Below are 140,974 nucleotides of genomic sequence, written 5' to 3'. Positions count from 1 at the left end.
CCTTCCATGTCACTGATCTAAGTTAGCATCGCAACAGACATGGTGGCCTTCCACGTCACTCATCTGGTATTTGTAATTTCCTCTGTCTTTACTCTTAACCTGACAGTGTCAGTACATTTAAGTGAGTTTATTCCAGACAGCGGGTAGTGGGTCTTCAAATATTTTTACCTGCTTTTTTTTTGGTTTTTTTTTTTTTTGCTTTAAGTAATTTACATTATCCTATTCTCATTTCTATTTCATCATATCACTATAACCCCTTTAAAAATGTTGGTGATTGCCCTAAAACTTAAAATGCTCCTCCTCATCCCTTTTTTTCCCAAGACAGGATCTTTCTATTGTAGCCCTGGCTGTCCTGGAACTCAATTTGTAGACCAGGCTTGTCTGATCTCAAACTCAAAGATCTGCCTCTGCCCCTCCATCCCTCTGTCACTTCCTTCTGTCTCTCTGCCCCTCCTCCTCTGCCTCTGCCCTCTTCCCCTCCTCCTCTGCCTCTGCCTGCCTCTTGAGTGCTGAAATTAAATGCATGGGTCACCATGCCCTGATTCTCAATTTGTCAATATCCTGCCCCTAGCAACCAATCTAGGACCCATGAAAAGCAGCCTTCGATGTAACCTGGGGCTCTTGGACCAATCTCACTAGAGTCCACCGTTCCCTTAGACTGTAACTACCTTGTACTTTGCTTTTGAATACAATTCTTTTCTACTTTGCCATCTACCTGCACTTTTTCAGTTCTCTGAAGTGGGCATTAAGAACCTGAGCTACAGCTGGTCCAGACAATGACGTCTGGTAACACAGATGTCAATAGCAGGAGCTCAAGACAACCAGGCAGGGTTCGGGCGGGGGGGGGGGGGGTCGTCTGTGTTTTGCTTATTTTAAAACAATTAAAATATGTTATAATTTAAAGACATATTTTGGAACTAACAAAATGGTTTAGAGGGTAAGAGAGCTTGGTACACAAGCCTGGCAGCCTGAGTTTGATTCCTAAAACCCATATGTATGGTGGGAGGAGAGGACCAATTCCATAAAGTCGTCCTCTGAACTCCACACTTCAGAGGTGTGTCCTAGTCACTGTTATTGCCGTGAGGAAACACCAAGACCAAAGCAACTCTTACAAAAAAGAGCATTAAACTGGAGGCTGGCATACAGTTTCAGAGTTTAGTGTCTTATCTTCATGGCAGGGAACATGGCAGTGTGCACGGCACTGGAGAAGTAGCTGAGACCTACATCCTGATCTGGAGAGAGAGAGAGAGAGAGAGAGACAGAGAGAGAGACAGAGACTCTGGGCTTGGCATGGGCTTTTGAAACATCAAAGCCCACCCTGAGATCCTTCACCCCTTTCTTCTTTCAGACTACACACTTCCTCCAACAAGGCCACACCTCTTAATCCTTCTAATCCTTCCAGATAGTGCCACTTCCCAGTGACTAAGCATTCATATATATGAGCTTACAGAGTCCATTCTTATTCAAACCACCACAAGGAGGAAGGATTTGCTTATTACTGTTTTCCCATCTGTGACTTCCAACTTTTTATTCTGTTTATTTCTTCCTTTTTAAGACTTTATTTTAGTTTCATTGTGTGTACGCATGTGTCTGTGTGGGTATGTGCACCCTGAGAAGGCAGACTTTGGAGCCTCTGGCATTAGAGTTCCAGGTGACTGTGAGGTACCCAACATGTGCCCCCTGCGGAACGGAAGCCAGGTCCTCTGCAAGAGCAATATGTGCTGTTAATAGTTGAGCCACCTCTCCAGCCCCTTGTGCATTTATCTCTATTACATGACATAAAATAATAAAATAGGAAAGCAGGAAGGTGAGAAGAACTCCCTGCAGGCGCCCTCTGCTGGTCCTGCCGCCAGGCCTTCTCTTGCTACGATCTCTCAGACCCCCTTCCAGGCCCTGCACCAACTCACTCCTCCAGCTCATCTACCCTAGGCCGACTCCCCCCACCCCATCTCATGTTTCTTGTTGAAACCAATTAAGTCCTGGCCTTCAGCTGCTCTTCCCTGTCTAGAGCCTTCTAATTGAAGTTACTAGAAGCTGTGCTTTGCCTAGAGGATCAGAGGATGGGATTTTCACCTGTTGGCCATTGACTGCAGGGTATTTAAGCCTCCATGGTGCTATTAAAGAAGGGCTTTTGGTACCAGTGTTTGAAGGTCTGTGTGCTGGTCTGTCTCTGCCTGTGTCTCCTCAACCTCCAGCCCCTTGCCCGAAGCTCGCACGAACTGGATTCTAGCGCATAGAGCGCAGACGAGGGGCGCGGTGCGTGGCAGTTTCTATCCTCACTTGTCCTCACCACGCTGTATAAAATCCACAGCTATGCATGAATGAGATGGACAGAAATGGCCAGAGAGAGGCTACACAAACTTGAAGACCTGAGTTTGAATCCCCAGCACCCACATAAAAATCTGGGTGTGGCCACATGCGCCTGTGTGAGCCATGGCAAGCAGAGACAGGAGGACACGCGTCAGCCTAGCTCCAGGTTCCGTGAGAGACCCTGTCTAGTAGGAATAAGCAGAGAATGATAGAGCAGGACAGTCAGTGTCTGCCCCTGACTTCCACGTGTGCACACATGGCGCACACTCCTGCACCCTCACCTGCACACACACACACACACACACACACACACATACACACACACACACACACATACAGTCATACACAGAAGAAAAACAAGATTGGTCAGAAAGTTCAGAATAAGAGGAGGAGGCAGATTTTTTTTTCCACTTCTAGAACTAGGTTAGCACCTTAGCTGGCCCTAATGTCCCTTCTCAGTGGATCACCCTAAGGCCCATGGAGCCTGGAGGTTTGAGTGTAGAGAAAGATGGTCCAGAGAGAATTCCCATCACCCGCCTCCCTGACCCTGGATCCACTACAGACCCTGAAGGTAATCTTCAGGGGTGCTGGGATCATATAAAACACCCCTTACTTAGGGACAAAACCACAGCCCTGGTTTTCTATGGTTCTGTTGCTACACCACTGCAGACCACACCAGGTCTGGGGCCATGTAGTGTAATTTGTTGTGCTCTTGAGTCTGGATAGTTTGTCTCCATCACTTCAAGTTTCTTCATCACAAGCCATGGTAAGTAAACACTGTCCTCTGCTTTGGGAAGAGGTACGGTTCTTAAGTAGACTCCTGGTGTATGTGTGTGTGCATGTGTGTGTGTGTGTGCATGCGTGTCCCCAGACACTGAGCTTCAGGGATGCACCTGTCGCCTCTCTCTGTTCTTTGCCCAGTGCTGGGATTACAGGCCCATGCCGCTTCGTCTGGCTTTTATGTGAATGTTGGGGATCTGGACTCAGACCCTCACACTTGTGTGGTAGACATTTTACCCACGGAGCCACTGCACCAGCCCCAGGTTCCTGTTAAACCTCAGTACTGTTTCTCTTTAAAGGTGAGACCCAGAGTCCCCAAGAAAGCAGAAAAACAACACACACCTTGACACTACGTTCTTTCAAAAAAGTATTTACTGAGCACTTTCTCTGTCGGGTACAGTACGAAGCCCCAGGGCTGTGACTGGGGTAGAGAGGCCTCCTTACTGAGCTCTCAGCCTGATTACAAAAGACAGGTGGTTGGCACCTTAGGGCGCTCAGGCATCTGTGGCCCGAAAGAAGAAAGGGGTGATGACTCTGGGAGTGTCAGCTGAGGGAAACCATCAGAATGTTCCAGAACCTACGGCATAGCAGAGCTTTGTAGTAGGGTTTGGAGGGGATCTGAACCCCACTATCTGCACACACTACATGTGTGTGTCCAAAGGAAGGTCACACAAGCTGTGTCCAGTCCCCAGGTCTGAAAATGAGCATCAGATTTACCTCAGACTGCTGCTGGGGTCATGCAGAATGTCCTTCCATTTATCACTATTCACAGCCAGGCTCAGTGATGTCATGATGGAGTCTTGCCATAGGAGGAAAAGCCGTGGCTTCCCAGGTGAGCGGCCCAGCATCTCTGTGTGTCCAGGTTTACGCAGCTACAACCTTGATGCCCACTTGAACCTATTGTGCACAACCCTCATCTCACCCACAGCAGCCTTAGAGAGCTGTTGACACCAAAGGCCACACACAGGAGCCTTTCTAGTCTAAATGTCACTTTGGGCATTCAGGCACTGAGCACATGCTGCCAATGAGACCACAGTGCTTGCCTGGAACTCCTGACCCTCTCCACAGAAGCTGCATATGAAGTGTGACCTCTCGAGCAACCTGTCTGTCATATGGTCCTGAAAACAAAGTCTGCAGCTACCCGCCATCCTCGCCCTTTGGCCGCCACTAGATTATTTTGACTGAGGTAGAATCAAATCCTTGACAGTGAGGATGGGCCCTCTGCCCCTGCCCTCATGCTGGTTCAGAAGAGATGCCTACCCTTCCCGGGGACACCAGTCACCAGGTCCTTTCATGATTCTGAATGCTTCAGTGCTGTTCATGTGTTGCCTTTGGGCTAGGGGTGGTGAGCATAGCTTCATTCAGAAGGCTTCCTGGAGAAGAGATGGGGACATTGATGGGGTAAGGGGCAGAAGTCAAGGCCTTTGCAACTCCAAGGCAGAACGGCAGAGGTGGGAAGGAGAGTGGGCATTTTCCCACGCAAGGCCCCAGAGAACAAGTTGAAAGAAATCATTGCTTGCACAGAATGACCTATGACAGAACTTGCTGGTACTGACTAGCTAGGGTCTGCCCAGCCCCGACAAAACTGCACATGCGCCATGCTGGCTGGCTCCAGCCTGTTGCCAAGACAGGGATGGTCCTTGTTATTCCCAAAGAGAAGCACTGTGACGTTGCAGTGTGCTGTGGACAATGTAAAGAGTAGTTTGGATGAGGCCACTGGGTCCTTGTGAAGTCAACCCCATGGGGTTCTCAGTCTCTTGAGCTATCAGCCCTCATCCTTTTCATATGCCTCAAACAGATGGATCGGCTGCCCCAGTCTTCATTTACAACATGAACTGCTTTTTTGGCCATCAGTCTAACTGCTCTGTGGCTTGAAGGGCAGCTAACTTCCAGCCTTCCAACTTCCGGCCCTGGGCTCAGGCAAGGATTCCTTCATCTCATCCCCCCCTTCCCCTCCCCCTCCCTCATGTGCCTGAGCCCCGCTGTCTCTACCCCAAATACAATCCTCACATCAGGACAATAAGGACGAAGACTCTGGTCCTTGGTTCTTTTGAAGGAAGTCATACAGATGCAGCTTCAGCAGAAACATGAACCTGTCCTGTGGGTGCGCCTGAGCCATGGCTGACTTGCAAGCCCCCACTTTTGGTTATCCACAAAGAAGTCTGGGCCATGGCCAGAAGGCCGTGGCAGCATTTTGTAGCTCACGTGAAGAAGCGACTTGCCACTGTTTGCTGTCCAAAGAAAGCCCCAGAATTTCCGGGTGACAGCCGCAGAGGCTTTACTGGACAGCAGGGGCCCAGAATGGTTCAGGATCCCACTGAACTCCTATGCGGTACCTGCCCTGCAGCCCTGGGACTGAGCTGTTGTGGCTGGCTGTCCACAGAGGCACAGGCCTGGGTTCCTAGCCTGGAGGGTTCCAACTTGAGCTGGCTCAGGTCTAGGAAAAGGTCATGACATCTCTGGTCCTGTGGGCTGGATGTGGAGGAGAAGCCACAGGCAGCTGCTCCATCGGGGTGGCCGCTTGTAGGTTTCTTTTGCACAGTGTTGGGACCCCAAGTCTGAGGCTTCCAGAAGAGCCCGCAGCCCCTATCCTTTCTGGGAGAATGGCTGTCTGGATAAATTTGCAAGGCTGCGACATGGGCCACGCAACCTACAAGCATGGGCCCTGGGTCAAGAGCACTTCCCCCATGCCCTGGTCTTAAGGGGTCTTGAGTACACGTCAGGTTCCCAGGTGTCCCAAGTTCCTTCTGAGAGCTAGCATGGATGACAGGGTTTGGAGCTTTGCTTTTCCCGGAAATGCCTGTTGTCATGGCAGCTGCAGAGGAGGACTGGCCTTCAGAAAGGTCTTGTGTTCCTTCCTCTAGAGAGTCATCCTTAGATGGGACATTAATAGACCTTGCAGGCTCCCTTTGGACCTCACGCTCTCTTACAAGCAAGTCTTTTGTTCCTGGGTGTGCCCGGGGTGCCTGTCTGCTGGGTGCCAAGGATGTCATGGCCTTGCCTGTATATAAGGCCTGGCTTTCCCTGCCTTCTAGGCTCTCTGTTGGTGCCTTGAGGACTCCATGGGGGTCAGGTGGGGCAACAGGCTCCCTAAGGACAAGAGCAGGGGCAGGGGCAGGGGCAGTGGCAGGGGCAGGGGCGGGTGGGGTCCGGCGCAGCCAGTTGACAATGCCCATGGTGATGGCAAGTTCTGTGTCACAGAGCTTCAGCAGACATTCCTTGCCCTTCCAGGTACTCTGCAGGAATCCCTGACTGAGTAAGTCAGGGCCTGGCGCTGGGGCCAGGTTCTCCTCGGCTCCCACGTGGAAGCTACACATTGACAGCGGAGTCCCCAGGGCAGGCCCCGAAAGACTCTCAGACACACACAGGTCATCATCTAGGATGGGGCCAGCAGGGGCCTCACTAGGGTCATAGAAGAGTTCATAGAGGGCATCCCCACTGTAGCTGTCCCTGGGGAAAGTGGCTGCAGGTGTCCCTGGGCTGGCAGCTTCCTTTTTCTCCTCTTCAAGGCCAGGAGAGAAGGAGTCATAGTAGCCTTCGTCACTTGTGGACACAGATTCTGGCTGTTCACTTTTGGGGGTACCTGTGTCTATGGAGCTGGCTTTGGAGCCACTGGGGGGACCCCTGCAAGGCAACAAGGGCAGTTCGGCTAACCCACAGGTATCTAACCTAAGCTGGTCTGTTTCTGTCCCCTGGGGACTCACCAGCCATGGGCTCAGCAGGGCATGCTGCTGCTGCTTCACAGAGCGATTCACGTTATCCCAGAACTTGGTGAAGTCTGATGCTTCATTCTGGGCAGGGGATGCCAGCTGTTCCATGCTATCCTGGGAGGGACCCCGGGGAGTCTTGCTGTCCAGAGCCTGAGGTGAGTGGGCTGGGCTCTCCGGACCTTCTTTCATCTCCACAGATGGCACCGAGCTTCCATCTGCAAAGATCTCTCCACAACCTGTCAGCGAATCGAAGCTTTTGAGTGAGGCCACGTCCTCACACAGGGCGCTGCAGAGGTCAAAGGGTGTGTCAGGCAGAAACTCACTGTCAGACAGATCCTGGCATAGGCTGTCCAGCCCCAGCCCCTCACCCATGGAGAGGAAGGATCTGCCTTGCTCTGCCCCAGCACCCAGTGGGACCCCAGGGGATGACAGGCTCTTCCCCTTGGATGACAGTGAGGCCAAGTTCTCAGTCTTGCTTCTGCGGATGTGAAATAGGTTTCGAAAGCACTTCTTGGACCTCTTCAGGGAAATCCTTTTCCTTGGGATGCTCTTAGCCACAGCCGGCACGAAAGGCATCTGGGGCACAAAGTGGCGGTAGTCAATCATACGCTGACCCCCAGGGGTCTCCGGGAAGCTCACGCTCCCCACCATCTGTCCTGTGGCTGCTGCTGCCTTCGCGGCCCCTGGTACACTGTCGTGAGTCTTGCTCTTGCGCACCAACTTGAAGGTGGTTCCACAGACGGGCGTGGAACCCCCTTCAGGATCAGACGGTATCTCTTTGTCGGGGCACTGGCCATACCTTTGAATGCAGGGAGAAGTCTGGGAGCTCTTCTCACCATGGGATCTAGGCTGCCCTCCCAGTGAGAGTGACCAAGGGCCTGTGTCCTCCTTGGTTGGTGCAGAGGCTGCTGAGTCTATGAGTTTCTCATGGGAAATCTGCACGCTAGATTTGATGAAGGTCTTTCCCCTCCTCAGCTCCATGTTGCCAGTGTTCTTGCCACTGTGGAGGAAGATAGCGGGGAGTTAGTATCGGGGATGATGGTCATCTAATGTCAGCTTGGCTGGCTTTAGAATCATCATGAAAACACTTCTTTGGGTGTGTCCCTGAGAAATGTTTTTCGATTAGGTGAATTGAGATGGAGAAACACACCCTGAATTTGGAGTACAACATGCTGAGCCCCCAGATTAACTGAAAAGGGAGACAGACTAGTCATCAACTCTTTCTGCTTCTTGATTGTGGATACCATGTGACCAGCAGGCTGTCTCTTGCTCCTGCCACCCAGCCTCCCCAACCATGATGGATTGTATGCATCTCTCAAACCTGTGAGCCAAAGCAGATCCACCTTTAAATTGCTTTGGGCAGGTATATTGTTACTGCGACAAGAAAATTAATGCCTGATCCAAAATGTGTAGTCTGTGGGCTCTCAAGGGCCTGTTCACCCCTGCTCACACAGCTTGCTGGACACCGGTGCTTTAGGGCCAATGGGTTCTCCATGGAGAGGGAAAGAAGGAAAACGGGACAACACCACCCTGCCACATGGCTCTGCTTTTACCGGCGCCCAGATCTTTTAAGTCCCATGCCTACAGAAACATGGTAAGAACCAAAATGAGAGGTGACTGGGGTCTGGAAGCGGCCCAGTCCCTGCATTTTCAAGTTGCCTGAGCCCTCCCTAAGCTCCCCAAGCCCTCCCTAAGCTCCCCAGTCAATTCAGATTTCCATTTCCAGGCCCAGTGAATCAACAATCCCACCTCTCTCTGTTATGTAGCTGTTTCTTCCCAACTGAAACACTCTCTTCTGGGGAGTCAGGGAGGCATGGGAAGTAATAAAACAAAGCCTACAAGATCTGGAAATTTACAAGATTCACACCCCGCTCCAGGTTATACAAGCTGTAACAGTTGCCAGTCATCGCTGACCAGCTGAGCTGCGGGAAAGTTGTGCAAGCTGCCTTGGAGTCGCCACCACTCCTGAGAGCAGCCCAATCCTTATTCTACTGGAAGTCACTCCAATGAACTAGCTGCTTCACTAAGTTAGACTACAGCGGAAAAATTTATTTTGGCAGTCTTCAGTGCTCTAACTGGGGTGAACAGACGTTTGTTTGGGTCTCCCTAAGAAAAACTCACACTACACCTTCACCCCATCCACAGGAGGGACATGCCAGCATGGAGAACTCAGTTAAGTAGGCTGCCTCCCAGGCCTGAGGTGGCTGACCGTGGGAGGACCAGGCGTCTGCTGAGGAAGGTAAGACTCAGCCTGAACAGAGGCCCTCAAGTGAGCGGCAGCCAAGAATTCACAGGGTTTGCAAAGCATGAGCCAGGGGAGTAGAGAACCTTGTGACAGCAAGGCATGGCCCATGTCACGGAATATCACAGACCAGAAGGGCAGGCAGCTGTCACTGACAGATACTGCCTGGCGTCCATCTAGAGATGGTTGCTGATGACCAGGCTAAGTTCACTGGGGAGGATGCTAGTGACACTGGAGTCGGACTTGACTGTTCGGTCATAGCTGGGCCTCACCTGGCCGTATTCCAGGTTCCCTGAAGTGTCGCCATTCTGGTGAGTGGGTGGAAGCAGGACATGAAGGAAGCTGTCAATGAAGACAGGCAAGAGGCTGACCACAGGGGTTGAGGCTGGAGTAACGGGAAGACTGTTCTGGAAGTGAAGGTATAGGGTCTTCCGAAGGAAGAAATCCCAGTAACACTAGGATTCAGCAGACACACAGAAAGGGCAAGAAGGGAATCCAAAGGGCACCTGCACCAAAACCTGTCTTTTTTTTTTTTTTTTAATTGAGCTCTACATTTTTCTCTGCTCCCCTCCCGGTCTCTCCCCTCCCCTTCAACCCTCTCCCAAGGTCCCATGCTCTCAATTTACACAGGGGATCCAAGACCTGTCTTAAGGGAGAAGAATCTGGTGGTTTAGAACATGCTGCCCTTAGGGTAAATGTGCAGAGGACCCCAGCAAGAAATGGCAAAGTCAAAGCATGGCTGGGGAGCCTTCTGAGCTCTTCCCCCAACCCCAGTAGAAACTCTCTCTGCCTGTCCCATCTCCTTTCATTGGCAGTAGCCTGAAGGTTGGCCTCTGTCAGTCTGGCTCGTGATACCCAATTCCTTCCCACTCTGGGATAGCCCTGGGATCATCCCTTGCGTTAGTTCACCCCAGTCCCAGCCTGTGAGGGGGGCTGCAGCAGATTCAAGGTCTGCGGATATTCAGCCCTGTAAACCACCCCCAAAGATGCATGCTGGTTGCCTCCAGATGGCTGCATGACAGCCATCAGCTGACAGTCAAGGCTGGCCAGAGTCCCTAAAGTGCCCCTGCATGCAGCTCCGAATGGGCAGAGGGCCTGCCTCTGCTCGGCTGCCAAAGCCAGCATCACAGGGACTCACGGGCGAGCTGACTGAGCTCCTGCCACCTGCTCACACCTGTGGGTAGCACTTCCTCCCCTGCAGGTGACATCTGGGACTTTTGGCTGGGGAACAAGATGAAAAGTAATCTTCAGAGGCAAAAGAGCCACACAGCCTAGGCTTGGCCCTCCTACTCGGCCCCTCTAGGCATAGAACACCAGCTCTTGGGCACCGTGCCTCAGGCACCATGGTGGCTGTTCAGCCTACTGGGAGATGGCAAGTACCCAAGCCTCTCCTACCCAGAACCTACAGATTTCTGCTCCAAACATCCCACCCCAGACATTCCTTTAAGGGTCTTTTGGACTCTGGCACACACGTTATACAGGGCCTGGTACTTGCACATTGGCGACACCCTCCTAACCAAGCAGAAAACTTGACCAATAAGCTGGCACGTGACAATTTACTGTAGTCATCACTTTACAGAATATAAATTCAGGGGCTGGAGAAATAGCCTAGAGCTTACGAGCACTTGCTGCTCCCTTCGAGGACCAGAGTTTGGTTCCTAGCATCCACACTAGAGAGTTCACAATTGCCTATCACTCCTAGCTCTGGATCAGGGTCGGGGGCTATGACCTCCTCTTCTGGCCTCTTCCGGTGCCTGTGCTCACATGCACATGCTCATACATACACACATTAAAAACAAATCTTTTTTTTTTAAATTCAGCTTTAGAAAAGTCAATTAATTGACCCATCTGTGGTGAGGCTGGGACTTGAACCTGTGAACCAATGGCTCAAGATCTCTACCTCTCTTTACTTCGTCCTTCATCGCTCAGTATCCCAGGCTGGCCTTGAATTTGTCATGCTCCTGCCTCAGCCTCTGGAGGACTGGGATTACAGGTTGTACACTACCACATCCCACTGAAACTATCTTTTGTGAGAAACCTTAAAATAGAGTAATAAATGTGTCCTCATGAGGAATTTTGGAAAATAAGACGAAGGTGAAAGCTGCTGGCTGCAAGGGCAACTCGTCCAAATTTAGAAAGATTCTAATTGAAAGCAGTGTAATCTTAATGGAAATATTCATAATAACCTATCAGCTCACTCATGCCATTCAGTGTTTGGGGGGCCTATTTGAGTTACTGTGCCCTGGAAAATAGCTCCACCCGGCCACCATCATGCCCGCTTCACTGTTTGTAAAACTTCACACCTAAAAGAATTAAACCGTTTGGACAGAGATCTCATTCAGTCAAACTACAGCTTTCCAGCTCTCAGAGCGACCAACTGAGCTCAGATCAGGAAAGAGAGGACAGTTTGTTTCCTTCTGAACTTACAGCGTGGTCCCCCAAGTATGATAATACAAAGACTGGACTCCGTTATAGAGATACGGCCAAGACTGCTCTGAATGTAATCACACTCTGCATACAGTAAGAACAAGTGGTAAAGTCGGTAACTGTGCACCAGAGGCATCAGCACTGGGCAGTGTGACCTGTCGCTGCGGTCACTTCTCCCATTAAGATGTTGAATCCAGCCTGTCTCTTTGGAAATGTGGGTGGAAGGCGAGCTGCCTCGTGGGAGGTGGGCTGGGCAGTCGCCTTCCACCACAGCTTTCATAGCAGAGTGGGGGTTTATTCAGACAGCCAGATGCTATGCCAGCACTGCCTGGGGGCGAAGGCTAAATGTACGTAGGTTCTCAGTCGGAAAAATGCACAGTTGGTTTTTGTAACCCTGTGGCTAACATCCTGTCAGTAGGAATTCATGACATGTCCTTCCTCCACACATGCCATCTCTCCGTCTCTCTTCCCAAGGGTCTTCTCCTTCGTGATCCACATAGCTCAGCTACCAGTGATCTTTTTTATTCTAGTGCTTGGCATTGCTCTAGAACAAGGTTTAAAGTTTGCTAAAGCCCAGCACTTCAACTGTAGCAGACAGCTGTATGCACTGTTGCACACTTGCACATGTGTGTGCATGTGCACGTGTGTGCGTGTGCGTGTGTGTGTGTGTGTGTGTGTGTGTGTGTGTGTGTGTTTGGCTTGGGGAGTGATATTTTGTGGGCATGGGGATCTGAGGTCAACTTCTGGTGCCACTCCTCAGGAGCCATCCTCTTTGCTTTTGAAACAGTCACTCCCTGGGACCCAGGGCTTGCCAAGCAAACGAGGCTGACCCTTGACAGTGAGCCCCAAGGTCCATCTGTTTCGCTACGTGCTGGAATTTGAAGGGCATGCCGCTATGACTGACATTTTATATGATTCTTGGGGATTGAACACCGGTCTCCGCATTTGCATGGAAATTTGAACAAAAGTTGTATTACTCAATTGTGCGAGTGTATGCGTGTGCTCCAAAGCACCATGATGCGTGTGCAGAGGTCAGAGGACAACCTGCAGTATCTGTTCTCTCCTTCCACTGTCTGGGTCACAGGAATCCAACTCGGGTCACCGGGCTCGGCGACAAGTGCTTTTAGCCACTGACTTATCCCAGAGGCCCCCATAGCAAGTTCTTCCCTGACCGAGTTTTCTCCCCAATCTCCAGGAACAGTCTTTAAGGCCCAGAGCTTCAACTCACATGATACTGCTTATTTAAATGAAGTGTTTTAAATATTTGAAACATCTAGACCATATGTTTCATTTGATGCAATGTCATACATTTCAGTTACCTAATTAGGATGCCGGTCTGGACATTTTAATTCTACAAATGCAGTTTATCCTGATAATTTTCTAAGACAGGCCCCAACCACACTAAAGCTAAGATGAGCCTTCAAACTCCATGAGATCAGAAACCATGCAGTGTGTTTATTTAATCAGTTCTGCTCCAGGGCTGTACTGTTTAAATAAAACCGAAAAGACAGCAGAAGGCATTCAGTCAAAAAAAATACAGGATGCATATCCCAGCCAGTGAACACACCCTGCAAAAGGCCCCAAGGACAAGGGAAAGAGACATTCAAATGTGTAAAAGTGGATACAGTGATCAGGACAGCAAGCAATGGGACCAAGCCAGGAGACTAGTCAGGAGACCACATCTGACCTGGGTCCCAGGAAAGAGCTACAGGTGAAAATGGGAAATCAGGAGTGGAGGCCAAGCAGAGGATGGATTAGAAACCAACTGCCCCAGAGGCCAGCAGAAAGGCGGCCACAGAGATGCTAATGTCTGCTGCTGGTGTTCAATTTACTACAAAATGAACACTCCATGAAGTGACCCCTCTAGATCTAATTTTAGATCAGCTATCTAGGGTTTTCTTTTCCCCTTGGAAGGTAATCTTGTGCCTTTCTTTCTGTGTGCGTGTGCATGTGCGTATGTGTGTGTGTGTTGTAAAAAATATTATAGAGCAAAATTAAAAACAAACCCTCCAGGGACTACAGGGCCAGTACTTTTGGTATTTGAAATGCCTCCCCCGTGTTTGCCCCCGCCCCCACCCCCAGTCACAGCAGGCAGTGAACTACAAAGAGGTGTTTAAGGAAGAGCAGGCCTAGGTGAGGTACCTTGCCCAGTGACTTCACTGGGTTTGAGATTGGGTAGTGGAGGCTAGGGGGCAGTAGTTTGTTTCCGTGGCAGTATGCCTTGTTGCTGGCCTGGTGAAGGCCCAAATGAGATGAAAAAGCTCTGGTGTTCTGGGATGGGGGTGGGGTGGGTAATAAAGCAGAAATAGAATCTGCGGTGAGAGCCACCCACTCCCACACTAGGGAGACAATGGGCCCTTTGGGTGGAGGTCCTGGCACACCTACTCTGGAGGAGCCCCTGGCAAGTGGACAGATGAGCCACTGTCATCTTACTCCTTCTTCCCCAGACCCCTCGTCCGCGGTGACAGGGTTTCCCCGATTACCTAAACCAGTCACCACGCTCAGACCCCAGGCCCCGCGAATCCTTGCTGAGCGCCGCGGAGTGGAGGGAGTGCCCATCTTGGCCCCTTCCCTCAGCCGTCCATTGCAGAAAGCGCTCTAACATTCCCTGGTCCCCCCAATTCCCGATGAGGACAGGCGAGGCAGGGACCGACGCAGTCTCTTGGGGCCCCGGCCACTTACCGCTGAGGCTGGGGAGTGTCGCAGGGCGCGGCCGCGCCCGAGCCAGGCAGCGAGTGCGCGCCCGAGTCAGCGTCAGCACCACGGCCAGCTCCAGGCTCCGCGCCGCCGTGGGGGGCGGGCCTCCGGGCACCCGCGCGCAACACCAGCCCCGGCTCCTCCGCGCTCCGGAGGGCGGGGACGGGAGGACGCTGCCGACTTGCGGAGGAGTGCGAGGGGACGCTGCCATCCAGAACGTCTCTGCTTGCTGGCTTTGTTCTTGTTCTCTCTAGCTCTTTCCCTTTGCCCACTCAGCCGCTCCCATAATGCTGTGGGTTTTGCATCCCTAAAGCCCTGTTGCCCCCAGTCTGGGGGTTCCACATCCCAAGAGACTACAGGTGTGGGTGCCCCGCCCCCCTGCATCCCGGAGGTCCAGGGCCGGCTGACTCCTGCTGTCTCCAAAAGGCAATATCACACGCAGTCTCGCTAGCATTCTTACTCAAGATTCCAGATTCTGAGGCTTGGAAGAAGGGGCAAACCAGTGCCAGGAGGCAAAGTGGGCTATTCCATAATCTTCCTTATGTACCCTTCTTGGAGCTGATTACATTACATTATGACCAAGAATAAAAGAGGCGTTTCCCTTCCACGCACTTACTGTGTGGTCTGCTGGTGCTGTCCCCTGCTGCAGCTTTGATGACAAGCAGAATCGATGTGGGGAGCCCCTTCCGCAGAGCTGAGGAAAAGGGTCCGCAGGCTGGGCCCAGTGTCCAGGGCTAGGAGATAAAGGGTGAAGCAAACTCCGCTATGGTTTAGGTGATCTTGTTGCCCTCCCCAGTGGAGCCAGGAGTGGGGAACGCACTGCTAGTGTTAGAGAAAGGCTGATGTTAACAGGGTGCTAGCCGCAGTGAGCACAGGCAGAAAGAGCAGTCGCAGAGGAATCAGTTAGGTTTGGGCTAAGGACCAGGGAAAAAGAGGACCTGGTGATTGACAAGGGCTACGCCTTTCCTTGAGCCAGCAGGCTCCCTCTCTGTCCTACATATGAAAAGCCCCAGTATCCAAAGTGTTCCAACCTTGGTCTGCAGTGCTTTGGTAAGTCGCCACCAGTTGAAACTTCGCTATAATCAGTCAACAGGGTCTAGAGGCACTCCCTGACAATATTTGACAGCCAGGACGATCCACCACGTCTAGATGAGCTGCACCATTGAATCTTCTTTCTACCCAGTGCCCAGCTTAGGTACAGACACCTCCCTTAAGTATGCGGTGTACGTGTGTCTTCGTGTGAATGGATGGGTGCACGCGTGCCCGTGGAGGTCAAAGGCTAAGTGTCTTCCTCAAGGACTCCCCGTTGTTATTGTTTCGGAACACGGTCTCTCACTGAACCCTGGACAAGAGCTCATGCATCAGTCAATGAGCCCCCACGGATCACCCCGTTGCCCACCGCCACCACACCCCCCCATCCATGGGGTTACAGACCTGCATGTAACACCTGGCTTTTCTGTGGGTGCTGGAGATTCAAACTCAGATCCTCATACTTGTGTGGCAGGCACTTAAATGGCTGAGCTGTCCCCCAAACCATCTATATCTGCTCTGTGACTGTAACCATGTTCTCTCTTTTCTTCTCTGGCACTGGTTACCTGGTTACTTGACTGTCCTGAGGGCCAATTTTCTGGCCACACTCCTTTCAGATTCCGTACGCTGAAAGTCCAAAGGAACCAGAAGTCTATGGCACGAGTGGCGTCAGCTGCGTTAGTGGAGTTACAGGGTCCAGATCTGTGGCCATGAGGAGCCCCACATCTAAGGGGTTTGAGGGGAGAAGGAGTGAACTCCATACAGAAGGCTGGCAGAGTTGGAACTGTCTGTCAGAAGCAAGCTTCAGGAGTCCTGGTCTGGAGTGGATGGTTGGATGGGGAGGAGGAACCATGACACTAGGCATGGGCATGAAGAGAAGTGTTCTAGTCCTTGGAAGAGACCCACACAGAAGGATGGCCTCTCCAACCCTAAATAAACTAGGATTAGAGACACTAACAGATGGAGTGACTTATTGCTACAAGTGGTTTCTTTCTTATTTTATTACAGTTTATACTTTCCTACAGTATTTTAAACAACAAACAATTTTTTATTCCTTTTTTGGAGTGTATGCATGTTCATGTGTGTGCAGGTACAATGAACATGATTATAGGGGTGTGTAGAGGCCAGAGGTCAATGTGGGTGTCATTTCTCAGACACCATTCAGCCTAATTTTGAGCAAGGAAGTCTCACTGAAACCTAGGCCTGGCAGATTCGGCTAGGTCCTCTGGCAAATGAGCTTCAGGGATCTGTCTGTCTCCAATTCACCAGCATTAGGGCATTAGAATTACATGGCATCTCCCCCAGCCTAGGCTCATGCACCATGTGCGTGCGTGTGCGTGCACACACACGCACACATGCATGCATGTACTTCCAAACACCTTGCCTTTTACTTCAGAGCTGGGAATTGAACTCAGGTCCTCATGTTTGACTGGTAAACACTTTACTCACTAAGCACTGAGTTGTCTCCCCAGTCTTTATAAATTTTAACTGGTTCTTTAATCACAAAAACTAAGTAAGTAAATGTTCAAACAAAAGTGGAGAAAATAAATGTTTATATTGAAATTAGTTTATATGAAAAAGAAGCCATGCAAGATTACAGTAAAAAAAAAATCTGTTTCCATTTTCTTTAATGCCTTGATAAGATTTTGAATTTTCATTGACAGCCCACCTCTGCCTTGGGCTCGAAAGCCATCTTATAGTAAAGACAAGCTGGGTCCATTCCAGTTTATGATTAAATCTGTTTCTCAAGAATTGAACTATGCCCCACCTGTAACCTCAACTACAAATACTTCTATACTGCCTGTTCTGGGAGACAGCAACCATGGCTTTGTTTCAAAATGCTGTGTAGAACCATCTTGCAATTCTACCTCTGTTTCAAAAGGTTTTATGTCTACCTTGTTATGACTACCTGTTGTTATGACAACCTTGCTGTGTCTTCCTTGCAACTATGCCTTTGTTTCAGGAGGAACTAACTTCTCATGCTTATGTTCTGCTCCTGTAACCCCACCTGTTTTGCCCACATATGCCCCATTTGGAAACACCCTACCCCTGAGCTATAAAAAAACTTTGTCTTCCTTACATCAACACTGACCTCTCTAACCCTGCCTTAGGGGGAGGCAGCCCTTGTACGTGAATAAAAATGCATGCTTTAATTAATTTGAGCATAATTATTTGGATAAGTGGTCTTACTCCTCACATCTTTGGGTTTAACATAAATATGTGTATATTTATTCTTGGGTAACATGCTTTGATGTCATTGAAATGACTTTACTTAATCTGAACTAAAATATTACAAATAAATTGACATTATACACTGAAATATTTCAATATGCATTTAAAATAGTATTCATAGATGAACAATGTCCCTAGTGGCATCTCCTATCAAAATCCACACAGTAAAAATGGGAATCAGATTAATTAATAATTAAAGAAATATAAATAAATTAGCAATAGCAGATTCACACACTGGACTAACTTTTGCTGAGTATAATAATGCTGTTTTTGAAATCTATACATTCAGAGACATAAAGAAACATGGGAAAATACTAACAACTGGAATTTCAACTAGCGGTTGGCACTTTGTTTTCAATGTTTTCTCAGGTTCGTTATTAAACAGAATAGCAATGTCTTATTTCCACAGTTACCACAAACTTCAATTTCATAGGCACACGGGCTACACATTATATGGTGAGGATCCTTCTCTGTCTTTTTTTTTAACATTTTTGAATTGATGCTTTGAGAATTTCACATCATGCACTCCAATCCCACTCTCTTCCCAGCCCTTCCATATCTGCCCTCCACTCTTGTAGTCTCTCCCTAAAAAAGAAAAGAAAAGAAAAATAAAAACATTTTGCTTCTCTCTTTCCTGCCTCTCCATCATATACTCTTTTTTTATTTAAATAACATTTTTTATTTACTTTACATACCAACAAGTTTCCCCTCCCTCCTCTCCTTCCTTCCTCTCCCCTTCCTCGTCTGCCCCCCTCCCCATTCACTCCTTCACCATCTCCATTCAGAAAGGGACAGGTCTCCCATGGTCTTGCACAAAGCATGGCACATCAAGCTGAATCTCCCCTTAAGTAGAAGCAGGCCAGGTAATCCAGCATGGGGAACAGGCTACCAAAAGTCTGCTAAGCACCACGGAGAGGTCCTGCTCTCACTGTTAGAAGCCTGAGCTACACGATTGTCACACAAATGCAGAGGGCCTAGGTCGATCCCATGCAGGCTCCCTGACTGTTGGACCAGCATCCACAAGCTTGGGTCAGCTGTCTCTGTGGGTTCCCCCACCATGGACCCCCTGACTGGTAGAATTTCCTCCTCCCTTCCACAAGACTCTTGGAGCTCAGCACAGCACTTGTCTGTGGATCTCTGCCTCTGTCTCCATCAGTTACTACATAGAGTATCTCTGATGGCAATCAGAGAAGTCACCAATCAGCTTACAGTAGATGGTCCCATCACGTTTTTCTTTTGTCGTAGTGGCCTTGGGAGCTGGTGTGTGTTACACACACAGTATAAAGTGCCACTCAAACAGCTTTGCTTGCAAATGCTCCTTGCAGTGAGTTGTTGGTGTGGTTCAAGACCTCTGGCTTCTGGTACACCATCAATTCTGGACCTTCACCAAAACTTCTTGGCTATCCTGCTGTTGCCCCAAGTCATGGAGATTCTGAAACTGTTCCATAGAACCATAGGGCAAATCTCTTTGTATGCTCCAGCAGGTCATAGATGGGGTAGATGTTGGAGTGGACCAACTCAAAGCCCTGGATGTGGGCCTGGGTGGTAGTCCAGGCTTCCACTGGAACCATTTTTCCAGGCAAGGGTCAAGGCCAGTTTTCCACATCATTGGGACCAGTTCTCCTGAGCGCATGGTAAGGGATGGGTCTGGCTGTCCCATTGGGGTGGTCAGCCAGATGGCAGCAGTTCTCCCAGGGCTGTCAATGGCTGTGACTCTCCTGTGCTCACACCATTGGGACCAGTTCTTATGGGAGAGGAAGAAGCTCTCTTGCTGAGGTCACTGGTGAGGGACTAGACCAGTTCTCCTTTGCCCAGGCCACTGGGGCTAGCTCTCCCATGGCTTCCATTGATAACACAGAGCATGGACACCATCTCAGACCCTAGCTGTGGCAGTACCACAGACCCAGACATGGCTCTCAGCTGCAACTTGGGCTGGACATCAGCATGACCTCAGTTGACAACCTTGGCCACCCATATCAGCTTGTTCCTCACTACCATGGCATCTTCAGTTCTGTCTCACTCCACTTCACCTTCTCTCCTGTTTCTCTGTTACACCCCTGCTCTGCAATGGGACAATGGTTTGTACCCTATCAATTATATTTTAATTAAATGCTGATTGGCCAGTAGCTGGGCAGGAAGTATAGGCGGGACAACCAGACAGGAAGTAGAGGCGGGTCAAGGAGAACAGGAGAATTCTGGGAAGAGGAGTCTGCAGTCCTGTCCCAGCCACAGAAAAAGCAAGATGTGACTGCCCCACTGAATAAGGTACCGAGCCATGTGGCTAACATAGACAAGAATAATGGGCTAATATGGGTTATAAGAGTTAATAAGAAGGCTGAGCTACTAGGCCAATCCGTTTATACCTAATGTAGATCTTCTGTGTGATTTCTTTGGGACTGAATGTCTGTAGGACTGGGCAGGACAAGAAACCTCAGACAACAGATATTTTTATCAAAGCCAGTCTCTGACAACAGAGCAGGCAAAAGATTCACACAGGAGACCCTACAGGTCTTGGCTGACATAAGTGTTCCAGAGAGCTGCCAAGTTCTTAGTGTGGAGGCTTTCTGTGACACTAGCCTCTTCCTGGGGCAGAGGGTCCCAGTATGGAGGACTGCACATGTACTATAAAGTAACACCAGAGGGCACCACTTGCTGCTGCTACTGCTGTTATCTGTCCACCTACTGTGACACTCACTGCTACTAAATTCTGAGAAAACAGAAAACCCCTGAGACCAGCATTGAAAACCTTGCCTTCTTCGCTTCTAGCCAGGTAGAGCAATAGAACCTTTAGCCAGGCAATTGGTGCCAATGGGAAACATTGATTTATTGCCAGCTAGTCACAAGCATAGGCAAAGCAACATGGTGGTCTTGGGGACCTAGACGCCAACCTGTGGATCCGGTGCTATCACCAGTTATAGTATGAGAACAGAATTAAGTTAGAGGAAGCCCCACTGGTGTGTGAGGAAAACCTGGTGTGTGCTCGAACATAGTGTAACAATACAGTAGAGAATGTATAAAGCTTGTTCTTTTCTCTCCAGGCTGCAAACAGAACAACTGTTCCAGCTGAGGGGGTGCTCTGTTGCCAAGGTGACACAGACAGTGACAGGAATCAATACGATGGGAACAACCTCACTGCAGCTTCAAGGATGTTGAACTGCATGAGAAAGCATTCTGAACATAAGGAAACACAGCTACCGGGACCCATGCGCAGTTTTCCCTGCTTACCTCTTACGTAAGCCTTTTTCTATCCAGTTTTACTGCCATACAAGATTCCAGCTGGACCGGACTCTCTGAACGTGGCTGACAATGAGGGTGGACTGAGAAGCCAATGATAATGACACCGGATTTTGATTCTACTGCACGTACTGGAATTTTTGGGAGCCTAGTCTGTTTGGATGATCACCTTCTTAGACCTGGATGGGGGGGCTTGGACTTCCCACAGGGCAGGGTACCCTGACTTCTCTTAGGACTGGAGAGCTAGGAGGAGGGAGAGAAGGGAGGGGGAGGGAAGTGGGAGGATGGGAGGAGGTGGAAATTTTAGATAGATAAATAGATAGATAGATAGATAGATAGATAGATAGATAGATAGATAGATAGATAGATAAAAAGATTCAAGCTGGGAGCATGCCCTCACCAGAGTCTGAATGGACTGTGTGCATTTTCTACAGGGTGGAAACTTCTCTGGTACTATTTCGCTTTTGTTTAAGTTTTGTATAAATATGGCTTTGTGGTCAGAGACATGTGCCTTTTGCCTTTGTAGACTTGTGTATGCCTACTGGCAACCTGTGCTCTGGGCTGCCTAAGTGGATGAGGGGGATACTACTTACTGGATATTTACAGAGTCTTCACTTGCTGTGACTTCTGGAGTAAAAGAACAGGAACACCATGACCACGGCAACTATTATAAAGTAAAACATTTAGTTGGGGTGGCAGCTTACAGGTCAGAGGTTCAGTCCATTATCATCATGGTGGGACAAGGTGGTGTGCAGACAGACATGGTGCTGGGGAAGAGTTGAGAGTCCTGTATCTTGCAGGCAACATGAAATGGTCTGAGAGTCATACTGAGAAGAGCTTGAGCAAAAGAGACCTCAAAGCCCACCCCCAAAGTGACATACCTCCTCCAACGAGGCCATACCCACTCCAACAAAGCCACGCCTCATAAGAGTGCCCCTCCCTATGAACTGATGGGGGCCAATGGCATTCAAACTGCCACAGCCATGTGTTTTATCCATATCATCTCATCCTGAGGAACCCCAATGAAGATGAGGAAATTAAGGTACACTTGTGGCTAATTATGTTTCTCTAGGTCACCCAGCAAATAAGTGGCATAGCAGGAATGTGTCTCACTCCAAATCTTGTCCTTATTTTCTCTTCATTGCACTGCGTTCCTGCTACTGTCTCTAGAAGACTTCAGAATCAATAATAATAATAATAATAATAATAATAATAATAATAATAATAAGCTAGGACAATATACTAATAATATCTTCACTCCCATCCCGTCTCAGGAAATATGTCTTCATCATTATTACACTCTGTCAAAGTCATCATTGTCATCCCAACTTCTGCTCCATCACCAGCATCCTCTTCCTCCTCACCGTATCAGGAACAACAAGACTATTATCAGTGCCATCTCTGTGACTGCAGTTAGCACTGCCACCATATCCACATCACAGTGTCAGCTTGCTGCTTCCTTTTTTTCTTCAATCTTAAGCAAATCCTGACAAACCTAAAATTTTCTCCATTTACTTCAATGATGTAAACATCATATTAAATTCAGGGTTCTTTGGAAATACCTGAAGCTTTAACACGTCAACCCCAAGAGCACAGCAGCAAAAACCTCACAGGATGCTGACAACCATTCCCAGGATGGAAGGAATTCTTGGGGTGGAGGTCTGTGTTCCTCCCAGATACCACACCTGTGGTCACTCCTGGTGTCAGAGGGTTGTGGTACATGATCCAGGAAGGTTGTCACCAATTTCCTTTTTCCAAAGTTCAGAAGTTCCTTCCAACAGAATGAAAAAAGCAAAACAGTTAAACTTTCATCCTCTCCCAGTGTTCCAGCCCAGATGTGGGGAAAACATCTACAAATAAGAATTGTGGAACTGAGTGGTACACAGCTTTAATCCCAGCACTTGGGAGGCAGAGGCAAATGACGCTCTGAGTTGGAGACCAGCCTGGTCTACAGAGGGAAACCCTGCCTCAAAAAACAAAAAAAGGGGGAAAAAAGGAGAAAGAGAGCGAGTGAAGAAAACAGGGTCAGGAAAAGCATGCATCCTTCATATATCCCTTCAGGGCACTGTATCTCCGATGTGGGGGCGGGGAAGCAAGCTGGTGGGTTCACCCAAAGAATTACTCCACCCACAGTGCCGCCAAAGCACCCACTCACACAGCTCAACAGTCCCAGGCTCCAGCTCTTAAAGGCTTCGCATTCGTTTGCTTTAGCAATAAACTCCTTGCCTAATGATGTACTGAATAAGGCTTTTAGTCTCTTTCCAAAGTAAGGTATCACCAAGTCCAACAGACCGATGGCAGCCTCCGTGGCAGACCTCCCGTGTCTGTGTAGAGGTACTGAAGAAAGGTGCCATGTGTGGGGTAAGGATGCCAGACTATTTCCGTCACTTCCTTCATGGCTTCCTTCCAATAGGAAAAAGTGCTCGCACCTGACTTCAAAGCAGCTTTATAGATATGAATATATTTACCGTCTACTCAAAACTTCAGACATAACTTTATTTCCCATCTACTCAAAACTTGCAGCTCAGCAGTTTCTGGACTATCAAAGTCTTTCCTTGGTCCCTCTGTAACTCTTCATGCTCTTCAGACAGAAGGCACCTTGTGACGGCAGAGGGAGCAGGACAGGCAAAAGCCTAATCGGTTGCCGGAGAAGCAGGTAAAGCGGGAAGAAGCCTGGACCGACTCTGGCATTGGCCACACGTGTACACGTGCACGCCCTGGGTTTGGGCAGCAGGTGTGTGGGTGGCGTGGCGGGCTGACAATCCTTTCTTTCCCACCAAGATACGTGCTGGGCTTAGCAGGTTATTTTTATTGCCAGTTCCCAGCCGCCTGTATGTGTTAGCTCCCCAGGCAGAGAGCAAGCTATAATTAGAGGTAGTGCTAGGATATGTCATAGCTATAAATAATATGGTCCACACGCGTTCGCTGTAGAGTCGCTGCTCTTACTGGGGTCAGCCAGTTGCCATAGTTTCTCTAGCCTGTCTGCCCTTTTCTGCTGTATCCATGAATGAGGTATGACCACAGGCAATGCCAGCCACTCTCATAGTGTGCAGCAGGTCTGTAACTTCCCAAGGAGTTACATGATGTGCTGTAGATCCTGGTCCCACCTGATCACAGCTGTCATAGCTCCAGCAAGCACCTCCCCATCAGCTGCTAGAGCCATCCAACAATGGGAGGCATGAGCTAATTCAGTAAATTACTTGATCAAGAGATTGGTACGAACGTGGATGGGAGCAAATGCCTTAGTTGATGGTACCACTCCCCAGCTAGCTGTAGCCAATATAACCACTTCATTTCCAGAGCGTGGGAGAAATGGGAGCCACTTTTATAACTAAGCCTTTTGATCTTGTTTTTACATAAAGTTTCTTGGGCACCAGTGTATTCTGGTTACTTCCAGTTCCTAGAGAGTTTCTGCAGTTCAGTCCAAACACAAAGACCTCCTCAGTCAGTGACTTTGGTCACCTCATTAGCTGAGTTGCCAAGGACGCAGGCCTTCCTAATAGATGCAGCTTCCTGGGGCAAGAGCAGAGTGAAGACCGGCCACTTTCCTACAGTCACCTTGACCCTGGCCTCGGGCAGCTTCTGCAAATCAGCTGACATCGGTGTTCATCACTCGCTTTCCCCGATGTCCAGTCCTTCCTTAACCTTCAACCACAGATCTTTTCTCTCCGTTTCTAAGGGGAACCTAGACACGGAAGACAGACTCAAGCCCCCACAGATGGTGACAGAGCAGAGACCTGCCTCATTCGATGCTTCTACACTGAATAAAGCTTTCCCCTTCTTTCCCATTGTTATTTATAAAGAGAATCAAAGTTGCTGGAATCTGTAGGCCTATGTGTTAAAGGCATGGTCCCAGGTCTGTGGAGTTATTGGAAGGTGGTGGAACATTTAGGAGACCTATTGGGGAGGAAGTTAGGTCATTGATGATGCACATTGGAAAGATATGGGGACATATCCTCTTTCTCCCTTTCTTTGCTTCCTAGTTAGTACAGAGAAAGTACACCTGTCTGCAGTGCAGGATGCAGCCCAGCAATGCTGCTTCCCACTGCTGCATGACTGCTTCCCAAGGCTGCGTGACTGTTTCCCATTGCTGCATGACTGCTTTTCACTGGTGCATGACTGCTTCCCACTGCTGCATGACTATTTCCTGTTGCTGTATGGCTGCTTCCCATTGAATGACTGTTTTATGCTGCTGCATGACTGCTTTCCACTGCTGCATGCAGCAGTCTGAGGAGTTCAGAGGCCTCTGCTCAGATAAAGATAGGTCCTTGACTTTCTTGCAGAATGGAATCTCAGGGCAAGCCATGCTGAAGCAGAAATGGAGTTTACTGAAGGGAACGTTAATAGGTTTAAGTTTTGGAAAGTTAATGAGAGACAACAGGTGTGGAGTCACAAGGAGAGTCACACATCATTGACTTTACAACAGTTGCAGGGTACGGGTGGGTTTTGAGGCTGTTCTCTAAGGGTTGCTGAAGACTTTCAGTGAGATGAAAGGGTGACTCCCGGGTATTCAGTCAGGACTACGGCTGATAAGGTAAACCCTAGATGGGGATGAGAGAGGTCAGGATATCTTCTCTGAAACAAAAGGTAGTAGTCCTGTTTGCAATATTCCCAGAGAATATTCAGGAAAGGAGTACGACCCTACCCTAGGTTATATTGCGCAGGCTGCAAGCCTGACTTAGTCCTATTTTAACATTCTATTTGAAAATGTCTCTGTATTTAAAAAGTATTGCCTGTCCGTCAACATTTATAGATAATGCTAATTGTAATAATATTCTTGATTTTCTACTGGCCAGAGGCTTCACCCAGATGCAAGAGCAAGGGACCCATCTCCCTCCCTATGTCTCCATTAACCCCCCTTTTTATAACCTGTCTCATACCCACATGGTACATGCCAGGCCAGAACAACAGGGCCAAGTGACTGTCGACTGAGATCCCTTGAACTGTGAGCCAGAATGGACCTTTGCTTTATTAAGTTGATTAAGTATTTTGTCCCAGTGACAGAGGCTGAGAACCACACGGAATGCCTTCTATGCACGAGGCCCGGTACCCCGTTCTCACCCCCTCCCTGCCCACCTTCTTGGTTCTCCACGCTCCAGTTGTCTCGGTCCCTTTCCATCCCTTACCTGATGGATGACGCTTGTTGCCTTGGGGCTTTCTCTCTCTCTTTAATCCCTCTGCTCGGTTACATTGTGGCTCAAGTAACTGTTCTTCTTTTTTTTTTTTTTTTTTTTTTTTTTTTATTTATTTATTTTTATTATGTATACAATATTCTGTCTGCGTGTATGCCTGAAGGCCAGAAGAGGGCACCAGACCTCATTACGGATGGTTGTGAGCCACCATGTGGTTGCTGGGAATTGAACTCAGGACCTTTGGAAGAGCAGGCAATGCTCTTAACCACTGAGCCATCTCTCCAGCCCCGTAACTGTTCTTCTGAAATGTTCCTTGACCCTCAAGACGCAGGCCCCCTTACCCAGAGTAATGGATTGCTGTCTCCGCCTTTTATAATATTTAAAAAGAAAGTCCCCCAAAGGCCCATGAGTCACATCGGCTCTGCAGGCAGGAGGGAGGCAACTGACCTGACTTCAGAGCAACAAGACCCAATGCCATGTCTGCCCACTCTTGCCCTTTTGTAACACAGTCCTTACGCCCTGTTAGAGATCTTAGAAGTGGTCTGAGATGGGGTTTTCATTGGCATATCTCCCTGTGTGATGGGAGCAATGTTGATCTTGCTTTTCGTGAAGCTGCCGATGAGAAGGGTGGTACTAGGTTAGTCATGTATGGCAATGACTGTTTGCTTATATGTCCCTTCTGCCTAGCTTGAACCCAGTCTTCATGTTTTATAGATTCAAATATTTCAGTGCCCTCCTAAAATAATCCTCTTACTATTCACTAAAGTCTGGATTCTCAAATCCTGTTTTTAAACAAACAGCAAGCTATCTTAAATCTTTCAAAAGGAACTTCATTTTTGGAGTGCTTCTATTTGGATCCAAACTCCTAGAGTCAAAAACAATAGAACATTTTTATACTAAGAAAAAAAAAAAGGAAAATATTAACGGGGACCAACCAGTTGGGTTAATATGCTGTTACTGATATAGAAGATGTTAATGGAGGGGGGGGGCTAAAAATAACTGTTATCCAATTCCTTTTGTAATGTGAATGTCCGTGTTCTTCCTCTGATGCTAATGGTAAAATAATGAGATAGATGAGGTTATCACAAACAGGAGTTACAAAAAGTTAGATATTGGGACTGGGTGATGATGAAGTCAGTAAAGAACTTACTTACCTTGCAAATGTGAAGACCTGGGTTCAACCCCCAGAGACTAGGAAAGAAGAGAGGTGGGGCTTGGTGGTCCTACCTTTATTATTCCAGAACCATAGAAGCAGAGACAGGTGAGTGCCTGGGGTTCACTGGCCAACCTGCCTAGCCTTCTCGGCAAGTTAGCAGGCCAGTGACAGACAGAGTCTCAACAAACAAGGTAGGTGAGGAGCAACAGCATAGGTTGTCCTTTGGCATCCACTAATGTCTGCCCAGTATGTGCTCGCAATTGGGGCACATAGACAATTTGGGTGCTAAAACCAAACTTGCCTAAGCTCAGAACTAGCCACTCTGCTGAGGTTATGTCTATGGAATCAAAGTGGCCAGAAAGAAAACAGGAATTCAAACAGCTAAAACTCCCAGCAGCTGTGGTACTTAACCCAAGACCTACACAAAGTCAAGTCATTGAAAAATCAGCACAGAGCGGGTGGGGCTGCTGAGGCAGGATTCCAGCTCAGGAGCTGATGATTGCTATGGGAAAGAGAGCCACTTTTCTTTTGGCATGTGGCCACTGGTAACTTCCCTGTGTCCCGGTAGATGACCCCGCGTCCACGTGCATGTGGGCCACACTCATCGCATAAATGAAGTAAGGAGAATACGAAGTTGGGAAATATGATGGGGGCGGGGTGCTGAAGGGAACTGAGGGCATGTGTGAAAGGTGAATTTGACCAAAATCACTATGGAGATATATGAACATTTCAAAGAATTTTTTAATTAAAAAATAAAATAATTTTAATTGTAGAGCTTTAGAATGGTTCTGTGGTTATGGGTACTTGCTGCTCTTCCAGAGGACTCGAGTTTGGGTTTCAAAGATTCACACTTCCTGTAACGCTAGCGTCAGGAACTCTCTTGCTCTCCTCTGATTCTGGGGACTTTGGGCTGATAAGCTAATGACATGCCAATCTGGGTGATGAGACTTTGGTTTTTGAGTGCATATTGTAACAAAACGAAACAGGGAGATTCGGGGGTGCCGTGAATGCCTTCGCCACTCCGGGAGGAGCGTACGTCTGCCGAAGCCAGAGAAGAGGACCTGAGGACAAAACTTTCTCTCCAGTGCAGGCTGCCTCCCGTGGAGCTAGGTTTCCAGCGCACTTGCTCACCTCCCGCGAGGTCAGGATGGGCGAGAGAGGGTACCTAGAAGCAGTTTGCCGGTGTCAGCGGTTGTCTGCACGTGCTTTCTGTCCTGTCTGGAACCCAGACACAGGGCGGCCAGATGCGATGTGGAGCGCCAGGGCCCAGCAATCGGGCCAGGGTGGGTATGGAACCTGCCTGCTGGCTGCTCTGCTCTGGCTCAGCCTCCTGCCCCAGCATGCCCAGGTCACCAAATCTGCCAGCAGTAACAGCGCTACAAATATAACAACCACCCAGCCTACGAGAACTACTCCATCCCTGTCTCAGGGTAAGCAAGCAGGGGCAAGAGTGACTCCCAAAGTAGAAGGCAGGTTTCCAGTAGGTGCGTTCCCTCCCTGACTTCCCTCAGAACATAGGCAGTTGGAAGGTCCTGCGGGCCTTTACGTTGAAAGGGAGGGGCTTGAGACTGGGAACCTCGGCGGGATGGTCTTGCTGGCTCTTGCCCATTGATGCCAAGTCTCCTCAGTTCAGGGTCAAGGTTGTGTTATGGCTGACCCACCACCGTTTACATTGGGTTAAGGGGGAGCTTAAAATGACCATGGACCTGAAAAATAACAGTTTCTGCCAGCTTTGGCTTCTACTTCCGTTTCTGCCTTTTCAGAGCTGTGCTCCTCAAGTTAATAAGGACTGAGGAGAGCCTGATGTCACCCAACCCTTTGCCTGCACCTCTGTGCTATGGGCCTTGCTGAGAGGAAGCGCTGGGTCAATCTAACCTTCTCTCCCCACTCTTTGTCAAATGAGCCATGCCATTCTACCCTTGACCTTGGCTCTGGCCACCTGAAAAGGGAGAAGTCATTGCATCCCCTGGGTCCTGCTGATGCTGACATTGGGGGCACCAAGCACATGCATCCTGAATGCAGGTGCCTGGCGGCTGGGATTGTCTCCACAGTATGTGGCAGGACCAATTTCCAAGGGAAGATCTTTGGTGGTCAGAAAGCAGCTTCTGAGCGGTGGCCGTGGCAGGCCAGTCTGCGCTTACATGGCAGGCATATCTGTGGAGCCGTTCTCATTGACAAAAACTGGGTAGCCAGTGCTGCCCACTGCTTCCAAAGGTGCGTGTTCCCTCCCTGGGGTCCTTCTGCTGGGAAGGGGGTGCAGGAGAGAGTCACTAGGAGGGAAGGAGAGGGGTGAAGGATGCAGAGCTGACAGTCCTTCTAGGCTGGATTCTGAGATAGCCCTGCCCTTGAGTGGTGCCCTCCACCCGGATCGCCACCCCTGCTCATCTCCTGCCAGTGTTAGTCTAGCATTACAGACAAAGATCTCACATTTTGTTTCTCACCCTGGGGACGTCCTCTCCTGTTCCCGGAGACTAACTAGTGTGACTGTCACAGTGATACACACCTTACTTCTAAACAACTAATTGAAATTTCTTCCCCCAAGTATCATTAAATTAGTGGCTGGAAACCCAGTTTTAGCTTTGAGGTGGTCCCCTCCCATTTTCTCTTTTCTGTTTCATGAACGTTAGGGATCAACACTTTGTTTCCTTCAAGTACACTTCAGTATCTGACTCTTGCTCACCTCCAGACTGTCCCTGCAGACAGCAGCGGGTCTGGTTTCTCCTGGAAACCATTGCTACTGTGACCTGAACTAGATAGACATGCAACAGGTCCAGTGCTTAATGACAGTGACAATCCCAGGCCCTCTTCCCAAGACTGGACATAGTCAGAACCTCTGTGGACAAGCATCCAGCATCCTCTGTCCAGGGCTCTCTGCAGCCTATATCCAGGGCATATTTATTGGGAGTTTATTTGGGTTCAGACCACACTTACACTGGAGCATAGTTCTCTCCAGAGGCATCCTGGTACTCATGTGTGTGTTCCTGTCTTTCCTTTCGTGGGGGATGTCACTATTCCTCCAGCTGGAATGATCTGTGTACTAACAGAGTCAAGCAGATATAACTTGAGCTCACGGTGAGCCCAAAGGAGGCAAGGAGGACAAATTACTGCATATGGGTTTTCATTTACATACTCAGCATCCCTGTGTGCCAGACCCGATGTGGAGGGTCATGCAGAGGATGTGAGGCAAAGGCCATGTCCCATGGTGGTAGGTCATGAAGGTATGTCAAGGAGATACAGTGAGTCATACAGCTAGAGGGGCCCTTAAGGAAGGAGACTCGGGAATGTGGAGTGGGCATATAAGAGGGCCATATCAGCGGACACATGGACTAGAGTATAATTTGTCTTGCAGAAATAGTAAGCTTTCATTTATTACTCTGTTTCCTCCACAAATACTTCTTGAGTGCCCATAGTTAGATAGTGTCAATCTTGAGAAAAGACAAAGTGTGACATTTGGGGTATGGGTCATGCCAGACAGGAGGTGAAGTCTTTGAGAAACCATACAGTTATATGACAAATCTGAGAAGGCTCAGTGAGTCTTTGTTCCTCTAAGATGAAGGGGTGCAGTTTGGTGAACCTCCGATGGTTCTACCCAATCATGAGATTGACAGTCCCACGGATTCTGAGGTACCAGAAGCCTTCAAAAGATCTGTGCACTTAGGCTGTGCATGGTTATCCTGCCCCCTCAAGAAAGAGAGAGGGAAAAAAACAGTATTAGAAAATGAGGAGAGGCCTGAAATGAGAAAGAGACAAGGTCTGTCTGCCTGCAGGGTGGGTAGTCGGGGAGACAGGACTGAGCCAACACTTAGAGCTTTTCCCCCCTGCGATAGGTCTCACAACCCGAATGACTACCAGATCAGGCTGGGCTACACCAAGCTGAGCAGTCCCACTAAGTATAGCAGGGAGATGTCAGTGTACAAGCTCATTGTTCACAAAGACTACGACAAATACTACCGCCAGGGAAGTGACATTGTCCTGATGCAGCTGGAGTCGCCTGTGGAGTACAGTTCCCACATCCTTCCAGCCTGTGTCCCAGATAAAAACGTAAAAATTCCCAGCGGTAAGGCCTGCTGGGCGAGCGGCTGGGGGAATCTCAGAGAGGATGGTGAGTACACAGGGAAGGTGAAGAGGGTGAGGGGCAAGAGACTATGGAGGTCTTTCCTGAGGTTGGGAACCTCGGTTTCTGGGTCAAAAGCAAACTTCTGACCTTCAGATCAGAAGTGCGGGCTCTTTGGCTCCAGAGCTCTAAGTGTGGTTGACTCTGTGCACTACAAAATTCTCGCCAAACAGTGGTTGCTCTACTCTGGCCAGGAAAGACATGGGGTATTTTTAAGGAGATGAAAGTAACCACGCATGGAGCATTGGGGTGCTTGACTAAGGACCAGTACCTCTGAGAACCTTACTGCCCAACCCTTAAGGCTAGGGAAGACTGCCTGTTCTACCAGCTTATCCAACTGTATACACAGGGGCCCATGAATCAGTCACCTGTGGACCAAACGCCTGAGTGTGGGGGACTGACATTCTCCTTGTCCTTATTCCCTAAACATTATGGTAGTATTGTGAGTCTTTGTACCACATTTGCCTTGGGTCAGATAGTGTGTCATCTAGAGACAATTTCACATGCACAGGTTCTCTGCATACAGTGTGCAGAGAGAACTCAGTGTCTTTGGAGTTTGGTATCCCGGGCCACAGGGAGAGCCTGCTGTCAGCAAGGGGCAGCTTAGGTTGAGAATACAGAGTTCCTTGGCAAGGATTCTACACAGGACATTTTTGACTTAAGACCATATAATGGCAAGTTAAATAAAGGGATTATAAATTTGACATGAAATTTAGGGTCACAATCTGGCAAAGCAGCCCGGAGGAGGTTTACAGTCACATGTTTCTCTGAGATCAGGTCTAGGATCCCCATCCCTGCTCGCTCCTGTAAGTGTTAGTCCCACAGCCTGTCCCAAGAACAGAGGCTCAGCAGCACTAGAAGGGACAGACTTTCACTCTTTAAAGGGCCTATGTCAGGTCTGGCCAGGCGATGGGAGTAGGAGCACAGAAGGAAGGTGTGGGCTGGGGCAGCTCTCAGAGCATAGAACCTGGCCTCCCTAAGAGACAGCCATCTTCTGTCACTCCCCCTGCTGACCATGGTTGCTGGGCCTCGGGGCAGGTTTGAGTTTGCTACACACAGGCAGCCCTGACCAGCCTTGGGGGATGTGCACGGTGACCCCCCCACCCCCGCATGAAGTGAGCTGTGCTGCTGTCAGTCTGCTCCTGTGAGGCGACCCCAGGCCAGATCTGTGAGAGCACTGGGAAGCAGAGTTCACATCTCCAGGTCCAGTGGCTCCTTGTGACTGGCCAGTCTTCTTGTCGCGGTCCTAACCATTTCTGCACTGAGCCCTATGCCACAGCTGCGCTCAGGCTCCAGCATCCCTGCACCCAGACTCCAGCATCCCTGCACCCAGACTCCAGCATCCCTGCACCCAGACTCCAGCATCCCTGCATCCAGACTCCAGAATCCATGCACCCAGACTCCAGCATCCCTGCACCCAGACTCCAGCATCCCTACACCCAGACTCCAGAATCCCTGCACCCAGACTCCAGCATCCCTGCACCCAGACTCCAGCATCCCTGCACCCAGACTCCAGCATCCTTGCACCCAGACTCCAGCATCCCTGCACCCAGACTCCAGCATCCCTGCACCCAGACTCCAGCATCCCTGCACCCAGACTCCAGCATCCCTGCACCCAGCCTGGGCTCCACAGAGCAGCCAGAGCTGTTGGAAAGCTGAGTTGCCCTTTCCTTGGCTGCTGTGCCCTTGGGTACAGTCTCAGTCCCCTAGCCTGCTGAGGAGGCTCTGCCTGAGGTCCCCACCCCATGTCCCGCAGAGACCTTTGCAGTGGCCTTGACTTCCAGCCTGCTCCTGTCTTCCACAGCCCCTCCGCTTGCCCTTTTTCCCTGTTCACTGCAGTCCTGTCATGAGCCCTTCTCTGCCACTGTGGCCTAGGACAGCTGCCCCACCCCCACTGCCATCAGCCATCATCCTGGGAGGGGCAACGGCAGCTCCTCTCTGCTCACGAGCACACCTGATTCCCCCTCCCACAGTGATCCTGCCCTTACCTGACGACCTCTATGAAGCAGAGCTCATCCTCATGGACAATGACATGTGTAAATCATTTTTCCCGCCGCCAGAATCTAGCTCCACTAGAAGCTACTACATCTATGATGATATGGTGTGCGCTGCCGATTACTCCATGACCAAATCAATATGTGCCGTAAGTGACACCTGCTCCCGTGTGCAGTCAGTCGGGCTTGGCCACCCTTGTCCTTCTGTCTTGGTTCAGCCCTTTCCTCCTTTCCATGTGTGTCTCATCTGTCTGGTTAGGCTTTCAAACACGTTGTTGAAAAAGCAGCCCATCAGGAAACAGGCATCACTTGTCATGCCTTGGGGATTCTTAGAAATCAGCTCAGCAAGCCCATGAGAGCATCAAGTGGATGAAGGTGCTTGCCACCAAGCCCAACGGCCTGAATTTGATCTACCATGCAACCTGCTTGATAGGAGAAAGCCAACTCCTGCAAGTAGCCCTCTGAGTTCCACACCCATGTCTTGAGTGTGTGTGTGTGCATACTCACATGTGCTCACACCCTCTCTCTCTCTCACACACACACACAAACACACACAAGCACATACACACATGCAAAATGAATGAACTAACATTTAATTTAAAAGTAAGAAATTGGTACGCTGATGTAAACAGCACCCAAAAGGTCCTCCTGGTGCCCTTTCCTTTCCCTTGCTCCCAGAATGGTCCTGTTTGGCTTTAGAAGCACTACAGCTTCATGCTAGGACCCTACCTAAACATGCATCAGGCAGGGTGCAGGCTTTTGCCTGATTGTATTTTTTAGTCAACGGGATGCCATCCATTCATGCTGCTGTATGGATGTGCTGCACTCTTCCTTATTTGTTCTTATCCTGGTGGCATGTGGCAGTTTTTATGAGAGGACTTTGCAATGGCATTGCCCCGAACAGGCCCGAGGGGTCCTCATGCTAGCAGCAGAACCACCGTGCCGTGAGATGCGCGTGTGTTCTTGTCCTATACCTACTTCAGGCAGCTCTCCAGTGTGGTTGTACCATGGAGAGTTTAGGTTGCTCCATGTTGTACCAGTTTTTTGGATTATCTGCCACTTGATTTTAACTGTTAGATATGACCTTTCTATCTTTGTTGTTGTTTTGTTTGTCAAGACGGATTTCTCTGTGTAGCCCTGGCTGTCCAGGAACTCAATCTGCAGAGCAGGCTGGCCTCCAACTCCCAGAGATGCGCCTGGCTCTGCACCCCAAATGCTGGGATGAGTGTGTATCACCACTGCCCAGCAGTATGTAATTTTTTTATTTGCATTTTTCTGATGACTAATGAGGTTTGCCATTTATTTGTTTTTTTTTTCCGTGAAGTATATTCTCAAGGTTGCGAGGTCAGTTTGTCACCATTGGTCAATCATGTGTCTTCCATAATGATTCATAGGAGCTCTTATATTTGGGGCATGAGCTTGTCACTCGTTCATGTGCAGTCTGTATTGTTTACATTTAATGGTGGGGCCACTGAAGCCAGAAAGGAAGTGGGCAACTAGAAGCATCTCCTGTGGTCTCTGCTGGCCCTAGTGTCTGTCTTCCTCTTTCTGTTCCTGTGGCTGTCCTCTTGGTTCAGAAGTGTGTGCCTTTGCATCTTATGTGCACCTTCCCTGCTCCTCAGGAGCCAGGTAATTCTCAACAACCCCTTCCCAGCCAAGCTCCTCTTGCGGTATCAGCAGGTGCCCTTAATTGTCCTACCCTGTTAGCTCAGTTCATCCTGAGCTCCTGCTCAGATGGCCCTTTGCTCTTTTGTTCTCTTGGTTCCTCTTTCTGACGCCAGTGCTCACAATCCAGCTTCCTGTTCTTGCTTTGAATTTTTCTTGTTGCTGGTTTTGTTTGTTTCAAATCTATTTATCTGTTCATCTGTTATCTATCCATCTGTCTATTTATTTACCTATCTGTCTGTCTAATATATTACTCTGTCATCTGTTTGTTTGTCTAGAAATAATCTTACCCTGTAACTCGGGTTAGTCTTGAACTTGCAATCCTTGCGCCTCTGCCTCTGGAGGACCAGGGTTATATGTATATAGTACCCGGCTTGCTTTGCATTTTAGAGTAATCAATTAATTTAGTCCCTCCCCATGTGTATGTGTGTTTGAGAGTGCATGCGCTCACGCGCATATGTGAAGGTCAGACATTAACTTATGGTAGTTGTTTCTCTCTGCACCATGGTTTCTGGAGTTTCCAATAGAAAGAAAGGGTCCGTCCTGTGTTTCCACCGACTGCCTCCCCTTTTACGGTAACCTACCAAGACCAGGCCTGTAGCCCTGTCTCAGAATCTCCGGAATTTTCACCAGGGCCCCTTGCTTCCCTGCTGAGCAATTGTGTCTCTGCCCACAGCTTGTCACAGTCACGCCTCAGTGATTCCCTCCAGTCTTGGCTCAGAGAAGCCCTCTGACGACTTGTGCATCCCCTTGAGTGTCCTTCCGCCGTCTGTGCGGCTCATTATCCCTATGTACAATCTTCAGGTGTGTGCCCACAATCCTCCCTGGGACCTGAGCATTCTGGGAACAAAGACTGTCTTGACGTGTGTTTCAACACAAAGTTGTTGGGGGCTGTGTTGTTTTGCTTCCTGCGCTTTGGTCTGAGACAGGAGCGTTTCTACCCTGCTGTGCTTGGAGTCCCCACCTCTCTTCAGGAGCCTAAGGGCTCCCTGTGGTTCTCTCCTGGCTGGGCCCCTGTGCCAGCTTAGCACACCCTACAGCTCGGCATCTTCTAAAGGAGCTCAGCCAAGGGACTGAAGAATCACTCATAATGTTATTAAGTAAAACACAAAGGTGCATGTGGGATGATGCTGGGACAGGGGAATCAGCCAGAGATGTCGGACCATGTCTCCAGGCCCATTAGTCGGTTACAGACTGTCTGAGTTGGGGTTTCTATTGCTGTGAAGACACCATGACCAAAGCTACTCTTATAAAGTAAAGCTCTTAATTAGGGTAGCTCGCTTACAGTTCAGAGGTTCAATCCATTATCGTGGGGGGAGGGGGGGGGAACAGGGCAACATGCTGGCAGACGTGGTGCTGGAGAAGTAGCCGAGCATCCTTTAGGCAACAAGTAGACTGCCTCACTGAGTTCTTGAGCATAGAAGAGACCTTAAAGCCTGCCTCCACAGTGACACATTTCCCCTAGAAAAGACCATATCTACTCCAACAAGGCCACACCTCCTAATAGTGCCACTCCCTTTGGGGGCCATTTTTTTTTTTCAAACCACCACAGTGACCCTTTGGGACTTCAGCGACATCTCCCACATAGACGGCCGAGAGCCGAGGTTCAGCTTGTAGACTCTCCACCAAATGGTATCTGGGGTTCCTTGGTAGCTTTGAGGAATGGGGCTCCATGAAGATACCAAGAGGCCACCTGTGCTTGGATTTGTAAAATTGCTCCAATGATCTAGATGAGACCACTCAGATGGCAGAGACACCTGGTGTCCATCACATTCTCTCCATCCTGGTCAGTGTGTGTCCTTCCCTGTGGTCACCCTACTCTCTGTGTCCTCTCTCTCCTCAGGGAGATTCTGGGGGCCCCCTGGTCTGCTTACTGAATGGCTCCTGGTACTTGGTGGGGCTGACCAGCTGGAGCACCCCATGTGAAACCCCACTCTCCAGCCCCAGTGTCTTCGCCAGGGTCTCCTACTTTGAAAACTGGATTAAAGAACACAAGAAAGCATCGCCTGACCCAAACCCACAGGGGCCCGACAGGCCCCCTCACTATCCCAGGCCCCCTCACTATCCCAGACCCCCTGGTGGTGGAAATCCCTGGAACAGTAACAAAGGCCAAGGCATTGCCATCAAGCCAATGATCTGCACGGTCCTGCTGTCTTCTTGGGTCCTCCTTCTCCAGTTGAGTTAGTTCAGGAACCTGTGACAGAAGGACAGGGCCTTGAACAGCCAGCATGTCCTGTGAGCATTCTGGGTATTGACCTCCATACCATCTGTGGGCTGTCCTATCTGAAGCAGTACTTGCCCTAGGTCAGACGAAATTTAAAAAATAAATAAATAAATAATAAAGGAAACCAAAAAGCTAACGAGACTTCTGACTTTTTCTGTCCCCTCAGTACCAGCTCCTTATCCTCTTTCAGGGTTTCCAGCTGCTTGGTTCCAGAAGGTCACCTCTTCCTTAGGCAGGGACAGTGGCTGAGAGAGCCAGGGAGCAGGCCTACCAATGTAGGAGTTGACTCTCTTCCAGCTGGTTTCCAGACTAGAGTCCACTCCCGCCCCCTAACGCTGTGTGTTCTTTCAGAAGAATGAGCCACTGGGGCCGCCTTGTGTTCCTGGAGCAAGCCCCAGCTCAGGCATGAGGGGCATCTTGCAAGCCCAAAGTCACAACAGTGCTTCTAGAGAGTTTGACAGCGAGCTGTGAGGGTCCCTGAGGTTGACCTCTCAGAAGCAATCCTCAAAGCTCTTCTGCAAGGGCAGCAATCTCCCTAATATTCTACCTCCAAACTCCAAACCCCACCCCCCTTGTCTGATAAGCCCCGCCCATAGTCCTTGCTTCTGCCTGCATTGGCTGAAGCTTGGCAGACCTGGGAATGACTGGCTTAGCCCTGAGCTGCTCCGCAGACCTCTCTGAGTCACCACATCCTATTCAGTCTGTCTGGGAGCTCACTAGGGCTCCACACCATAGTCTCCACCCTTCATCATGAACTGGAGACAAGGGAGCCACTGGGCTCCTTGCAGACCCATGATGCCCTGGGAGAAATCCAGAGGCTTTGAGAAACCCTTTCCAAGCCTGTTAGAATATCCCAGGCCCTTCCCAGCAAGTGGGAACAAAACAGCTCTTGTGTGCACAACCAGCATGCTGTGCCCACTTCAAGACCCTCTGCTGCAATGCCAAGATTCCCAGCGTGCATCCTGCCCCTTCCTCCCTCTCTGCAGGTCCATCCCTCGTTCCCTCCCTCCTTTCTTTTCTTCCTGTGCCCAGAAAGGGCTCTGACTCTATTCCTGAGTTTCCATCACTGGGACAAGACACCTGAAGAATCCATGTGAAAAGCGGCAAGGCGGCTATTTTGACTCATGTTGTATTTTGCAGTGATTGGAGGGCCAAGGAATGCCACAAGATCACACCCCATGACAGACCTTACGGAGAGGTTTAATTTTGTGTGTGTGTGGGGGGGGGTAGAAGACTGCCTCTGAGAAGGGATGGAAAAGGTGTGGACGTAGATGGGGTATGGAGCATTCACATAGGGAAAATAAGTGGCCCCAGTCAAGGCTCTCTTTAATATATCTAGAGACATAAATGTTATTCTTTTAAAGATAAGGTGTGTGGGTGGGTGGGAGGCCGGTCCCAGGAGGGGCCCAGGCCGGTAGAGGGAAGAAAAGAGAAAGTGCAGGTTGGAGGAGGCAAGGCTTGCCTGGGGGGGGGGGGGAGTGGGCGGGGCTTGCGAGTGCGTGGGACTTGCCTCTTAAAAGAACAGGATACCCAGCAGATCATAACAACAAATCATGGTAGTACACGCCTTTCATTCCAGCACTTGGGATGTATCCCGGCCAGTGGGATTCGTATCATGGGTTGGTTGTTCTTTTTCCGCGGAGTCGGAAGGAAACGCGAGGTACAACAAACCTATGTAATCTATGAGGTTAGCAATGGGTCATAATGGGCTGTTTTATTTTTATGTCTATGCTCATTTATCAGAATAATATTAGTAGGTTTCCCCTTAGGGCCTATGACCTATCTAGAATCAGATTCTTGACCTATCGACAGTGTCGGATCTATGATAAAGCATTAGTAATCAGGCCATTCTCGGCAGTGCACAGCATCTCCCTAAAATATATGCACATGTAAAATGAGGCGTTTGAGTGGTCATGATGAGTTGTTTTATTGCTACGCCATCTAGCAGAATAATAGTATTAGGTTTTTCCCTTAGGACTTATGACCTATCTATCTAGTCTCATGTTCTTGACCTTATTGACAGTGTCAAGTATGGGTTCCATCTCATGGAGTGGTTCTTAAACCCAGCTTAAGGAAAGAGGCTGGTTACTTCCATGACATTTTTGCCACAGTCGCACCAGAGGAGAGCATGTCTTGCCAGGCAGGCCATTATTGTTGTTTGAAGGTGCGTAGCCGGGTAAGATGAACAGCTTTTCTCCTCCAGTAACACGTGTGGCACCTGCCAGCACTGTGAACACTAGCCAGCAGTGGTGAAGCTTCCAGTTGAGTGACAGCTAGAAGTCTCCATGTTCTGACGTAACAATGTGATGTCTTCAGCAATAAGACCTTACCATCATGCTGTGGATGGTGACCAATAGTATTAGCAATAATGTTTGGGGGATGTTTATGGAAATTATGGAATCTCATTACCAATTTCTCAAAAGATGCAACCTATCCCTTGTACTGGGTTTTTTTTATTTGTTATCATATAATATCTAGTTGGGGCATTCCCCTTGATAACACGTTAACTCCACTCAAACGCCTCATTTTACATGTGCATATATTTTAGGGAGATGCTGTGCACTGCTGAGAATGGCCTGATTACTAAGAATGAGGAGGCAGGTTCCGGGATGCTTGCCCCCAGTCCCTCCTGTCTTCCTTACAATATCCGCACAGAATGTTTAAGGTTGTTGGTTTTCGCAGACCCACCGTCCCTCTCCCATGGGCTCAGAGGTCAGTGCAGAGACTGACAGCGAACGGTGGATGACAGGGAGCCTCAGCAATGAGGCTCACAAGGGAGGGTCCAGGCTGTTCAGAATGACTGTCACCTGGGAAGGACTGCTTGTTGGGGAGGTCTCACTCAATCCTGTTCACTGTATATCCAGAAGCCTTCAGAAAGAGATTCTGGGTTGAATATACTGGGCTCTTCTATTGAGGTTTGCCTCCACTGGAGACCTTTTGAAATGAGGCTCAGCGAGCAAGGAGGGCTCCCTGTTGAACGTGTTTACTGCACAGCACAAAGACCCGTCACATTTCAGCCGTCCTGTTATTTACAACACACAACATCCAAGCAGATGCCCGCTGCCCAGCCTTCCGGCTGGCATGCTGCAGCACCATGAGCAACCAAGGATGACTCCTGGCAGCCCCAGGAGATGCTGCCACTGGGCTTAGGAGCCTCAGCCGTCACCAGCCACGCCCTGCAGGAGGAGGCCGAGCAGCAGAAGACTCACGGCACCGCTTGTACTCGCCCCTCTGGTCCCTGACGAGAGGAAGCCTTTCAGGTCTGGAAAAGAACAGAGAACACATAAAGTTCACGGCTGTGGGCTTGGCTAAAGGAACATAGAGATGTCTGCACCCGGTCCCGCTAAAGCCCTCTTCTGTCTGGCTCTGAGTCTGGCCCTTTTATAGCTAGAATCTGCCCCACCCCGTGTGTGTGTGCATATATATTCTCTTATGTACATGTGTGTATATAATTTTTTTATATGGGCTTACAGTATTCAGCCTGGGACTCACTATTTAGACCAGGCTGGTTTCTGGCTCACAGAGAACTTCCTGTCTCTGCCTCCTGAAGGCTGGGACAAAAGGTGTGTACCACCACGCCCAGACACCTTCATTCAGTTTAGTGCTGGATAACAGAACTCTTGCCTAGAATGTGTTCAAGACAAACAAATGACTTATTTTCCCCGCCTCCAGAGACATCTAAATTTTGGTGCGACACTGAAAACTGAAGGGAAAAGCCTCCACCGTTTTTACAGGCGAACAAACAGACCTTTCTTTAGCCTGGTGCATTTAGCTCAGGAGCGGAAGAGGGAGGCCTATCAGAATGTTGTATGGGATGCAGCCAGGGCAAATAGAATTTAAAGCAGCTTGCAGCAACTCTCCGTCCAGATTAGCTCTTTGTGTCTTTGTGTGCTGGTATGTATTCACACATGTGTACAAGGTAGCTGTACGCTTGTGGAGGACAGAGGTCAACCTTGGTGGTCATTCTTTAGGCACCGTCCAGATTTTTTTTTTTTGAGACAATGACTCTCACTTGGACTCGGGACTCATAGATTAGGATAAGCTGGCTGGCCAGAGGACCCCAGGGATGGCATCATCAAGAAAACAAAACAAAAACAAAACCCGACATGTATGAACAAAAGAACAAAAGCTTTGATATTGGTTTGGGTGTGGTGGTTCACATCTTTAGTCCTAGCTCTTAGGATGTAGAAATAGGTGGGTTCCCCGGTAGCCAGAAAGATGCAGTGATGCCCTGTATGTCTCAAATAAGAAGGAAGACAGGGAGGGAGGACAAGGAGAAGGGAAGGAGCAGGAGGAAGAGGGGGGATAGCAACTGATGGGGATTCCTGACGTAGATCTTGGCCAATCACAGGAAAATGCACGTGGCGTCAGGTGAGGACAGGGTCAATCATACAGGGTCACCTTCTCTGGGAGAATGGAGGCAACAGGGGGCGATTCAGGCCCCTTAGGCAGCTGGGTCTCACACACAAACTACAAGTTCAAATGCACAGTTACAGCAGGCTCTGTGAAATAAGCAACCTGGGGTGCCAGACTGGCCCTGTGACCACTGTGCTGTGCTTCCTAAGGAGATCCCTTGAGATTAAAAAGAAAAAAAGTTAGAACACCACTATACATTTAGAGAAAAACTTTTAAAAAGTGTTTTATTACTATTTTATGTTTATTAAAAATCTACATATTTTTTATTCTGTGAACTGCCACTATTTTATGTCACACTAGGAAAGAAAAAAAAATCCTGTTCCTAGTGGATAGTTTATTACTGGAACCTGAGACCTTATATTATTTATCAAAGGTCTTCTAAATTTTTGCACATGACGAAGACCTTTGTCATGCCCATTACTTTTGGCATATGTGAAAAAAAGAAATGAAACCAAGTTGGACCACTTGCTACCTGTCAATATCCCTTTACAGCCGAATAGACAACAGGATTGAGTTATTTTTATTTCTGTTACTCTTAGAGGTTTTAGAGACTTCTATGATGAGAGCAACAAGACATCCCAGTGAGAAGCAGATTCTCTGCTGGAAGTCCCTCTGAGTCAGATGGCTTCCCCTCCTGCTCTCATTCCCCTTGTGGCATGCCCACCAAGACAAAACCTCCCAGGGCATGTCTGTGGATGGTTGAACACAGCACTGACTGTGTGTGTGTGTGTGTGTGTGTGTGTGTGTGTGTGTGTATACTTGTGTATATTCAGAGCTGCTTGGAAGCGGGTACCCCTAGGTCCAGAAGCTGGGTCTACCCACAGGAATTATTTGTTGGCTGGTTTATTATTTTTTATTGTTGCCACATGTGCTGTTAAAGAAAAAACCAAGGAGCCGGGCGGTGGTGGCGCACGCCTTTAATCCTAGCACTCGGGAGGCAGAGGCAGGCGGATCTCTGTGAGTTCGAGACCAGCCTGGTCTACAAGAGCTAGTTCCAGGACAGGCTCCAAAACCACAGAGAAACCCTGTCTAGAAAAAATCAAAAAAAAAAAAAAAAAAAGAAGAAGAAAAGAAAAAACCAAGGGCTGGACGGTGCTGAGTGGCTAGGAGTGCTTGCTGCTCTAGCAGAGGACCAGAGTTCAGTTCCCAGTACCCAGGTCTGGCGGCTCACAGCCACCTGTAACTCTAGCTCCTCAAGCCCACTTCCAGCCTTCACGGACGCCTGCACATATATGGCATCCTCACAAAGATAGACATGTACATATAAATAATACATGAGTGAATGTAAAGAGAGAAGTGAAATTGTTGCAGCTTGGCCTGGGTTCATCACATGTTTATCTCATGACACCAGCTGTCCCCCACCACCACTCACACCCATGTTTGATGCTAGAGATTAAATCCGGGGTCTAGAACATTCTAAATAAATACACTATCACCATGCTACACAATAGTCAATTTTTTTTTCATGGAGATGGAGCTCAGGGCGGGGAATATGCTAGTCAAGGGCTCTGCTGATGAATTCCACCTCCAGCCCTTCTAAGTTGGTGCTCAAGATCATTTCTTCCTCTTTCTTGAGGGCTGCTCTAATGGGAAGAGCTTCAACTGGCTCTAGCCTGCACTAGGGGGAAGCTTTGTGTTCTTTCATTTGGAGGGCCCAGTCAGAGCGAGGAGACTTGTGGAGATTTTTCAGCTCGAGGGCTGTGGAGGGAGGGGGAGACACAGACATTACTTTATAGGATGATATCTATTTTTGATTCTTCCCACTCATAGATATCATTTCAAAGTATTATAATTATCTCCAAAGTGGTTTTTCATGTTGCCTTCAAAAGCCTCACGACATCTCATGAAGGGATCTCAATTGGTTTTTTTCTTTGGGGTTGAATTTCAAACATGGCCACTTTTCAACTTTTTGATTGGGGGAGGTGTTTTGTTTTTTGAGATAGGGTTTCACTGGAACTCCCTCTGTAAACCAGGCTGGCTTCTGCTTTTCAATATTCTAAAAAAAAAAAAACAAAAAACGCTATCACACATGAAGATATTCTTCATATTGAGAATTATTTTCACAGGAAAAGGTACATGGTTGACTCAGTGGTCTGTTAGCTACCAGGGAGAGTTCTCATTCCCGAGTTTGTTTTCCTCAAACAGAGAGTTCATGGATTATGGAGGATGCCTACTCCATAAACTGTGGTGGAATCCAATGTGATAAGAGGCCAGACTAAGAATACAGTCAGCACAACCAGAGGTGTTGCCCTTGCCATGACCAGCAGTCAGCTAGAGACCTCGACCCAGGTACTCCCTGCTTCTGCCACCCACCCTTTTCAGGGGCAGCAGGATTCGTGGATCAAAAGCAGTTACCCTGGAGGAGGAGCTCTCTTACTTTGTCTAACTGACGTATGGAAGCATTTTCAGAAGCCTTGGCAGCAGATAAAAAAGTCTCCGCCCTGAATGTTTCCAAGACCTTGCATGGGGGATTGCTGAAGACCCCAGAGAGCCCCTTCCCGGCATTCCCAGGGAAGAACTGTTGATAAGAACTGACGTCACCTGTGAGACTACCAAATTTACTTTGTAAACTTAAGCTGATTCCCAAAATTTCAGGAGTAGCAGCTGGGGGGTGGGGGGGGGGGGAGACCTAAACCTAACAGATGGAGCTTGCTTGGGAAAGAAAGGGCTTTGGGGGGAACACTCAAGGCATGGAGAGGGTTGATGGCTGGGCCTGGAGACATTCCTGGTGCTCCGCAGGAAGGGGAAGAGGACTCAGGAGCTAAGCAATCACTAAATGACCTAACTCAATGCCATGGCCAGAGGGTGGGGCCAGGCAGTGCAGACTTTTCCCCTGCTCTGGTACTGCTTTTTCTGGAAGGCCTGGTGGAGGAGCGGGGACAAACCGCTCAGCGCCACATCCACTGGAGAGGTTCAGAGTTGCCTGAGAAAGGGCATAAAAATGGTTCTGGGGCCGGGGTAAGAGGTCATTTCATGCAGTGTTCCTTGGACACAGTGGACAGCCAAACCACCCAGGAGTGACAGAGGCAGGGGGGCAGGGGGCTGAAGGGTGAACCTTCGCTGCCTTGTCTACCTTTGGGAGTCAAAGCCAACTCCTGATAAAAGGAAGACTGTGGCACAAGACATCAGGTGGCGGTGTGGCAACCCCTCCCTTCCCACTCACTGCAGTTCTTGTGTTCCCAGGGTTTGGGCACCACTAGTGATCTGCTGAGCTAGTTTGGCTCCCAGATTAACTCTGTTCTGCACCTTGAAGCTTCTGGGAACCCAGTGCTGAGATGGTAGACCCCACAAGGAAAATGTAAATAACGGTAATAAATTCAGTTTCACGATCGAAAGTCTGTTGACTGACGCACGGATCTAATTTGCTCATTTCTATGTCTCCTGGCACAGGCAGATGCTCTATGGACCATCCACTAACAACAACACAAGTGTATGCATGTATGCGGCAGACGCGTTTGGAGCGCGGGGGCGGGGCGGGTGCTCTTACCACAGTGGCCGAACGTTTGGCGTGGGAGACAGTACAGGGTTGAGAAGATGCACCTGCATAGGCGGCAGCTGTGGAGGGTCCAAGCTCCATGCCCCAGAGCGCCACAGTCTCTGCAGAGGCCAAGACAGGTCAATGTTGTGTCGGTGTAACCCCCCTCTCCCAGGTCAGACCCCGCCCAGCCCACTTGTGTTCCACCCACCTGCGCCTCTGGTCGTGCTCGCAGTAGCGGCCAGTGAAGTGTGCAGGGCACACGCAAAAGCTGCCCAGAACGCAGGTGCCTCCGTTGTGGCAGCAGCGGGATCCAGGGATCGCACCTGCAGGTTGACCTGGGTCAGCAGCTGTGCTGGCCTCTGGAGCTCCCCTAGTCCCCTCTCGCAGAGGGCAGGGCGCCACAGCCTGAGAGGGGACCTTGCCTGCTGCGTGTGTTTGCTCGGTAAACCTCACTCTTTAGCTGAAGGCTGAAAAACAAGCTAGCAGGAATGTGGGCGGGGTCCGGGACAGCCCTTGACACCCTCAAGCTGCTGCTTCTCTCTCATCTCACCCTTCCACTGCTAAAGTTAGCGTGTGACTTTGTGGACAGTGATTAACCACAGGCCTCCCAGGCAGGACCACCCATGGGTGTGATGACGCTAGCGCCACCTGGAGCTGCCAGAATGTCAGGGAAGAGCCTGTTGCCTTAGCGACAGAGGAAAGCTGCTACTTTTGCCCACGAAACCTTGAAACTTGAGCGTAAACACATCACTAGAATTTCTTCTTAATTTTTTTTAAAACTTGACGGTGAAAAGATGCTCCTTGCGGTGTCTCCTTTTCACCCTGGTTTATCCCACTTGTTTTCCCCCAGGATCCACTGCACAGGATGGCACGGAATGAAGACTTACTCTCGCCAAAAGTAAGGGAGTGGGGAGGGGAGTCCCGTGGGCGCCACCCCTCCTGGCTGCCATTCATTCTGCTGGAATCACTCAAGGTCCGGTCCAGAGTCGTTCCTGGGATCTTTGGAGACAGGATATTGCTGACTTCTCTGGCACTCTCTGGTTCTCTCTGGTAGCCTTTGAAGAACAGCAAAGTAAGAGAGTAATAATAACGGAGAAACGGGAATTTTATGACTTAGAACTGAAACTGGGGAGCGGGGAGTTACTTACTGTTTCCCATATGGATGAGCTGCAACACTAGAGACATCAAGAACAGAGGCCTGGAATGTTTCAAGGAAATGGTTGAAGTTTCAAGCATGCAGTCAGTGTAAGCACAACTCACATGTCAGTCATGATATAAAATATATAGCACACTTAGACGTTAACAAAAATTACAAGCCTAGTAATCACTGTAGTACTTGTAGATTTCTGAAGATGCAGTTAAAGTTTAAAAAGGTTTTGAGACGGAAAATGCCTGAGAATTTTAAACCCCTAGCCTGGCTTTCGAGTACCTGGATGACTTCTGTGCTTACCTGGCTTGGTGCCTTTTCAAAACAACACCTAGGGCTGGTGAGTCCCCTCTCATCTGTGCTTGGAGATCAATAGCCGCAGAAGATGAAACTCGGTGCCCTAGCCCTGGAGGAGCCCTTCCTCCTGGCCTTGGAGTCGCTATAGCAAGTCACGGAAGGCACAAGCTTGCAAGACGGGGATGTCGCTGCCCTCTGCCTGGACCAGGAGACACAGAGCTGAAGGAAGATCTGTGAAGCCAGATGCTGAAGACCTCAGGCCAGGGCTGCTTTGCCATCCAGGCTTGAAGGGCTGTCCCTTAGAGAGAGTCCTGCTGAAGAGGGGGTGGGGCCAGGCTGCCTGCCTCCCCAGTGCTATTTACAGGGATGACAACAGCAGGGTGGCCAATCCTTGATGTAAACCATTGGGGACAGAGACAACAGCCCTCCTCAACCTCACTAGAAAACAAACAGGAAATGGAAAAGGTTGAAATCCCAACGTGAACCAAGAGCTTTCCAGGAGACTGAATGCTGAGGCTACTGGATAGTCCCTGTACTGGGAGATTTTGAAGGGCTCAGCTGGAGAGGGACCTGGGCAGTGGGACTCAGCAGCTGAGGGTGCTTCCATATGCCCTGTGTGCTGAACAGGAAGGCAAAGGGGTCACTGCAGGCTCGGCTTTCTGGGGAGTTCATTTGCTCCCACACATGGAGCCTCTGCCCTCTGCTTTGCACAGCACTCTCTGGGGGAGACAGTGTTCTTCCCTGATGTCACAGGTGAGGAAGCTGAATGTTGAGTGGTTAAGCCCTTTGACAAGCAGATCCCTGAGAAAAAGAAAAAGCAGACGCTATGAGAAGCCCACAGCCCATCTATGCATAGTCCCTTTTGCCTGATGCAAAAATGAGATGCTGCAGGCTGCAGCCTGAATCTCTGGAGCCGGTGGCCCGGGGCTTCTGCTCCTCCGGTTTTCTATCTGCTAGGATGCATCCTGAGCCCTGTCGTTATCATAAAAGAGGGCACTTTGCAATAGGTGTGGTAAATTCTTCTATGACTTTAATGTAGGAACTCATTTCTTAAAATATCGTTTCCTCCACCGTTGCAACAGTGCTTGGCACTGACCTCATTCATTTTTCCTTTAAACCTGAGCTTCATCAAAGAGGCTGTTAATCCAGAAAGGAACTGGTGAGCCTCCCTGGCCTGTGACCTCCCAGGGAAGGGCTCTGTGAGCTTCCAGGACCAGACAGAGCTTGGCAAACACAGTAGGCAAAACCCACAGAGAGGACGGGGCCTCAGGACTTCAGGGAGAGACAAAAATACACTTTTAAATGTGATGTTTATTACTGGTAAATTAGTCAGTTCAACCACATGTACAAAACAAATACATTTGTAACTTTAAATCAACGCAAACTTTCATTATGAGCTATACAATTGTATATTTAAAAAAAAACAAAAAACGTAGTGCTGGAGATGGTTCAGCAGTTAAGAGCACTGTTGCTCTTGCAGTATCTGTGTTCAGTGGCCAGCACCACATGGTGGTTCACAATCATCCATAACTCCACTTCCAGGGAATCCAAAGACCTCATCTGATGCGTGCAGGCACCAGGAATGTACGTGGTACACAGATACGCAGGCAAACAAAATCTTCATGCACACAAAACAAAACAAATCTAAAAATAAAAGTCACCCCTCAGCTGAAGGAGTGAGTGTATTCCTTTGCATAAACAATTTTTGAAATGGTCATTGTACAGCGTGGCCCAGGAACTTCCTGAGAACACTCACGTTGTAAGGAGCCATCTCGAATCTAATCTCTCCTCTACACTAAGATTTCCATAAAGGACATTCCAGTGCATACGTGAGAGCTGGGGAAATTGACCCAGTAAATTCAGACTCCCTATGTCAGCATGAGCCTGGCCTATTTCCCCCTGGCCTTAGTTTTCAGAGTTACAAACAGCAGCTCCCAGACACTGTGCTTATCTGTTTTGCTGCTGTTCACCTGAGGTTATTTGCTTGCTAGGCAGGAGCTACACCACCTGAGCCACATCCAGCTGCTCAAATGAGGTTGGAAGATCTGCACTTTATTGATGGAAACTAGATGAAAGGAAGGAAAGGCCTTGCCTGCCAGACCAGGAGCAGCATGGGATGCCCCAGCTCTAGGGTTTGCTTAGGGCCCAGGGGCCTGAGGAGCATCAGAGGGGAGGCCTGGGTGACAGACTGGTGATAAACTTTCTCACCATACTGTCACTTGCTCTGCAGCAGGCCTTTGTGGTCCAGGCTGAGCCATTTACTTCCCATCAAAGGAGTTTGGCATGTCACCCTAGACAGAGCTGCTGAATGTCTGCCACCAAGGGGAGCCAGCAGGCAGAACTGCCTGGCATTGGCTGCCTGGGAGAAGGGGAGAGGACTTGTCTCTGGTTATCAGTTGTAAAGAGATAAGGCTGGAGCCACCAATCTCACCTCCTGGGGGGCATTGTAACTCCCAGGGTGTGGGACCTCCTGGCCCATGACAGGATTGCATGCTGTCCCCTGTCCCCTCTCTCAGCACCTAAAACTATCCCTGAGGAAATGACCTGACAGAGAATAGGTGAGAAGGATTCTCTAAATATGGCTTAGAGCTTCTTGGGGCCAGGAGACATGAAAAAAACTTGTACTAAAAGACCTTACAGTGGAAACTTTAGGATGTTGGAAAAAATAAATTGAAGAAGACACCAGAAGATGGAAGGATGTCCCACGCTCAAAAATTGGTAGGATTAACACTGTGAAAATGTTTATTCTACCAAAAGCAGTCTGCAGATTTAGTGCGCTCCTCATCAAACTCCCAATGCTAGTCTTCACAGAAACTGAAAAATATTATCTCAGAATTCATATAGAAACACAAAAGACCCTGGATACTTGAAACAGTCCTGACCAATCAAAACACTAATAGAGAAATCATAATTCCTGATTTTAAGGCATACCATAAGGCTATATAAAACAAATAAAAAAACAGAACAAAAACCAACATGGCATAAAAACAGACATACTGACCAATGAAATAGAATTGAGGATCCAGATACAAGCCCACATTTCTACAGCTACCTGATTCTTTCTATCTTTCTTTCTTTCTTTCTTTCTTTCTTTCTTTCTTTCTTTCTTTCTTTCTTTCAGACCAAGCAAAAACAAAAACAACAAAACACACACACACAGACACACATACACATTGGCAAAAACACTGCTTCTTTAACCAACCATGTTGGATAGCTATCCAAATGTGGACCGCTACATGTAGAAGAATGGAATTTGATCCTTACCTCTCACCCTGCCCAAACTGAAGCCCAGATGGATCAAGGACCTCTACATATGACCTGATACCATGAATCTGATAGAGGATAAAACAGGAAGCAAGTTCAACTCAGGGAACAAGGACGACTTCCTGAAGAGGGACCTGGCAGTACAGGCATTAAGACCAACAACGGGCTAATGAGACCTCATGAAAATAAAAAGCTTCTTAGAACAAGAACACCATCATTTGCGCGAAGAGGCGGCCTACAGCCTCCGCTGTTCACAGTCTTCTGGCTGGTAGCCCATGCTCTGTATCACAGATAACGCCACAGGAGAGAAAGGCTTCCGATTTTCCTCTAGACTTATTATAGTCCTGTCACACAAACAGTGAGATACTTTTCAGCGGCAAAAAACTGCGGGGTTCTGACGTACACGGCAAATGCCTGAAGCTCACGACATGTGGCAACCTGAAGTGAGACAAGCACCAAAGGACAGACACGGGCAGAAGGGGCCCTGGGCTCACGCTCAGTGACACAAAAAGAACTCAAAGGACAAACACAGTAGGGTTTCACTCCCATGAAATCCAAGGAAAGAAAAGATCAGACAGAGAATGGCTCAGCCAAGCACTCTGGAATTTGGATAAATCACATTTTCCTGCTCTTGGACCCAAGAAGCTCTAGGCCATATTTAGAGAATCCTTCTCACCTATTCTCTGTCAGGTCATTTCCTCAGGGATAGTTTTAGGCACTGAGAGAGGGGACAGGGGACACAGCATGCAATCCTGTCCTGGGCCAGGAGGTCCCAGTTCCCACACCTTGGGAGTTACAATGCCCCCCAGGAGGTGAGATTGGTGGCTCCAGCCTTATCTCTTTACAACTAATAACCAGAGACAAGTCCTCTCCCCTTCTCCCAGGCAGCCAATGCCAGGCAGTTCTGCCTGCTGGCTCCCCTTGGTGGCAGACATTCAGCAGCTCTGTCTAGGGTGACATGCCAAACTCCTTTGATGGGGAGTAAATGGCTCAGCCTGGACCACAAAGGCCTGCTGCAGAGCAAGTGACAGTATGGTGAGAAAGTTTATCACCAGTCTGTCACCCAGGCCTCCCCTCTGATGCTCCTCAGGCCCCTGGGCCCTAAGCAAACCCTAGAGCTGGGGCATCCCATGCTGCTCCTGGTCTGGCAGGCAAGGCCTTTCCTTCCTTTCATCTAGTTTCCATCAATAAAGTGCAGATCTTCCAACCTCATTTGAGCAGCTGGATGTGGCTCAGGTGATTTAGCTCCTGCCTAGCAAGCAAATAACCTCAGGTGAACAGCAGCAAAACAGATAAGCACAGTGTCTGGGAGCTGCTGTTTGTAACTCTGAAAACTAAGGCCAGGGGGAAATAGGATAGGCCAGGCTCATGCTGACATAGTGAGTCTGAATTTACTGGGTCAATTTCCCAACTCTCACATTGGCACTGGAATGTCCTTTATGGAAATCTTAGTGTGGAAGAGAGATTAGATTCGAGATGGCTCCTTACAATGTGAGTATTCTCAGGAAGTTCCCTGGGCCACGCTGTACAATGAACAATTTTATTTCTTTGTGTTTGTTTGTTTATATAGGGTTTCTCGTACAACCCTGGCTGTCCTGGAACTCACTCTGTAGAACCGACTGACTTTGAACTGAGTTCTGCTCTGCCTCCTGAGTGCTGGAATTCAGAACTCAGCACAATGAACCATTTTTAAAAATTTCTTTGCATTGCTTGTAAAGACATACACTCACTTGCTTAGCATATGGATGATTTTCTTCATGTAGAAGTTTATATTGATTTGAAACAATAACATGTCCTTGTTCTACACATCCAACTGAACTGCGTTCGTTACTAGTGATAAACATTACATTGAAAAATGCATTTTTGTGTTTCCCTGAAGTCCTGAAGCCCTGTCCTCTGTGGGTTTGGCCCACTGTGTTTGCCAGTTCCTGGCTGGTTCTGGAAGCTCACAGAGCCCTTCCCTGGGAGATCACAGGCCAGGGAGGCTCATCAACTCCTTCCTGGGGTAACAACCTCTTTGATGAAGCTCACATTTAAAGGAAAAATGAACAAAGTCAGTGCCAACCACTATAGAAGATGTATTATTAAGCAAGCAGGTTACAGTTTGAAGTCCAGGAGAGTTCACCACTGGAGCTGCAGGGTCTCCTCACGATGTAAAAGAGCTCAGGGTCTGTCTTAGCAGGTAGAAAAACCTGAGCCCAAAGCAGTTCCTAGGCTATCAGCTCCAATCAATCAGGCTGCAGCCTGCAGCATTTCTGCTCCAGCAAAAGGGACTATGCATAGATAGGCTGTGGGCTCCTTATAGTGTCTACTTTTTCTTTTTCTGAGGGATCTGCTTGTCAAAGGGCTTAACCACTCAACGTTCAGCTTCCTCACCTGTGACATCAGGGAAGAACACTGTCTTCCCCCAGAGAGTGCTGTGCACAGCAGAGGGCAGAGGCTCCATGTGTGGGAGCAAATGAACTCCCCAGAAAGCCAAGCCTGCAGTGACCCCTTTGCCTTCCTGTTAAGCACACAGGACATATGCAAGCACCCCTCAGCTGCTGAGTCCCTCTCCAGCTGAGCCCTTCAAAATCTCCCAGTACGAGGACTCAGCGGTCTGTCTCCTGGAAAGCTCTTTGGTCCATGTTGAGATTTCAACCTTTTCCATTTCCTGTTTGTTTTCTAGTGAGATTAGGAGGGCTGTTGTCTTTGTCCCCAATGGTTTACATCAAGGATTGGCCACCCTGCTGTTGTCATCCCTGTAAATAGCACTGGGGAGGCAGGCAGCGTGGCCCCACCCCTGCTTTAGCCATTACTAAGACTAGCAGTACTAGAACTAGCCAGTAATAGTCCCCCAGAATGAAGAACAAACACTCATTAGTACCAGCAACTGATGATGGGCTGGAGATGGTACAGCAGCAGAGCCCTTGCTTAGCCTACGCCAGACCCTGTGCTCCATCTCCAGAAACGCAAGGAGAAATCCAAACGACTATAGCAGTGTTGGTCTCTAGCATAGCCACTGCATATATGCAGACATCCGTGAAGAATGCCGGAAGTGGGCTTGAGGAGCTAGAGTTACAGGTGGCTGTGAGCCACCAGACCTGGGTGCTGGGAACTGAACTCTGGTCCTCCGCTTGAGCAGCAAGCACTCCTAGCCACTGAGCACTTTCTACACCTCGGTTTTTCCTTTAAACAGCACATGTGGCAATAATAAAAGAAAAAAAACCAAACCAGTCAACAAATAAATGAATAAATACCTGTGGGTAGACCCAGCCTGTGACCTAGGAGTACTAGCTTCTGAATAGCTCTGAACTTGTGTGTATACCTGTTGTTCAAGTTTCCTGTCCTGCCCAGCTCCTGCAGTCATTAAGTCCCAAGGAAATCACACAGATGTCTACATTAGTCATAAACTGATTGGCCCAGTAGCTCAGGCTTCTTATTAACTCTTATAACTTATATTAGCCCATTATTCTTGTCTATGTTAGCCACATGGCTTGGTACCTTATCTTGCTTCTTCTGTGTCTGGGTCAGATCTGCCAACTAGGACTTCCTTCTTCCCAGAATTCTCCTGTTCTCATTGATCCACCTCTACTTCCTGTCTGGTTGTCCCACCTGTACTTCCTGCCTGGCTACTAGCCAATCAGTGTTTATTTAAAATATAATTGACAGAATACAGACTATTGTTATCCCCAGATGTGCTCCATGGGAGGTTCTGTCTTGGTGGGTATGCCTCTTAGGACAAAAGGGCAGAAGGGAAGAAGAGGAAGCCATCTCACTCATAAGTGTTGGTTGGAAGCATCACCTCAGCTCCATGGCACCCCTTTATCCAAACAGTCTGGAATGTTTGAGTGGGGTTTCACCCCAGCTCCTGGCATCCATTTTGGAATGTTGGGTGGAAAGCTCCATTTCAAGCCCCTTCCCCCGGGGAGTTGCCACAGTACAGACTTCGCCTCCAAGAAAGCCTGCCAAACAGCAACCCTTCCCCAGAGAGGGTCAAGACCACTCCCATAGGCTATTTAAACTGTCCCCCAAAGAACAAACACATGGTCTTTCTGGTCCTCAGTGGTCTTCCATTTTTCCCTCTCCATGTTTTCCCCAGGGGATGCCTGGGAGCGCTAGCAGCCATTAAACCTGAGCATCTTTTAACTTGGTCTGATTTGGTTTGATTTGGATTATTGCATTGGCAGGGAGGTTTGTTGGGCTGGAAAAACTTAACATTTGGAGGCTCCACTGGGATGAGCTGTTTTTCTCACTGGCTCAGGGCTACCTGTTGGAAAATGCCCTTCCTGCATTTGTTGGGTTGTCTGTTAAAGTCGCGGCCTGTGCCAGGCACCTGACCCCACCAGCAGCGAGGCAGTCCTCGATGAGGTAAGATTCCGTGGGACAGAGACGTCTTGCCATGCAATTCTCACACTGCACTGTTTTTATGACTCAAGAGTCTTATCACAGTGGATGTATTGTGGTAGGCACTGAGTCCCAAGACTTGGCATAGACTTATAAAATGGACACTTGTAATTCGAGGCTTGATCTCCAAGCCTTTTACAAAAATCCTGTTAAATTGTGGCTATCTAACACCTAACATAAAACAAACAAGACTCCAAATGCCCATGGTTTCCCGATGCTGTGCTCCAGCTCCCAATCCCCTCCCTGCTCCCTTCCCTGCTTCTCTGTTTGCTGGTGTTTTTTTTCTCACTCTGGGTCTCTCTACAATGGATCCATTTTATTCCCCCTCCTTCCACTCCCAAATTGTATAGGTGTTCCGTCCTTATGTTTCTGTTCCCTCCTGCAGCATCTGCTAATCTGGTCCTTATTGGGACTGCCTGTGTGCTTTCCTGGCTTCTGCTGCCTACACCAGGATTTTTTTTTTTTTTTTTTTTTTTTTTTTTTTTTTTTTTTTTGGTTTTTCGAGACAGGGTTTCTCTGCAGCTTTTTTAAAGCCTGCCCTGGAACTAGCTCTTGTAGACCAGGCTGGCCTCGAACTCAGAGATCCGCCTGCCTCTGCCTCCCGAGTGCTGGGATTAAAGGCGTGCGCCACCACCGCCCGGCCTACACCAGAATTTTTAAGTTGGTCAGCTGACACAGGTTCCTAAAAAAACTTTGTCTGTCTGTTAAAATAATGTGGCCACACTATACTTTTATGTCTATGTGTGTATATATGTTTGTTTCCATAGTATGCTTGTCTTACTTCTCTGTGTATATGTGTGAGTGTTTTAAGATACATAAAACTTGTAACTCCAGATTACAACAGCTCTAAAAAGACACAAACACATAGGTAGCTGCCATTTTGATCTCAGCTCCATCTTTGGTAAGAGTACCCACGTGTGCTAGACCTACCAAGGAGACATTCTATCTCCAAATTTCTTTAACTTACTAAAATATTCCTTTTAATCTTCTTACATTTACTAGTATTGGTAAGCTGTAACTAATTGGGCAAAATACGTGTCTAAATTTAACTTATATGTCTAATTTAAATATAACTAACAGGTAATGGTACCCAATTCTCAAGTGCCTTTACAGACCTGGGAGTATAGTACTTAACAAAAGAGCTTCTAACACAGAGACATGCCAGCTCCTGCAGCATCCTATAGCTCCTCCAAGAAGATGCATGGTTACAAAAGACCTTCCACCTGGAGGCTTGCCTTTGGGTATAGCAAAGCCACCCACACAGCAAAAAGTGGCCTTCCATCTCATCAGCTACACCGGGGGATGGATCATCTCATCCTGCCAAGACAGGTAGACTAAATTCCCCCCCCCCCACAGGAAAATCTTCAGGCCTCATGGACTCATCAGCTAATAGCAAGCACTGCTTCTAAGGCTGATGTTCTCCAAAGACTATGGAGAGACTTGGGATTGCCTACATAGCCAAAAAAAAAAAAAAAAAAAAACAACAAGCCTGTCTCATTTCTGCTCATTTATTCCCTTAGATCTGTCTAATGATATTCGATGACTTATGCTAAGTTTCCTGCTAAAAATGCAGGCAGGTGTGCCTCTTTCACAGGCTCCATAGCCCTGCATTAACAGGTTTCAGGTGTATCTTCAGAGATCCAGAGTTCCCAATCCCCTTTCATTGTCTTCTAAAATGTCCCTGTTCCAATTGTCTTACAGATACCTGCAGGTTCCTGAAAAAAGTTCTGCTGCTGTATCAAAAATCAGGTCTGGTAAAAAGCTAGCAGACTCCAGAGCCTATTTTAACCCCACCCATTTTCAAGTGTATTTTACAGGTCGCTCCTGCTGTCTGGGCCAAGACCAACCTACAAAGTGTTCTCCAGACAACGCAACACCTGACCAGGTCCTGGGGCTTCATCAATGGTACCTACTCTCCTGGCTCAAAAGGACACCTACCAACTAAAATCTGGAAGTTGTCACAGTCTAGACTCCACCTCCAAGAAAGCCTACCAAACAGTGACCCCTCCCCAAGGTGAGTCAAGACCACTCCCATAGGCTATTTTAAACTGCCCCCTAAAGAAGGAGCATGTTGTCTTTCCAGTTCTCTGTGGTCGCCCCTTTTCCCTCTCTGTATTTTCCCTGGGGGATGCCTGGGAACGCTGGCATCCATTAAACCTGGGCTTCTTTTAATTTGGCCTGACTTTGTTTGATTTGGATTATTGCATTGGCAGAGAGGTTTGTTGGATAGGAAAAACTTAACAATAGGGGCTTCCCAAATAGACTGCAGATTAGAGATTTCAGAAACATTGAATCTTTCCTTCACATTGAAAGGTGATGTTGTCCTCATCCACAATGATCGCCAAACCCCTAAACAATAGCGGTAGTAGTAATAATAATAACAATAACAATAGTAATAATAATTTGAGCCTGTTGTCTGTTTAACAACAGAGACAAATAGCAGTGGACAAATTTGGTTTTCTATGTTTCTTTCTCTTACACAGTACTGGGTCAGACAAATGTCTCTGATGTGCCCAAAATTCTAGGTGTCAAGAATTTTCCTCAATCATTCTTCTATCTTCTTTTATTTTTTTGTTTTTTTAATTAAAAATATGTGTGTGGTAGTTTGTTTACACACGTTTGTGTACCACACGTGTCTGGTCCCCATGGATGTCAGAAGAGGACACTAGATATTCTGAGTTACAATCTGTTTTGTGGGTACTGATACTCAAGCCCTGAATCCTCTGGAAGAACAGCCAGTGTTCCTTCCTAACTGCTGAGCCATTTGTCTTGTATACATGGGTAGGTGTGTTTATGTGTTTATGTGTGTGTCTGTCATGCATTTGTTTTTCTATGTATGGACAGGTGTATATATGTGTGTTTGCAGATGTGTATATATGTATATGTGTGTGTGCACATGTGTAATATACATACATGTGTGTACATTACTCTTTGTCTTAGCTAGAGTTTCTATTCTTGTGAAGAGGCACCATAACCACGGCAACTCCTACAAGAAAACATTTAACTGAGTGGCTGGCTTACAGGTTCAGAGGTTCGGTCCATTATCATCATGGTAGGGAGTATGGTGGAGACATGGCACTGGAGGAGTAGCTGAGAGTCCCATATCTTGCAGGCAACGGAGACACCAGGCAGTATCATGAACACAGGAAACCTCAAAGCCTGCCCCCACAGTGACACACTTCCTCCAATGAGGCCACATCTGCTCCCACAAAGCCACATCTCCTAATAGTGCCACTCCCTATGAGATCATCGGGGCCAGTTACATTCAAACCACTACACTATTTGTACCCAGTAAGCATGAATGGGAGACCTGAAAGCTCGTCTTCACGGGACTAATCCACGAGCATTTTTTCATTTAACACTGGGGAATACTGTGAGGACGAAAGAAACCCCATTTCATGCTCGGCATTCATCTTTGTGCCCACTAGCTCTCTGTGTCTGCCACCATCCCTGGAAGATAAGCTTCCAGTAACCCCAACTCAATGATCCCCACCCAAAAATGTACAGCTGTCCATGACTATCTACTTGCTATGATTTGACTGCTTTTTTTTGTTTTTCGTTTTTATTTGTTTTGCTTTGCTTTTGCTGTTGTAACTTGCTTGTGCAGAGACCCAAAGGTCATTTTGACCTGTCTTAACCACTTAACTTGGCAGAACAGAACAGGTTTTGCTTGCTTATATAGATACTAAAGATCTTCTTGTGTTTTTTTTCCCCCTTTGAAAATCCTTCCCCATACCCCTCCTTCAAGGCAATCTCAAATTTGGATCAGAGATGGTTTGTTCTGCTAGCAGCTAATCAATAAACTTTTTAATTAGAATTGGATTGAGCCTATGGTCTTTTCCCAGGGGTCACAAACTCCATAACGATACCACTAGCTGAGCTATTTTTAATACAGCCAGACCTGAATTTCCCCTGTATAATCTCCTCTATTAACCTCCACAGAGTCTTGCTGCTTTTTCCTAGACATAAGTCTTACATTACCTGGTGACAAGGGTTCATATACCTCTCCCCACATTGAGGGTTAGAGCAAGTCAGATGGCAGAGCTGAGGTCCCCACTGCCCAAGGCTGCCAATAGAACTGATCGATGGTGTAACTTGGGTGACTGAAGGTCATCTGTCTTCCCTATTGGTTCATGGGACCCCATAGGGCAGCCAGGTCAGGGAAGACCAGGATGCCATGAGCTCTCCACACTCTGTCCAACCCCCACCCCTAGTCTCTCCCTTTCTGTCTCTCTTTTTCTCTCTCTCTCTTTTCCCCCCACTCTTCTTCCTTGACACTCCTTGTCTTCCTCCTTAAGACAGATCCAAGACAAAACTCAAGTCCTTGAGCAGTCAAGACTCCTGAGCTACATCACCAACCACGAGCTGGTCACTAGCTGGTCACGCTGGTCACTAGCTGGTCACTAGCTGGTCACGGTGCTATAGCATAGTAACCGTGTCAGGGTCGTTTATAGAGAACAGAAGTTTATGTGAGATCAAGGTGCTGGCACACAGATCAGGTGAACAAGCAGGCAGAGGCCTCCTCTGGTATCAGGACATAGTAGCAGCATAAGAGGTGGAGAGAGGAATCCTTAGAAAAGGTCACTGGAAGTGGAGACGAGGGACATGGAGGGATAGGCTCACAGTACGACAGACATGTTTGGGAATAGCCACTGCTACAGGATGAAAGGTTTCTGTTCTACAGTAAAGAAGTGTGAAGTTTCTATTTTCTTTTTTTAAATATTTATTTATTTATTACGTATACAATATTCTCTCTCTCTCTCTCTCTCTCTCTGTGTGTGTGTGTGTGTGTGTGTGTGTGTGTGTGTGTGTGTGTCCAGGCCAGAAGAGGGCACCAAACCTCATTACAGATTACTATGTGATTGCTGGGAATTGAACTCATGACCTTTGGAAGAGCAGGCAATGCTCTTAACCACTGAGCCATCTCTCCAGCCCGAAGTTTCTATTTTCTGGTGCACTGGGGAGTGAACGTGGGGCCTGGTGAGCACAAAGCAGGCAGGAGTTATATCACCAACCCACTAAAAGGTGTTTTTTTTTTTTAAATACTCTTCACTTGTTTGCTCTCCGAGTCATTTTGCAATCTTTAATTTGAATTTTAAATGGTATTTTCATTTCTCTGGCAGTGTGTCCAGAGAACTGTGCAGAAAGGGACACTCATCACCAGTAGCTTTGTGGTCATTTGTTAGTTAGGAAAAGCCCTAAATGAAGAATGGATGCATTTTATTCTTTGCCATTTAAAAAAGCCTGAATTACTTATGTTTCTGCTCTCCTTTACTTCTCCTGGTATTTGTTTTAAGACAAAGTCTCTTGTGTACTCCGATGGCCTTTAACTTCTTATGTGAAGGGGCGTGGTCCGTCGGCAATTGGAATTAACCAAACTAGCTTTATTATAAAATACTCAGCTTTAATAAAAGGAGGAAAAGGGGAAAACTTACAAAGCCAGAGTTCCAGCTAAGCACAGGAAACAAAGAGAGCGAAAACAAACGCACACGGATGTTTTAAAGGTATTTGCCCCCCCCCAGGGGACACATCCCTCAGACAAGAGGATTGGTTAGCTCCCCCATCACTTATGTAACCAAGAAAGACTTCGACCTGATCTTCTTGCCTCCACCTCCCTAGTACTGAGATTACAGGTGTGCATCACCATGGCTGACAGTTTGAGTTTGGATTGGATTTTATTTGATTTGTTTTGGTGGTCTTATTTCTTTCCTTGGGATGTGTCTCAGTTACTGCTCTATTGCTGTGGAGAGATCCCATGACCACGGTAGCTCTTATAAAAGGAAATATCTAATTGGGGGCTTGCTACAGTTCAGGGGGTTAGTGCATTATCGCCATTATGTAGCCCTGGATTGAATGTAAAATAAAATCTTTCTTGTCTCCTAAATACTTGTCTCCTAAAGTTTGGCTATGCTTTGGGTTTGTTTGTTTGTTTGTGTTTGTTTGTTTGTTTGTTTGTTTGTTTTTAGTCAGAATCTGGTATCGCCAGGATTGGATTTATATTCACTTTGTAGCCAAGGATGAGAGAATGACTTTGAAACTCTGCTTCTCTTGCCTCTACTGCTGAGTGCTAGGATTTCAGGAGCGCACCGCAATGCCTGGGTTATGCAGTACAGGGGACCAACCCAGGGCATCTTGCACACCAGGCAAGTGCTCTATCAAATGAGTTATATTGTCACCCTTTTTTGTTTAAGACGGGGTCTTACTCTGTATGCCAGGCTAACCACAAACTCCAATCTCCTACCTTCGCCTCCGCAGTTCTGGGATTACGAGCATGTAGCAATAGCCTTCTTCTGGCTCTGATTTTGGGGTGTTTTCTTTCCATTTGTGGTGGTTATACTGAGCACAGGCTGTGCGTGCCTCTTGGAAAAGCTAATTCTGACCTATGCATTTGTTCACTGCGAAGATGAGTGCACCACCCTGTGAGTCTGAGACCACCCCAGGGCACAGTCACTTGTTCACAGCTACTTGGTTGACCCCTGGCCAGTCCTACTGCAAGCGTGAGTCTCCTCTCCTTGTGTTCTCCTCTGCCTGTTTTTCCCCATGGTGCCAGACCTGCCTTCCTTCAGACCTGAAGGGCAGAGAGGGTTTGCCACCACTAAGCCTGTATCACAGGACTCCCAAAGACCCCCACAGAGCTGGTGTCCGATGCAGACACACAAACAAACTGGGGTTTATTGGTTACAAGTTAGCTAAGTCAGACCACAATCTGACACACTAACACAGTGAGTCCGGGAGAACTGTCCGGAGCTCTCAGGCTAATGGGTTTTTAAAAGGAAAAACCACAAGCAGGGCAGTACAAGCCTTGATATTTCGGTAGTGAGCAAAGATGTACGACTTTTGAATTTGTTGGTTGAAGTATATGGGAATTTCAAACAGTGACTCTCAGCAGACAGGAATTTTAAAACAATGGTTAATCAGAGATACCTACAAGGACATTTGAAGTAAGCAGACGTTGTTTGGACCCCCTGGTGGGTCACTTTGACCAGGGCTGGCACAGTTTCTTGGGAATGTTTATGACTTTGCTGGGCTGCATTCATCGCCCCCCCCCCCCCCCAGTTAGGTCCTGTCTAAAATGAAGTTCTTTCTCAAAATGGAGTTTTTTCTGCTCCTTCACCACACTGTGCTCTGACCCAAGGCAGGAGCTCTCTGGTGTCCTGGTGTCATTGCTGAAAACATTTCCCACAAAACTCCTGAGGTGGGCCGGGCGGTGGTGGCGCACGCCTTTAATCCCAGCACTCGGGAGGCAGAGGCAGGCGGATCTCTGAGTTCGAGGCCAGCCTGGTCTACAAGAGCTAGTTCCAGGACAGGCTCTAGAAACTACAGGGAAACCCTGTCTCGAAAAACCAAAAAAATAAAAAAAAATAAAAAAAAAATAAAAAAGCTGCAGAGAAACCCTGTCTCGAAAAACAAAACAAAACAAAACAAAACAAAAAAACAAAAAAAAAAAACTTCTGAGGTGGTTAATTTGGTGAACATGCCTGAATGACAGGGTGGCCCAGCACTTAGTTAAACATTAGGGTAGACATATCTTAAGGTTTTTTTTAGATGAAACTAATTTGTAAATTGACAGACTCTGAGTAAAGCAGATTTATGCCCTGAGAAGATCAACTGGGGCCTTACAATTGTGTGTGTGTGTGTGTGTGTGTGTGTGTGTGTGTGTGCGCGCGCGCGCACGCGTTTGTTTGGAAGGGGATGCGTGTGAACCACTCTAAGGCTGACCTGTCCAAGAGTCGATTCCCAGCTCAGCTGCAGTCACCATGAGCAAAGGAATGCTTTCCTTCTCCCAGATGTCAAATGCTAAGAACAGGAGGTAGAAACAGGTCAGGCAGGGCAGGGGCCACACAATAACAGTTCTGAGAATCTCTTCCCTAGAGACTAGGGAAGCCCGAAAGTGGTTTGAGTTCCTGGATCCTTCAGTCAGTAGGATTTATGTTACCAGCCCACTTGGGAGAGGCCTCTTATACTATAAATGCCGATGTAAAGCGTGTGGTCCCTCTCTCTTCCAGCTGCTGCATCTGGTTGCTGTTCCCCATTCCAGCAGAGGACTGTGATCTGTGAGTGTACCCCTAAATAAATAACCCTTTATTATACTCAATTCTGAGATAGTGTGGGATTTCTTTTTAGCATCCATCGTCATCTGGCACCCAACATGGATCCCAACTCCACACCAACTAGGTGGACCGGTCTAAATACTTGGGCTTTTAAAGTTTAGATCAGCGCCAATGGATAAATAGATCCTACATACAATAAATATTGAGACATTTGACTATAATACTAAATCTTGGGTAGAAGAAGCCACATAGCCCTGCCAGAGACAGGTGCCAAAATTTTACCTGGTAAGCTATAGCATTGTGGCAATACACAAATTAATGAAAATGGGTTAATTTAAGATATGAGTTAGCCAAAAATATGCTTATGCTATTGGCCAAACAGTATTAATATGGTTTCTGTTATTTCAGGGCTAAACAGCTAAAACCAAGCAAACGGCTTCCTATAACAGTTCCTTACTATTTTTACCCTTGACTAGAAGCTGTAGGTAATGGCTGGACTAGAGGAGGCACTGGGACACCTGGTTGGGTCAACAGAATCTGGCACCCTGCTCCCCAGACCTCACTCCAGCTTCTGTTTACATCCTTGGGAAGGCTCCCAGGCAGGAGCATGGAATTTGGGATAACCTAAATCTGTGTTCCTGAGTTATAGCCACATGAGAGTTGTGAGTTTTGCATAGACCTTATGATGTCACAATGTGGGGCTCCAAGAATGATCCACTTTCTTCTTTCTTATTTATGTATTTTCTTGATGGTTTATTGTTTTTATATTTTGTTCAGTTTTGTTTTGAAAAAGAGTCTCTGTATTTAGTCCCGGTTGTCCTGGAGCTCACTGTGTAGACCAGACTGGCCTTGAAATCACCTCCTGCCTCTGCCTCCTGAATGCTGGGATTAAAGGTGTATATCACTACACCCAGCCCAATGATTCCCTTTCCTGGGAACAATCTGAATGGCAACCAGATAGATACCTGCAGGATCCATTGAGTACAGATTGGTGCTATTTCCTTGGGTAGATTGTTGGTGAGTCCTTTGGGGCGCTCTGGACCTCCCTTGGTTTGGTCAACAGTCCCTTTGTTTATTCTGAGTAGAATAGTCAAGATTCCTAATTTCTAGATGTTCTTGTCTGCTTTTAGAGATTAGTTTAAGCTGTCTAGTTTTCTGTTTTGTTTGCTTTGCTTTGCTCTGTAAGCATTTTTGTCTAGACATTTGGTTGGTTTGTTTGTTTACTTGCTTTTGACTCTAAAGGAATTTTGAATGTTGTTCATTTTCGAAACTTGGCAGGTATTTTGTTTTCTGTTTTGTTTGTCTTAGTTTTCTTTGACTTTGAAATGTCTTGATTTAAGGAACTTCATTGATTCATGCAGGAAAGCATGTATGAGGGATTGGTCACCCAGGGTTTTTTTTTTTTTTGTTTTGTTTTTGTTGTTGTTTTTTTTTTTTTTTTTTTTTTTCGAGACAGAGTTTCTCTGTGGCTTTGGAGCCTGTCCTGGAACTAGCTCTTGTAGACCAGGCTGGCCTCGAACTCACAGAGATCCGTCTGCCTCTGCCTCCCGAGTGCTGGGATTAAAGGCGTGCACCACCACCGCCCGGCGGTCACCCAGGGTTTTGAGCACTGTCATCCTTGTGGAAACATTCAGGATAACACCAAGACCCATTTGAGCAGAGGATCTCAGGGTAAAAACTAAGAATGTCCATCTCAGCGGAGCAGAGGTGGTATACGCCTTTAATCCTAATGCTCAAGGATTTCTGAGTTCAAGGCCAGCCTGGTCTACAGAGCCAGTTCCAGGACAACTGGGGTTACAGAGAAACCCTGTTTCAGAAAACCAAAAACCAAACAAACAAACAAGAAAGTCAACCCTAAAAGCAGCATATAAAACTGACCCAAAACACATATTTGCCAATTAGCAGCTTTTGAGGAGAAAAGAAGTGTGTGTGTGTTTGTGTGTGTGTGTATATAAATATTTATGAGGACAAGAATTCCTAAAAGGAAATGTTCAGAGATAAGTTACCATCTGGTATTCTAGTTGACTTTTTATGTATGATAATTACTAACTTGCAAGAATTTGAAAGAGAGGAAATAAACATTTACTACCTCCAAACTGGTTTATCTTGCATGCTTAACGAAGTCCTAGGCCATAGCTTTTCTAATAACAAAAAGGAAGTTCCCTCCAACTAAAATGTGAAATATCTGTTTTTTAAAAGTGATAAATTAATAATTCATAATAAAAAAGAGCTCTTCAAAAAAAACTACTGCTAAACTTCTATTGCAAAGTGTTTTCTTCTTTGTCTTTCACAAGTATAAATCTCACCTGTTATATTAAAAACAGGTATGGTCAAGCCTGGATCCAGCTCTCCAGGCAGATCCTATACCATAGTCATAACTTATCTATACTGATAAACAGCCCTCAAGTGTTCAGAGATCTGGGGAACATGGCATTTAAATGTTTAATTATTTAAAAAGCTTTTAATAACAGGGAGTCAGATTGGTTCCTAGCAGCAGCACCCCATTTCCTCCAAAGAATACAGAAGGCAGGTGGGCACAGAACAACATCCATCCACAATTCGCTTCACCAAGTGAAAGTGCTAACCACTGGGGAAAACTGTCTTTCATCTAAACTGAAAAATCTCCAGACAGTGAATAAAGGAAAAGTGGAATCAACAGCCTAGCTGCTCAGGCCAAGGTAGGCTTGCCTTCCTACAGACTTCCTAACCCATAGGATCTTCTAAAGCCTGGCAGGCTCTGCTTCTAACAACAGAAGGCAAATACAGCCCTCAAAGTCCCTGCCCTCAATGACCATGGAGGACCCTGAGGAGTGGCTCAAGGTAGCCAATCGAGTAAGTTCTCCATCATTTTTAAATCAATAACTCATGTGAAATTTTATCCTTCTCAAAGATCTCTGATGCAGTTTGGTAGCTGAGAGATTTTGCCAGTTTAAAAAGGACAACCTCACCAAACAAATTTCAGTATAACATCTTACCATATTCTAAATTAAAGGTGTTTAAGATATACAAATGTGAGTTATTAAGGTGTGTACCTGTAAGTTATAAAGGTCTGAAAACAAATGGAAGTTTCTTTCTCACACTGTCTTTCATAGTTTTAACATTATCAATAAAATGCTGATAAGCTATTAATCTAACTCTGGCAGAGGACTCTACTGCAAGATCAAGATTTTAAATTTTTTTTAGTCATTTTCTAAAGATACATTTCTTTATGCAAAAACATCTGTCACAGTTATTCTGGCAGAAATTACTGATGTTTATACAATGTATGTGTCTAAAACTTACAATTTACAAACTGAAAGAATTATTGTGAGTTCCTGGGAGTCGAATTTAAGGACTTACCTTAAACAGGTCAGATAATACCCCTCTTAATTTCCTGGTCCTGACACCCTCCTCCTCAATTATTAGGAGATAAAAAAATTTCTTTTCTTCCTAAACTTAACCTTGTTCTCTGCTCTGCCAACACCTCACCAGGTCCAAGAGACACTTGACAGTTCCACACCACAAATCCTGGATAGGAGTGAAGCAACCAGATTCTCCAGGATGTGACCAGCACCCAGCTTTCTCAGGTCCCCCAAGACTCCTACACCCACAAATAAGCAGGAAGCAGTCTTGAGAACCTGACGCCCTCATCCCCTTAACCTGCCATGCCTAACTCCTCACCTTTTTATTATAAGAGAAAGACGGGAATGTTGTAATAAATCTGCTGTCACCTGGGTACCCTACCCCTTTAAGAAACAAGCCGTGTTCCTCTCTCTCTCTCTCTCTCTTTCTCTGTCTATCCTTCTTCTGAAGAGGTAGTCTCTGCACCTCCCTTCTCTTTCCTCCTCTTTCTTCTCTTTCTCTGTCCTTCTATCTCTCTCTCTCCCTTTCTCTCTCCCCTCCATAACCCCCTTACCCTTATACCTTATACCCTTCCCAATACCCACTAAATAAACTCTGTACCCAAGCACTCTCTCTGCATGGCGTATCTATCTGTCTCCCACCTGCCGTGGTCTCCCACCCACCAGGGGACCTGCCAGGGTCACGTGCATCATGGATGGGCTCTAGCCAGGTCCATCTCCAGTTTTTCAGAAAAAAAAAAAAAGAAGAAATGGCCCCAAATCAAGTTTTGCAGGGGCTTAAGAATGCTAAACCCACAATTCCCATTGCTCATCAGGCCCAAGCAGGGGCAAGCGTACATCCTGACACATTCCCTGCCTGTGAACCTCCTGCCTACGCGTGACAAAGCACAATGGGTCAAACAAACTTGTTAGGGGAATGAAAACATGTGGCTTGCTATGTCCCATAACAACAGCCACCGGCATTGTGGTACTATCTGTCCTTGGGATAAGTGGCTTGCAGATAGGGGCATTTTTGCTTCATGGGTCTCTTAGGCCTAGTAACTAAAACTTAAAATGAAGCTTTGGCTCTCACACCACCCGTAATATGCTATGCCACTACGGTCAGAGCAACAGGCCAACACACCAAGGGCAGAGACTTTAGAGACCATTAGCCAGGGGACTGAAGAGATGGCTCAGAGGTTAAGAGCACTGGCTGCTCTTCCAGAGGTCCTGAGTTCAATTCCCAGCAACCACATGGTGGCTCATAACCATCTGTACTGAGATCTGGCGCCCTCCTCTGGCATGCGGGCATACATGGAGGCAGAGTGTTGTATACATAATAAATAAATCCTTAAAAAAAAAAAAAAAAGAAACCATTAGCCAAAATAGCCACCTTGCTGCTTTTCACATGGATTCCTCAGGTGTCTTGTCCCAGGAATAGAGTCAGAGCCCTTTCTGAGCACAGGAAGAAAAGAAAGGAGGGAGGAAAGGAGGGGTGGACCTGCAGAGAGGGAGGAAGGGGCAGGGTGCACGCTGGGAATCTTGGCATTGCAGCAGAGGGTCTTGAAGTGGGCACAGCATGCTGGTTGTGCACACAAGAGCTGTTTTGTTCCCACTTGCTGGGAAGGGCCTGGGATATTCTAACAGGCTTGGAAAGAGTTTCTCAAAGCCTCTGGATTTCTCCCAGGGCATCATGGGTCTGCAAGGAGCCCAGTGGCTCCCTTGTCTCCAGTTCATGTTGAAGGGTGGAGACTATGGTGTGGAGCCCTAGTGAGCTCCCAGACAGACTGAATAGGACGTGGTGACTCAGAGAGGTCTGCGGAGCAGCTCAGGGCTAAACCAATCATTCCCAGGACTGCCAAGCTTCAGCCAATGCAGGCAGAAGCAAGGACTATGGGCGGGGCTTATCAGACAAGGGGGTGGGGTTTGGAGTTTGGAGGTATAATATTAGGGAGATTGCTGCCCTTGCAGAAGAGCTTTAAGGATTACTATTGAGATGTCAGACCTTGGAGACCCTCATAGTTTGCTGTCAAACTCTCTAGAAGCACTGATGTGACTTTGGGCTTGCAAGATGCCCCTCATGCCTGAGCTGGGGCTTGCTCCAGGAACACAAGGCAACATAGCGAGGGCTTGGCCCAATACAGTGGCTCATTCTTCGGAAATAATGCACAGCCTTAGGGGCAGGGGGTGGACTGTATCTCTGGAAGCCAGCTGGGAGACAGTCAGTTCCTACCCTGGTAGGCCAGCTCCCTGGCTGTCTCAACTACTGTTCCCACCCAGAGAGGAAGTAGCCTTATGATATTGAAGAACTGGAAGCCCGGTGGGACACTGTGGAGGGGGGGGTTCGTGCTAATGAGACAAAAGAAGAGGGATCCAGAAGTTTCTTCAGCTGTTTTATTCTGTCAGGCCTGGAGCAGGGATAGCATCAGCTAGGCAGATGAACCCACAGATGGAAGCATTCAAAGTGGTGGTCAGAGAAAAGATTGCTAGATCTTGAGAGCCAGCACGGCTCTGTAGCGCCATCACAGAACCTGGAACCAGATCCACTGCAGGAGGAGGACTTGAGAAGAGAGGAAGGCTCTGCAGATACTGGGTTTGAGAATAGTGCCAGTGTTAAAACTCCTCCAGCCGACCAGAGTGGGTGCGTTCTCCTCAGCAGGTGCCGAGAAGGGGTCGGCGTCTGGTGTCTCTTCCTTTTTCTTCCTGATCCAGTTGGAAAAGTAGGAGACTTTGGTGAAGATGTTAGGGCTGGAGATTGGCTCTAGACATGCTGCGCTCCAGCTGCCCAGCCCTACCACATACCAGGAGCCATTCAGTGAGCAGACAAGGGGACCACCAGAATCTCCCTGAGGAGAGAGAAGACATAGCTGGTAGATTCAGAAAGGAACACACATTGCCCGAGCTAGAAAGGACTTGCTGGGGACCAGAGGTCTCTACAGCTATCTTGAGTGGTGCCCTTTGAGTCCACGGAGGCATATTTTGTTTGTTTGCTTTTATTTAAAACATAGGAGACCTCTCTAGTCAGTATCTTCGGGGCAGGATCATAGATTCTACTTAGTACAGTTGCAGAGGGACCTTGTACAGCACCTACCTGGGGCAACCACAGATTTTTAGTATGCAGATGGCAACTAGAACAGCTGAACATCTGGCATCTGTCCCACCACCCACATGGGAGAGGAAGCCACTAAGGACACACGCGGTGGCCTGCTGGCCGGGGTTAGAGAGATGGCTGAGCTCAGCTGCAGTGTTGGCGCCATCGTCGCTTACTGGGCAGATGGATTTTTCGTTACTGATGTCCCCGGCACATATCATATCATCTTTTATAGCTTTATATTGAACGGTGCTTTCTGGAGTCTGGAAGAAGGTTTCGCATTCCTTGTCATCCATGAGGGAGACCTCTGCTTCCTGCAGAGGGAAAGGTGACGGCAGGAACTCTGTGGGAGAAGGGTTCAGCCGTAAGAGGCAGCTGAGGGAAGATGCCAGCTCCCTTTCCAGGACGATTTGGGGGGGGGGGGGGGGCGGGATGAGGCAGTCACTCTAGGCCACAGTGGCAGGGAAGGGCTCATGACAGGCGTGCGATGACCAGTGGAAGTGATAGTCAAGAGCAAGCAGCAGGGCTGTGGAAGACAGGAGCAGGCTGGAAGTCAGGGCCACTGCAAAGGTCTCAGCGGTGTGTGTGTGTGAGGGGGGAGACCTCAGGCAGAGCCTCCTTAGCAGGCTAGGGGACTGAGACTGTACCCAAGGGCACAGCAGCCAAGGAAAGGGCAACTCAGCTTTCCAACAGCTCTGGCTGCTCTGTGGAGCCCAGGCTGGGTGCAGGGATGCTGGAGTCTGGGTGCAGGGATGCTGGAGTCAGGATGCAGGGATGCTGGAGTCTGGGTGCAGGGATGCTGGAGTCTGGGTGCAGGGATGCTGGAGTCTGGGTGCAGGGATGCTGGAGTCTGGGTGCAGGGATGCTGGAGTCTGGGTGCAGGGATTCTGGAGTCTGGGTGCATGGATTCTGGAGTCTGGATGCAGGGATGCTGGAGTCTGGGTGCAGGGATGCTGGAGTCTGGGTGCAGGGATGCTGGAGTCTGGGTGCAGGGATGCTGGAGTCTGGGTGCAGGGATGCTGGAGCCTGAGCGCAGCCGTGGCATAGGGCTCAGTGCAGAAATGGTTAGGACCGCGACAAGAAGACTGGCCAGTCACAAGGAGCCACTGGACCTGGAGATGTGAACTCCGCTTCCCAGTGCTCTCACAGATCTGGCCTGGGGTCACCTCACAGGAGCAGACTGACAGCAGCACAGCTCACTTCATGCGCGGGGGGGGGGGGGTGGTCACCGTGCACATCCCTCAAGGCTGGTCAGGGCTGCCTGTGTGTAGCAAACCCAAACCTGTCCTGAGGCCCAGCAACCATGGTCAGCAGGGGGCGTGACAGAATATGGCTGTCTCTTAGGGAGGCCAGGTTCTATGCTCTGAGAGCTGCCCCAGCCCACACCTTCCTTCTGTGCTCCTACTCCCATCGCCTGGCCAGACCTGAAGACCCTACCTGCCCTGACATAGGCCCTTAGAGAGTGAAAGTCTGTCCCTTCTAGTGCTGCTGAGCCTCTTTTCTTGGGACAGACTGTGGGACTACCACTTACAGGAGCAGGGATGGGGTTCCTAGACCTGATCTCAGAGAAACATGTGACTGTAAACCTCCTCGGGGCTGCTTTGCCAGATTGTGACCCTAAATTTTGTCAAATTTATATTCAATTTATTTAACTTGCCATTATATTGTCTTAAATCAAAAGCATTCTGCTGTGGGATAATGCTCTTGTATTTTTTTAAGATTTGTCACTCATATTAGTTTAATAAAACAGAGATTGACCAGTAGGTAGGCAGGAAGTATAGGCGGGGCGACCAGACTAAGACAATTCTGGGAAGTAGAAGGGCAGAGAGTGAGTCACCAGCCAGACTCAGAGGACGCAAGATGAGAATGCCTTACTGAGAAAAGGTACTAAGTCATGTGGCTAAACATAGACAAGAATTATAGGTTAATTTAAGTTGTAAGATCTAGTTATTAATAAGCCTGAGCAATAGGTCAAACGGTTTATAATTAATATAAGTCTTTGTGTGTTTCTTTGGGACTGAATGGTTGTGGGACCAGGAGGGACAGAAACTTCCATCTACAGCATCCTGTGTAAAATCACTGCCAAGGAACTCTGTATTCTCAATCTAAACATCTACAGCTGTTCCTTGCTGACAGCAAGCTCTCCCTGTGGTCCAGGACACCAAACTCCAAAGACACTAAATTCCCTTGTATTCAGAAAAGCTGTGCACTTGAAATCATCTCTAGATGAAACACTATCTGACCCAAGGCAAATGCAATACAGAGAATAGCAATACTGTATTGTTTAGGGAATAAGGACAAGGAGAATGTCAGTCCCCAAGACTCAGGCTTTTGGTCCCCAAGTGACCGGATCAGGCAGTCTTCTCTGGCCTTAAGGGTTGGGCAGTAAGGTTCTCAGAGGTGAATGGCTCCCAGTTAAACACCACAACCTACCCCATGCCTGGCTGCTTTCATCCTCTTAAGGATACCTCATGTCTTTCCTGGCCAGGGTAGAGCAACCACTGTTTGGTGAGAACCTTGCAGTGCACAGAGTCAACCACACTTAGAGCTCTGGGATCAAAGAGCCCGCACTTCTGATCTGAACGGTGGAGTTTTGCTTTTGAGCCAGAAACCGAGGTTCTGGTTAAAAAAAAAAAATAACCACAGGAAAGGCCTCCACAGTCTCTTGCCCCTCACTCTCTTCACCTGCCCTGTGTACTCACCATCCTCTCTGAGCATCCCCCAGCCACTTATCCAGCAGGACCTATACGGAGACACCTTCGTGGTGTTCTCCGGGACGCAGGCCGGGAAGATGGAGGAACTGTACGTCACAGGCTTGTGCAGCTGAATCAGAGCAATGTCATTCCCCTGATGGTAGAACTTGTTATAGTTCTCGTGCAAGATGAGCATATTCACTGTCATCTGCCGGCTGTACTTAGTGGGACTGCCCAGCTGGTGGTACCCTAGCAGAATCCGGTAGTCAGATGGTTTCTGGGACCTATTGGAGGGCAGCACCTCTAAGTGTGACAGCTGCTGACAGTTGACATTGTCACCTGAATTACCCACCCTACGGGCAGCCATATCGCATGTCCCATCATAGTCCTCCCCTCCTGATACTGGGATGGTTCTTCTCTTGAAGGGCAGATGACCTCCAGCAGCCTGAGGACTTTGGTCCCTTTGGAGGCTTCCAATCACTTCTCCAGCATACCCTAGTATCCAAGGAGCTGTGGATTTCATTCCCGTTAAAAACTATTTGAAGTGCATCCAACTGCTTCATCTTGGAGGCAGAAAGACTGCTCACTTCCAGCCCTGACCAGATCCCTCTCAGGGCTGCGTGAGAATTGTTTTTCTCAGAGCTTCTAGGAATACCTAAAAGGAAAAATATGTTTCCTAGCTCTGGGCCTCTCCTTATTGAGGGATGGCAATGCAGGTGGCGGGCACCATGCAAGGGCAGGGCAACAGTGCAGAGGACTCCCACTGGCAGCAAGCTATCCCAGAACTCAGCCTAGAAGGACTGTCAGCTCTGCATCCTTCACCCCTCTCCTTCCCTCCTAGTGATTCTCTCCTGCACCCCTTTCCCAGCAAAAGTGCCCCGGGGAGGGAACACGCACCTTTGGAAGCAGTGGGCAGCACTGGCTACCCAGTTTTTGTCGATGAGAACAGCTCCACAGATATGACTGCCACGAAAGAGCAGACTGGCCTGCCACGGCCACCGCTCAGAACTGGTCATCTGACTGCCATAGATCTTCCCTTGGAAATTGGTCCTGCCACATACTGTGGAGACAATCCCAGCCGCCAGGCACCTGCATTCAGGATGCGTGTGCTTGGTGCCCCAAATGTCAGCATCAGCGGGACCCAGGGGACACGATGGCCTCTCTTCTCCATTTTCAGGTGGCCATAACCAAGGTCAAGAGTGGAATGGCATAGTTCATGTTAACAAAGAGTCTCTTGGATGGCAGGGATGGGGGGTGGGAGGTGTCAGGCTGAGAGCCTCTCAAGAAGGGTCAACAGAAGAGAGGTGCAGGCAAAGGGAAGGATGCCACCAGGCTCTCTCCTCAGACCTTATTAATGTGAGGAGCACAGCTCTGAAGAGGCGGAAACCGGGGCTGACAGAGGCCATTATCGTCTTTGGATGGGTGTGCCCTCCAGTCTCAACCCAAGGAAGAGCATAGTACAGCCTCGTGCATGGCCTTGACCCTGAATTGAGGGGTCCAGAGATCAACGGGAAAGACTCAGCAGAGGCTGTGGGTATCCGGTATAGACCCCCACCTCCAAATGTTCATCTTCAGTGTAAAGGCCTGCAGAGCCTCGCAACTGCCTATGTTCCGAGGGAAAGGGAGGGGACATGTCCCGCAAAATCTGTCTCCTCTTCTCAGCACTTACCGTCCTGCTGGGCTTGGGGACCTTTGGGGATGGGCCACACACCCACAGTGAGTGGTGCTCTTTGCGGGGGCGTGTAGTTCTGGGCATGGAGTGGCAAGAAGCTGAAACAGAGAAGAGCAGCCAGAAGGCATGCTCTGCTCCAGCCCTGACCCAGTTGCTGGGCCCTGGTGCCCCGCATCTGGCCGGCCTGCCTCTGGGTCCCAGACAGGACGGAAAGCACGTGCAGACAACCGCCTACGCTGGCAAACTGCCTCTAGGGAACTCCATCCCTTGCCCATCCTGACCTCGCGGAGCTGAGCAAGTGCCCTGAAAACCTAGGTCCATGGGAGGCAGTCCGTCCTGGAGGAAGTTTTGTCCTCAGACCCTCAGAAGTACGCTCCTGGGGGAATGGGGCGAGGGAGCATTCACCGCATCCCAGAATTTCCCAGGTTCGTTCTGTTGCAGTGCACACTCAAAAACACGAAGTCTCATCACTGAGACTGACACGTCATCATCTCATCAAAGTCCACAATGCCATCTGCTACCTCCTCTGGTGGGGCTGTGTGTGGGTAAGAGTCGCCACCAGTAACCAGCGAGTTACCAATAATCCTTGAGCACAGTTCTAGAAACTAAACGGTCCCAACGTGCCTGCCGGGACTAGTAGAGGGTGAGTTAGCTTCACTTGCTAAAGGTAGGTAGGGCAATGAAGAAAATACAAGGAAGGCACTGGTTTAGAGTCGGTTTTATGCCCTCGTTAGAGTTCAAGGCCTGGGGAAAGCTTTCCCTGGGACTCAGAGCTCTGCCCTTGGGATTCTCAGCCAGTTTTTCTTTTTAAAGTCTTACTGTGTTTTTTTATTTTTAAATGGGAAAGCAGCACACATTTGCATGCGCGCATTTCTCTAAGCTCCCCGCCATGACAGTCGAGGCGGATTGGAACAGGATGTGCTTTCTGTGCGCCCCCCAGCCTTGCTTGCTGGGGCAGATTTTGTAGCATGGCTGTCTTAGGCGCTTCATGGTGATTGTGTGTGTTTCATCCATCTTTGCTTCATCAGACAGAGTAGCAGCCATGTATAAAACACTTCCTCCTCTGCCTCTGCTACCTGAAGAGACCAACAGGGGACAAGTGCTCTAAGGCCATACCCCATGACCTTGGCTCTGACCGGGACCCTGTGAAGAGCACTCATCCTCTGGAAACGTTTCTAGAATAGACTCTGAGACAGGGTTTCACTGTATAGCCCTGGCTGCCCTGGAATTTACTCTATAGACCAGGCTGGCCTCGAACTCACAGAGATCCTCTGCCTCCCAAGTGCTGAAATTAAAGGAATGTGCCACCACCACCACTGGCATACAGTTGAGTATTTCAGTACCAATATCGTAATATAAACTCGAAGCAGAAGGTTTAGGATAAAGAGAGGTGATGAGAGAAAGAAGGTAAGCTGTACTCTCAGGCATGGGCCAGCTCCCGGAGAGAGAGAGAGAGAGAGCTGTCATTAGGCACCACCCGTGTATCTGTCTGGATGGCTCTGTTATGTTTTAAAAGGTTGTAAGAGGCCATTTTAGTCCCTTTCTTCTCATTTGGTGAATGAGATCATCGGGTGGCTTTTAAAGGCCTTGGGTGGGATTACAGCCTGATAAGATGAAGTCAGAAAACACTAGGGTGACACTTGGGGTTTAGCGTGTGTCTTTTCCTTGAAAATGGGTTTTCTGGTGACATTCCTAGAAAACTGCAGGTTTATGTCGAAGAAAGGAGAAAACCGGCAAACAGCTGTTAACTATACAGGAACGGTGTGTGGGGGTGGTGGGGGCGGTGTTAGAAACAGGTCTGGGCTGGGAGTCTCACGAAAATAACCACACAATCCAAAGGTAAAAAAGCTTTATTTCCTTGGTTCTTTGAGAAAAATCAACAAAATAGACAAGTCCTTATCCAAACTAACTAAAAGGCAGAGGGAGACCATCCAAATTAACAAGACCAGAAATGAAGAGATGAGCCATAACAACAGACACGGAGGAAATACAGAGCGACGTTAGGTCATACTTCAAAAACCTCTACTCCACAAACTAGAAACTCTAAAAGAAATGGATAATTTCTCTGACAGATAGCAATTACCAAAGTTAAATTAAGATCAGATAAGCAATTTAAATGGACCTTAACTCCTAGGGAAATAGAAGTAGTCATTAAGTCTCTGAACCAAAAAAGAAAAGCCCAGGGCCAGACTGGACTTTTCAAGCACAGAATTCTACCAGACTTTCAAAGAAGAGTTAACACCAATACTCCTCAAATCATTCCACAAAATAGAAACAGAAGGAACAATGCCAAATTCAATTTATGAGGCTACAGTTACCCTGATACCCATAACACTCAAAAATTCAACAGAGAAAGAATTACATACCAATTTCCCTTATGGATATAGATGCAAAGATACTCAACAAAATACCCAGAAACCAAATCTAAGAACATATCAAAAAAGATCGTTCACCATGATCAAATAGGCTTCATCCCAGGAATGGAGGGATGGTTCAACATATGAAAATCAGTCAATGTAATCCACCATAAAAACAAACAGAAAGAAAAAGCCACATGATCATCTCATTAGATGCTGAAAATGCCTTCCACAAAATCCAACACCTCTTCATGATAAAAGACTCAGACAGACTAGGGATAAAAGGGACATACCTAAACACAATAAAGACAATTTACAGCAAGCCTATAGCCACCGAGTTAAATGGAGAGAAACTCAAAGCAATTCCACTAAATCAGCAACAATACAAGGCTGTCCACTCTCCATATCTATTCAACATAGTACTTGAAGTTCTAGCTAAAGCAACAAGACAACCGGAGGGGACCAAGGAGATACAAATTGGAAAGGAAGAAGTCAAACTTTTGCTATTTGCAGATGATAGGTTGGTATACTTAAGTGACCCCAAATTTCTACCAGGAACTCCTATAACTGATAAACACCTTTAGCAAAATGACTGGATACAAGATTAAATCAAAAAGATCAGTAGCCCTCTGTCTTAGTTATGATTTTTATTTCTGTGAAGAGACATTAAAACTATCACATTCAGCTGGGCAACGGTGGTGCATGCCTTTAATTCCAGCACTCAGGGAGGCGGAGGCAGGTGAATCTCTGTGAGTTTGAGGCCAGCCTTGTCAACAGAATGAGTTCCAGGACAGTCAGAGATACACAGAGAAACCCTATCTCGAAAAACCAAAAAAAAAAAAAAAAAAAAAAAAAAAACCTACTGTATTCCACTCCCTGGCCCCCACAAGCTTGTAACAACATCATAATGCAAAATTTATTTAGTTCAACTTTGAAAGTCTGTAACAGTTTCAAACTTGTTTCAAAGTCTATTCTGCGACTCATGGCAATCTCTTAACTATAAGCCCCTGTGTGGTGATTTGAAAGAAAATGGCCCCCAAGGAAGTACTATTAGGAGATGTGGGGCCTTGTTGGAAATGTGTCACTGTGGGGGCGGGCTTTGTTTGAGGTCTCATTTGCTCAAGCTTCCTTCAGTATGACTTTTAGTCTACTTCCTGCTCCCTGCAAGCCAAGATGTAGCCAGCACCATCTGTCTGCATGCCACATGCTCCCTGCCGTGATGATAAGGGACTGAACCTCTGAAACTATAAGCAAGCCACCCAAGTAAATGTTTTCTTTATTAGAGTTGCCGTGGACATGATGTCTATTCACAGCAATAAAAACCCAAAGACACCCTGAAGATTAAAATAAAGCCGATCGCATACTTCCAGCATGTAATGGTCCAGGATATGCATTACCATTGCAAAATGCAGGGAAGGGAGCATAGTGAGGAAATACCGGACCAGAGCAAGCTGGAAAGCCAGCTGGGCAAACTTCAAACTCTACATCTGCATGTCTGATGTTGGAACATTTTTTCAGATCTCTGACTCTCTTCAGCTCTGTTGACTGCAACACACTTCTTTCTCTTGGGCTGGTTCCACTCCATGTTAGCAATTTTCCTCGGCAGGTATCCCACAACTCTGGAATCTCTAACCTCTTGGTTTCTCCAAAGCAATCCAGGCTTCAACTTCAGGAAATGGCCTCTCTGTTAGGTCTCCATTCAGGAATATTCCTGACACATGCCTGGTCTCAATGGTTTTATCCCATACCTCCTTTCTTCTATCCTTAACTCTAAAGTAAGAATCACATGGTCGAAGCTGCCAAGTTCCACTGCTTGCTGGGGCTGGAATACAACCTCCTTGTTCAGCTGCCAGCTGCACCAGCTTTCTGTTTTCCACTGCCTAAGTTTGGCTGTCCTGAAACTTGCTTTGTAGACCAAGTTGGCTTCAAATTCAGAGATCTGCCCGTCTCTGCCTCCCCAGTGCTGGGATTAAAATGTGCCCCACCACACCCAGCTCTAAGTTTTTCTTTAGTTTCTTTCCACAAATTGGAAATTTAACCTGAATCTTGCCCTGAGGTCACCACTCCCTTTATTCCATTTCTTAATCTGTTTATCTCCTTGAACACAGGATTTAGCTCCACTACATTTCCTGGTGCTCTTTTTCTCTTCAAAATTTACTTTTTGTTTATTTGTTTGTTTGTTTGTTTTCCAAAGGATTTCTCTGTAGCTTTGGAGCCTGTCCTGGAACTAGCTCTTATTGACCAGGCTGACCTTGAACTCACAGAGATCTGCCTGCCTCTGACTCCCAAGTGCTGGAATTAAAGGCATGTGCCACCACCGCCCAGCTAAAATGTACTATTCTTTTTAATTAATTAATATTTAAAATATAACTATCTTTTCTCATTTTACATACCAATCCAAGTTCCTACTCTCTCCCTTCTTGTTTCTCCCTCCACCTTCCCCCCATCCTACCCCTCATCCACTCCTCAGAGAGGGTAAGGCTTCCCATGGGGAGTCAACAAAGTCTAGCACATTGCTTTGAAGCAGGACCAAGACCCTCCACACTATATCTAGGCTGGGCAAGGCATCCCTCCAAAGAAAATGGGTTCCAAAAAGCCAGTTCAAGCAGTAGGGATAAATCCTGGTCTCACTGCCAGTGGCCCCTAGTTGTATAACTGTCACCCACATGCACAGGGCCTACTTTGGTCCTATGTTGGTTCCCTCACTGTCAGGCCTGAGTTGGTGGGCTCCCATTAGCTCAGGTAAGCTGTTTCAGTGAGTATCCCCATCATGGTCTCTAAATTATACTACAAGGACATTTGTTCAACTATGTTCACAGCGACATTATTTGTAATAGTCAGAACCTGGAAACAACCTAGATGCCCCGCAACTGAAAAATGGATAAAGAAAAGTTGTTTCTTACACAATGGAGCACTACTCAGTGGAAAAAAAATAACATCTTGAAATTTTTATGCTAATGGGTAGAACTAGAAAAAATCATCCTGAGTGAGGTAACCCAGACCCATAAAGATGAGCATGGTTTGTACTCACAATAAGTGGACACTCGCTGTAAAGCAAAGGATAATGAGCCTGTAGTCCATGACCCCAGAGAAACTAAGTAACAAGGAGAACCCTAAGAGAAACAGATATAGAGCCCCCTGGGAAGGGGAAATAGACAAGATCTCCTGAGAAAACTGGGAGCCTGGAGCCGAGAGGGTGGAAGAAGAGGATGAAGAGAGAAAGGGAAGGGGGAGAAGAACTTGAGGGAATGAGGTAGCTGAGAAAGGGAAAGGACAGGAACAGAGAGCAAGGAAGGAGATATCTTGATAGAGGGAGCCATTATGGGGCTAGCAAGAAACCTGGCACTAGAGAAATTCCCAGGAACCCACAAGGATGACCCCAGCTAAGACCCTAAGCAATAGTGGAGAAGCTGCCTGAACTGACCTTGCCCTGTAGTCAGATTGATGACTATCTTAAATGTCATCATAGAACCTTCATCCTGCAACTGATGGAAGCAGAAGCAGAGACCCACAGTGGAGCACTGGGCTGAGCTCCCAAAGTCCAGTCGAAGAGTGGGAGGAGTGAGAATACGAGCAAAGAGGTCAAAATTTACATTTTGTAGTTAACCCTGCTCATCTTGCTCCTTTTCATTATAAATCTTTGTGTGTGTGCTTTTGCATTTTCTAAAAGATTTATTTATTATGTATAGTGTTTGTTCCTCCTGCATATATACCTGCATACCAGAAGAGGGCACCATACCTGCATGCCCGAAGAGGGCAGCAAATCTCATTCTAGATGGTTGTGAGCTACCACATGGTTTCTGAAAATTGAACTCAAAACCTTTGGAAGAGCAGCCAGTGCCCTTAACCTCTGAGCCACCTCACCAGCCCCCTCATTATAAATCTTTATAAGCATGAACATTAGTAACCGCACGGCAGAGTCTATACTAGGCTAGGCTCTTTTGAGATTTCTTTTGCCAATGGAATCAATCCAAAATTCTTTACTTCAGCCTTAGGCAGATTCTTTGCACAAGGGCAAAAGGCAGCCACTTTCTTTAGCAAAATATCTCTAGGCAACATGCTAAAATTCTTCCCCTCTGAAACCTCTTGAGTGAGTCCCCATAATTCAAATAACTCTTCGCACGTCTATCTACCATGCTGCCCATTAAGCAGTACTTAAAGCATTCCACTGCTTTCATAAACCAAAGTACCAAAGCCCAATTCCTCCCAACAAACACATGGTCACTCAGTCCCTAGCACCAACTCTGTCTTAGGGCTTTTATTGTCATTATAGGCTCACAATCATCTGTAATGAGATCTGGTGCCCTCTTCCGAGATGCAGGCAGAACACTGTATACAGAATAAATAAATAAATCTTAAAAAAATTTAAATAATTATTTATTTATTCTGTATACAGTGTTCTGCCTGCATGTATGCCTGCATGCCAGAAGAAGGCACCGGATCTCATTATAGATGGTTGTGAACTACCTACCATGTGCTTGCTGGGAAGTGAACTCAAGACCTCTGGAAGAGCAGCCAGTGCTATTTCCCTCTGAGCCATCTCTCCAGCCCTCACAACTCTTATAAAGGCAAATATTTAATTGACGTAGCTTGCTTACAGTCTTGAAGTTCAGTCCACTATCATCAGGGCAAGAACACGGCAGTGTGCAGGCAGAAGTGGTATTGAAGAAATAGCTGAGTCCCACATTTTGCAGGCAACAGGAAGTTGCATGACTCACTGGGCAGTATCCTGAGCATCAGAAACCTCAAAGTCTGTTCCCACAGCGTCACACTTCCTCCAACAGGGCCATGACTACTCCAACAAAGCCACACCTCCTAGTTGTGCTACTCCTTGAGATTATACAGGCCAGTTACATTCAAACAACCATACCCTATTAGACACAAATGACAAGAGGTCTGAGAAAGAATCAGGGACACAACACCTTCACAATAGCCACACAGAATATAACTCTCACCAAGCAAGTGAAAGACTTGTATGACAAAATCTTCAAGTCTTTGAAGAAAGAAATTGAATAAGACATCAGAAGATGGAGAAGTTTCTCATGCTTATGGATCAGTAGGATTAACACAGTAAAAATGACTATCCTACCAAAAGCAATCTACAGATTCAATTCAGTCCCCATCAAAATTCCAACACAATTCTTTACAGACCTTGAAAGGACAATAGTCAACTTCACGTGGGAAAACAAAAATCCCAGGATGACTAAAACAATCCTGAACAATAAAAGACCTTCCAGAGGTATCAACATCCTCAATTTCAAGATACACTACAGAGCTACAGTAATAAACACTTCATAGTATTGACATAAAAACAACAGGTTGATCAACAGAATTGAATTGAAGACCCAGATGCAAATCTACACTCCTATAGACACCTGCTTTTTTAAAAAATATTTATTTATATATTTATTATGTATACAACATTCTGCCTCCATGTACACCTGCACGCCAGAAGAGGATACTAGATCTCATTACGGATGGTTGTGAGCCATCATGTGGTTGCTGGGAATTGAACTCAGGACCTCTGGAAGAGCAGCCAGTGCTCTTAACCACTGAGCCATCTCTCCAGCCCCTGAACACCTGCTTTTTATATAAAAAAAAAAGTCAGAAAAAAAGACACACACACATTGAAAAAAAGAAAGCATCTTCAACAAATGGTGCTGCTCTAACTGTATTTCAGCATGTAGAAATATTTGAATAGATTGTATTAATCACCCTGTATAAAACTTAAGTCCAAGCTGATCAAAGACCTTAACGCAAAATCAGATACACTGAGCCTGATAAAAGAAAAAGTACATAATAGTCTTGAATCGTTGGCACATAGCCTTGAATCGTTGGCACAGGAGACAAGTTATTGAACAGAACACCAAAACTACAGGCACTAAGATCAACAATCCATAAATGGAACTTCATGAAACTGCAAAGCTCTTATAAGGTAAAAGGCACTGCCAATAGGTCAAAAGAACAGCCTACAGAATGGGGAAAGACCTTCACCAACCCCATATCTGACAGAGGGCTAATACCCAAATATGTCAACAACAACAACATCAACAAATCAAATTAAAAATAATGTACAGATCTAAACAGGGGATTCTCAAAAAAGGACTCTCAAATGGCCCAGAAACACTTAAAGAAATGTTCATCATCCTTAACCATCAGGGAAGAGTAAATCAAAATGACTCTGTGATTCCATCTTACATCTGTCAAAACAGCTAAGATCAAAACCACAAATGACAGCTCATGCTGGAGGTGATGTGGACCAAGAAGAACACTTCTCTGTTGCTGTTGGAGGGCAAACTTCTACAGCCACTATGGAAATCAGTATGTCAGTTCATCAGAAAATTAGAAATCAATCTACCTCATGATCGAGCTATGATACTCTTGGGCACATACCCAAAGAATGCTCCATGCTACCACAGGGACACGTGCTCAACTATGTTCAGAGCAGCTGTATTCATAATAGCCAGAAACTGGAAACAACCTAGATATCCCTCAGCTGCAGAATGGACAAAGAAAATATGGTTCATTTACACAATGGAGTATTACTCAGCTGTTAAAAACAATGACATCAGGAAATTTGCAGGCAAATGGATGGAACAAGAAAAAAAATCATCCTGAGATAACTCAGACCCAGAAAAACAAACATAGTATTTACTCACTTGATAGAGTGAGGTTTGTCTCTGACTCTTTGGCCTGCTCTCGGGACCCTTTTCCTTCTCCTGGGTTGCCTCTCCCAGCCTTGATATGAGGGTTTGTGCCTAGTATGCTTGTTATGCTGTCTTCTGTTAACATCCCTGGAAGACCTGTTCTTTTTTCTGAAGGAAAATGAGGGAGCAGTGGATCTGAGAGAGAAGGGAGTGGCGGGGTTGGAGAGGGGGCTGGGAGGATTGGAGGGAGGAGAGGCTGTGGTCCGGATGTAATGTATGAGAGAACAATAAAAAAGAAGAAGAAAAAGTTCTATTTCTGTGGAAGGGTATGTAGCCATGCCCAATCAATCAGGCAACCAGACCCAGATGGGTCTGACTGAGTCTTAATTCCTAGCACAAAGCAGTCCTGTACCTTTCTCTGAGTGGTCAGAGCGCAGTCTCACTAGCTTCAACTTCCTGGGTAAGGGGTTCTTCCCCTTCTCATGTTTCCATAATCTCTACTGTCTTTCTATTCAGCAGCAGGTCCTCCTGCTTCCATGTGTGCATAGGCATGCCCGTGCCTTGGGAGCTTCTGCTCGGAAACTGGTAAGACCTAACCTATCTCCTAAGCCTTCAAAGCTGAAGTTCAAAGATAAGATAACCACCATCTTTCTGCCACAATCTCACCCTTCACGCTCTGTTCCAGACTTCCAAATGGCACCTAAAGGGCCCCACCATCATCTTAAATCTGCAGTTACTTTAGACCTCAGAAACAGCAAATCATCCAAGGACAGACCACCCTCTGGGTGAAGTCAGTTATCCTAAGAGCCAGTTCATCCCCTGCAGTAACAAGGACTTCCTGGGGCTGCCTTGCAGAACCAGAACTGCCATGGGCCGTGCCAGAGGAGCCCCAAGTTGCAATGGAAGTTCCAGGTGTCAGCCCAGCAGAAGGGCATCCTCTGACTGGCCAATCTCGTTTAGGCAAGGCCACGGGACTGCAGACCCTGTGTGCCTTTGCATCTTTGCTGCAGCTCTCTCTCTCTCTCTCTCTCTCTCTCTCTCTCTCTCTCTCTCTCTCTCTCTCTCTCTCTCTGTTCTGTCTAGCATGGTGTGAGTGGCCATGGGGAGATCTCCATTGCCTGTAATATAATGTGCTTATCTCTTGGAAACATCCCGTTCTACTGGACATTTTTACCTGTGGATTGTTGAGAAGATGACCCCTCCCTAAGCTGCACTGTCTAATTTGATAATAATAATGATAGCCTATGCAGAGTTTTGATACATAAAAACAAATATAAGGACATGTTTCACAGCCAGGGTCTGTGAAATCTCACCTAAGGAGCTGCATGGATTGTAGCTCAAGTTAATGGCTAACAATTGAGTCCCATTAGCCCAGCTGGTTTAAATTCTCTTCATTTTTAATGTTGGGGGATGTGTTCACGGGTCTCAGAGTGTATCACAGCTGAAAGAAAGTGTTTAAAATAACAAAGTTAGTGTAAGATTTTTTTAAAAAAATTACCTTGAGGTGAAAAACCCAAGAAGACAATCTAAAGTTTCAGAAAGGCACATAGATGAATGAGGAGCTCTTTAAGGTCAGGGAGCAAGAACAAAACAGCCCAGTTATTATTGGTTGACGTACTTACTCTCTTTGCTAGGTTTGGTTGATGACCAAAGGTAATGATTAATTCCGTATACCCATTTCTGCCCTCAAAATCCTGATATTAAAAAAAAACTAGTGAATGGATATGTACCCTAAGGATTTAAAGTAGAGCTGACTGATTCTTTTTCATATATAAAAGTTTAGGCTTGTGATTTCATTAAGATTCCTTATAAGATTACCTTTCAAGATAAGTAACAAAGTAACTGGCCCTTTCTTTGTAACTGAAAAATGCAGCAGGCCAGTAAAAGACCTGACAAGAACACCTTGCTTGTCCACACAGTTAATCTATAACTAGTTTCTTGGGTATGAATGTGTGTGGGTTCTTGGGATAATTTGTTTTTTTTACCTGCAATACATAATGTTTAGTCATATGAGGGAGATGAAAACCATGGTTTTCCCCTATGACATTCCCTTGAGAAATGGGATGCGACTGTTTGGACTCTCGTACTGCCTGGAAGATCCCGTTGGGGTATAAAATCTGTGGGAAAACATGAAGGAAGGTGGAATAAAGAAGGAAAACATCTAGGGAGTTTGTGAGGGCCTTTCTTCCTAACGCCCCTCAGATAGAAAAGTCTAGCCTTGCCGACTCCACGGATTCTTGTCAGAGCCCTGTGCTGTTGGAGGTTGCCCCAACCCCCAGACAGCAGTTACAGAACTGAGACGACCGCCAACCAGACCGCGAGCTCACGGCAGTATGAGAAGGTGAACTTGGGGGTCCCTGGACCCTTTTATCCGTTCATTCTCAACCTGCACATTATTAAGCCTCCTTCCTCTGTGTCTCACCATGACTCACCTTTTTAATTGGAATATCGTAACAAGTAGCCAAGTCTAACCTAATGGGGGGGAGCACATCCGGGGCTTTGGCCTCAACCTGTTCACAGCCACTCTTTTAACATTCTGATGTCTTGGTCATTCTGTGGTCGTAAAAGTAAGCTGTGCTTTTCGCCACCTGGAGTAACTGCTGTCTTTGCAATCACCCTGGCTTAGTCTCTCTCTCTCTCTCTCTCTCTCTCTCTCTCTCTCTCTCTCTCTCTCTCTCTCTCTCTCTCCTTGGTTTTTTGAGACAGGGTTTCTCTGTAGCTTTGGAGCCTGTCCTGGAACTAGCTCTTGTAGATCAGGCTGGCCTCGAACTCACAAAGATCAGCCCGCCTCTGCCTCCCGAGTGCTGGGATTAAAGGCTTGCGCCACCACGGCCCAGCTATGATTCTCATATAGTTCTAAATACTTATTAGTTCTCGTATATTTCTGAATCCATTTGGTAAGATGGTTTGAGAGCTAAGTTCAGTTAGGTAGACGTTCTGGTAGGCTATTACATAGTAACGTGACTGGATAATAGTAATGGGCTAGATATTTTAAAAGGGAAAAGAACGATTTTAAAACATTTCAACATCTAGAAATAATAAGTAAGACAATTAATACACTTACCCTGATTTAACATCATGAAATACACACAGGTATTGAAACCTAGCACTAATATATACAATTCTGTGTTATTATGAGTCTATTAAAGGAAAGTACCTAAGCGAAGAAAATGAAAATTATTTTTGAGGCAAGAAAATCAAATCAGGGGGCTGGAGAGATGGCTCAGTGGTTAAGAGCATTGCCTGCTCTTCCAAAGGTCCTAAGTTCAATTCCCGGCAACCACATGGTGGCTCACAACCATCTGTAAATGAGGTCGGCTGCCCTCTTCTGACCTATAGACATACACACAGACAGAATATTATATCCATAATAAATAAATAAATAAACAAACAAATATAAAAAAAAAGAAAATCAAATCATCCACAATTCTCCCATCACACCCCGGACTGCCATGACAGATTTGATCAAAAAGTCTTACTGAACTCCTGGGGTGTCAGTGTTTCTCACCCTGTGTTCCTCCCAAGAGGTGGTGTTGAGAGCAGCTCCTCTCTTCAGATCTCCTTGGGTAAATCTGAATAATATGCATTACTTATTTTAAGATTTATTTATTATGTATACAGTGTTCTGCCTGCATGTATCCCTGCAGGCCAGAAGACGGCACCAGATCTTGTTACAGATGGTTGTGATCCACCCTGTGGTTGCTGGGAATTGAACTCAGGACCTCTGGAAGAGCAGCCAGTGCTCTTAACCTCTGAGCCATCTCTCCAGCCCTACCTCACTTCATTTGTGTCTCTTTAAAAACAGAAGAACCTAAGAGAAAACTCCTCCTCCTCCTTCGCTGTAGTCATTGTCATGCAATGTTAAAATTAACAACTGTGCCAGACCAAATGTCCCCGTTCCTCACAGTCGTGCCCAGAAGCTTGGCTTCTATGTGATTCTAGATCCTTACAAAGTTGACAGTATTAACTGTCGTATACTCACTAATTTCAGTTATAGGACTTCCTCCCCGTGTCCCCACCCCCCAGTTCTGTGTATGGTCCTATGACCTCATCTGAGAAAGACAAGCACTTTACCATTGAGTCACAGCCCTGATGCCTGTAAGTCTTGTTTGTTTGTATGTTTGTTTGAGGTAGAGTCTCTCTCCACAGCCCTGACTGTCCTGGAACTCATAATGTAGAACAGGCTGGCCTTGAATTTGTAGATATCTGCCTGCCTCTGCCTCTTGAGTTCTGGGGATTAAAGATGTGTGCCCAGCTGTCATCTTTTATTTGATTTTTTTTAATTTATATATGTTTGTGTCGGCGTGTGCTAGTGCCTGAAAAGGGCAATTGTTTGATGCCTGAGATAGGTGTTTGGAACAGAATTCTGATCTTAAGAGGCAGGAGGATGGTTATAAACTCAAGGCCATAGCTTGAGCATAGCCAGAGCACTGGAGACCTGGCTACATAGTGATTTCCAGGCCAACCAGAGTGACACGGAGAGACCATGCATTAAACAACAACAACAAAATACACACAAAGAAAATCAGAACTCGGGTCCTCTGGAAGAGCAGCCACTTTCTATCGTTGGCCCTTTTCTGCCTCCAAAAACTAAGTAACCCAAAGAAACCTTTACTCTCAAGAAATTTCCAGCTAGGGTATTTGTTACATTTCTGAGGCTGCTTAAAGGGACCGGAGGCAGAGATGAGACGCCTCTGATGTCATCAAGAAAGGGGTGTCTGCTAAAGCTGAAGGGGATGCCCGGGGTCAATAGAAGAGCTTTGGGGAGTGGGAAATTAGACTCAGCTGCTGAGGCGAAGTGAAAGCCTGCAGTTTCTCCTTCTTTGAGTTGTTTATTGAGAGGAGGCTGCTTTGTCTTTAGAAACCGCCTTGCCCTGGGCTGTATTGATGTAGGCTATAGCAGGAGACTGAGGTAGGCAAAGACATTGAAGGCAGAGGAGCTAGAGTTTCAACACAGGGCCCTGGCCAGGATTGACACGGCTTGTTCAGGGTTTATTCTAACCATATTCAATTATAGTAGCAGAAAATAGGCGAAGAGACCCAAGACAAATAGCACAAAGTTGTGCAGCTGTGGCTGAGGCTGGTGAAGCAGCAGGTGTGAGGGGACCTTCAAAGCTTGATGTGTTTGTTGTACATGCATATTTCCAGAAGGGCTGCACCTCTTCTCGCGCACCCACCCTTACCCCCTCCACCTCCTGATGACTCTACTGCCTATCACTAGAAGTGTCTCCTGCTGTTCCATCTCACACCCACCATTGTTTTCGGTTTTCCATATTCCCTTCCAGGAATGGGTCATTTTCATGAGGCTGTTGGCATGTTGTACTTCAGCCATTGTTCTTGGGGAACTGCTTTGCTTGCGGCTTGCTGCACTCAGAAGCATTCTGCATTGCATTCCGTGCGGTCTCAAAACAGTTTTGCTTTCCTTACTGTTTCCATTTTTTTTAATGAATACTATTGGGTAGACAGCTGCCCCCTTCCGTTGAAGGCTTAGCTCTTTTCCGAGAGTAAAGTCTTGTAAGTGATCTGATGGTGGCTCAAAGCACACAGATATTCACCTTGTTGGTTGTCCACCATATCCAAGACACTCCCTACCCATAAAGATGGTGGTGACCTTTGTTCTTAATATGCAAAGAAAAAGACGAAGGGGGCTGGAGAGATGGCTCAGTGATTAAGAGCATTGCCTGCTCTTCCAAAGGTCCTGAGTTCAATTCTCGGCAACCACATGGTGGCTCATAACCATCTGTAATGAAGTCTGGCCTGCAGGCATATACACAGACAGAATATTGTATACATAATAAATAAATAAATAAATAAATAAATAAATAAATAAATATTTTTTAAAAAAGAAAAAGATGAAGAACCAGTGGAGAAATAACAAGAGATATGAATGTCATCATAAACATTGAAACCTGTTCAATTTCTCTTAGAATTAGAGGCTTGGAAACCCCTGCAAATAAAGAACCCATCTTAAAATTGAGGATCATAAGTTTGGCACACGCCTCACGGCAAGGCAAGGGTGGATAAACAGCCCCTTGAAGTGAGTTCAAGGCCAGCCTCTTCTACAGAGCAGGTTCTACAACAGCCAGAGCTACGCGGAAAAGCCCTGCCTCAAAAAAAAAAAAAAAAAAAAAAAAAAAAAAAAAAAAAACAGAGAGAGAAAGCCCAAAATGAAAAACAACTATTAACACGTTTTCAAGAGTGCCAAGAGTCAAATGCTAAAAGGGTCATAGTGGTTTCTTTCTTATCCAACTTTGCGGTTCTCTTTGTGAGTCTTTTGGGATAGTCTAGGCAATTTATCAGAAAATCAAAACTGTTTCTCTCATTAAATTTACACTAAGCATCTCCATCTCCTTACTATGCCAGGATCTGGGCAAAGGGGCAAAATCATAGCATTTGAGAAGGAAAACAATTGAAGCCCAAAGAACTCAAGCAAAGACACAAAGGTGTCAAGTAAAAGGAAGGTAACGGCAGGGCCGGGACCACACTGCATCAGGCTTTTCTACCGCCTGTTTCCGGAGGCAGGCGTGTGTCCACCTCTGCGGCCTGTTTCGGAAGGCAGGCGTGTGTCCACCTCTGCGGCCTGTTTCCGGAGGCAGGCATGTGTCCTCCTCAACAGCCATCATGCATCTGCCATTTAGATCTGACGGTTATCCCAAGAGTTCAGATTCAAGCCCCTGTACAAACTTTGCTGTGTGTTCCAAACCACATGACTGACAACCCAGATCAGTGCCTGCCAAGCCTGGCTGTTCTCTGCAACAGCATCCAACAGCATTTTCACCACTATGGGAGGTTCTAGGCTCATGCCCCTCACAGTTTCCAAAAACACATGTACTTACTGAGCACCCTGAGTGTGGCCAGTCCAACTGAGAGACTGGGTTCTTTTCATTTTACTTCATTCTAATTAATTCAGATACCCACATGACCCCAACAGTTCCTGTATTGGAAAGTGGCTCTGTAGACACTGGACATAAAAGAAGACCAATAACCTATGGCAGGGAGGCTCTGACATCCCGGACAGATGCTGCGGTGATAATTGTGTAGCTAACCACCTGTTGGAGAACTGCGTGTGCACAACACGAAACAAGGAGCATACCCATCGCGGAGGCACACACCGGTAAGTTCCAGCAAGTGGAGGCAGAGGCGGAAGCATTGAAAATTCAAGGGCAGCCAGGGCTATGTAGCAAAACCTTGACTCAGAAAGCCAAAGGTGTCTGCTTCTGAAATGTGACCAAAAGGGGGAAAAAAATAAGCAGCACCTCTCTTATCTGCAACTGTCTCAGGAAGTCAGCGGCAGTACCTAGGCCTGTGTGAAGATGCACCGAGAGTCACCCTAGAACATTTTTAGGCTTGTCTTTGGGGCCTCTACAGTTGTCAGTCCTATCAGAGGCAGGCCATTTATCTGCTCCTTCCAACTGTATTAAACAACAACAAAAACACACACACACACACACACACCCCAGACCAATCCCGGGCTTTAACCTTGTTTGCACTTGGCTATCCCTGGATAGTTCTAGGCAAAAAGAAAAGTCACCGCGTGAACATGGACATATATCTGAATGTGTACTGTGTGAATTTGCTCAGAATGGAGCTAAGAACTCAAATTGATGAAGTCCTTGTCGTCAACACGACTTAGTTTAGAAACACCGTGGAAAACACACTTCTCAGGGCGTGTGTGAGGAGGCTTCCAGAAAGACCTTGAATGTGGGTAGCACCATCATGTGGGATGGAGTCCTGGACTCGAGCAACGGAGAGAATGAGCTAGCACCGGCATCTGTCTCTCCCAGCTTCCTGACTGTGGACATAATGAGATCAGCTGCCTTGATGCTCCTGTTGCCGTGCTACCTCCCCACCCCCCCGATAACCCCCCCCCCCCCCCGTGATGGACCATGGACCCTGAACCCAAGTGAACCCTCACGGCTTAAGCTCCTCCCTGACATCAACATGACTGCAACACCTTGTGCACCTGCCTAGACCCAGCAGCTCTGATTCTGTGGCCCTGAGGAGCAGGCGCCGTGTGGTCGGCTCCTGCTTGGTGCTGGCACTTGGTACTCCTCTGACATGGGTTTAAGTCAATAGAAAAGCTATACAGGATGCTCAGGATCCCAGCCTTTCTCAGGGTGAGCTTTTAAGCATAAAAACCATGCCCTGGGTTGGCGTACTTCAGTCAACAAGAACAGTTAGCCAGAAGCAGAAACCAAAAAGCAAAGTTAGTACATTTAGGGATTTTTTTTTTCCAGAACTATATGGAGTTTGATGGATGAGGCCTATGTTTTATTTTAGCAGGTGTTGTGTGCATACTGAGTCTTACAGCCTGAATGGTATTTCCATCATGGAGTCAGTTGTGCTAAGGTCTGGGGTCCTGTTACAGTACAAACTGCAGAAGAAGCTCCTCTCCCATGCCTCTCCTTGGGGCTGGTCAGTCCTGTGAGAATCCTTGGTTTTCTTTCCACCTCTGCACCCATGCCTTTTTCTCTTGAACTCTTCAGTAACCACTGACTATTTCCACTTCCTGTCCTCAGGGTTGAGAAAACATGGTGTTTTTCAAGTTTTAAAAACTGATTCATTGCGCTGGGTGTGGTGGCACATGCCTTTAAGTCTAGCGCTGGGAGGCGCAGGTGGGTAGATCAAAGCCAGTTTGTTCTACACATAGTAAGTTCCAGGCCATCCAGGGTTACATGGTGAAACCATGTCTCAAAACCAAAACTACATGCACACACACATGCGCATGCGCGCACACACACACACACACACACACACACACACGTGCACACCCGCACATGCACAAACCCATAACTTTTTTTTAAAAGATTTATTTATTTATTATATACACTGTTCAGCCTCCATGTTTGCCTGCATACCAGAAGAGGGCATTGGATCTCATCACAGATGGTTGGGAGCCACCGTGTGGTTGCTGGGATTTGAACTCAGGACCTCTGGAAGAGCAGTCAGTGCTCTTAACCTCTGAGCCACCTCTCCAGCCCCAAGCTCATAACTTTTAAAGCATTCCACTAACCCAAATACCATGTCCTCAAGTCCATATTAGAACTGAAATACTCAAAAATATAAAAATACAAAAAAGAACTAAACTAGGAGTACAGATGCTCAATAAAACAGACATGGGACTCTGCAAAATAGCGTGTGTTAGCAGAATTATTACTAGAGCGGAAATGTAGATATATTTGATCTTGGAAAAGCAGGGGGTTGAAGAAGGTAGAAGAATGAAGGAGCCATGTAGTTGATCCAAATGCTACTTCCCTTTAACTCCAACCCTAACCCTACTTTACTTTCCTGTTACCTATCTACTTCTGCCTCCCCTAAGATCACTCTCTCATGATCACCTCTTCAGTTTCGTGACCTACACACACACACACACACACACACACACACACACACACACACGCCATTTTAAATGTAGGCTCCACATATGAGACACATGTGGCTACTGTCCTTCCGAGTCTGGCATCATTTTACTAACATAATAAGTTCCCATTGCAATCATACCCTGCATTTTTCTTGTGACCACACTGAATTCTGTTATGCATGGGTACCACATTTTAAAAATAGATTCGTCTGTTGATAGACATTTCAACTGCTCTAGTTCCTGGCTAGAGTACACAGTCTGGTTACAAACATGGATGCTCAAGTCTTAATAATATCTTGACAAAAAGGCCTTCAGGTAGGCCGAGAGTGGTATAGCTGGGCCATTTGGTAGTTCTATTTCCAACTTGCTAAGGTGCCTCTGCACTAATTTCCATAGCGGCCACACAAGTTTACATCCCCACCCACGGTGGACAAAGAGTCCCTCTCTCTTGCTACATCCTCACGGGCACTTTGTCATTTGCTTTCTTGATGCCTGAGACAAGATAAACTCTCAAAGTCATTTTAATTTGCATTTCCCTGATAGCTAAAGAAGTTGGACACCTTTTCAAGTATTATTTTGGCTATTTGTGTTTCTTCTTAATTTGTTAACATTAGAGTGTGATATGCACCATCACTTTAAAAATGCAGAGTCTCCCATGGGTATATGTTCATAGAGGTAAATATGATTAATACACATATTTTTAAAAATGTCTGGTGAGATGACCGAGCAGGTAAAGTGACCTCTGATTTCCACATAGGTGTATGGCACATGCGCAATCACACATGATAGATATAGATAGATAGATAGATAGATAGATAGATAGATAGATAGATAGATAGATACAGACAGACAGACAGACTGACAGACACAGAGAGAGACGACACCACTGGAGTAACTCAGAAATTCCCACAGTTGAATTTGTTAAGACTGATAGATTCACAAGTATCTTAATGCAATTTTTTTTCGAGACAGGATTTCTCTGTGTAGCCCTGGCTGTCCTGAAACTCACTCTGTAGACCAGCCTGACCTCGAACTCAGAGATCCTCCTGCCTTTGTCTCCCAAATGCTGGGATTAAAGGCATGCTTACCACTGGCCCTGTTCCTAATGCAATTTCTAAGGGAAGAATAACAAACATGTATTTGAATGAAATGCTACAAATAATTTTATGATGGTACCTGGTACGACACTGGTTCTTTCCTGTTTCAGCTTCTGGTACAGGAAGAGTGCGCAGCCTTTGTCTGTGACTCATCTTGAATGAGGAAGGATTTGGTAAAGGGCACTGCTGTAAACACCGTTGAAACATTTCATCTTTTCTCCCTATATTTCCCCCCATAATGCAGAAAGGCTTACAGAGTATTCTTGATTCCATTATGATTTATGATTTGCATAAGTTCCGCGAGCTTTCTTTCTCCTTTTTTTAGCAGACATCGTGGGAAATACTGGTTATGGTGTTCAGACTTTGAAAATTCTCAGCTGAAAATGATGCTGTGATCATTAATACTGATTATCAGTGTGACAGTATGCATATTTACCTTAGAGACCAGTCATGGGCTGGGGCATGCCTACGAGGGATTATCTAGACGAAGGCAGCCTCTGGCTATGTCTGTGGGGTTGGTTAGCTAAGGTGAGAACAGAGCCCAACAGTGAGCAGCACCGGTTCACAGGCTGGAGTCCTGAACTGAATGAAAAGGAGAAAGGATGCCAAGTACCAGCGTTCATTGTTCCCTGTTTCCTGAACACTGACGCAGGGGCGGCGTGACCAGCCGCTGCCAGCTCCTGCTTCCAGGACATCACTGCCATGGTGGATTGGACACTCACACTGTTGGCCAAAAAACCTCCTTCTCCCTTGTCTCTCTCAGGGTATTTTATCAAAGCAACAGAAAAGTAACTAATATGTGTTTGTAGGATTAAGCTCTGAACAGAGATGAGGGCCCTTAATGGACTTTACACAGCCCTGTGGTAAATCCAGCTTTGAAACTGAAGTACCATGTCTCAAGCCTCAGGATGAGAATGGGTGGTCTCTTGCTCAGCCCAGAAGCCCCTGACAACCTCAAGGGAAGAGGAAAACGGGAGCTAGTGTGGTACTGAAGGTGAGCCCTTACGTTGTCACTGTGATAAGGCCCTAGAGGCAAAGATGTAGGGGACAGGGTTTGGAAGGAAGAGTTTCCCTGACACGAACCGCTGGAGCTGCGTGTGTCAACCACTGATTGCTAAAGGCAAAAGATCAGAGCAATGGCACAAAAGGAACCCTTGGCAGAAATAGCCTTTGCTTCGTTATCACAGGAAAAGTGCCCATGCTTGCTGGAGATGAGGAAGGATGAGGTGCAAGCAGGCGTTGTGCTGTCTTTTCTCTGTCTGAGGCAGTGAGGACAAGCTGCACCTCCAGCTGTTCAAGGAAGCAGGTGGCACCTATGTTCAGAGACTCCGCCTGGGTTTTCCCCAACGCTTTCATGGGGCCTCCCTTTGCTCCATATAAATGCTGCATTTGAATCTCTGGGCTAATGCCTCTGGTGCAAAATGTATAACAACTTGGCTTTCCAGCTAACACATCCTTAGAAATTTAATAAGATTCTTTGCAGAAAAACTCCAGTGAAGAAGACAGAAAAGACCAAAAAATGCAGTCAAATACTCCTTGCTGAAAATAAATATAAATAATCAAAGCAAACGTAACGTGTCAGACAAATGTTCTAATCAGGGCTCACACAGTGGGTGTACTGGCAAACCTGATGTCTCAACAGAAAAGCACAGCTTTTTCACCGAACCCTCCTGAAACCTGTTTACGGTCTTGGTTCTGTTTTCTGCCTCTCTGTAAACCAATTATCTTCTGCTTTGCACATTTTTAATCCCTGTCAACACCCCTCTGTTTTCTCCTGATATTTTCTTACAAGGCCCCAAACTGGTTCCCACTTTTCTCACGCTTTCTTGACTTGGGGTCTCTGAGAGTTGGAGGCAAGAACCTGTCTTCCCAGGTTCCCATCAGAACTCTGAAGGAAGTTCTGTAAAACAGGTGTGTATCCCACCTCAGCTCCAAGAAATAGCCAGGGCTTGGCTGGCGACACCCATATCATCAACCTGAGACCCGCCATTGCCAAGCAAGAAATGCACGGATGCCTTTGGCCGTCTTCCTTCACCCCCCAGGATGCTCTGAAAGCCATCCTTACTAGCAAGCAGGTTATCTCAGATTCCGGTGCCACCGTTAAACTTCGCTTTCACTTTGATTGTCATAAAAATTCTCCTCCCTATATGCCTGACTAGTCATAAAGCCAACAAACATCCTCTTCTACCAAGTCTCGAAAGGTGGATTAATGTAGCGCAGAATAATAAAAACCCAGAGACAGATGTTGGGGTTCAAGCTGAAGATCAGAAAAGCAAAACAGCCAAGCTACTAGAGAAGTCTCACCTCTACCAAGGCTGGGCGACTGTACACTGAACCCTGAGCCTCTGTCTCCTCCCGTCTTATATTCCCCTTTAGTGCTGGGGTTAAAGGCATGTGACTCCCTAGTACTGGGATTAAAGGTGTGAGCTACCACCATCTGGACTTGTTTCTGCATTGACCTTGTGTAGCCCAGGGTGGTCTTGAACTCACAGAGACCCATCTGTCTGTCTCCCAAATTCTGGGATTAAAGGTGTATGACACCACTACTTGGTCTCTAGGTTTTTAGTTTTACCTTCTGATCTTCGGGCAAGCTTTATTTGTTAAAATATCACTGTAGATTAATAGTTGCTTAATGAAGCAAGGAAGCAAACATGGTAGGCCTTATGTTATCAAGGAAAGAAAGAATGTGTCTATTTCAAAGAAAAAGAAGGAGGAGGAGGAAGAGGAAGAGGAAGAGGAAGGAGAAGGAGAAGGAGAAGGAGAAGAAGAAGAAGAAGAAGAAGAAGAAGAAGAAGAAGAAGAAGAAGAAGACGAAAACAGCTGGGCCTGGTGGCACAGACTTGTAATTAGTTCCTTTGGAGGTGAGGCAGAAGGATTATAAACTGAAGATAGCCAAGTGTGGTGGCACACACCTTTACTTCCAGCACTCAGGAGGCAGAGGCAGGCAGATCTCTGAGTTCAAGGCCAGCCTGATCTGCAAAGGAAGCTCCAGGACAGCCAGGGTTACACAGAGAAACCCTGTCTGATAAACAACCAACCAAACAAAAGAACTTCAAGATATAGATATAGATATAGATATAGATATAGATATAGATATAGATATAGATATAGATATAGATATAGATATATTTATATACCTAAAGAGTTAGTTCAAGACTGACTTGAGAAAACTTACTGAGACTACATCTCAAAAAGTAAAAGATGAATCAGGCGTGATTACAGGTGTAAATAGTCTCAGAATTTGGGAGATGGAGGCAGAATTAGGCGTTGAAGGCCAGCGTTGGCCTATAGAGTGATTTAAGGTCAATCCAAGTTACGTGATTCAAAACAACTGTCTTAGTTAGGGTTTCTATTGCTGTGAAGAGACACCATGACCATAGCAACTCTTACAAAGGAAAACATTTAACTGAGGTGGCAGCTAACAGCTTCGGAGGTTTGGTCCATTATCACCATGGTGGAATATGGCAGTGTACAAGCAAACATGTCGCCGGAGAGGTAGCTGAGAGTTCTACATCTTGTGCAGGCAGCACGAAGCGGTATGAGATGCTGAGCTGTATCCTGAGGAGATAAGAGATCTCAAAGCCCACCTCCACAGTGACATACTTCCTACTCCAACAAGGTCACAACTCCTAGTAGGGCCACTCCTTTTTACTTTCAAACCACCACAATAAGTAAGTAAGTAAATAAATAAATAAATAAATAAATAAGAGCTGCAGAAATAGCTCAGTGGGTAAAAGCACTGGCTACTCTTCTAGAAGACTTGAATTTGAATCCCAGCCCCCATTTGAAGTTAAGAGCCATCTGTAACTCCAGTTCTAGGGGATCTGGTGGTCGCCTCCAGTTTCTTGAAGACATGGCACAGACATAGAAGCAGGCAAAATACCCATACATATAATTGTTTTCAACTTTAAAAATAAATAAATAGCTAAAAGATGGTTGTGCATATAACTCAGTCATGAAGAACCAGGCTACCATGCCTGAGGCCTGAGGTTTAATCTCCCGTATAACAAGACAAACGCAGAGCAACAACAGCGACAAGACCCCTATTTCTTTGGAACAAGATCAAAGAATGCCTAAGACTTTCTTCTAGACCAGACTTCACTTCCTGTATCTGTGATGTTTCTACTATTGTGACGTGACAAAACACCGATTCAGGCCACTTATGGAAAGACGGTTTTATTTGGAGTCACAGTTCCAGAGTATAGTCCATCCTGGTGAGGAGGTCACAGCGGGAGCCTGAGGCAACTGGTCACATTACATCTACAGTCAGAAGCAGAGAAGAGTTCAGGCGCTCAGATCGCTTTTTTCTCAGTCCAGCCTAGGGCCTGGTGCTGTCTACACTGAGAGTGGGTCCTCCCACTTCTCTTAGCCTGATTTATAGACTCTCACAAAGATGTGTGTCTCCTAGGTGGTTCGAGACTCTGTCAAGTTGACAATCAGTGTAACTATCATACAGGATTAAAGGCAACAAAAACTAGCAGGCTGGCATTTATCCTGAGCAAAAGGGGACTAAGAGGAAGGTTAGGAACGTGGCTGCGGAGTCTAGTCAGGAGGGAGCTGCAGTATGGCTTAGGGCAGATTTCTAAGACAGACCTGCCAGGACCTGCCAACAGTTACCCTAAGTCTCCCCATCCTTGAGATGCACTCTTGGACTTCAGCACGGTCACTCTTTCCATTCAGACAGGGCAGCTAAGACCTGAACAGCGCTCCCTGAGCTCAGCACTGACCCTATCAACTGCAAACCGTCCCGGCTTCTGGCCCCTAGGAGAGAACTTTGGTTTGTTTCTCTTTGTCGGGATGAACTGATCTTCCTCTTTCTGCAATAGTTCCCTGTTTCCAGGAATTTGCTGTTTTCCTTGCTGCTCTTTGGGACTGAGGAATTCAATAGTCTGGCTTCTGAGATTGACCTATGTGCCGGATGACATCCTATTCCCACTTCTGAGACTGACCTATGTGCCGGATGACATCCTATTCCCACTTCTGAGACTGACCTATGTGCCGGATGACATCCTATTCCCACTTCTGAGACTGACCTATGTGCCAGATGACACCCCAGATAACATCCTATCCCCACTTTGCCCTTCCTTTTGTCAGTCCAGGGTGGTCATTCCCAGCCCAGGCTCTAAAAATGGCACCTTGACCCTTTTCTGCTCCAAGCTTCCTCTCAGTATGATCAACCCCAACTTTCCTCTTAGAGTTTAGATTCATCGGAGGTGCTGAAGATTTCCATGGTTCCCCTGTCACCCCCTGCTTCCTGTTGGCAGAGCTGTTCATGGCACAAAGTTCCTTGAGCACTTGACAATGCCGTAGACACTGTGGCCAAATAAGTCATGTTTCATACTCTTTTTTTTTTACAAGGTAATTCCATGGCATTTAATGAATGGATATTATATAATAAGTGTGATAAATGAAGAGCTGAGGAAAACATGCCATAATATAGCAAACATATAATAAATCTTGAAAATAAATTTTCTTCACCAAGAAAAGAATGTTTTCTGCTTTCAAGGGCTAATCCCAATTTTTTTTCATGGTTTATTTTTTTATATTTAAAAATTTCCATCTCTTCTCCTCCTCCTCCTCCTCCTCCTCCTCCTCCTCCTCCTCCTCCTCCTCCTCCTCCTCCCCTCCCCTCCCCTCCACCCATACCCCCCTCCCTCCCTCTCCAGGCCAAGGAGCCATCAGGGTTCCCTACTCTATGTTAAGACCAAGGTCCTTCCAACTCCCCCCAGATCCAGGAAGGTGATCGACCAAGCTGAGAAGGCTCCCACAGAGCCCGTCCATGCAGAAGAATCAGAGCCCAGCACCATTGTCCTTTGCTTCTCAGTCAGCCCCCACTGTCGGCCACATTCAGAGAGTCCGGTTTGGTCGCATGTTCCATCAGTCCCATTCCAACTGGAGTTGGTGATCTCCCATTAGTTCTGTCCCACCGTCTCCATGGGTGAACGCACCCCTCACGGTCCTGACTTTCTTTCTCATGTTCTCTCTCCTTCTGCTCCTCATCAGGACCTTGGGAGCTCAGTCCAGTGCTCCAATGTGGGGCTCAGTCATTTTCTTCATCTATTGCCAGGTGGAGGTTCCCTCACGGTCCTGACTTTCTAATTAAAGGACATCAAGCCTATAATTTGGGATCCTTGGGAAGATAATAAGAAGGTGAACCCACCAAAAAAGATATAGTAATCCTCCTGGATATTGGAAGTAGACACGATCGCCAGGCAAAAATTGGGAACTTGAGGGTGGGGCGAGATGCGGCCAAGGGAAGATGCGGAGAGAAAAGCGTGAAGGGGAGAATGGGGAGAGCTCGGAGGAATGGGATGCTTGGGATACAGGAAGGGTGGATATGGGAGCAGGGAAGCATATATCTTAATTTAGGGAGCCATCTGAGGATTGTCAAGAGACTTGACCCTAGAGGGGTTCCCAGGTTCCTAGGGAGACGCCCCCAGTTAGTTCCTTGGGCAACTGAGGAGAGGGAGCCTGAAAAGGCCAGTTCCTATAGCCATACTGATGAATTTCTTGCATATCACCATAGAACCTCCACCTGGCGAGAGATGAAGAAAATGACTGAGCCCCACATTGGAGCACTGGACTGAGCTCCCAAGGTCCTGATGAGGAGCAGAAAGAGAGAGAACATGAGAAAAAAAGTCATACTCTTTTTTTAACTAACATTCGAAAGGCAAGTGATTTCCCAGGACCACTGTGAACCTGGGAGTCTGGAGCTGACTGCAGCCGACATTCAGGAAGCACAGCCTAAGGCTCTTGGGCTGAGTTTATGACCTTCTCACCACTGAGTTCTCATACTAATCATTTTAGTGATGTGTGCCCAGCTAAGCAAGTTCCTGGTAGGAACCCTTATCAAAGTCAGGTCAGCCTTTCCAAGAGCCTCGAGAAGGCACAATGTCAGAAGGCATAGCCAGAAGTGACCAGATGAACAGCTTTCACACAGATGCTGACTTGTTTGTGGGCCTCATGGTGGGGGGGAGGCAGGATCAGGATTAGAGCATTGTGCATGTATTTATTCTTGTCTTTCCATCTCAGAGAATCTACTTTCTTGCATCTCAAGAAAGGTTTGAAGTTCTGTCTTTCTAGATGGTGTCCTATTTATCTTACTGGGTGATCCATTTCTTTTACCAGTCAGGGATCTTTCTAGCTCATTGGGAGTTTGCATGAGGGATTAGCTATATGTGTCTCTAGCTGGAGGTGTGCATGTCAATTCAGGCAGGCATCTGTCTAAGGCTTTGTCAAGTTAGGACTCTGTCTGGGGTGTACTTTCCAGTGATGTCGTCTATCTCTAGTCTGTCCAGCTGGTGATGGGTCTGCCACTCTGGGGTTTGGTTCATCTGTTTTATTAGGCCAGAAGTCTGTGTAGCTGGCTGTAGGCATGTCCACAAGTGGTAGCCACAAGTGTATATCTGTCTGCTCTGCTCAAGGCTGACTAACTACAGACTGTGTGAACAATGTGTTCAGTATCTTGGACAGGTCTTTCTGCCTCCTCAGGTTCTGTCTAAGACAGATTCTAGTTTGTTGAGCCTCCACCTGTATAGCTGGAGATGTATTTGTACACGTTTGGGAGGTTTGTCGGCTCATCTACAGGGTCAAGTCTGGTCAGTTGGGGTCCACCTGGCAACCTGGCTAGCTTATGTCTATCTACCTAGCTTGGAATTTGGCTTGCAAATCTTGATGTGGGGGATCTGCCTATCTCTACCTGAAAGTAGTTTGTCACCCAAAGGTCCATCCATTATATGGGGTCCTTATCTAGATGAAGGCTGGAAGTTCACCAGTCTGTAGCTGGGATTCTATCTTAAGACTATGCCAGGTCAGCCTAGCTGCTCATGATCTAAATAGTGGGATGTATCCAGCTCACGCATGCCCAACTAGGGATGTATATCTGCCTATCTCGCCGGTTGACTCAGCTAACTGGCAGCCATCTGACCAAAAGGAGCCATATCCATGTGTCCACCCGAAGAGGAATTCTATGTCAGAAGAGCTCCCTCTGTCTGGATAGTTAGGAGTTTCGTAGATGACCTGTGAAGTCTGTACAGTCCCGTTCCGTCTATAGCTGGTAGGTCAGTCAGTCTGCCCAGTCTAGCTGGGATGTCTGTGGGTATCAGTTCATCTGAGATCTGTTTATGTCTGGGGTTCTGTCTGGCTATGAGTCCATTTGGCTAGTTAGTCAAGCAGGCAGAGCGAGGGCCTGATTTTGGGGGGACTGGTGATCACTGGCTGGGACTGGTCTTAAAGGCTATTGGTTGGCTTATGTCTCTCTGGCCGAAGTCCATCTGTTTTGCCACAGACAACCCCTCTGAAGGTGTGGGTATTTAGTGATCTAGCTCTATGTCCAGATTTGGTGAGCTATGTTTTCCTATCTGGAATCTTTTTTTTTTCTTTTTCTTTCTTTCTTTTTTTATCTGCCTGTCTGGGGTCAGTCCACGTGGCCATATCTAGGCTTGATCTGAATCTGTCTGAATAGTTGGAGGTCCATCTACCCATCCTCAGGGTCATCTACCCATCCTCAGGGTCGTCTACCTCATCCCCTTGTGGTCACCTGAGTGCCTGGGCAAAGGAAGCCCCGGTACTGAGGATACACCTCTCATTCTGTGGTGAGGGGATGTCTCTGGAAGCTTGCCAATAGATTATATCCTCTTGGGTATGTGGGGAGGGGGTTGCAATGCCCACTCCTGACGTTCTTTCTTAAATTTCCTCAGGGTAGACCCACCACCAGTGATCTCCCACTTACCTCTCCAAACCTCAGGCTTTGATTTCTATAAACACTGGGGCAAAGCCCTTACTTTTTCGGCCCTGAGAAATTTTTATTTTGATGCAGACCCACAAGTCCCATTGCTAACACAGTGCACAGCAGCAAGGCTGCAGAAGTCCAGGCACTATTGAGCGACAGCACTCACACCCGCGTCCACTCCGCTGGAGGGTCCCGTGGTCCTTTGGGTCTTCCAATGCGCAAGTTGAAGCCTGAGAGAAGGGAGAGAAGTTGGGGTGTGAAAGGGTAACCTCTCCCAAAACACCCTTGTGTGCCCTCAGGCCCTGGTATGTGAAGGACAGCCTGAGTCTCAAGCTCCAGCCAGAACTGCCAAATTCCTGGGGCTCTCCAAAGCTGCACCGTAGGCTCTGACTTACCTAGACCACCAGTCTGCGCTCCATTTGTTACTTCTTCGTAGGCATCAGGCCCGGGAGGATTTTGATCCACAGGAACTGCGGGCAGAAGAACCCCTACCGGTCAGTTCAAGCAGCCTTCTCGAGTCCCAGGGGACGCCACCGAGGGAGCCTTCACAGACTTCCCTCGCAGAGGTAAACAGTTGGAGGCGGAGCCACGGGCATGGCCAAGTCCGGAGGTCTATCTTTGGGGCCCGTCTTAGACCCAACCTCTCAACTGAGACCTGACCTGGGATTCATTTTGGGGCTCGAACCCCGACAATCGGGAGCCCAGGACGTGGCCAGACTGGGTTCGAGAGCTGACCCCCGCGTGATTGCTTAGACCTCCCACCCCTACCCTGAGCCTTAGCAGGTGACGAACATGAGAACAGGTGCGCGTCGGTGGCCCTCAGCCCCGCTTTTCGAGCCGGCCGGCCCCAACTCACCACGGCCCAGTGGCGTCGTCCCCGTCGCGTCTTCGGTGTGTGCCACCGGCCGCTGGGAACGCGGAGTCACCTGGCTGTAGATTATGGAATCGGTGCTGCTGGGCACCCGCGTCCCCCGCCCTGCGCCCGCGGGGGCGCCACGCTTCTGAACCACAGCGTATGTGTCGGTCATGGTCCAGGTCTGGGTTCCGGGTACGGAGATGCTCCTGCTGCGGGCAACGAGCAGAGGAAGTGAAAGCGCAGAGTACAGGGAGAGCAGGGGAGGGAGCAAGCTCACCCCAGGCTGCGGGTTTCCTTCCTGCCTGGCGGCCCCAGTCCCCAGCGCAGCAAAGGAGGGAAGGGGCGGGCCACCCGAGGGTTGAAAGTAGGGTTCTGAGTCTCTAGTATCCCTACAGTAAGGGGGACAGGGACAGACTGACAAGTAAGACCCATGTAAAGGCAGACTTGGTCGAGTGTGGCTGTAACCCCAGAACTCCCACTTGAGAGGGGAGAGAGGAACAGGTGAATCCCCCAAAACCTCATGTACATAGTGAGACTAGACTGTCTCAAAACATATGGAAGGTGAGGACCCATACCCAAGATTGTCCTCTGACCTCTCAGTGTGTGTATACACACACACACACACACACAGAGAGAGAGAGAGAGAGAGAGAGAGAGAGAGAGAGAGAGAGAGAGAGAGAGTCTAAAAACATATTTGCCTAATTAATTACCGTCTGCAAGAGCAAGGGAAAGGCTAACTCAGAATGCAGGCATAGGCGGTCCAGACGCAGAGTGAACTGTGGGTGGGTCAGCCAGTACCAGTACCTGAGAACAACACCCGGTAGGCGGGATGTGGCAGACGGCTCTGGGGAGATCCTGAGGGACAAGGCATCCTTTCCAATTGGGGCACAGTTCTACGGGAGAGCAGGCGGGAGGGTCGTGAGGCCATGCCCCTTATGCTGGTCACTGTGGGTGCTGAGATAAACTTTTGAGGGGACAGACTGAGGAAGTAGTTCTGAGGAGGCAAGGGCTCTGGCACAGTAAATCCATTGTTCTCAGGAGTGTTAGAGTGTTGGTGGCTGACACAGTGGAATTGGGGGCTCTGTACCTCCTTTAGTTTCTGGCGGTGGGGGCTGGTGTTCTGGAGAGTACGGGAGAATAGCTGGGCCACGGTGTGGTACAGGAACCTGTACTGCTCCTGTTGGGGTGAGTGGTCATTGAGAAGGGAAAACACAGAAGCCGCCCCGAGTCCGGGGGGAATAGGAAGGCAGGGCAAGCGCACACCTCTGTCTGCACGGCAGCAGGACGCTGTTTCCGCATCTCGAGGACCACATCGAAGAGGTTGAAATTGGGTGGGATTGTCTGCGACAGAGAGAGGGAGTCTGAATAGGCCCTGGTAGGCAGGTGCGGGACACGCTGCACACAGAAGATGCCATCGTACCTGGGTCAGCAGCAACTGCCTCACGTAATCCACAGCACACAGGACACCTGTTCGTCCGCATCCAGCGCTGACAAGCAAGAATCGGAGCAGACTCCATCACAGCCAGCCCACAACGACCTTTTCCCTATTTTTCCGTTCTGGCCCCCCTCCACTTCCCATAGGTTTTGCCGTGCTGCCCAAACTGGCTTGGACCTCTTGATCCTCTGACCTCAACTTCCTAAGTGCTGGGATGGCTGGCCTGTCTATCGTACAGATGCCACTACCTCTTCTACATGGAGAATTTGGGGCTGAGCTGAGTCAGATTCCCTGCAGTACCTCTTAAATTGCAGGATCCCTAGATTATAATTTCAAATAAAGCAATAAAGCAGTTTTGTTTTTATATGTACACTAGTGTGTGCCAACATGGTGTGGGTGGATGTGTATGTGTGTGTGTATATGTGTGTGTGTGTGTGTGTGTGTGTAGAGACCAACATTATATTTGAGACAGGGTCTCTTATTAAATGGGGTGCTCACAAATTGGCTTGACTGGCTGACTAGCAAGTCCCATGGATCCACGTGTCTACCCCTCACCCAGCCATGGGGTCACAAAGGCAAGCCACCTGTCCTGGCTTTCCCTAGGTGCTAGAAATCAAGTCTATGTACAGCAAGTACCTTACCCACTGAGCTATTTTTTTAGCATAGGAAAACCATTTTTTATTCACTTGGGTTTATGAAGTATCAGCTATATGCTTACTTCCCAATAGGCAGTCTGTGCTCAACAAATGCTAAAGATGCTGGCTCGTTGTGTCATGAACATAGGGACCAGAAGTTCCTCAGAAAGAGGCAACTGAAAGGGAAAGGAAAGGCTGCTTCCAAGCCAAAACCTCTCTTCCTTGCTTTTATGCCTCACCCTCTACCTTCTGCCTCCACAGATCCCAGAAAGCCTGTTCTTGAAACCTGCAGTGGACACAGAGGGGTCCAGGGCCAGCTCCTCGGAGGCGATGGGCCTCCTCCACCATGGTGAGAATGTGGTCGGGATCGCTGGGAACCCCGTGGTCTGGCCAGGACATATACTGCAGCTGGTGCACAGAGCGGGATTCCTGGGACGGGGAACAGAATAGAAAAGCATACATTTATAGAGCACTCACTACAGCTCTAAGCGTATTCCATTGAGATCCCCCAGATAAGGCTGGGGGAAGAGCACTTGTACAGCATGCACGAGGCTGTACGCTCCATCCCCAGCTCTGCAAAAGGAAAGCCAACCCACTGTACAATCACTGAGGGTGATGAAAACCAAAGAGAGCCCAATTTAAGGTGGTAGAAACAGCTCCTCCCATGCAAGAGTCCCGTCATCTTTTGCCTGTTTAGTACCTTCTGGAATGTAACCTGGAGGGTCCTGAGAGTGATGTCTGTATTCACTGGCGTCTCCTTCATCTGAGCATGTGAGAAGAGGAGAGAGAACAAAAGAGAAAGAGAGATCTTCAGGGGCACATTTCATACTTCTAGAAAACAAAGCTTTGCGTTTGGATTTTGAGACCGATCTTGCTGTAGAGCCCTAGGCTGGTCTCAAACATGAGATCCTCCTGCTTCAGCTTCCCATGTGCTGGGATGGCATGTGTATACTACATGTGTATATACATGTGTACACTACCATGTATATACTACATGTGTATACGTGCTGGGATGACATGTGTATACTACCATGCCTGATGCAAGCAAAGCATTCTTGATTAAAAACCAAATACTAAAACATTTTTAAAATTCTCTGGCCTGCAGTGCTGTTCTTACATTCCTGGGACCACAGACTTACTTCCCATGTTGCTGAGAGATGAGAGAGCTTTCTGGGTATGGCTTCCAATCCAGACTCTGTTGGGCTAGCTTACTTAGTGTGTCCTTGTTAGAATTCCCAGTCCTCAGCAGACTTATATTTTCTCTTTGCTTCCGTGTACATTCTCATTACATATTTCTTTTAATTTCAAAAGAATATCTTTAAATGGTTTCACAGTCAGCTTGGCACTGGTGGTGCACGCCTTTAATCCCAGCACTCGGGAGGAAGAGGCAGGAGAATCTCTGTGAATCTGAGGTCAGTCTGGTCTACAGAGAGTTTCAGGACAGTTAAGGCTACATAGAGAAACCCTGTCTCAGCAGACAAACAAACAAACAAAAAGTGGTTTCACAGCCAATGATGGCATTTCCTTTAGGTAAGTATTATGTTATTATAGATTCAGCCATATATTTTTAATTCAAATAAATTTCAATACTGATAATATTTATAAATTTTCCTTTGGTCCAAACTTCTGCCAATGTTTTCAAGGAAACTTTTGTCAGAACAGGAAAAAGAGGAATGATTATACAAACAAGATTAATATCCCTGTCCAGTGAACACAAGTTTCATTGTTCTGAAATACATCCATCTCATTGTATCTGCTAATGACTAACTATCTGTGTGCAGTGCTAGGGCCTGAGAAGAACACTTACCCAGCAAGTGTGAAGGCCTTGATTCTCTTGCCAGTAAAATCACACACACACACACACACACACACACACACACACACACACACACACCAATAATAATAATAATAATAATAATAATAATATAAAAGTGAAAGCAAATTTTAAAAACTTTAAATTGTGTTCTGATAGTTTGTATGACAACCCCAGAGTATTCTGAGTCTTCCACGGTGTAAGGGCGCTGTGAGAAAATGGCTCATCCTTGCACATCCAGTCCAAGGTTTCTCCTCTCTATACCTTCCTGGAGATCTCCCCCACTACCCAAGGCCTGCAGAGCCCACCTTGTTCCCACCCCTGCCCCAGCTTACCAGGGTGATACAGAAAGGCCCTGTCTGCAGTGGCTCCTGCTCCCGGGCCCAGTAACGTTCACACTTCTTCTGCAGAGGGAGGGAGGAAAGGCAAGAGTAAGTGGGGAGGTCACTTTCAGAGTGACGAGACACCCGAGTGCTACATGCGGAAGGGCCAGCAGCTGTGGCTGTGATAGAGGCCAGCTGTAGAGTATGACACTAAACACAAGCACACCCCGCATACTCCATAGGGGAAAGATTATTTATATATTCATGTATTTATTTATTTTGGTTTTTTGAGAAAGGGTTTCTCTGTGTAGCTCTGGGTATTCTGGAACTCTCTCTGTAGACCAGGCTGGCCTCGAACTCACAGAGATCTGCCTGACTCTGAGGGGCAATCTTTTGATTACACTGGGGGAAGGCAGTTCAGGATATCCTCCTGCTGCCTGGAGCTAGAACTCAGTACATGAACCAATGCTTCCCATCATAGACACATGCACTGCAGGGGTGTAGGCACTAAGCGGACTAACTGGCCTACTGCCTTGATATGTAGGACCTAAGGAGCCTCATTATTCCAACATGCTACAGAAACACAGATCGTGGCTCAGAGAGGGCAACACTGAATTTTCAGGGAAGAGAGAGCTATGCAAACAGAAACCAGGGAAATAGAAAGGGCCAGACAATAAAACATTCAAAAGAGACTTGACCACCTTCCTAGAAAAGTAAAGCACTTGGAAATATTCTTTAACGAACGTCAGCACAACCTAACATTGAACTAGGACTTCAACCATCCAGCACCTAATAAAAATGCCCTTGGGAAACAATGAAGCAGTAACATGTGACTTGTCACCAGGGGAATAAGCAGCAAGTAGAACAAGATCCAGAAGCAACAGAGCTTTGTTTATGCTGCAGTATCTTCATACTCAGCACTTTTCTTTCCTTTGGGGTTTAACCTGCTATTTGTGAACTTCAAGTGCTTTAGAATTCCCTTTAGGGCTGATTTCGCACCTTACACTGCAGTCTTTGTTATAGTCGTGTTTTCATTTTGACTATTTATATTGCTATTTTAAGGTCTTTGCCTCTTTCCTTTCTCATCCTGCATACATAAAAGTTAATTCAAAAGAATAAGAAACGTAAGATATAAAGTTGTGAAAAACTTAGAAAGTACAGAAGTAGATCTTTATTCTTCAGATAGTGACTTCCTAGATGTAAATGCAAAAAACACCAGCAGAATGGTAGGTTAGGGGCTGGAGAGATGGCTCAGTGGTTAAGAGCACTGCCTGCTCTTCCAAAGGTCCTGAGTTCAATTCCCAGCAACCGCATGGTGGCTCACAGCCATCTATAATGAGGTCTGGTGCCCTCTTCTGGCCTGCAGGCAGACACACAGACAGAATACCAAGAATACTGTATACATAATAAATAAAAAATAAATAAATAAATAATGGTAGGTTAGAACACAAAGATCAAAGCGTATGTGTGTGCAAAGGGTTACTACTGAGAAAGGAAACGACAGTCCACAGGATGGGAGAGAAGCTTCATCAGTCGTATGCTGATAAGCACTTGTACCCAGAGCTCTTTCAGCTCAGTAACAAAGACAACAGACCAGTTTAAAAATATATGCTTGTATATAGAGGACATACAAAAACATTTGAAAAACAAAACCAAAATGAATGTTTCTTTTTTAATATTTATTTTTGCCTGGTGATGGTGGCACATGCCTTCAATCCCAGCACTAAGGAAGTAGGGGGCAGGTGGCTCTCTGGTCTATAGAGTGAGTTCCAGAATAGTAAGGGCTATGCAAGAAACCCTGCCTCAAAAAAAAAAAAAAAAGATTTATTTTTATTATTCTTAATTGAGGAGGTGAATGCAGTGCCTGCAGAGGCCAGAATTGCTGGGTCCTGGAGCTGAGTTACAAGTAGTTGCAAGCACTTGAGGCCGGTGCTAAGAACCAAATTCGGGTTCTCTGCAGGAGCAGGATGCACTCCTAACCCCTGAGTCATCTCTCTATCCCGGGAGCGGTTTTCTTAATGAGTGGAAAGTAAATAACAACTGTGGAGCTGGGGAGATGGCTCATGCATAAGAACGGTTGCTGAACAAGAATGCGGATCTGAATTCAAATACCCAGCACCCACATGAAAAGTCTGGGTTGTACCTGTAACCACAATACTGTAGGGGCAGAGGCAGGAGGATTCCTGGGGCTTGGTTGCCAGCCTAGCGCCAGGCTAAGTGGATGACCCTGCCTCTGTGGAAAAAGGCAGAAAGTTAATAAAGTAGGATACTGGACATCCTCCTCTGGCTTCCATATGTGCAAGAGCACACCACATACACACACACACACACACACACACACACTTGGTGTGCATACACCCGGACACACATACATGTGCACACACATGTGCATACATATGTATGCACACAAAATAGCAAGTGTTAGTGAACATTTGGAGAAACTGAAACCTCTAGCTCGTGGAATCGTAAAAGGTTTAGACACTGTGAAATAAAAATTAAACAGTAATTCTACTGCAGATTTATATTCAATGAATTGAAAAAATAGCGGGTGTGCTAGAGAGCTAGCTCAGCAATTACGAGTGCTTGCTGCACAACCATGAACAGTAACGTTCAGATCCCTGCACCCATATAACAAGCCAGGCATCCTCTGTGCACCTGCAGCCCCAGCTCAGGTGGCCAGAGACAGGACACTCTCTGGGGTTGCTAGCTTCTAGGCTAGCTGAGAAAATTCAAGCACTGAATTCAGGGAGAGATTCTGTCTCGGAAGGAATAAGAGAGCCAGGCAGAGCCAGAGCCTAGCCTTTAAACCTAGCAACATGGCAGGGACAGAGGGCAGAGAGAGGTGGGTCTCTGTAAGCTTAATACCAACCTTGTCTACATTCTGAGTTCCAGGACAGCCAGGGTGACTTAGCGAGATGGGAGATGTATGCACACAGGTGTACACATCCATAACTGTAAATATGTTTTTGACACACAGACACAAGTATGCACACAGACACACATAAATGGAGTAAGACAAAAACCAGAATCAAACAGATAACTGTTTACCAGTGTGTGCAAACACCATTATCCATAGTAGTCTAGAAGACAGAAACAGCCCAAACATCTATCAACACATGAATGGGTAAAGAAAACATGGCACAAAGCAATGGCATAGTAGTCTTAAAAAGAATGAAATTCTGATGTGACAGCATGGACAGGCCTTGAAAACATCAAGTGAAATAAACCAGAAACAGAAGGACACTTACTTTATAATCCCGTTTACAACTAGAACAGGCAATTCAGCAGAGACAGAAGACAGGTGGCCAGCACCAGAGGAAAAGGGAGAGTTTATGCCTTTTATTTGTGTGTGTGTGCACACACGTGTGCGTATGCATGTGTGCATGTCTCTCTTGTGTAAGAATGAATGTTAAATGTGTTTGGGTGCCCAAGGAGCCCAGAAGAGGGCGTCAGAGCCCTCTAGGGCTGAAGTTGCAGGCAGTTGTAAGCTGAGTTCTGGTCCTCTCTAAAAGCAACAAGGGCTCTTAACCTCCAAATATTTTTCAGTCCTTAAAAATTCCCTTAAGACGCCGGGCGGTGGTGGCGCACGCCTTTAATCCCAGCACTCGGGAGGCAGAGGCAGGCGGATCTCTGTGAGTTCGAGGCCAGCCTGGTCTACAAGAGCTAGTTCCAGGACAGGCTCTTAAAAAAGCTGCAGAGAAACCCTGTCTCGAAAAACCAAAAAAAAAAAATTCCCTTAAGAGGCAAATTTTATGTTTACAGGCATTTCATATGTTTTAAAAGATCCAGTTAGAGATTCCTTCATATTCCCAACAATGGCTATACAGACAGATGAGCAGGGAGCAGGCAAAGTGGCTCATCGGGTAAACATACTTGTTGCCAGGACCTGAGTTCAATCCCAGGAACCCATATGGTAGAAAAGAGAACCAATTCCCAAAGCTGACTCTAACCTCCACCCCATTCCACAGTATGCATGTGCACACATGGACAGGCCCCCCAGTTAAGGAACTGTTTTTAAAAAGAGAATAACAGACGTTGGTGAAGCTCTGACGAAACCAGAGTTGTCATGCATTATGGATGAAAACGTAACTTGGTGCAGCTCCTGCGGAAGCCAGTTTGTCACTTCCTTAAAATAGAGTTAAAAGTAGAGTTCCTCCATGACCCAGCAGTTCCAACAGCTCGAGAAACGAAAGTTCATGTCCACTCAAGGTTTACATATGAGTGTTCACAGCAGTGTGGTTCACCGAAGCCAACATATGGAAACAACCCAGCATCTACAAACTGCTTAAAGGAGTGAAATGTAGAAACTTTCAGTGTGGTACAACTCAGCAACAGGAGCAAACTATGAACACACTAGCATGCGCAAGAACCAAAAACACAAAGAGAAAGCAGCCAGCCACAAAAGACACTCGCTGCACAATTCCATCGCATGTGAATCATGCAGAGCAGGCAAACCTGCAATGATCAAAAGTGGACTCGGGGTTGTCTGTGACTCTAAATGTGGGGTGTGAATGCTAACGGGATGATGGAAATGTTGGCGGTCTCCCTGAGTTGCCCAGACGGCCCTCAAACATTTTATCTCTCACTTTGGCCTCCCAAGTACCAGCAGCACGGGAGGGAGCTGCTATACCCGACTGAACAGATTGTATTCCGGCAGAAAGGTGGAACCAATAGCGTGTGGAGTGTAATCACCCTATTGTGAGTGCATTTCACATGTAGAATTAGCCAGTGTGTTGAGGTGGATACGAACTGTTGAGATAAATTAGAAATGGGAAAATACAGGAAGGAGTTACAGGTGGGCATGCCAGGGAGTGGGAAGCCAGTTGAAGGTCCAGGTAACAGAATGGGCAATTGAAAAATCTAAGGCAGGGGATGGCCAAAGCACAGGCCCCGGAGGAGAGCCCTCTCTGTCTCATCTGAGGAACAGGCAAGCGTAAGTAGAGGGGAGATGTGCAAAGCAGGGAGGGCTACAGAAAGAAAGACCAGAGAGGAAACAGTGCAGTACAGGTCCCTGGACATGTCACGGGCTGGTGGAAAGCCCGGGTTGCCAGCGCCGAGGGGACAAAAAGAAAAAGATCAAAGCAAAACTAGGACTAGCTGCTTTTGCAGAACGACAATGGAGTCAGCCAAGAACTTTGCTCAGGGTCCTAGAGACAAGAAGAAGACCCTAAGAATCCTTCTCCCGCCTCCCTACACAAGCCTTCTTTGCACTCTGGGAGGCTGAGGATACACACCCGTCCATTCTCTGTCTCTTGACAGGCCATCAGGATCACCTAGACAAGAGGGGCAAGGAAGAGGGAGGTCACTGGTGAGGAAACAGGAAGGAGGGTGACTCAGAACCATGCCCAAGGTCCCCCCATGCTGACCGTGATCCCGAACTCCCAAACCAGGCGCCAAAAGTCCAACAGAGTGTGAGGCAGGGGTCCTTGTGTTGCAATGTAGGCATGACTTCCATCTGTGCCCTGGGAAAGGCCCATTCACCATTCAGTAACAAAATTCTGAAGCCCACCCTCCCCACCCCCAAGCCACCTCTTCCCCGTCACTAGCCTGACCCGGATGAAGTTGGCATTGATGTAATCTCCATGTCCCTCCTCCTGCAGCAGGGAAAGGATGACACGGGTATCATCATCTGCCAATGGGTAAGACATATGGAGAGGGGTGTGCAATTATCTCAAGGCTTCGAAGGCAAAAGCAAGCCAGGTAAAGGAACACTGGTAGGAATCTGCCCCTTGTGGCTTCAAGGAGTAATGCATCTGCCTCAAGTACGGGACGTAGAACTCTTTGCGGAGCGGAGCTTTGGGGCCGGGCAGTGGGTAGCTGCTGCCACTCGGGCACTGCCACCTAGCGTTTGTACAAGTGGCCCTGACTGCCTAAAGATACCCAGTGACTTACATGGCACCACGTCTTTGTAGCGGTTCTTCTTCTTGTTCCCAGGCCAATTGCCGACCTTAGTGGAGCACACACCTTCAGTCTTCCAGGCCACGGAGCGGGCCTTAATATCCTGGTAGAAGGCACCACGAGCCAAAAGAAGAGGCAAGAGAGAAGAAGAAAGAAGCCAGGTCAGAGTGTTGGGATGCTGAAACATCCCAAGAGTTATCCAAACAGACTAGGAAAGACTCGTGCAAAACCATGGCATAAGAATCTGTTTAATAATATCTAGCAACAGCAAGTGAAAAACACGCCTAGGTGATTCAGTCGTCCTAAGTAGAAACTGCCCACTGTCCATTGTGTAGATGAAAAGCTGACGTAGGAAGTGGTTGAGCAACTTGCCAAAGGTCCCACAAGGAGGTTGACCTCTCAGGCCTGCACCCTCGATCCACATTATAATGTACTATAAATAATAAAATATGCATTATCTAGACCCAAAAGATCGCTCGGTGGGTAAAAGCACTTGGTATTCGGACCTGAAGATTTGCACTCAATCCCCAGATCGCAGACCTTAATAAGGAGTGAGAAGCAACACGAGAAAGTTGTTCTCTGACCTCTACATGGTATTTGTGGCATGCACAGGACTCCCACCCCCGATGAAATGGGCTGGGGAGATGGCTCAGTGGGTAGAGGTACCAAGCCTGATGACCTGAGATTGACCACCAGAATTCATAAGGTAGAAGGAGAGAACCAACTCTTATGGTTACACACACACACACACACACACACACACGCACGCACGCACGCACGCACGCACAATTTTATAAGAAGCTCAGAATCATCCTTGGCTACATATTGAGTTCAAGATCTGCCTAAGGTACATAAAATAATGTCTCAAAATAAAAATCAAGTGGTGGTTGGAAAGATGGTTGAGTGGTTGAGTGCTTTCTGCTCTTGCAGAGGACCCAAGTTCGGTTCCTAGCACCAGCACTGGCCGGCTCGTAACCACCTGCAATTCCAGCTTCAGGGGATCCAACACCTTCCTCTGGTCTTCAAGAATACTGAGAGTACATGTGTGCATGTGCAGGTACATACATACCAAATAAAAATTTAAAATAAGTGCTTTAAACAAGATACAACATGACAAGATGTCATATATTTGAGCTATAATATATAACATATAAGAAGATGTTATAGGTGCTTTATAACTGGTATATTATTATAATTAGTAAAGACTATTACTCTTATTATCAGGTATTCATAATTGCAAGGATAATAAACACCTCTCAAGTTGCCATTGTGTTTGGGCCACCACTCCAAAGGGCTTTATTCCAGCCCCCAGAGACACCTTCCTACAGTGGGTGCCACTGTTGGGATTTCAGTCCCAGAGGCAGAAAAACCAAATACCTGGAGTGAGTGAGTGCGTGCAAGATTCTGCCCTCAGAATCGCTCTCTTCATCAGCCTGAATGACACACCACAAATATATTTACGCACATTTTCATGTTTATAAATTACATATTTCAGGGCCGGTGGCGATGGCGCGCACCTTTAATCCCAGCGCTGGGGAGGCAGAGACAGGCAGATCTCTGTGAGTTTGAGGCCAGCCCGGTTTACAAAGCAAGTTCCAAGACAGCCAAGGTTACAGAGAAACTTTGTCTCAAAAAAGCCCTATATGAATATGTATTACTTATATATTTCTTATGTTACAGTATTTTACATGTGCAGATTATTTATATTTGCATTTATACATGTTTAGTCTGTATATTTATTTATGAATTTAATAAATTTGGTTCTTATTAACGTTTGTTGTATGTATTGTGGTATTGTTGCTTGTTGTGGGTATGGTGGTATTGACATTGGTTTTGAGACAGGGTCTTTCAGCATAGTCCTGGCTATCCTGGAGCTCTCTACGTAAACCAGGCTGGCCTCAAATTTACAGAGATCCACCTGGCCCTGCCTTCCCAGTGGGAGTACTGGGATTAAAGGTGTGTGCCACCACAGTGTATTGTTATTGGGTTACATAATGATCTTTGTGTAAACTATCTTTTTCTTTCTGTGAGACAATCTAACTCTATATTTCAGAGTGGCCTCAAATTATGTAACTCAGGCTGGCCTTGACCTCACGGTGATCCTCCTGTTTAAGGCCACCAAGTGCTGGAATTACAGGCATGTGCCACCATGCCCGGCTGTAAGTGGTTATTTAACGTCATATTTGGTTTTATATATTTATAATACATATTTGTGTTTGATACAATGTGATCATGTCACTATATTTAAAATACTTCGTTACCTGTTGAGTGGTATTCTCTTTCACAGGTTTGATTGGCACTACCTGATGTAACGCTTAGAAGTTTTGTAATGCATGTTGAGGGCACCTATTCAGTGAGCACCCAATAAGTGCTAAGTGTTTCTACCAAAACTACCTAATTTCTCAGACCAACTTTTACATTCACATTTTCAAAACAGTTGAAACTGAAGTCAGACTTCCCAAGGCCACGGCACGGACTCGAAACTCTAAACTCCGCGGAGCTCAAAGGCTAAGCGACAAAGTCTCCCTGTTCCTCTTTCTGCTGCCCCAAGCCACTTCCTCCCAGGGATTACAAGGTGACCTAGGAGTGGCCCGGGTTGGGGACTGGGAGTCCAGCTCAGGTGTGCTGCCTCCCTCCCCAGCTGCAGCCACCGCCCTGCTAGGGAGAAGGGTCGCTCCGGGAGACACTGACGCCTGAGTGTGCCCGACTCCTCCCAGACCGCGATGTACTTCACCCTCTGGGCACCTGCGGGCAGAGTAGGAAAGGCTGAGAGAGAGAGTGCGAGAGCGCGACGGAGGTGCTGGAAGAGGAAACTAGATCTGGAGGCAGGAGACGCCCCGGGAACCGAGAGAAACAGACAGAACTTTCACATTGCACAGGTGGACAGCGGTGGGGACAGCCTAGCTGCGAAGCTTGATCGCTGGAGTGTCACTCACACTAAACTCGCGGCCAAGGATTGCTCCCTCCCGGCGGTCCCGAGCCTCCAGCTGCTCCAGGAAGCTCCGCACCAGGTCCAAGTGGCGACTCATGCTGCGACCCGCCGCCGAGGTCTGTGCACGCCGCGCTCCCACCCTCCGAGAGTTTTGACAGTGCAGGGCGGAGTCTCTGTCCCAGAAGCCAATGAAGGCTGGTAGTGGCTGACAAGCCACGCCCCTTGGCCAATTGCATTAGGAGCTCACTCCACTTCGCCCCACCCACGGGCGCGGGCAGCTGCTGCTGTCGAACTGGACGTCGTGTGGCTGTCTGACCCGCAATTCCCTGATGGCGCCTCAGGTGCTTAGACTGCGGTGCAGCAGCGCTTGAGTTCTCACGGAACGCTCGGACCCGCTTGAACCAGTCCCTAGACCGGGATCTCCACCACGTCCTTTTCCTGGTGATGGCTGAGCCCTCAGTGTCGCAGGCCAGGTTCCCAAGGTTGCACCAGGGTAGCGAGGTCACCCAGCCTGCATGCAGCAGGCAGACATCCACAGCTGTGCCACACAGCTGAATATGCGAGAAGTCGGGGAAAGGCAGGCTTCGAAGAAAAATACTGTCCTGCCACTGTGCTTTTGGAAAAGGCCTATTCCGGAAAGTTTTTCTCTTTCTGGAATCTGCTGGAAAAGCGAGGATACTAGGATCTAGTCCTAATGTAAAGCTCTTAATCCCACACCTCTCTGAGAGGAAGAGAATTAAGGTACTGGAAAAGAGTTCATGGGAAAGCCGAGCGGTGGTGACGCACACCTTTAATCCCAGCACTCGGGAGGCAGAAGCAAGTGAACGGTACATCCCCCCCCCCACGTATACACAAAATAAAATAAAAAGGGGGGCTGCCAAAACACAGGCTTCAGTAGATGGGCAAGCAACACCTGCAGGGTAACCAAAGAATTTCAGGGGTTGCCAGCCCTCTAATGAGGGAGGGCTCAGAGGAAATCATTTGGGATTGAGTGTGGAAGGGTAGGGCTGAGGACTGGAAGTGCTTTAAGTCACTGAAAGACCAATGGGGTCATTGGTAACAGGCTGTCAACTTAGTGGTTATCACAGTGTTTACATGAAAGAATGGAGAGCATCTTGAAAAGCCAGACAAGAACGGGTTTGGGCTTTATTACTTGATCTCTATCCTATGTACTTTCACTTTGCCAACATGAAAACAGCCAGATAGTGGGGGAGGGGATGGCTGTATCTTTCTTTTTTTTTTTTTCATTGAAAGGTGGAAGGGGGATGGCTCAACAGCTAAAGGCCTTGCTGCCAAGCCTGTCAAGAAGTTGAGTTCCATTCCTGGTACACTCATGGTGGGAGGAAAAAAACACTTTCATGAGTTAGCCTGGCCTCTACCTGCACAGCCTTGTGCATAAACACACAAATACATGCAATTTTTAAAAAACGTAGAGGGGCTGGAACGATGGTTCGGCAGTTAAGAGCACTGGCTGCTCTTCCAGAGGACCTGGGTTCAGTTCCCACCACTCACATGGTGACTCTCAACCATCAGAAACTCTAGTTCTGGGGACCCAGTGCCCCCTTCTGGCCTCCACAAGCACCAGGCATGCACATGGCACAGATACACAGGCAAGTAATACTCATATACATAAAATAAATTTCTTTTTTTGTTTTTTGAGACAGAGTTCCTCTGTGTAGCCCTGGCTGTCCTGGCACTAGCTCTGTAGACCAGGTTGGCCTCAAACTCACAGAGATCGGCTGCCTCTGCCCCCTGAATGCTGGGATTAAAGGTGTGTGCCACCACTGCCTGGCCAAATTTTTAAAAATATTTTATACACTGCGTTGGCAACAATCCTTTAATTTCGTTACTTTTTTTTTTTAATATATTTTGTGGTTTGCAGATTCTAGTTTGCTGGACCTAGCTTAAATATTGAGAGATGAGGGTAAAATCAGACTAGTTAAAGTGCCGAGGGTGAGTGGCTGTTGGGTGTTCAGCCCTAAAAGGGACATCTGTACCACCCTCTCCAAGGCTCAGGGAATGTTGCAGGGTGGGGATGGGGCAGGAAGAACAGAAGGTGAGGGGTGCCATGAAACATTGTCTTCTGGCTAGGCATAGCAGTTGCACCCATGAACCCGTAACTCTGGGCTTATCAAAGTGCCATCATGAGTGAGAAGGACTCAGCAGGCCTCCTCCCTCTCTGAGAAGCTATAGGCAGTTAATAGTAATGGAGGTGGGGAAGCGGTCACATCCCTCAATAGTGCAGCCACTGGTAAGTTTCCCTTACTCAAGTAAGTGAACCCGCCCTACCCATGCCTATTCAGAAAACCCCAGTTCACTGCAGTGGGGCACATACACACCAAGGACAAGCAAGTAGGACAGGGCTTGTGACGAAGAGGGTCTGCAGGAAGAGGAGGGGATTAGAGAGGGCAGTGGGAGGAATATGATCAAGACTATGGTAAGTTATTGGGGAGCCACTGTTCATGTTTGTGTGCTCTAAGGGGGTCAGCAGGGATCACTGAGAAGGGACAGTAATTGCGGGCTCACCGGAGGTCAGTTATGTGACCAACAGTGATTGGAAGTTGGTGTCACCTGGGGTAGGGTGAAGGTCAATTCATTAATTGAGGGGCCTCAGAGACTTGGAGGATTGGTTCCCAAGGAAGCAGGTGAGCAAGCAGTAAATGCCAGTGGGATTGCTGGTGCCTGCTGGATGGCCATGGATGGCGGGTGACTCAGGCAGGCAGTGCATAGGTCTATGAACTCCGTGAAAAGAGGAGTCACAGAAGCTGAGTCTCCGAGATGACTAATGGCAGTCATTCTAAGCCAGGTGATTCCAGAACAAATGGAGGAGTGTCACTAAGGGATCGTGAAGAGTCTCCATGGAGCATCAGTAGATGTCACTGATGGGCAGTGGCCACCGGATACTGGTGGTACCCAGGAGCAGTGGCAGCACTGAGAGGTCAACGGTCAGCTATGGTAATAGGCAGGGGGACAGGAAAGCTGACCAGCGCATGGAGAATCTCTGCTTTAGTAGCTGGAGATCTGTGCAAGCAGGCACTGAGAATCCAGCTGGGAGGCCCAGTGGAGTCTATGTCTCCAGAAGGAGGTATCCTTTCTGCAGAAAAAGGTTGTTTCTCTCATAGGCTCAAGTTTGGCTAATAAGTAAGTCTGTGCATCTAAATACTGAATGGGAGGGTGATGGGTCTCCACTGGGGTAACTTAATTGGTGGGGATATCTTGTCTTCTGCTTGGCTGGGATTAATTTTAGTCAGCAAGGAAGGGGGGCTCTATTTCTCTGAGACCACTGCTCTGTCTAGATACCTGTCTTCTCATCTAAATTTCTGTCTGGTTATCCAGATGGGAGTCTGTTCTCTTGGGAGTCTGTCTATCTTGATGGTTAATCTTGACTGTCAGCTTGACACACCTGAGAAGGGGGAACCTCCGTTGAACCTCCATTACATCAGGTTGCTTGCGGATGTGAATGTGGACATACTGTTTTAAACTGCTAACTGATGTAGGAGGTCCAGTTCATTGTAGGTGGGGCTACCCCAGGCAGGTAGGTGGTCCTGGGCTGTATAAGAAAACTGACAGGAAAAAAAAATATTTAAAGAAAGCCGACTGCGCAAGTAGGAGGAAGCAAGCCAGCGATGCAGCAGTCCTCATGGGACTCTGCCTCCGTTCCTGCCCCCAGGTTCCCACTCGAGTTCCTTATGTGGCTTCTCTCAGTGACGGACTGTGACCTGTAAGTCAAATCAACTCTTTCTTCCCTTAGATAGGGTTTCTATTACCGTGATCACCATGACCAAAAACAGCTAGGGGAGGAAAGGATTTATTTCACCTACCCTTCCAAATCACAGTTTATCATAATGAAGTCAAAGCAGGAACTCAAGGCAGGAACCTGGTAGGCCAGAATCGAGGCAGAGGCCATGGTGTGTTCTTACTGGCTTTGCTTAACTGCTTTCCTAGAGCACTCAGGACCACCAGCACAGGGGTGGTACTAGGAGCACCGTGAGCTTGGGTCTTCCCATATCAATCAACCTCAGTCAAGAAAACAGGCCACAGGCAAATCTGGTGGGGGCACTTATCAGTTGAGGTTTCCTTTTCCCAGATGACTTTGGTTTGTTTCAGGCTGAGATAAACTAGCCAGCACACGCCCCAAGGTGCTTTTGGCCACGATGTTTGTCACTGCTACTGCAAACAAACTAGATCAGAAATTGATACTAGGAGTGGGTTTTTGTTGTGCTGAACCTGACTATGTTGATTTTGGGGAGGACTGTGGAGGATTTTGGATCTTTGGATTGGGAAAGCCAGAGTGTTAGCGAACTGTTCTGTAGGACCTTGGAAGAGAAGATAACGGAGACTGGCTTACAATATTTCCGAGGGAAGTTTGAGAATCTTTCTCAGTTCCATTTGTGTGGTATATTTGAATCCAGAATCTGGAAGTGAAGCCTTCTTTGTTTTACTGGGGTGACGGATGCTGAGAAGGCCGCGGGAATTATTAAGAGGCCAGGCCAGTATCACTGAGGTGAAATCTGGAAATTATTTCCTCTGGGTCAGTATACAGAAGCTGTGGTCTGGGCTGGGTGCATCTCTAGCTGATAGCTGACCTTGGTAATGGATAAAAGCCCCCCACATGGACTTGGTTTGTAGGCATGAAGGGGTCATCAAGCGCAGCAGATTTGGTACTGTGGCTGTTGGCAGAGTCTCTGCAGAGAGGCTGGTAAAGGCGCAGTCTCAGTTTTAGTGGAAATCAGCATTGAAGGGATCACGGGGAGAAGCTGAAGTCTGGCACCATGTGAAAGAGACAGAGTTCATGAGGAGGTCAAGAGAAGCCACTGGTGAAGGCACAGCCTTCCTAGCTGCGGCGAAGACCCCAGCATACTGGAGACTATGGGATATCAGTCAAGACCAGTTAACAGAGAGGAGCCAGCCTAAGCTTACGAGACAAGCTGTGTGTGCTGCAGATAGCAGAGGCAGAGAAGTGGGACTGTGTCTTACTGTTCTATTACTGTGATGAGGCACCATGACAGAGGCAGTTTATAAAAGAAAGCATTTAATTCGGGGATTGCTTACTGTTTCAGGGATTGCATCGATGGCCATCATGGCAGGGCGTGTGCTTACATATCATCAAGCAGCAAACAGAGAAGGCAAGACTGGGCCTGGTAAGGGCTTTAGAGACCTCAAAGCCCACCCAGTGTCACCCCTTCTCCAGCAAGGCTACACCTCCTAACACTTAAGCAGTCCACCAAGGGAATCAAACATTTAAATAATGAGCCCATGGGAGTCATTCTCATTCAAAGCGCCACAGGCTGCCCATCCTTTGGAGCTCAGAAGATTGTGAATGAATATCAGCTGTCAAACACTGAGCTGCAAAATTTGAGCAATGATGTTGGACCTGGGGTTTGCTTTCATCTGATTATAACTGTTCCCTGGTTCTGCCCTTGTGCAATAAGAAAGTATTAACATGTTCTACCCACTGTAAATGATAGTAACTTGTAAGCCAAGTAAACCCTTCCCTCCCCAAACTGCTTTTGGTCACGGTGCTTGTCACAGCAACCAAAACAAACTGGAACAGAACTCTGTCTAGGTAAAACTGGTCTGACTGGTTGCTGGCAAAGAGGACAAGAATGTTTGACTCTAACTGGATCTAAGGCTTTATATAGTTATAACACTCAAGAGTCCTTGGTGCACTGGCCACTCAAGAGCTGAGGACTGAGCTGATGGGTGCTGTGAGGGGCCCAGCCTGAACTGTTGTTTCAAAGGGAGAAAGAAACGACAGACCTGGGAGACAGAGCTTTAACTCAGGAGGCTTGTGGGGAGATTCTTGATGATAGCCCCTAATACCCAATTATTCTCAAGCTCTCTTTTCCACTGGACCAAAAAATGCAAGAAACCGAATGGATAGAAGACATTGTCAAACACCCTTCCCGCCCCCCCACCCCCCACACACTTCACTGCTTCACTGTTAAAAATGCTCAGGCTCCACAAGCTGACACCCTAGTCATCCACAAGCTCGGCCTTCGGCAAACAGAATGCACAACCCTCTTGATCTGCAAGCAGGAGCTTGAGCCCAGCAGTACCAGGGCTCCCTGGAGATATCCTCTGGGGTTCCCCAATCTCCTCAGAAGTTTCAGTATTCTGAATCAATGATTCCTTACTTGGATCAACATCAGCCTCTCGAAGCTACAGGTACACAGCATAAAGAGAATGCCACACTGCACTTCAGCGCTTCTGGAGGCTAAACAGTGATAGTACAGCTGACTATTAACAGGATCTAGAACTACCTCTGAGGTAAGCCTTCAGGCACACCTCTAGAAATCTCTAGACCAGTGAGAGGCCTCTAGACCAGTCATCCTCAACCTGTGGGTTGCAACTCATTGGCAAACATCTGTCTCCGACAATATTTATGTTATGATTCAAAACAGCAAAATTACAGCTACATATAAATATGTATGAAATAGCAACAAAAATAACTTTATGGCTGGGGGTCACTACAACATAAGGAACTGTATCAAAGGGTCGCAGCATTAGGGAGGTTGAGAAGCATTGCTCTAGCCAAGTGTGTGAGGCATTAATATAGATTAAGCTGAGGCAAGAACCATCCTAAAAATAGGCAGCACCATTCCCTGGGCTTAAATTCTGCACTGAATAAAATGGAAGCTAACTGAGAAGCAGTGTTCCCCACACTCTGCTTCCTAAGTTAATTCAAGTTCTTGCTGCCATAACTTCCCTGTCCCAAGGGACTGTGTTTGAACCGAGAGCCAAAATTAATCCTTCCTTCCTCAAGAGACTTCTCAGGGTGTTTTGACATAAACTGAGGCCGAGAAGTGGGGCCGCTGCTGTCGGACCCTGTGGTTTGTAGACCATGGGAAGTTGTTTGATTGGCGGAAGGAGAGTAATTTAGAACTGTGGGTTGGAAAAGCAATTGAGAACTGCCAGTAGAGCCCAAAGGGCTTACATCTGTGTGCTAGTCTACGAAAATGGCTTCATTCTGCCATGTTTGAGAACTGGGGTGAAACTGATTGTAAAGTCAGTGGACAAAGACAGGAGAGCTGTCAGGCTGGTGATGAGGATGCAGCCACACTGTTAGAGCAATCAGCACCACTGAGAAGCACCTGTCAATGCTTACAGTTTCTCCCCAGGCTAGCACCAATTTGGTGTAGCTGTGGTCCAAGGACACCAGGCTACATTGTATCTTAGCAGTAGAACTTGACAGTACCATCTATGTGGGGCCTGGATTTTCAGCCATGAAAGATGTAAGATTGAGGGGTTCAAGGAGTCATATCCATGGTTTCAAAGAACAGATAAAGCCAGGTATTGTGTGGCAGGGTAGGTATAAGAGGTCACTGCACAAAGCTGTGAAGGTAAAGCCTAAATTGTAACTGAGATCCCAGGATACTGGAGCTACCAGGACCATGAGATTAATGCTGTTCCCAGATTTGAAAATGGTATCTTCCCAGTGGTGGTGGTGCACGCCTTTAATCCCAGCACTCGAGAGGCAGAGACAGGTGGATCTCTGTGAGTTCAAGGTCAGCCTAGTTTAGAGTGAGTTTCAGGATAGACAGGGCTACACAAAGAAACCCTGTCTTGAAAAAGCAAATGATCAAGCTAAAATAACATTCTTTTTATTTGTTCGGTTTTGAGACAAGGTTTCTCTGTGTAGCCATGGCTACCCTGGAATTCCCTCTGCTCCCATGTGCTGGGATTAATGGCATGCGCCACCATCGCCCTGCAAAAGTTTTTATTATATTTTTATTTATTTTTTGTGCATGGAAGCATATGTGGAGAGAACAACTTGTGGATTTGGGTTCTCTCCTTCCTTCATGGGGGCTTGGGGACTGAACTCAGCTTGTCAGGGTTGGCAGTAAGTACCTTTATCTGTTGAGCCATTTGCTGGTCCAGAAATTGACATCCTTAAAATCTACATATTAACTATTCCTCTAGACTGTCACCTCTCCAAGGCTGCCTTACCTACCTGCCATTCCCTTGGAGGAAATTTACTCAGACAAGTGCTTACACATGTTGCTGGCAGAACATTGGCAGAACACATTGGGCTCTTAATGATTGATCTGGTCAGAAACCTGCATCACTGACCTGTAGCTCCCATCTAATGTTAACCTGGCCTCAGCACACTTCCTCTGGTACTCTACTTAGAAGTGAACAATCAGATCAGGCATGGTAGAACATACCTTTCAACTCAGCATTTGGGAGGCAAAGGCAGGTAGGAGATGAGTTCAAAGCTAGTCTGGTCTCCACAGTAAATTCCAGGACAGTCAGGGCTACACAAGACCCTGTTTTAAAACAACAAGAAAGAACAATCAGACATATTAATTCAGAGGAAATATAATACTCAGGTGCATGTTAAATAGCACCAGTGTCAAACTGTGCAAACTATAGATAAGCCTATTTCCTAAATAGATAAATTACAAAGACAAAGAGAAACTTAACAAGACACTTAGAACAAACATAACTGAAAACCTAAACTTTCATCAAATGACTGATAAAACAGGGTCTTATACCTGTGGTGGGATATTATTATTATTATTATTATTATTATTATTATTATTATTATTATTAGGCAGAAAGAAATAAGCTACAATACAAGCTTTTGAAAACATTATGCTGGGTTAAAGAATTAAGTCACAAAGGACAACATATCACATAATTGTACTCATGTGAGGAAAAACTGGCAGGCCTGAAGAGACCAGAAGTAGATCAGTGCTTGCTTGCAAGGGGCTCAGGTCATGGTTACAGGTGGCTGGAAGGAATTGGAGTCACTGCTTCAGGTGTGCCCATCCTGGCAGACAGATGTCTTAAACAGAGGCATTCTGTGTCCTGCTCTCTATCAGACTACTGAGGTAGCAATCTCCAAGGACCTGGAATTTTTTCAGGAGACTCGTGTGAGAAGGAGAGGCTGAAGCTTGACTCCAGCAAGGGGAACGTGTCTCCCAGGGAGAGAGTTCTCTCAGTCCTGGCTCAGTTTCACTCAGTTTCAGACCACCTTGCAGGAGAGACTGGAGCCGAGACAGAGATAAACAGGATGATAAAAGCCCACAGTGACAAATGGCACCAAACTCTAACCAGGACTGCTTAGCTACACATACCTTTGGTCCTCTAAACCTAAACCTCGTATCAGGACCCAAAGATGAACTTGGGGTGGGAGGTCACTGGACCTCTTTGTTGCTTTTCCCTATGTATCTTCATTGAATTTCCTTTCCATGCTTTTCATTATAATGTGTCTGTGTAATTGGTCTCTTGAGGAAGTGTGGTGGGACAGATTGTTAGGGCTTCCAGAGCCCTGGTTCTAACCCTAACAGCTTCTGTAACAGTGAATGTGAGGTTTCTGTTTATGGGGACAGAAAAGAACTAAAGTCATGGTGATGGCTGCACAGCTCTGTGCGTATCATTTTAAACCTACCCCCGGGGTTCTAGCTCACCCCGAGTGGCTAGATAGTATGCCTGTGCCTCTGTCCAGCTTCGTTCCAGCGCCAGCTCTGGCTACCCAATACTGGTAAGAGCGCCCACACAAATAGATCTTCACCATCACCCTTCTAAATCAGGGAGTCACCAAACAGAATCTGGCTCCACACCGAGCCTCCACCCAGCTGTTCCTCTCCACAGCTCCTCCTGACTTGTATGACACTCAAGGTCAGCTCAGCAAACCACCTTACTCCCTGACTGCACCATTTATTTCTTTCCCCCTGTACCCTAATCTTTTCTCTCCCAAAGAACACAGGCTGCCTGAGGTTAGAGTCTCTTGAGAGATGATGTTGTCCATTATCTGAGTGTACAGCTCTAAGATTTCTTTTCAGTTTACTCTTATAACTCAATCTCCCACATCTCACCTCCCTTGTGTTCCCACCATTCCTTCTTCTACATGAGCTCCTCCTCCACTTTACAGTGACCTAATAGTAATTACCAATCCCGCTGTGGTTTATCTCTCTCCACTCACACCCACAGTAATCATTACACCAACTAGCACACACAGTGCAATTGGTGGCCCTTCAGTTCCCCAAACAGGTTAGCATTTAAGGAAATGTGTGTTTCGCAGTCAACTAACACTCCACTCTCATGGTGGGTTTACTGCTGGACAATGACTCTAACTTGCTGCTGCCGAGGTCAGGGAGAGAGCCTAGTGCCCAGAACAATGGTCTATAAGAAGAAAATGTCATCTCAACCTTACTAGTCTTTCCTGAACACTGAAAATATTCCCACTAAAAGCAGGAAGGCAATCTGAATTTAAATTTTAAAAATTTAACAGCTGGGCAGAGACAGCATACAACTTTGATCTCAGCATTTGAGAGGCAGAGGCAGGCGGATCTCTGGAAGTCTGAGCCCAGCATGGTTTACACAGTGAGTTCCAGGACAGCCAGGGCTACACAGACAAACCATGTCTCTAAATAAATATAAATAATGACAACAAAAATACTAACAATGATGAGTATGTCACAGCACAAACCCAACAGGAATATGAAAGACCAAGACAATGTCCCCTCCAAAAATGACCAGTCCCACAGGAATGGCCCTCAATGATGTAATTTCAGACACATAATTTAAAAGAATGATAAATGTGATCTAACAACTCAGAAAGAACATGGATATACTCCAAGGAAATACAAACAGCTGGATGGAATAAAGTCAATTCAGGTTATGAAAACAGAATTTTTTAAACATATATGTATTTATTTTTATGTCATTGAATTGGTGTTTTGCCTGCACGTATCTCTGTGTGAGGATGTAAGATCATTTGGAACTGAAGTTAGACAGTGGAGAAAGAACATGGATATACTCCAAGGAAATACAAACAGCTGGATGGAATAAAGTCAATTCAGGTTATGAAAACAGAATTTTTTAAACATATATGTATTTATTTTTATGTCATTGAATTGGTGTTTTGCCTGCACGTATCTCTGTGTGAGGATGTAAGATCATTTGGAACTGAAGTTAGACAGTGGTGAGCTGCCATGCGGGTGCTGGGAATTAAACCCAGGTCTAGGTCAATGATAAATTTAAAAAAGCATGTGAAAGGAACATGCAAGATCTTTGGGACATCACAAAAAGGCAAAATTTATAGGCATACAAGAACAGAAATTGCATGTCAAATGAATAGAAAAATATTGTCAATAAAAATCTCCCAACTCTAGATGAAGAGATGCCCAAAGAGATACAAGAGGCCCACAGAACACCAAATGGGCAGGTTCAGAAAAGAAACTGTGTGTCATATCAAAAGTTAAAAAAAAAAAAAAAAAACCACAACACACATAACAAAGAGTGTGGAGAAAGTTCTCAAAGAACAAATTCATATATAAGCATGCTCAGTGCTTAAAAACACTAGATGCTGCTGTGGTGGTGGTCCACACCTTTAATCCCAGCACTCAGTAGGAAGAGGCAGGTAGATCTCTGAATGATAAGCCAGCCAGTCTAGTTCCAGGACAGCCAAGAACCATACAGAGAAACCATCTTGAAAAACCAAAAGGAGAAAAAGAATACTCTTTTCTTAAAGATGGTCTTTAAGACCAAGGTTCAATTCCCAGCATCCATATGATGGCTAAAAACTGCCTAACTCCAAACCTAGGGGATCCTACACCCTCTTCTGGCCTCCTCAGGCAACAGACCTGAAAGTAGATAGACAAATATGCAGGCAAAACTTTCACACACAAAATTTTAAAAAAGACATTCTAATCCTTAGAGTCTGTAACTGCAAGTGCATTTGAAAGAAGGGTCTCTCCTCTCGACCCAAGAATGGATAAGGAAAATGCGATACATTTACACAATGGAGTACTACACAGCAGAAAATAATGACATCTTGAATTTTGCAGGCAAATGGAGCTAGAAAACATCGTTTTGAGTGAGGTAACCCAGAAAGACAACTATCATATGTACTCACTCATAGGTGGTTTTTAAACATAAAGAAAACCAGCCTGCAAATCACAATTCCAGAGAACCCAGACAACAATGAAGACACTAAGAGAGACATACATAGATCTAATCTACACGGGAAGTAGAAAAAGATCTCCTGAGTAAATTGGGAGCATGGGGATTATGGGAAAGGGTTGAAGGGGAGGGGGGGCAGAGAAAAATGCAGAGTTCAATAAAAAACAAGAAAGAAGGGTCTCTGCAGATATAACTGGGTTCAGAATTGTATAAATAAGACCATCCCAGATCATGGGCTGTAAACACTCTGACAAAGTTCCTTCTAAGAAAAGCATTCAAGAAATTTGATAGGCAGAGGAAACATGGAAGACAAAGGCTGGCACTGATGCGCTAGAGTCGACAATAAGGAATGCCCAGGGTTACTGGCAGTCATCACAAGCGAAAGAGCAACAGATCCCCACCAGACACCCACAAACTTAGGAGGGAGCGAACAACCTGACCTTGCACCATGACTCTAAAACTAACAATTTCTGTTAAGTTACCTGGTCCCCAGTAATTCCTTATGGCAGCTATAAGAAATAAACACAGGACACCACGATTTTAATTTTACTTGTTTTAAAATTTTGACAATACACAGACATACACAAAGGTTCATTCTTCTAAGAAAGAAGCAAAATCCCCAAGGCCTTGTAGAGGAACTAGATTCATGAGCTGTAATGGTGGTTTCATCCCAGACTTTCCAACACAACACAGTGGCCTCCCTTTCTCCTTTTCTTACTGGGTCTCATGTCATTCAGATGGCTTCTGTTATCTCACACTAATTCGGTTCTCAGGATTCCATGCGGACATGTCTTCCTCACACGCTTCCTCAGGTCTCCTAACTGCATGATGGATCACATCACAGCTCTCTCTGTAAACTCTAGTGCATTTCCAGGGTCTTGACAACCACTCTACATAAACACAGGGTCCCCAGGCATGTACAGAAATGTGGGAACAGAGAGGGCGTAAGCTGGGAGAGGCTGGGGCACAGACTTAGAATCTTGAGGCACTTCCCCATGTGCTGTTGGATAGGCCCATCTGCAAGAATTCGGGGAAGGGCAGGCAGGTTGTTGGTGTCACCATGTCTCCTGGGAAAAAGGATGCACCCGCTTGGCAGAGGGACCCTGTTAAACTGACAGGTTTGGCTGGCACTGGAATGGGGTCAGCTTGCTGCTGTTGAAAAGACTTACCCTAAACCACCGAGATGAGTGATCACAGGGCCCAACTCCCAAAACAACCACTCATTTTCCAGTGGGGAGTCTGTACCACCATCCCCACCGAGAGGGACTGTTTATACTCCACATAAAACGAGGCCTGAGGACACTCTAGTCATTAGGTCTTCAACTCACAGACACTCTGTGGGCTTCATCTTTCAGATTTGGTCTGACAGAGAACAGGCCCACTGTGACCAGTGAGAGGCACTTGGGCAGCATGACGACAGAGGGTTTATTTTGGATCCTTCCAGCCCCCACTTGGGATTAGTAAATCTGTCTGTGACAAGTCCCTGCCCCAGAAGTCCAAGTCCACATCCTGACTGGCCAGTAGCTCACAGGTCACTCAGCGCTCAGAAAGACCCTCTTGCGGGCAGTGTTGGTATAGGGGTGCCAGCGCCACTCCACGTCTGCCGTGGCCTCCTGCTCCAGTGTGCCCAGGCGAATCATGTATACTAGGGTCAGGGGGAAAAGATGTCATCCCATGCACAACTAAGTCCCTCCTTAAACCCCCCACTCAGGCATAAAATAAAGCTCCAAACTCACATTTCAGCTCAAACCGAGGCCCAACCTCAGTCAGCTCCACATTGCGGTGGTCTGTCTTCTTGTAGACATGGTGCCTGGGGAGAAAGCAAGCAGAGATAGGGACGTGCCTCAGGAGGGCTGTGGGTCAGCCAAAAGGCTAGGAAGGTCATGGGGTCCCAGATGCAGCCCAGAGACCCACCGGAAGGAAATGTAGTCATCCTGGTTTGCAAAGGTGATGACCCGATGGCTGTCGTCTTTGGGCACAGGGAATAGGTAACGAAGGATATCAGACACCTGGGGCACAGGAAGAGACAGTCACAAGTGGCTGGCCTGATCCTTACTCCCCACCCCCCACCACTACCCCAGGGCTCCCGTACTTACCCGCTTGCCCAGCCGTGAAGTGAAGCCGTGAGTGATGAGGTGAGGCTTGGCCTCTGACATGGTGCCCAGGTCAGGGATGTCATGCCGCATAACCACATTGCACAGTGTGAAGTACGCCGTAGGACCGAAGGGCAGATGGCTGACAATGAGCCCCACTGTAGGGTACAGGCCGTCAGACGCTCTGCCATGAGAACAGCCCCAGCTCCCTTCCCCTGTGGCAGGCCTTACCAGGTGTGCCTCGGTGCTCATGGACAACCAACAGGTCGGTGACCCCATTGGCTTTGCAAGCTCGCACCAGCGCTCCAACCTCATGCCGACCACGGTTCATGCGCTGGGCACCTGGGAACACCAGTTTCAGTTCCTGCCCATAGACCAATGTCAAATTAGAATCGGGGCCACTGACCGTGGGCATTCCCTACTCCCTGACCCCTAGTACCTTTGCAAATATCTTCAGGCGAGAACTGGGATCTCGGGAGGTAGTGATCATGATCTTAGGATCCTCAACCCCAGCCCACCGATATTCATCATCTACATGGCTGGTCACACCTGTCGGGACAGCAAGAGACAAGAAAATGCTGAGCCTGCTCAAGAGAATCTTCATGGATGGAAATGCACCTCCAGTGGCCAGGAGGGGAGCAACCCTTGGTTACCCAGCACAGCTGAGCAAGGAAGTGTTCTGTGGTGACAGAGCTCTGAACTGCTAAAACAGGAGGTGGGAGACTCCCTTTCCTCACAACAAATACCTATAATCTCTGTGGTTCCTTCCCTGCTTATTAAATAATGCAATGACGAGACATGAGGGTGCAGTGCTCCGGACAGTGCTCTGCCCCAGCAGACACTCCAGAGGGGGAGTGAGCTAAGAGTGAGAGCTTCCGTGTTAATGGTTTTGTAAATGAAACTAAAAGCACCCACTTAGGGAGAGCCCTGCGATGCCACACAGGCGAACAGGAGGTAAGCTGGAGACGGGCACAGAAACACCTGGACACTTCCATCCATCAGGTGGGAAGCTGCCCAGTGTGGCTGAAGAGGGCAAGGAGCACAGTGCGCAGAGAAGTTGGTTCAGTGTGGAAGAGGGATGCACAGCATAGTTCACCTTCGCCGCCAGCATCATCGAACTCCAGGGACCCCTGTAAGGCTAGAGCCTCCCGGCGCAGGTCAGAGGGAATCAGCTGGTTTTCTGTAAGGAAAAGACAAGGAGCTGAGTGAGACACAAGCAGGGTCCCATAAATTTATAAGACACTATGGTTTACCAGCCTGCACAAAGTTGATGGGAAAGCACAGTACTTCTTTCTTAACAGAGTCAGTACAGAAATAGAGGACCAGAGAAGCAATAAACCAGCTATGTTACTCACTTCATTTGAGAAATGCTCTGGAGATGTGCAGGGCTTTAGCTTTTAACCGTTGCGATTACAAGGCATGCCACCACACCTAGCTATCAACTTCTCACCTAAATGGCAGCTTATGGCACCTGGGGAGCTCATTTTTTTAACGTATTATTTTTATAACTAGACAAAAATTAAAAGAAGTTTTGGTAACTCAACGATGGGCATTTCTGTTTGCAGGTCCAGGACCCTGCTGCTGAGGAACATTATAAAAAAACAAAACAAACAAAAAACACCCAGACTGTTCTTAATGTAGGAAGAAAGACCCGTGACCCCAAAGTCTTCACACAAGGACACTGAGCTGGGTGTGGGGGTTCATGCCTTTGATTCCAGGGCTTAGAAGGCAGAGGCACAGAGATCTGTGAGTTTGAGGCTAGCCTGGCCTACACAGTGAATTCAGGACAGCCAAGACTACAAAGTAAGACCCTGTCTCAAAAACAGTAACTGTAAAACAGTATAAAAAGAACACTGCTAGTCTTGATGCACAGAATACTTCAAGGTGAGTGGTCTCTGCTGGTTGTGGGTCAGAGGTTTCTTCTGGGGATAAAGTGGGGTAGTCGGGGGCTAAGCTGTGATGTGCCCACTCTGGAAAATAAAACACAGTTAAGCACCTCATCCACAGGCCCAGTTCTGCTCTCCAGCATGTGGGGGTAGAGGGGAGGGTCACAGCAACAGCACTCCTTCCAGCTACCAATTGCAAACAGACCCCATCTGCCATGGGGAAATGATTCCCCAGTCACTCACAAGAACGAATGTCTAGCCATTCCTTTTGGATCTTAGAAACACTTAGAAATACTGGGCACCCTCACCCAAACAAATAAAGCAGCCAAACACATATACTCTAATATCTTTAGACTTAAAACTAAATAGGCATAATGTAAGCACAAATAATAGCTTAAAAAATGGTTTCTCTTTTTTTGAGACAGGGTTTCTTTGTGTAGCCCAGGCTGTTCCAGAACTTGCTCTGTAGACCAGGCAGGCCTTGAACTCAGAGATCCACCCACCTCTGCCTCCCTAGTGCTGGAATTAAAGGCGTGCACCACCACCACCACCCAGCAAAACCAAACCAAACAATTTATATATCGATCATTTTCCTTTTTATATTTTTGTGTTTGTGTGTCTGCTGGGGCCAGAAGACATTGGATCCCCGGGCACTGGGGTTATAGGCAGTTGTGAGCCACTCCATGTGGGTACTGGGAAATGAATTTGGGTTCTCTGTAAGAGCAGTAAGTGCTCTTAACCCTTGAGTCATCTTTTCTGTCACCTCATTTTTTTTAAAAAAAGTTATGAAGATGGAGCCAGGAGGTGGTGACCTTTAATCCCAGCACTCGGGAGGCAGAGGCAGGCAAATCTCTGAGTTCAAGGCCAGCCTGGTCTACAAGAGCTAGTTCCAGGACAGGCCCTAGAAACTACAGGGAAACCCTGTCTCGAAAAACCAAAATAAATAAATAAATAAATAAAGTTATGAAGATGGGTCGCAGACACTTAGCGCTATGCTCATGCAGGCCAAGCTGATCTGGAACTCATGCAGTCGGAGAAAGCACTGAACTCTTGAACCTCCTGCCTCTACGTCCCCAGCTCGGGATTAGGCATAGGCTACTAGGCCCAGTTTAGTTAGGCTGGCACAATCCTGGCCCTGACATTATGCTTCCTAACTCAAGCAAACTTTATGTAACAAATACATATTTTATAGTCATAAAATGTACCAGGGGCGACGAACAATAGATAGGAGACATAAACTTCCCTGGATACAGAACCAATGAAACAGGGATAAATATGACAGTTCTAATTAAGCTCTGTGATAGAGGAATTTCATTTAATGGGACAAAAACGGAAACGTGGATAAAAGCAAGGCAAAGTTTTAAACTTCTAAATCGAAAAACGAGATATTCTGTTAGCGAAACTAACAACCAACTTGTAAACATGCAAGACTGCAGCACAAATGGCCATACCGACCATTCCGAAACCAGTGAGAGGTCGTACCTAACAGGCAAAGAAGGAAAAGATGTTCGGCCACATTAACACAAATACGCCAAGTTCAGACGCGTTTACAGCATTGCATAGTATGCTCTAGTAAGGACTGGTACCCCGCCAGGATAGGGAGGAGGGCTCACCTTCAAGAGCACGCTTGACTCGCTCTTTCTTCTCCTGAACCGATCGCTGCGCATCCTCCCGGGCCTTGCGGTACAGATACTCCCGGCGCAGGCGAGCCTCCCGACGGAGCTAGAGAACAGACACGGTCACTTTCCACTCCTGACCACCGAGGACCCCAACCCAGCCCTCCACGAGTCCCCCTCCACCACCTCCATCAAGCCAAATCCCGAACTCCAAATATCCTACCATGATGAGCGCCGCTTCCACACGAGTCTCTGATCTTTAGGCGCCGCCGGCACCACGCATCGCTCACTTCCGCCCTCAACCAAGAAGGCCGAGAGGCTTCACTCGATTGGGCTGCCGTCCGGAGTGCCCCACGTTAAGATGGCGAACGGCGGAGGGCATCGCAAGGGTATTGGTCAGCCAGGCAGCCAATCAAGTCCCTGGATTCGGAATGTCACGTGCTTCAAGACAGCCCAGATAGACGAGTCTGCCCGCGGCTTCACTCGTGCCTGAATGATCAAACAGTCGGCTCGCGAAGAGGAGAAGCGGGAAAGTAGGCTGGTGGCTTCCTGGAACTAAGCTTACAGCCCGACTCTTCATAGCCGTCTGACTCGGGAAATATTCCGCGTCCCGGTTCCCGGAGTGCCTTAGCCGTTGATGCGGGCCACCCGGAGATCGTCGCCTTTGGCTTCCGGGTCACGACTAGAAACTCCCCCTAAAGGCGGATCTCAGACGCCGATTGGCTGCTATGCAAGTGGGCGGTGACTAGGCGGCTTGGAAGGAGGTGGCTTAGCTCCTCCGCGTCCCGAGAGGGGCTGAGCCATGGAGGTCTCGGCCCTGCGAGAGGAGCTGGACTCGATGTTCCTGCAACTGCTCAGCGACCTGGAGGAGCTGGAGGCGAAACGGGCGGCGCTGAACGCCCGGGTGGAGGAGGTGGACCACGGGGAATGGCGGGAGGGACAGACGGCGGGCCCAGGGAGGGAAACCGAGTCTCAAGTCTCTCCTGCCTCCCCCAGGGTTGGCTCTCGCTTGCCAAGGCTCGCTATGCCATGGGTGCCAAGTCTGTAGGGCCGCTGCAGTATGCCTCGCGTATGGAGCCTCAGGTCTGCGTGCGCGCCAGGTGAGGCACCCTCGATGGAGAGTGGGTGGGCAGGACGTAGGCCTTTGTGGCTAGAGATCCATCTTCCCTTCTCCTTCAGCGAGGCCCAAGATGGACCCCAGACCTTCAGGGTGATCAAAGCTGACTCCCAGACCCCCGAGGAATTGGGGCCCAGCGAAGCATGTGAGTTCTCTTTCCTCCTGTCAGCCCAAACTCACTGAACATTTAGATGACTTAGTTCGGGATCTGGTTAATGCAGCGCGTCTAAGCTGGAGACTGGGCTGTTTGAGGAGCTTTTCCTTATACTTTGATAGGGAGTTACTGGATGGGACGTTTTATAGTGCGAGAGGTTTTGCAGTCAAAGGAAGTCTCATCAGCTGAACGGAAAATGTGCATCTCTGTATCTACGTGTTCCTTGGAAATAAACATCTAATCCCAGTTAATCATTCCTGAGACAAAGAATGGGGAATTTCAGGGTCTTTCAGAACATTTAGGGAAAACGGGCAATGTCAGTCTGTGATCTTGTTAACAGCAAACAGAATCCTCTATTCTGGAGTCAGTAGACAGAGTCACCTGATTACAAAGGAAAGGCTAGTACTGTTTCCAGACCCAGACACACATAAAGGTTGGGGGAAATTTCTTTTCTTCGTTCTTTTCTTTTTCTTTTTCTTTTTTTCTTTTTTTTTTTTTTTTGGTTTTTCAAGACATGGTTTCTCTGTGTAAAAACCGTAGCTGTCCTAGGACTTACTCTGTAGACCAGGTTGGCCTTGAATTTACAGCGATCCTCCTGCCTCTGCCTCCCAAGTGCTAGGATTAAAGATGTACCAACCACCGCCCGGCTTGATGGGGGAATTTTCAAACCTTCAGTATTTTCCAGAACCCTGAACTAGATTAATGAGTTTTTTGTGGTCACGAGAACTGTATGGTCTCTAACTTTTCTTTCTCCAGCTCTGCGTAGGCGCAAGGGCCCTACTAAGACCCAAGAGTCAGGGGCCTCTGTGGTCCCTCAAGATCCCTTGAACTGGTTTGGAATCTTGGTTCCTCACAGTCTTCGGCAAGCCCAGGCCAGCTTCCGGGATGGTAAGTGAACCCTGTTGGCTTTGTAGCCATGTACTGAATTCCAGCCTGCTATCAATAGGGAGCCCTTGTATGCTAGCACCGCGGGAGGACTCTGCAGGTTTTTACTAGCAAACTGTGTTGCATGTCTGCTGGGGGTTTTCCCCTAAGCACCCACTGCTGTTCTCAGCATGCTAGGTTCATGTTTGTCAACTGCTAAGGGATATAATAGCAGCAGGGATCAAACAGAATGTTTATCCTGTACAGGAGAAAGACAATGTATAACTAGATAGGCAAACAAATAGACTTTTATTGTAGTTCCAGGCTCTGAAAGTCATGAGAAAAGTCACGTGGGAGGGAGTGGACTGGGGAGCTGGTTTATGAAGATGAGACAGGAAAGGCTTCTCTGAGGAGCTGAAGGAAGAACTTTGGGAGGGATCTGGAGGAACTATGTTCTACCTAAAGGCCCTAATGGTCTAGTTACTAGGGCAGAAGCCCTGGGGGGAGGGGTATCTGGCAGAGGTGGCCAGAGGGCTGGAATGGAGTCAGCAGAGCAGGAATACCAGGAGCTGGGGCCAGGGAGCCAGACCTTAGTGAGGTTCTATGGGCGGGTGCAGAATCAGGATGAATCAGTAGGGCCAACAGGGTAACAAGAATCCTTGGGATGCTGAGTGGGGACAGACTGGAGAGCGGAGAGCAGAGCAGGTGCCAGGATGGGCCAGTCACGGGATATAGGTAGAGGCCTTGGAAGTGGGGTAAACAGTGGGAACATGTTTTTTTTTTCTCTCATTTTTTTATTAAAGATTTCCATCTCCTTCCCTCCTCCTCCCCCTCCACTCCCCTCCCTTCCACCCATATCCCCACTCCCTCCCTCTCCAGGCCAAAGGTTCCCTTCACTATGTTAAGTCCAAGGTCCCCCCAACTCCCCCTAAGTCCAGGAAGGTGAGCAACCAAACTGACAAGGCTCACAGTGAGCCCGTCCATGCTGTAGAGTTCAAGCTCATCGCCGTTGTCCTTGGTTTCTCAGTCCTCCTCCACTGTCAGCCACATTCAGAGAGTACGGTTTGGTCCCTTGTTCCATCAGTCCCATTCCAACTGGACTTGGTGATCTCCGTTAGTTCTGTCCCACTGTCTCAATGGGTGAACACACTCCTCACGGTCCTGACTTCCTTGCTCATGATCTTCCTCCTTTTGCTCCTCATCAGGACCTTGGGAGCTCAGTCCGGTGCTCCAATATGGGGGTCTGTCATTTTCTCCATCCAACGCCAGGTGAAGGTTCTATGGTGATATGCAAGATATTCATGAGTATGGCAATAGGATCTGGACATTTCTGGCTCCCTCTCCTCAGCTGCCCAAGGAACTAGCTGGGGGTGTCTTCCTGGACACCTGGGAACCCCTCTAGAGTCAAGTCTCTGCCAACCCTAGAATGGCTCGCTTAATTAAGATATATAATTCCTGGGAACATGTTTTTTTTAAAGAGTGGAAGTTCCCAGTGTTTGCTAACAGCTTAGACGCAGGAGTGAGGGAAAGAAGAGTCCTCTCAGAATGCTGGGAGGCTAGAGCTGTTTCACCTATGGTGATGGGCAGGCTTCCCGGCGGCCACTGAGGGAAAGCTGAGTGGCGATTGTGTGTTAGTTCTTGTGATTCAGCACCTGCATCTGCACTGGAGGGAGGTTTGGAAGTCCAGTGTAGAGTGCTGATGTTTAATTCCCAAGCTGTTGACAACGATGCACAGACACCTTGAGGTGAGATAGTTGAGGGCCAGGGAGTACCTAAGAAGACACTGGAGAATAGGGCTCACCGGAGCATTAGGGGCAGTCCTGATTAGGGGCAGTTCTGCTGCCCCGAGGGTAAAGACAGGACTGCCTGACCTACAAGGTGAGGTCAAGTAACAGAGAGCAGAGGGGGGTGCATACTAGAGGTGGATCGAGAGTGGTTCAGGATCAGGTGCAAAGGGGGAGGGGGAGAGCAGCTCAGAGCAGTGGTGGAGTTTGCTGGATGGAGGAAATGGGGCCGTGAGGTTTGTGGTCTGTGAGGCCCTCATCCCTGGCCAGCATGGTAGATCAGAGAGTGTTTTTGTTTTAGAGGGCATGCTGGTTTAGCACAGGTGAGGTGCTGAGGAGGTGAGGGTGTGGGTCAAGTGATGTCACACCTGGAATGTTTAGACTCTCGTAGAGGCCAGAGCTGTCTGAGACTCCTGCAGTCCCTGGGGGAATGGGGGACGGGTTCCATGTGTCAAACCATGGTGACATTCTTCTTCTCTCCCCAGGCCTTCAGCTGGCTGCAGATATAGCCAGCCTCCAGACTCGAATCAGCTGGGGTCGGGATCAGCTCCGGGGCCTCCAGAAAAAACTGAAGGAGTTGGACCCTGGGCCTGCCTGACCTGAGACTACTTCCGGAGGCACTGAGCATAGTCTTCTTGGATGCCACTGCCTTACTCAGGCCATCTTTCTTTCATAATAGCCCCTGTCTCAGCTAATGCCCCTCCTAGAAATGCCCTTAGTGTGCGTCGTTTCCAGCTCTGTGAATTAGGAAGTTGAGTTCTGAAGTTTGCTGAGGCAAGCTGAGCAGTGTCGAAAGCGGCTTGTAGCAAACCACATCCAGGTCCACGTTCTCATAGAGCCTCCCGCCCTTGGGGCAAGTTAGGGAACAAACGAATAACCTCGCAGGGCCAGGTGGGATAAGGGAACACTGCATGCATGGTGACGGGAGAAAGGGAGTCTGGGAACTTAGGTCCAATCAGGACAATGTCATTCAATAGAAATACCTCTGGCTGGGCATGGTAGTGCATGTCAACTACTAGGCCCAGCAACTCTAGAGGCTGAGGCAGGAGGATCACTTACGCCCTGCAGTTAGAGACTAGCCTGGGCAAACAGACCTTTTCTTTAAAATAGCATAAGACAATGCACACACACACACACACACACACACACACACACACACACACACCAGGAGGGAGAATTCTATTATGAAAGGGAAAGAACCAGAAAACTTTGACATTCTTTCAGGGGAATTGAAGGGACCCTCCCATTCGTGTGTTTATATAGGATTGAAGTCCAGCCTCTTTGCTTGCTGAACTTGTATTCCTCCATCTGAAACTGTACCCCGCTGCACTTTTCTACTGAGCTAACTTGAGCAGTCTCTGGAGACTTGTTATTGGGGAGGGAGGTTCACTGTTTATGGGGTGTAAATATTTCTTCCCAATTTGTCGATTTTGCTTATATTGTTTTTCTACTTCTTAATTGTAAAAATATGTAAAACTACAGAAAATGTGAATAAAGAAAGTGAAAGCTACAGTAACTGTCACCAAGCTCTTTGGTTCATAAGTCGATTGTATTTTATTTATGAGTGTTTTGCCAGCGTGTGAGCCTGTGCACCATGTGGGTTGCCCATGCCCTCAAAGGCCAGAAGAGGGGAATGGATCTCCCGGAACTTAAGTTTCCAATGGTTGTGAGCAGCCTCCTGGGTGCTGGGAAACCCTGGGTCCTGAAGAGCCGCCAGGGGGCGCTCTTAACCACTGAACCGTCACTCCAGGCTTTCTTAAGTCAGTTTTTAAGGAAAGTTGAATCTATATGATTTTTGGATTTGGGGTTGTATTAATGCAATAATAAAGGAATCTTAATTGCTGTGGTTTCGCTAGGTTGTTCAGTGAATCGTGCACCTAGCTTTTCTATCAAAAGTTCAGGCTGTAAATTTTTCTGGCTGAGTATCTGAAAATTATTCATCAGGTTGTTACCAATTTTTAATGATAAGCAGCAGAAAGACTAGCCTCAGATTACAAGCCTGTGTGAGAAGCGAGCACTTCCCTTCCAGATTCTCTGTATGCTTGGGGCTATTGTGACTAAAGAGAAAACGGCCCCCAGCCTTTTTGTTTTTCATTTGAGAAGGGCGCAGTGTGTTAAACCAGGAGGGGTGGGCCCTTACATGAACTCAACCAGTTTTTGCCTTCCGAGTTTTGGAAACATTAATGGCATCCACCATGAGTTTCTTAACATTCTACTGTCAATAAAGCGACATCTCCACAGGCAGAAAGGACCGAACACAGTCGTAATGACCCTAAATTCTTCCTGTGGGAGGGACTCTCGTGGAACGCTGATCACGCCACTGTCCAGGGGATTGAATCTAGATCGAGCCCACAAACGTATTTACTGCGCGGCTGGGCTTCGGGTGTGACCGGCTCCGGTAAGCGCGACACGGCTGCTGCTGCCGCTGCCGCTGCCGCTGCCGCTGCCGCTGCCGCTGCTGCTAGGACAGGGTGAAGACAGAGCTCTCAGCAAAGTGCTTAGCTGCTGACTTCGCCCCGTTTCCACTCACTGAGAAGGAAGGTTCCATCCTCCCGGTCACACGACTGGGACAGCCTGAGGATCCCCGGGAAGTAAAGATGCCGAAAAATTTAAAGGGTGGGGTTTGGGCAAGCATCCCTGCTGACGTAGATAACATAGTAGACAAAGCAGAGACACCTGCCGGCAGCTCCCATATGGTCTAGCGGTTAGGATTCCTGGTTTTCACCCAGGCGGCCCGGGTTCGACTCCCGGTATGGGAACTAAGTGCCATTTTTGTCCTGAAAAAGTAGTTCGCTGCTATTGTCATCTTTTCGGCTCTTAACACCTCGCAAGATAGTAATGGAGTACAGAAGGCTCAGGAAACTGCACGGATGGCTTTTATCAGTCTGTGAATTTACTTTAGCATTCATCACAATACTAGCTAGTTGTTTTGTCCCGCGGTAACTGCTTATATCAGATATTATCATTCCAAATGCAAAACTATAGATATTGAAGTTAAAAGTAATATTTAAAATTTCAAAATAACACTGTGGGGTGTGGATACGGAAGTTCCTTCTGCCGACCCCTTCCCTATCTCTTGGCCTTGAGAAGAAGGGAAATGTGGGGTAGAATTTAGGAGGCGATCTGGGGACTGAGCAGAAAGCGGGGGTGGGGGTGGGGGCAGATGCCGCATCCTCCAGCAAGTAAGATGCGCGGGGCTGTGAGCCGCAACTGCAAACTAGCGTCTTCCTTGGTGAGGTTTGTCTGTCTTATCTGTCGGCCAGGGTTCTTTCCTTCTCAACTGAGTGTGCTGGGCGTGATTCCTCCCTCCAGTACGGGACTGACTTCAAACGTTCTTCGTCTGAGACGGGTTTTCTGTAGGTATCCTAGCCAGGCCTTTAACTCCCTATGATGCCTTGTTTCCTGATTACAGATATGCACCACTGCACTGGGCTCAGACGACAGACGACCACCACTGTGTCTACAAACCCTGGTGTTGAGAGGAGCTTCAGCAGACATGCCAACAGTGGCCCCTATAGTGGCAGCCTGAAGTAACTTACTGAAGTGTGAAGCACAGATGACAGCAAGTTTTCAGTCATCAGTGTTGTTTTTGACACTGGAAAAGCAAATTGTATCTAAATTGTAGATGCTCAGAGGGCAGACGAGTCACAGGGATGCAGGAATCTGGGGCTACTGCTCTAGAAATGGGCCTTGAGGAAGTCAGATTGTTCCATCTTATGCTGGTTGTATATTGCTACATATTGGTTCATAACGCAAGTGATTTAAAAGTCGTCTATGTGGAAGGCATAAAGACTGACACCTATAATAATTCACCCTCGCCCTTGATGCCCATCTACCCTGTCAGGTCAAGTCCAAAGTCATGTAGGTTTCAGCACTCCAGGAGCGTGCCGTGTGCATGCAGGTGCCCTCAGAGGCCAGATTCCGAGGAGTGGGAGTTCTGGGCATTTGTAATCTGTCCGAGGAGGGTATAGGAGATGGACTTAGGTCCTCTAATAGAGCAGTACTGAGTGTCCCTCCAGCCCAGCATAGTGATCCTCTCTGCAGTATTTACTGGGTGTAAAGGCTTGCTTGGAGCCGGATTAGAGTTGTGCTTTCTTATCACATCCACTAAAGTTATTTACTGTAGATTACCCTTATTTCCAAAATGAACACATTCTCTTTCTTTTATGAAAATTTTTTTATTTCCTTATTTATTCGTTCTCTGAAAATTTCACACATGTATAAAATATATCTTAATCATACCTACCCCCATTCCTTCTACTGCTCCCAAGGTCTTCCCCACAATATCTCCCTCCCAACTTTAAGTGTTCTTTTTTGTTTTGGTATATGTGGATAGAAATTAATCCATTTCTTTTAGAGTTCCTCATTTAGTGGAGTACAGATATTTATAACAGGATTTTCTGAGTTTCAATGACGTGTGTTGTAATAGTTCCTTATTCATTTCCAATTTTGTTTGAGTTTTCCTCTTTTTTTTTTTTTTTGTCTTTAAAGCCCCCTGCCAGGCATGGTGGCACATGTCTTTAATCCTAGCTCATGGGAGGCAGAGGCTGGGGGATCTCTGTGAATTCAGTGTCAGCCTGGTCTACAGAGTGAGTTCCAGGACAGCCAGGGCTACAAAGAGAAACCCTGTCTCTTAAAAGCAAGCAAACAAACAACAACAAAAATTCATTCTTCACACAGAAATAAAATTAAAAATGTATT

General features: G+C 47.4%; 7 protein-coding genes, 1 non-coding gene and 1 pseudogene across 9 annotated transcripts; 3 read left to right on the top strand and 6 right to left on the bottom strand.

Annotated features, from left to right (window-relative positions):
- Positions 1-5,396: 5,396 nt before the first annotated feature.
- On the bottom strand, positions 5,397-7,781 carry Amer3 (APC membrane recruitment protein 3). The gene has a single exon (XM_038341246.1). The coding sequence runs from the start codon at positions 7,779-7,781 to the stop codon at positions 5,397-5,399; it is 2,385 nt and encodes a 794-aa protein (XP_038197174.1).
- A 14,450-nt stretch (positions 7,782-22,231) lies between these two features.
- LOC119823750 lies at positions 22,232-24,261 on the bottom strand (annotated as a pseudogene).
- Positions 24,262-28,198: 3,937 nt separating this feature from the next.
- On the top strand, positions 28,199-39,838 carry LOC119823749 (serine protease 40-like). The gene is made up of 6 exons (XM_042055763.1): positions 28,199-28,379; positions 29,001-29,163; positions 30,777-31,051; positions 33,037-33,206; positions 36,566-36,865; positions 39,629-39,838. Exons 1-6 carry the CDS (start codon positions 28,199-28,201, stop codon positions 39,836-39,838), a joined length of 1,299 nt encoding a protein of 432 aa, XP_041911697.1.
- A 263-nt stretch (positions 39,839-40,101) lies between these two features.
- LOC119822157 (cryptic protein-like) lies at positions 40,102-46,343 on the bottom strand. Its single transcript, XM_038341129.1, has 6 exons — positions 46,291-46,343; positions 45,989-46,038; positions 45,728-45,895; positions 45,049-45,163; positions 44,850-44,959; positions 40,102-40,208 (listed from the first exon to the last, which is right to left on the bottom strand). Exons 1-6 carry the CDS (start codon positions 46,341-46,343, stop codon positions 40,102-40,104), a joined length of 603 nt encoding a protein of 200 aa, XP_038197057.1.
- A 21,484-nt stretch (positions 46,344-67,827) lies between these two features.
- Positions 67,828-72,936, bottom strand: LOC119822152 (serine protease 40). The gene is made up of 5 exons (XM_038341126.1): positions 72,759-72,936; positions 71,987-72,149; positions 71,099-71,373; positions 68,573-68,739; positions 67,828-68,151 (listed from the first exon to the last, which is right to left on the bottom strand). The coding sequence occupies exons 1-5, from the start codon at positions 72,934-72,936 to the stop codon at positions 67,828-67,830; spliced, it is 1,107 nt and encodes a 368-aa protein (XP_038197054.1).
- Positions 72,937-101,002: 28,066 nt separating this feature from the next.
- On the bottom strand, positions 101,003-114,961 carry Ptpn18 (protein tyrosine phosphatase non-receptor type 18). Its single transcript, XM_038343053.1, has 15 exons — positions 114,851-114,961; positions 111,909-112,017; positions 111,569-111,645; positions 111,383-111,478; positions 111,251-111,289; positions 106,029-106,097; positions 104,581-104,643; positions 104,167-104,309; positions 103,231-103,297; positions 103,074-103,151; positions 102,898-102,987; positions 102,615-102,703; positions 101,811-102,019; positions 101,350-101,424; positions 101,003-101,184 (listed from the first exon to the last, which is right to left on the bottom strand). Exons 1-15 carry the CDS (start codon positions 114,941-114,943, stop codon positions 101,117-101,119), a joined length of 1,365 nt encoding a protein of 454 aa, XP_038198981.1. The 5' UTR covers positions 114,944-114,961; the 3' UTR covers positions 101,003-101,116.
- Positions 114,962-127,297: 12,336 nt separating this feature from the next.
- On the bottom strand, positions 127,298-133,010 carry Imp4 (IMP U3 small nucleolar ribonucleoprotein 4). Its single transcript, XM_038343648.1, has 9 exons — positions 132,578-133,010; positions 132,352-132,460; positions 129,949-130,032; positions 129,292-129,401; positions 129,084-129,216; positions 128,856-129,010; positions 128,674-128,768; positions 128,496-128,569; positions 127,298-128,404 (listed from the first exon to the last, which is right to left on the bottom strand). The coding sequence occupies exons 1-9, from the start codon at positions 132,578-132,580 to the stop codon at positions 128,292-128,294; spliced, it is 876 nt and encodes a 291-aa protein (XP_038199576.1). The 5' UTR covers positions 132,581-133,010; the 3' UTR covers positions 127,298-128,291.
- Ccdc115 (coiled-coil domain containing 115) lies at positions 132,802-137,799 on the top strand. 2 transcript variants are annotated; one of them, XM_038343649.2, is made up of 6 exons: positions 132,802-133,267; positions 133,351-133,454; positions 133,534-133,616; positions 134,382-134,513; positions 135,695-135,758; positions 136,759-136,892. In XM_038343649.2, the coding sequence occupies exons 1-6, from the start codon at positions 133,157-133,159 to the stop codon at positions 136,874-136,876; spliced, it is 612 nt and encodes a 203-aa protein (XP_038199577.1). In that variant the 5' UTR covers positions 132,802-133,156; the 3' UTR covers positions 136,877-136,892. The 2 variants fall into 2 exon arrangements, with proteins under 2 accessions (XP_038199577.1, XP_038199578.1); XM_038343650.1 differs by lacking the exon at positions 135,695-135,758 and having other exon boundaries at positions 136,759-137,799.
- Positions 137,800-138,960: 1,161 nt separating this feature from the next.
- On the top strand, positions 138,961-139,032 carry Trnae-uuc. Its single transcript has one exon. It is a non-coding gene; the product is annotated as a tRNA-Glu (tRNA).
- Positions 139,033-140,974: the final 1,942 nt, after the last annotated feature.

This window comes from Arvicola amphibius, chromosome 9 (assembly GCF_903992535.2).
Source record: "Arvicola amphibius chromosome 9, mArvAmp1.2, whole genome shotgun sequence".
In the NCBI taxonomy this organism is placed as follows: Eukaryota; Metazoa; Chordata; class Mammalia; order Rodentia; family Cricetidae; genus Arvicola; species Arvicola amphibius.
Note: the sequence above shows the minus strand (reverse complement) of the source record. Positions and strands in the feature narration are given on the sequence as shown.

What these genes read in the sequence shown, in the direction of transcription:
- Amer3 (XM_038341246.1), bottom strand. Translation starts at nt 7,781, where the DNA reads ATGGAGCTGAGGAGGGGAAAGACCTTCATCAAATCTAGCGTGCAGATT.
- Imp4 (XM_038343648.1), bottom strand. An exon ending in AGTCAAGCGTGCTCTTGAAG is followed by an intron (nt 130,033 to 132,351) that starts GTGAGCCCTCCT and finishes TTTTCCTTACAG; the next exon opens with AAAACCAGCTGATTCCCTCT. An exon ending in CTTCACGGCTGGGCAAGCGG is followed by an intron (nt 128,769 to 128,855) that starts GTAAGTACGGGA and finishes CCTGTGCCCCAG; the next exon opens with GTGTCTGATATCCTTCGTTA.
- Ptpn18 (XM_038343053.1), bottom strand. Translation starts at nt 114,943, where the DNA reads ATGAGTCGCCACTTGGACCTGGTGCGGAGCTTCCTGGAGCAGCTGGAG. An exon ending in ACCGCCAGAAACTAAAGGAG is followed by an intron (nt 102,704 to 102,897) that starts GTACAGAGCCCC and finishes GCTCTCCCGTAG; the next exon opens with AACTGTGCCCCAATTGGAAA. An exon ending in CTACCGGGTGTTGTTCTCAG is followed by an intron (nt 102,020 to 102,614) that starts GTACTGGTACTG and finishes CGTTGCCCGCAG; the next exon opens with CAGGAGCATCTCCGTACCCG.
- LOC119822157 (XM_038341129.1), bottom strand. Translation starts at nt 46,343, where the DNA reads ATGAGAGGGGACTCACCAGCCCTAGGTGTTGTTTTGAAAAGGCACCAA. An exon ending in TTGAAAAGGCACCAAGCCAG is followed by an intron (nt 46,039 to 46,290) that starts GTAAGCACAGAA and finishes GAAACATTCCAG; the next exon opens with GCCTCTGTTCTTGATGTCTC. An exon ending in GCTCATCCATATGGGAAACA is followed by an intron (nt 45,896 to 45,988) that starts GTAAGTAACTCC and finishes TGTTCTTCAAAG; the next exon opens with GCTACCAGAGAGAACCAGAG.
- Ccdc115 (XM_038343649.2), top strand. Translation starts at nt 133,157, where the DNA reads ATGGAGGTCTCGGCCCTGCGAGAGGAGCTGGACTCGATGTTCCTGCAA. An exon ending in CCAGGCCAGCTTCCGGGATG is followed by an intron (nt 134,514 to 135,694) that starts GTAAGTGAACCC and finishes GCTCCTCATCAG; the next exon opens with GACCTTGGGAGCTCAGTCCG. An exon ending in TTTTCTCCATCCAACGCCAG is followed by an intron (nt 135,759 to 136,758) that starts GTGAAGGTTCTA and finishes TTCTCTCCCCAG; the next exon opens with GCCTTCAGCTGGCTGCAGAT.
- LOC119823749 (XM_042055763.1), top strand. Translation starts at nt 28,199, where the DNA reads ATGTGGAGCGCCAGGGCCCAGCAATCGGGCCAGGGTGGGTATGGAACC. An exon ending in GCTGCCCACTGCTTCCAAAG is followed by an intron (nt 29,164 to 30,776) that starts GTGCGTGTTCCC and finishes CCCCTGCGATAG; the next exon opens with GTCTCACAACCCGAATGACT. An exon ending in GGGGAATCTCAGAGAGGATG is followed by an intron (nt 31,052 to 33,036) that starts GTGAGTACACAG and finishes CCCCTCCCACAG; the next exon opens with TGATCCTGCCCTTACCTGAC.
- LOC119822152 (XM_038341126.1), bottom strand. Translation starts at nt 72,936, where the DNA reads ATGCGGGGCACCAGGGCCCAGCAACTGGGTCAGGGCTGGAGCAGAGCA. An exon ending in GCTGCCCACTGCTTCCAAAG is followed by an intron (nt 71,374 to 71,986) that starts GTGCGTGTTCCC and finishes GCCCTCCAATAG; the next exon opens with GTCCCAGAAACCATCTGACT. An exon ending in GGGGATGCTCAGAGAGGATG is followed by an intron (nt 68,740 to 71,098) that starts GTGAGTACACAG and finishes CTTCTCCCACAG; the next exon opens with AGTTCCTGCCGTCACCTTTC.